The sequence below is a fragment of the Chiloscyllium punctatum genome, chromosome 26, assembly GCF_047496795.1.
Source record: "Chiloscyllium punctatum isolate Juve2018m chromosome 26, sChiPun1.3, whole genome shotgun sequence".
NCBI lineage: Eukaryota > Metazoa > Chordata > Chondrichthyes > Orectolobiformes > Hemiscylliidae > Chiloscyllium > Chiloscyllium punctatum.
In genome coordinates, this window is record NC_092764.1 from 22457848 (window position 1) to 22585315 (window position 127468).

Here is a 127468-nt window from a genome sequence, read left to right on the forward strand (position 1 = left end):
TTTTCACTCTGAAAAGACTCATTTATTTCTGCTCTCTGATACATGCTTGCTAACCAATTCTTAAGGCCCTGTCAATAAAGTACCATCAAGCCATGTCCTTTGATTTTGCATAATAACATCTGTGTGGGACCTTATTAAAGTCCTGCTGAAAATCCAAATACACCAATCCATTAGTTTTTCCTCATCTATATCCTAACATCAGTGTATGACATGGTGGTACAGTGGTTAGCACTGCTGCCTCACTGTGCTAGAGACCCGGGTTCAATTCTCACCTTGGGCAACTGTCTGTGTGGCATTTGCACATTCTCCCCGTGTCTGCGTAGGTTTCCCCCGGGTGCTCTAATTTCCTCCCACAGTCCAAAGATGTGCAGGTTAGGTGAATTGGCCATGCTAAATTGCCTGTAGTGTTTGGTGAAGGGGTAAATGTAGGGGAATGGGTCTGGGTGGGTTGCTCTTTGGAGGGTTGGTGTGGACTTGTTGGGCTGAGGGGCCTGTTTCCATACTGTAAGTAACCTAATCTAATCTATGTCATCAAAAAAAAACTCCAGTAGGTCTGTTGACCAGATTTTCCTTTCCTAAATCCATATTGTTTATAAGTGTCCTTTTGTTATATATCTATAGTAAGATTCCAGCATTTTCCCAAGTACTAATTTTTGACTATATTCTTAGTTTTTATTCTCTCCCTCCTTTTTCGAAAAGTGGGGTTATATTTTCCACCCTCCAATTTCTAGGACCTATTGAATTTTGGACGATGATAACTAATGCATCTACTATTACAATGGCTACTTTCTTTACTACCCTGGCATGTAGATTATCAGGCATTGGCGATTTATCAGCTTTTCATCCCATTAATTTGTCCTGTACTTTTTTTAAACTGATACTAATTCCTCCAATTTCTCCTTCCCCAAAAATCCATGCTTCTTTAGCACACCTAGCAAGTAATTTGTGTGTCTTAAAGTAGTTGTTGTTTAATTGTTCGTCCATTTCCTTGTTCTCCATTTTTCCCTTTTTCCTGTTTCAGATTGTATAGGTCCTATATTTGGCTTCATTAATCATTTTCTTTTTACATCGTTATAGAAGCTTTTCTGTTTCTTGCAGGTTTACTCCCACAATCCCCTCCTTAATCAATCTCCTTTGCTGAATTCTAAATTGCTCCCAGTCATCAAGCTTGCTACTTTTTCTAACAATTTCATATGTCTCATCTTTGAATCTAATACTGTTCTTAATGTCTTTTGTTAACTATATTGCCACTTTATCTGTTGTGTGTCCTTTCATCTGAAAAGATTGTATAGTCACTGCAACGCATGTGTTAATTCTTAAATAGTAACCATTGATTATCCACTGTTATACCTTTTCATCCATTGCATTCAGCGCATCCTTCAGACCTTTTGTAGTTTTCTTTGGTCAGATTTAGTGAATGCCTTTACCAATCAGACTCATCCTGACTGGTTTGAAATATAAACAAAGCTGAAAATTAATGGTCAGTCATCATTTAACTGTGCATTCTACATGCAGTATCTCGACTAATCAGAATAAACTTCCTAACCAATCAGCACACAAAAACAGTTCATGATTTTGTATACCACTTGACCTACTCTGTATGTAATGTATTTTTCTGTGCACAGTTACAGTCCCTAATTACTGCACTGAAGTATTTGCTTGAATTGTTTCAGTAGTTTTCATAGCAATAGGAAAGCCTCTGTTAAAACACTTAGTGGGGACCATAGCCAGTTGCCAGACATGATATTAACTTTATTTTTGTTTGTTTGTTAGTAATATCCAGAATGTAAGACCTGCAAAGTGAACCTAGTGCTTTGGTTTGTTTTTCCCGTCTTTATTGATAGATGGACAACATCTGGTGGCAGATGAATTGCAGAATGAAGAATGTGGACAGCATGAACTAAAGGACTGGATGTACACAGTCTCTCTCATTTCTACTTTTCTCCATATATTTGTAGCAATGGGCCTTCGTATTACAAATTCAGAGTCCCAAGGTGAAGTCTTTAGCACAAAACATCTGCTGCCAAAGTGTGTAGGTATAAAATATACTGGGGTGTTTACTATATTTGACATTCCATCAATCATGTACCTCAATGCCTACCTACCTTCAGAACATCAACACAAATGGCAGCTACTGTTCTCCTCTCAGTTCCACGGAGCAAGTTTCACTCGCTTTTGCAGTCTGACTCTACACAAAGGACCGACATTATTGATTGTAAAGGATTCGGATAGTTACGTCTTTGGTGGGTATGCTTCCCACAGCTGGGATGCAAGACCACAGTTCCAAGGTAACGTAGCATTGATGACATGACATTTATCTAAAGCAGATTGTTTTTTGATGCTGAACTTAACTGCAGCTTCTGATCTTGTCCCAGTATTTGCAGTAGGATTACCAACAGTGTGGGACTGCTTGAGCCATCACATTCTAAAGATTTGTTGTATTTTAGTCCCTTAAGTTTCTGCAGGACTTTTTCACACCTGATTTAATTATCTTAAAATCCTCACTCTTTTTAGCCCTTTGGTTACTCTCTAGTTCTGGTGTTTAATTTATGTCTTTGACTAGACAGACAACCCAAAACTGGTTTCATGCCTCTGACATTTCTTTCTCCTTCCTCTACCTCTTCGGAACCAAATGTTTCCTTTAGCTACACTACTTTTTATCTTGTTGTAAAAGCTCATGCTATTTGTTTATCTATTTCTGGGAAGTTTATTCTCAGTTTATTTGTTTCCATTTCCTCTAAACAGTTTGGTTGCCCTTTACTTGCTTCTAAAACTTTTCAAATCATTGGGTTTACTGTTTTTATTTTTGCAACATAAGATATGACTTTTGATCAAATACTATTTTAATCTATCTGTGACTTGCTAAAGAAGTTCTTGTTTAGATTTTTTTGTTAATGGATGTTTCATTTGTGTAACATTTTAATTTGTTCCTTCAAATGTATCACCTTGTTAATTATCATTATACTTGCTAAATTATGTACCTGAGTCCGCCAACTCTCCCCTCACACCTATGTATTTCCCCTTCTGCTCCCACGATTAAGATGTCCCTTATTTTGTTTCATAAGACTTGCTCACCCTATTGAAAGTTGTATTGATAAAGGGGATTTCTGGAACTTTGCCCTCAGGGCACATTTGAAGTTTCACAGTGAAGAGGATGGGGATTAAAAAAAAAGGGAACTCACTTGCTTCCAACTAATGACCTGTTAAGCCCTTGAGCTTGTTAACTGACTTGTGGGGGGAAGTGAGAATGGTATTTTCAATTTGTCAGTTACCAAATCAGAATAGTCTGCAGAAGTGCACAGTCACCATTGGGTTCAATGCAGGCAGGAGTTGGGTAGTTTTGTTTGTGTGATGCTGAAAACTTTTTGAGAGCTGGGGTATCGTGTGCGCATAATTGTGCACTTTAGCTTTCAGTTGGCTTTCTTTTGTGTACTGAAGTCTACAGTCCATGTGAGTTGCTGCCTGCAATTTTTTGCAAGGCAGCGACACGCTCTGCAATGGTTGCCATTGATTTTATTACTTGTATTGTGCTGACAGTTCCTGCCTCCTGGTAATGTTTGATCACACTGATTGGATGTCAGGGGTCACCTTTTGGCCCAATTAGATATTTACATTTGGAGATGGGTTTACAAGAGTGATATGTATGTAGTGTAGGGTAAGGATTCATAATTATCCAGATCCCAAATTGAAATGCAAGTCCATATCTGTAATGTTGCTTAGATTGAAACCACTTACCTTTACTTGTGTCACTAGTTCACCTGTCCATTTTGCAAATGCTTTGCAAGCCTTAAAATGTAGTTTTTCACTTTAGTTTTTATTGTTTGGTTCTTAATCGCTGATACATTATTGATGTTAAAATTCATCTTCCTTCTTACTTTCATTCTGGTTGTTTGTAACGACATTGCTGAATCATTCTATTTCCTTTAACCCTTATCCTTAGATTTCTAGATCTCCACTTGATCCCACCTGCCCTCATCCTCTTTTAATTTAAAACCCAATCCAAAAGTCCTGCATTTCACTAGGACATCAATCCCAACCCAGTTTAAGTGGAATCTATTCTGATGGAACAGCTCCCTCTTTCCCCAGTACTGGTACCAGTGCCCCATGAATTGAAGCACCTTGCTCCCAAACTACTCTTTGACCCATGTACTCAATTCCCTAACTTTCTTGATCCTGTGTGAATTGGCACGTGACTAAGGTAACAAGCCAGAGGTAAGTACCTTTTTTGAAGTTCTGTATTTTAATTTTGTTTTAATAAAAACAATTTGCATCATTCATGTACTGGCTATTTTTAGAATTTTGATGTCTAGAATAGCTGTGTTTTTCTTACATGGCACCAGTGAGTATACTTCAAAAGCAAACCATCAGCCATAAAATATGGAATAGGTTAACCTGAAAATACGATGTGTTTTCTATACCAGTAAGTTATTTATCTTCTTTGAGACATAAAATAATACTTTTTTGTTCTTTTATAACTTTTTTCACAGGGGACAATAAATGTTTTTTGTTTACACTGAGTCCACGATTAGGGATCTATACTTGTACAGGTTACAATGACCATTATATGTATCTAAATCATGGCCAACAGACAATGCCAAATGGACTGGTGAGTATTGAACCATGCTAAACCTTCAGTATAAAACTTTTTCAGTAATAAGTAATGTGTTAGCATGGAGCTGTCTGCATTTTGAGTTCCGTGTCTTGTTGAAGCCTGTTCTCTATTTCAACTTGGCTGTGTGATTACTAGCCTGGGAACTCTTTGGAGGGGGTGAGAAGGGAATATAATTAGGTAAGTTCATCCTTGCGAGAAACTGACTCCCCTGTCACCATCTGACTAATCAGTTTCTGAGTGAGACTGTCCACGGGCAATCTTCTTGACCCATTCCCTTCACCAATGAAGTCAATTAATGGCCACTTAAGGCCTCAACTCCCTGATTATCTACCACTGAAGCTAGCAGTGGCTAGCTTCTCAACTGGGAAGTCTGTGTGACTTGCCTGCTGGCTGGTGGGGGAGAAAAGAAAGAGAGAAGAACAGGGGAAAGGGAAGGAGAGAGGGCTATGTTATGGTCTCCACTTACATCAAACTGGAGACAAAGGGGTGGCCGTAACACCTACCCTCTCTTTCCCCCATCCACCCATGACTTCAACCTTGCAGGAAGAGTAAAGAGAAAGACCCTTCTCTGCTAGATTCCATGAGGATTAGGCTTCAAACAATTGTCCTTAGAACCCAGAAGCTGCCGATCTTCAATTAATGAACTGATTGGTGGCAAAACAATGAGATTTCCCTGCAGCAGGGGTGATGTCTTACTCACCACCTATATGTACTGTCACTTTGGAAAAAAAACTGGGACTATCACACCATTTGTCTTTTGAAAAGCCATTTAGAATGATACTTAATACTTTCATGTCCTTGAGGTCACCTCTTAGCTTACTGTGTCTTGGGCTAAAGCTCTCCAGCCTTCCCAAACAGTTCATCTCTATAGTCTCAGGACTCGAGTTATTTTCTCAGTTCATGTATATTGTTGTAAATATTACCATTAGAATTGCATGCCATATTTTAATGCTCCTAACACTAACCCTTTGGTACTCCACTCAGCACCACTGACTGCTGTTTTGGCCAAACAATTGGGAGTTAAAGTCCTGCTTACCTTAAACTCGTGTTTGGCAGCAACCAGTTTTGCTGTCATTGTTTTTTATTGCTTAGTCAATGTAGCAGCTTTTCTGGGAAGGTGCTCATGTGTGCCAGTGGAAGTGATTGTAAAGTTTGCAAAGGCTGTAAATAATGACCATTTACAAATGAATCTCTGGCCTGTGACACAGTCTAACTAAGTATCAATAAAGATTCTACTGGAAATGAAGCATGTCAACAAAGATGCAATTTAAATTAAAATAAATTTCAACAATTTGACAAATTATTTTTTATAAATTCTGCCGTAAATTTTAAAAAGCAAAGTCAGAGAGAAAACCTGATCTTTGTTCTTCCTTACAGTTTAGAACGGTGTTTGTTTGTGATGGTAGTACACATGCTTCTGCATCACATGGATCTGTGTTCATACCCCAGTAAGGGGAGTGCTGCACTGTCAGAGATGCCATATTTTGGTTGAGACCTTCAACTGAGGCACTGACTCATGTGGGTGTAAAGGATACCACGGCACTATTTTCACTAGATATGCAAATAGGACCTAGTACTTCATAACAACTTCAATCAACCAGCTCTCCATATTCCACTAGTTTTTCTGCATGACCTTCTAGCCAGCGCTGAACTCTCTGGCCCAGAGTGTTTCAACTCAATGTTTAATGACTTGATATAACTGTTAATCTAAACAAGGTACTCTTTTTGCCTTTCCACTTCAAAGAAATCAACATGTAGCCATTGTCACAGTTTTCTTGTGTTTGGCTGTGGAATGAAAGGAACTTTGATTAGATTACATTACATTACAGTGTGGAAACAGGCCCTTCGGCTCAACAAGTCCACACTGACCCGCTGCAGCGCAACCCACCCATACCCCTATATTTACCCTTTACCTAACACTACGGGCAATTTAGCATGGCCAGTTCACCTGACCTGCACATCTTTGGACTGTGGGAGGAACCCGGAGGAAACCCACGCAGACACTGGGAGAATGTACAAACTCCACACAGTCAGTTATTTGAGGCGGAAATTGAATCCGGGTCTCTGGCGCTGTGAGGCAGCAGTGCTAACCACTGTGTCACCGTGCCGCCCACAAAGACTGGATTTGATTGGATGATGACCCACTTTGAGACACACTTCACAACTTTGCACCATCTCTTTACTGCTTCTAGCTGTGCACAAAACACTGGCGTAGCTTTGCAAAATATTGGTTGTACATTGTCCGGTTTCTTGATTTTCAGCATTGTGATGTCTAATTTTACCATATGGTTCTTGCTCAAAGACCACTTTGTGCTGTCTCAGTAATTCCTCAGACAGGTTGATTCCTACTGTATTTAACTCGGTGGTGTCTAACTGCATTTTCATATGTCAAGTTCTTCCAATCGGGGAGACTTTGTTCTCTGCTGCTACCACCAATAGCAAGCAATAGGACACTTCATATTATTCCATTCTAACATTAACTTCACCTACCTTTAGAATATAATTACTAGAATATCTGTTCGGTTTCACACTAGTTCTGCACTCAGAAATGTGACTTAGGGAACTCCATGTATTCTCCTTCTGAAATAACAGATACGGCTACACCTGTATTAAAGCTGCAAGTAAGTTGAGTCCCCAAGATTTGTGTTTGCTGGAATCTATCTTCAACCCTATCACTCTCAAATCCCAAGGTCTGTTTCGTTGCTATCTGATGAAGTACAACACTTGGGTCTCTTTACTTGTGACCATCACTTTTTCTATCCGAATTTACCGTGTGTGTATTTGGGGATTTCCAGACTCCTGAAGTAGACTGAGATCTACCATGACCTCAATGGTGCGTATCATTGACTTGGATCTTTGATACAACCTGGAGCACCACTGTTTTCCCCTATTCCTGCATGCCATCTGCCTCTGAGTGACTTTCTCATGCACATAGTAATTCAACTGGGAGTGGAGGCATTTAGATGGTTGGTAGCTACCATAGCAACGTAGCATCCACATTTCTGACCCTTGGACTGTTAACCTGGATCTCTCTGAAACTCAGGGAGCCTCCACTGCTGGATAAGCAAAAAACAAAAACTCCCTTGTAATCAAGGTTGCGTGACCGCAGGTTGAAACGCGGGTTCGTTGAATTGCATTTCCAGAAGCTGCTACCACGCATGGACCTCAGACATCTGTGCACTGGGAGGAACAATTTGCAGGAATGTAGCTTGTAATTTGAAACTGTCCCTTACTGCAACTGTGACCTCACAACAGAGCTCCTTCCATGACTTGGCCTGGCTGTTTGACAAGCTTGGCCAGATTACAAACTTGTCTTGACGGTAAATTTCTAAGTTTGTGTCAAACCCATAGTGAAGAGAGAGTTTCTTTAACTCAAGAACATAATCTGCAACGGTGTGTTTTGCTAAATGCCTTATTTCACACAGTGTGATTCTCATTTCTACTGGTGCCGTAGCATGCATCAGAACCTCATCAATTTCACAATACTCAGGTTTCTTGATATTTCCTGTTCAAACACTACATCAGAAACATCTGACGTCTCCATGGTGAGGGAACTATCTATTTTATGCATTATCTCCTAATTTATTTGATTTCAGACTAATATATAATCTTTATTTGTAATTGCACAAATCTCTCTTCCTTTGAATTTAATACCTCCATTGACCATTAAAATGCCTTCAACATCGTTACATATTGCGCTGACTCACTGTGTTCCTTAATATGATGTGCAATTGAGAAGCCTTTCACATTGCTCAAAATTCTTCAGAATCAAATTTAGAGATTCTGAAAATTTATAGCAATATTCTTCCAGCCTTAAATGTTCAAAAAAGGATTCTATCCTTGTGGGCGGCACGGTGGCACAGTGGTTAGCACTACTGCCTCACAGCGCCAGAGATCTGGTTCAATTCTCGCCTCAGGCGACTGACTGTGTGGAGTTTGCACATTCTCCCCGTGTCTGCGTGGGTTTCCTCTGGGTGCTCTCGTTTCCTCTCACAGTCCAAAAATGGGCAGGTTAGGTGAATTGTTCATGCTAAATTGCCTGTAGTGTTAGGGGCAGGGGTGGGTTGCGGGTCGGTGTGGACTTGTTGGGCTGAAGGGCCTGTTTTCACACTGTAGGGAATCCATATCTAATCTATCCAATCATCATCGTCACCTTTTTGATATATATTGGTCCGAAAATGGATTCACAGCAGGCAGCTGTTCGTCAACAAATTTTATTTCCACCTCCTCAACACAGAGGGCATTGTAACAAAGGGTCATGTATGCAAAGGCTCTTGGAAACCTTTCATACTTCCTATGTCCTTCTACCCATTTGCGTGGTCCTGTGTAACCCTGTGCCCCTCTATGCATTCAGCATGACCCTCAAACCCCACATCAACATTGTACCTCCTTTCATGATCTGTCCATTCCCCTTTCACCTACCATTCAAGCTCTCAAAGTTCAGGGTAACAAACAAGGCTATATCATCTCAAATTCTATACTACACAATATACTCTGTTCACAAAAATACTCCCTTTCATAAAAACACATTTTGAAGCTCTTGACAGCTTTGACACTTCTTGACTTGTCTTGATAATTCTTCACAGGTTCTTTACAGCTTTACCAGTTCCAACGAGCTTGAGCGCAAAAGGAACAATGGGTAGTTCTTCTATAATGTGATGGTTGTGTTGTGCAATCCCGTGTTATAGAGAATCATACTTTAGATACAGCGCTTAAAATGTTGGCGATGTAATTGTGTTACAACCAATGCATGGTTTAAAAGTTTGCACTTTTGAAACAGTGTCCACAGTTTGTCAATCATATTACAGGGAATTAGCTTTAAAGAAATGTGCTGTATCGCAGAACAACCTGTAATTATCTGAACAGTTAACAATTACTCAGGGTACTTAATCCCTGCTGCCTGACCTGCTGCGCTTTTCCAGCAACATATTTTCAGCTCTGATCTCCAGCATCTGCAGTCCTCACTTTCTTCTCAAAGTACTTAATCCCTCCCCAACATACTGAAGGACCCCTGAATATCGCTCTTGCAGTAAATCTAACTGCATCCCTACCGCACAGGAACTCTACTTCTAATCCTAATGTGGCCGGGGACCATAATCCCAGGCTACTTCAGAACTCAGAAAAAACAGAGAAAATAGACTTAGAATCACAGAATCCCTACAGTGTGGAAACAGGCCCTTTAGCCCAACAAGTCCGAAGAGCAACCCACCCAGACCCATTCCCCCACCCTATATTTACCCCTGACTAAGGAACCTAACATTCAAGAACACAGTAGGCAATTTAGCATAGCCAGTTTACCTAACCTGCACATCTTTGGACTGTGGGAGGAAACCCACACAGGGCACAGGGAGAATGTGCAAACTCCACACAGATAGTTGCCCAAGGCTGGAATTGAACCTAAATCCCTGTGAAGCAGCAGGGATAACCACTGGCCATCTGCCTGAGCTTGACTGCTATACACATTGTGTTCCATGTAGCAGGGCTAACAAAGTAGGATTTAAATTGAGACAACTCATCTGTTAAATAGCCACCTGTCTGTGGGAAATGTGTGTATACTCTGAGCCATTGCTACTCCCACAGAAATGGGAAGTGCCCTGTCTGAGGGTAGGATTTGTGTTTCTTGCAATTTTCACTAGAGAACCTGCCTGATATGGTGCAAACCTGGGTCAAAGTCTGTTTGTTGCACTTGATATGAAAGAAATGGATGAGGCAGTGTTTTGATTGAGAACATTGTCCTGACAAAGGGTTTACTCCTGTGATGTTGGACAATGTGTACTTTGCTTGTCTAGTGTCTCTGGTATTTTCTGTTTCTTGTTATTAACTTATTATTGTAAGTTGAATTCTAAAGTTTAATTGAATTTCCAGATTTGTGTCAGTTGTAGCTCTGGGGATAGCCTCTGAGTCCAAAGGCTGTATTCCTAATCCAAAAACCAGGGTAAAATTTAGGCTGACGCTTTGTGGAAATACTGAGTGATTGCTACATGTTTGGAAATGACACCTTTCAGATGAATTGCTAAACTGAGGCCCTGTTTGCCCTTTGTGGTGGATGTAAGCTATGATTTGAAGGAGAATAAATAAAGTTTCCTGCTGAACTAGCCAACACTTATTCCTCAAACCTCACCTTAAACATACGGCAAAATGAAAACATGGCAGATGTTTCAAATCTGAGATCAAAACACAACGCTGAAGAAACTCAGCTGGTCTTTCAGTATCTGTAGAGAGGGAAACAATGTTAATAGATTCATAGAAATTTACAGTACAGGTGGGGGAAATTTGTACCTGTACCAGCTCTGAAAGAGCTACCCAGCTAGTCCTATCGTCCAGCTCGAAAAGAAATATCATCAATTTTCAGAATAAAATAATGTTTCATGTCCAGCATGACTGTTTGGGAATTGAATAAGATGGAGACGTGATTAGGAGCATGTGGACCAAAAGGAAAGATCAGGGCAAGGTTAGAGGATAAAAGTATCACAGAACAAAAGGCAAAGGCAGTGTTAATGGTCATAGTGAATAAACAGAATTAATGATTTGGGTCCAGTGACCCTTCCTCAGAACTCTTTCAGAAAAATAATTCATTGATATTTCTTTGGTATTTGGTCAGCGGTTCTATTGACAATGAAAAATTTTATGGACACCAAACAAAGTTCCAATCCCTCATGTGGACTAGGATTGAGGGATTGGAATTTTCCTCAATTCCAATCCCTCAATCCAGACTAGGTGTTAATAGTAGGTATAAAGAACAGAATATGGAACAGCTGTTACTGAAAGCAAAAAGAAACAAGATACAACTGCTGAGGTGATAAAGTGGAATATCAGAATGGAGGGAGTTTGGGCCAAAGGGCCTGTCTCCGTGCTGTAGGATTTTATGACACTACAATCTGATTACTCTATTGCTGATTATGGGAACTTGCAGTGTGAAAATTGGCTGTCACATTACCTACCTTACAATTGTGGCTAAAGGTTAATCAGTTAATTGGCAGTGAAGTAGTTTAAGATGCCCTAAGGCCGTGAGAAATGCAACTAAATGAATTTAGGACTTTCTTGTTGTAAAAGGTTTGCTGTCTAAGATGTTATACCTATGCATTGAGGGATTGGAACTTTGTTTGGTGTCCATAAAAGTTTTCATTGGCAATAGAACCGCTGACCAAATACCAAAGAAATATCAATGAGTTATTTTTCTGAAAGAGTTCTGAGGAAGGGTCACAAATCATTAATTCTATTTTCTGTCCACAGATGCTGCCAGACCTACTTAGTCTTTCCAGCAATTTCTGTTTTTGTTTGTTATGCCTGCCACACAGCTCTATTCCTATTTGGAGTAAATTGGAAAGTATCTGAGCAGAGAGATAGTTGCTATATAAATGCAGTATCTCAAATTCAAATGTGTGGTCAGTGTCCACGTCTGTGGCAGATTGGATGTAATGAACTGTTTGTGAGTTAAAACACAATCTAAACAAAAGCTACCAACTAACTTGAAGGTTAAAAAAGCACACAACACTAGGTTATAGTCCAACAGGTTTATTTGGAAGCATTAACTTTCAGAGCGCTGCTCCTTCATCAGGTGGTTGTGGAGTGTAATATCGTAAGACACAAAATTTATAGCAAAAGTTTACAGTGTGATGTAACTGAAATAATATATTGAAAAAGACTAGGATATTTCAAGTCTCTCATCTTTTAGAATGACCATGTTGGTTTCAGTTCTTTCATCTGTAAATTGCAGAACTTTTTTAAGGTTACATTCTCAAGTGAATTTTAACAATTCTAAAAGATGAGAGGCTTAACAAACAATCCAGGTCCTTTTCAATATATAATTTCAGTTACATCACACTGTGAACTTTTTCGATAAATTCTGAGTCTTACGATCTTATACTCCACAACCACCTGATGAAGGAGCATCGCTCCGAAAGCTAGTGCTTCCAATTAAATCTGTTGGACTATAACCTGGTGTTGTGATTTTTAACTTTGTACACCCCAGTCCAATGCCGGCACCTTCAAATCATAACTAACTAGAAACTATACATCTTAAAATATTAAATGTGAAGCAAAGGTGATGATTGTAAAATTGACTTTTTGGATTTCTTATACAGGGTATGGGAGGGCAGCTTTATTACTTTGGATTGTGGATTGATAGCAATTATGGTGAAGGACACAGCAAAGCAAAGCCCAAGTGTACAACATACAATAGTCCACAGTTGTCTGCCCAAGAACATTTCATGATTGACACTTTGGAGGTATGGAGTGTCGGGAATCCACCTGATGACCAACTGGTGAGTTCTAACCCTTGTTCTAAGACAGGAAATCCACATGTTAATGTCTGGTGTCAAATAATATTATTACTGATTTCTTCAGGACTTGCAGTTTTAAAAATGATTAACTCAGCTGGAAAGCAAAAAGATCAACTGAAGCCAGGCAGCTGGTGTTCTAGTGGACATTATTTCAGTCACTTTACGATCCCATTATATAGCAACACCTGTTCAGAATAAATGTCACATCTCCTTGAGGGAACAGAAAATGGAATTGCAAACCTGTCTCCTTCCACGCTGGAAATCTCCCTTAAATCTTTCTACTTCATCTGATTTTCTTTTTATGAACCAGGAAGTACATTGATCAAGAGTCATTAGTTTGTAATGGACTTATTAACTAAGTCATTCACTACTTTGTAGAGCCTTTTAATGTGTGTTTTTACTCTTTCATGATTCAAGGGCATCACTAGTTAGACCAACATTTATTGCCCATGCCTAAATGTCCTGGAGAATGTGGTAATGAGGTTACTTTTTGAACTGTTGCAGCCCATGTTGATGATGGTGCACCTGCAATGCTGTTAGGGAGGGAATTCCAGGATTTTGACCCAGCACCAATAAAGGAATGGTGATATAATTCCAAGTCAGGATGGATGTGGCTGGGAGAAGAACCTGGAACTGGTGGTGATCCCATGCATCTTCTGCTGTAGTCCTTCTGGATTGTGGGTTTGGGAGGTGCTTTATCAGAAACCTTGGTGAGTTGATTCAGTGCATCTTGTCAATCTGACATGTTGCTGCTCAGTGAATTGGTGGTGGGCTCATGAAAGTTGAAGGTGTTAGGTGGGATGCAAAACAAGGAGCTACTTTTTACTGGACAATATTGAGCTTGAGTTGTGTTTTGGAGCTGTACTCATTCAGCCAAGTGCAGTGTATTCTATCACATTTGTGACTTGTGCCAGATCTTCCTGTATTTGGGCACGGATTGCTTCAGTATCTGAGGAGTCACGAACGAGACTTTGAAAATTTAAAAATGAGTCTTTTGGTAATTCACTGACTTTCAAAAACAACCTTTGATGAACATAGCATCCAGTAAGTGAAACAGTCTGATCAGAAGCTGAACAGCAGTTCAGATATTTTAACATGTGTATCTTTAACCACATTCTTAGAACTGAATTGAACCCATACAACAATAAATGAAACAATGAGATTTTGAACTACGTAGGAGTTTGAGTGTTCTATTTGTAATAGTTACTAAGGGGAGCCACTGCAAGTTTTCTTTGTAGAAAATCTATGATGTTTTACCCAATGTCATGAAATAAGTGATTGAAGAATTTAGTCTTTCTTTATGTGCTGGCAAGAAAATCTGACCATTTGTTTTCAGATGCCTTGCTGATAAATGATCAGATGCATGAGCCAGTTACAAATTGATATTTCTTGAACATGTAAGCAATTATGCCATGTGGTTAGATATAGTTAGTTTGATGAACATGCAGCAAAAGTAGGGTCACCAGTGTTGCACGCTTTGCATCGAAGAACATGTGATTAAAGTCACTCACTTTTTTTCTAATATCAACGTTCTGGAGAAGAAATATTGGAGATAGTTGAGAAAAATGCCACCTTCCACCTTTAACAAAATCTTAGGACACACATTCTCTTTTGGTTTGCAGTGCTGTATGAGCAGTTCTGTTTGAGTCATACTTGCAAGGTTTGGGGCAAGTTGCATGGTTCTTCTTAGCAGATACCCTTATTACAGCACTCTATCCATCACCATCCCTCACTTTAGATTTCTAATATTTAATAATAATCTCATTCTTTACTACTTAAATTATCACTAATTATGCAAATAATTGGTAGTCATTACTTCACATCAGGGCAAGGTTGGGAATACCTTTACTCTCCACATGGACTTGCGAGTTTTAAATCAACATAAATGAAACATAGCAGCAGCCGTCAAAATGTACCTCGGGACATTCTGCAGAGTTATCTGAATAGTGATGAGTTTTGATTTTTTTGATTGAAAGTAAATTGAGATTATTTTTCTGTTTAAAAAGAACACTGCGAAAAATGCAAGACAAAGATGTAATTTCAGTTTAATTAAATGTTTTGGTTTATTGGGAAACATGGCTGCTTTTTTTTATCCAATGTTGCTAATTGAAGAGGGGTTGGTTGTATCAAGTACACCCCATCATTTAGTATTGGAGTAATAGCTTATTTAAAAGCACTTCAAACCATTTCAAAGGGAAAGCTGATGCACGTTTCAGCTGCCTCACGTGCAGATAAAAATCTTGCAGTGTTCCTCTGATAACTGTTGCACTGTCTTCTAATTTTAAATAAAGATCTCTAATATAAAGAAAGTTCGAGCTATGGTATACTAGACACACAGGAGGCTCAATGTTAACCAAGAGTAAAGTGGCCATCAGCTCTTACACTTGAATTAAAATTCTACAATGTTGTGCTTTTTACTTTCAGCCTCAGCCCAAGAGTGTACTAGATTCGGAACCTGAAGCACAGGCTTTGCTGCATATGATTGGAAAAATAAGAATGAGTGATGGATTACGAGATCCAAGTGAGGATGATGGAGAGGAATGAAGTACTCCCTGAACATGAAAGCACAGAATAAATGGCACAATGTACAATAGCCTTTAAATATCACCATAATTCCTTACAAAAAAAGGGGGACACATTTGAATTGTTCAAGTCTCTGGTATTTGGAGGAAGCCTTAACTAATAAGCAGATGAGGGCAGAATTCCCTGTTGCTTGAAATGGAATAGTAATTAAGCATATGTATCACATTTAAAGATTTGCCCACTATAAATACAAGGGTGCATGAACAACAAAACCTCGTCAACTGATTCCCAGGCTGGTTTTTATGGCTGGAAAGAACAATGAGAAGGCTAATTCCTCAGACACTATAACTACAGAATTATTGTGTTAAGAAGAGAAAATGGAGGTAAGATTCACTTTTTGTTGTAAAGAAGGGAATTTTACTGACTTTAATGCATCTAGCCCTGCACCTTCACCCATTATCAAGCACTGAGCAGTTTCTAATTTAGGTTTATGTAAAAAACAACTGTCTTAGTTAAATCTGTTAAGCATGCTGTATCAGTTGAAGACAGAAATGAGTCAATACCAAACTGATGCTCACCTCAGATATAGGGTATGGTATAAGTGAATTATTATAAGAACGGATACTTTTTCTGATCATAATCTGGATTGTTACATAGATTTAAATGTCATCAGTTTATCACTGATTTATGCAGCACAACTGCAAAAGTTTGTACTACTTAACACTGCTGCAGAATGATTGTATTTTTCAAAGTATATACATTTTCCTACAATAGTGAGTTTGTTACGAATAAATTTGCGGTGCTTCAATCTGTGTTCACTACAAATTTTTCAATAAAATTTTCCATGTTTAAATATACTGTGTCCATTCTCATTGTTGGAAGAATACAATAAAAAAATGACTTATTTTTTAGTATGAGGTTAAAGTTTTAGAAAGATGCCTCAAATTTACTGGTTTAATCGGGCAGTATCATCTTTCTGTGAAGAACACGGTAATCTAGACTTTGTAAACTCCCATGTCTTTTTTATTAATGTGTATCTCTTTAAATTGCTTTTTGGATGTTTTCCACTTTACTGCATCAATACTGAGAGTTTATAGTTGCTCTTTGTTTCACTAATTTTATTCTGTTCACTGCTCAGCAGGAATCCAAGAGACAGCAACAGACCATGATGAAGGATTAATGGAGGCATTGCAAAGGTGCAGTTGAGGATTAATATTCCTTGTTAATACTTTGCTTGCATTAGCAACAGCACCCAACAGGCTTTTAATATATTTGATCGGGTGTGGGTATTGCTGACTTGACCAGCATTTGTTGGTCATCCCTAAATGCCCTTGAACTGGATAACTTGCTCATTAACTAGTATTTTTGAGGACAGCTAAAAGTCGACCACGATGCTGCGTGTCTGGAGTCACATGTAAATCAGACTTGTTAGGGATAGCAGAGTTCCTTTCCTAAAGGGTATTAGTGGAGCAATTGGGATTTTACAACAATTATTGGTGCTTTTGTGGTCACCATTATTTCGACTAGTTTTACACCAGATTTTAATTAATTGAATTTAAATTCCACCTATTACTATGGTTTGATTTGAACCTGTTTTTCGAGCATGGGTCACTGGATTATTTACCCAAAGAGATTATCACCATATCACTGCTTCATTAGGTCAAACCTAGGTCAATTATCTTAACCACTTTAAATTAGGACAACTAGCCCCTGAAGTGTAATTGTTAATTGTTCTTTCTAGAATTGAAGGGCAAGTTTCTTAGTAGAGAGAAAAGAAATCTAAAACAAAGCACTTACTTGTTTTGAATTTGCAGATTGAGAACATTGTTATAAATATCAGTAATGCTTTGGATAATTTATCTATGGGAGGGTGCTTGTTTAAACATAGTAAAATATTAGTCATAGGAGGAAAATGCTAGGGATAGCATAAACTTTGTTTTAAAACAAACAGGTATATCAGACATGGTCAATTGAAAAGACCGTATCAGATTTCCTTCCAACTTGAAAGCTCTAAAGACAGGGATGAATAAAGGGAGGGGACAAAATGAAAAGTACTTTAGTTCACAGAAGAATCTAATAGGTTCTATTAAGCAGTTTGCAGGCTAACCAAACTAGAGTTCAGTCCAGTATGAATATGTCACAGATTTCATTTTGGATAAAGAGTATGAATTAGGTTTTAACTTGAAAACTGCTTGATAAACTGGATAGGGGTGCAGTGGTAGCGTCCCTGCATCATTGCCAAGAGGCCTGAGTTTAAGTCCCACCAGCATCAGAGTTGTGTAATAACAGCTCTGAACAGGTTGATCAGAAAATATCAGAAAATATTTCTGATGAAGGGTCAATGCCTGAAGCATCGCTTCTCCTGCTCCTCGGGTACTGCCTGACTTGCTGTGCTTTTCCAGCACCACACTTTTCGACTCTGATCTCCAGGAGCTGCAGTCCTCACTTTCTAGATTAGAGTGGTGCTGGAAAAGCGCAGCAGTTCAGGCAGCATCCGAGGAGCAGTAAAATCGACGTTTCGGGCAAAAGTCATTTGAAAAATGCTTGTGCCCGAAATGTCGATTTTACTGCTCTTTGGATGCTGCCTGAACTGCTGTGCTTTTCCAGCACCACTCTAATCTACACTCTGGTTTCCAGCATCTGCAGTCATTGATTTTACTTAGTCCTCACTTTCTCCCAGATGTAGCCAAACTGGATGCTGGGATGATGTTTCCCTGGTGGCGGAAGCATCCAGAAAAATATCTCACGATCTCACGATACAGGATCGGCCATTTTGGTCTGAGATGAGACATTTCTTCACCCAGAGTGTGATGAATCTAAGGAGTTCTTTACCACAGAAGGCTGTGGGGTGAGGTTACTAAATATATTTAAAAAATAGATTTCTGGAGACTGGAAGTATCAAGGGTATGGGAAGAGACCAAGTATGTTGTTCAGATAAAGGATCAGCAATAATCATATTGACTGTCAAGTGTGACTGATGAGCTGAATAGTCTACTTCTCCTGTTCTATGTAAGTTAATAGTCATTAAAAAGAGGAGATGGATGCTCTGCATCTTAAATAGACTCTGTCCTTCAGATCGAAACCAGCTTGCGTAGTGCCTATTTTTCAATAGAAAGTGTTAAGTGAGAAGCCTTTTACTATTTTTATCAAATGAATATAAAAAACTGATCTATTTAGACATAGTGTACATTTAGTTGATTCATTATAGCTAATTGTCGTAATTGTCCTTTTACATTGGCACCATATTGAGTGACAGTGAGTAGAGGGAAAAACACTATACTGAAATTTATTGCAATTTAATGTTCAATTTTTTAAAATTAATATTCATGTTTGTGCCTTTTGAGATTAAATGTACTTCTTTACATTGACAGTGGATTAAGCAGATAATCTCAAATAACTTTAGTCTCAACAATTTTTGTAATCCACAATATTTTTTGTAGAATCGTGAAATAATTATGGCTCAGAGGAGGCCATTCAGCCAATTATATCTATGCTGTCCAGCTGTGACTCACCTATTCTCACTCCCCTGCTTTTTTTCAATGTAGACCTACAATCTTTTCTCTCTCAAGTTGTCATCTAATTCACTTTTGAGATCCATAATTGAACCTTCCACCACAATAATCTCAAGTAATGCATTTTGGATCCAAAAAACTCACTGAAAGAAAATATTTTACCTTCTATCAATTAAGTCAGTGTCTCCTGGTTCTTGATCTCTCCATTAAGGAGAATCGTTTATTTCAGTCTACCCTTTCCAGACACCTCATGCTTTAGAATGTTTCTATCAAATCTCCTTGTAATCCTGGCCTTAACATCTCTAAAATACCATCAGTTTAAACCCCTCGAACCACTTTTGTGAATTTCTTTCTGCATCCTCTCTTATACCGGTATATCACTCATAAAGTGTGGTGTCTAGAACTGGATGCAATACACCAGTTGAAGCCAAATACAGGTTTGCCATAAGTTCCTTGCATGTGTATTTTACATTGTAATTCATAAAGCCCCGGAATCCGTGTGATTTTATTAAGCACCTCCTCAACTTTCCCTGCCATCTTTTTAAAAAACTGTGCTATTTACTCTCCCTCTGCAGCAGTACCGACTTTAGAATGTACATTCTATTATATATTACCATTTCTAGTTTCTTCTTACTAGAATGAATCACTTCACACTTCATATTCAATAAGTCACTTTAAATTTTCGAATCTGTAAATTGATTGGAAATTAGTATCTCTATGTATGATATGCATTCTTTTTTAATGCATAGTCACAAATGTTAAAATTTCTTTCATAAATAAAATGTCAACATTTCAAACAAAATTACATTTCAATTTGAATCTGGTGTGAAAATGTCACTACATTGTAATCAATACTTATTTGGTTATAGAATTTCTTATTGTTGCACTTGCTATTTGCAAAACACAACTGACCATTTATTTGTAGCTGTTGTAATATGATTAGTATGTTATATTTACTGCAGAATAATGCCAGTCTTGAAAGGAAAAGCAAGTCACTAATGACATTATCGAACTGGTGATGGAGAAAAAAGACCAAAACCCCTGACTCATTATTTTGGGCACATGAATAGTAATGAATAAGATGGCAATTAAGTAATTCAGATAATATCAGGAAATTTTGATAAGCCAATACATAGGCATTATTGTTTGACATAGACATTGTGAGTTAAAGAGCCTGTACCTGTGCTGTACTGTTCTAATCAGAATTTCTTTTTAAAAAGATCATTCATGGCATTAGGGCATCACTGGCTAGGCCAGCATTTGGGCAATTAAGAGTCAACCACATTGCTGTAGGTCTGGAGTCAGATGTAGGTCAGACCAGTAAGGATGGCAGTTTCCTTCTTGAAAGAACATTAGTGAACCAGATGGGTTTTTTCCAACAATCAGCAATGGTTATCATTAGATTCTTAATTGCCTCCCCTGGTTAAGCATTTAAAAAAAGACCATTTCATAATTTTGATTCTGGAAACTCAGCAGCCACCTGAATGAACCTGTGTTGTAACAGAGGTATATTCCAAGCTAACTAGTTGCTTTATTAAGATTTGGCGAGAGTTAGTCTAGACTGCTTGAACAGTTGTCTAGATTCTTTCTTCTTGGAGGCAGCAGAGTTGTTAAGTCATTATGACCTATTGGAAAGGAATTCAAAATTTGTTTTGGAACTGCAAATGGTTTGCATTATCCAGATAAAATACATTCATACAAGTCAGCTTGCCTTCGTTTGGATCAAATCTAATTTTTCCAGTAACAGATTCAGCTCTTCTAGGTGTGAGAATACGTATGTGACTGTATCGGTATTTAATAGGGTGATACCGGGAAACAAAACTTCAAATGCAGTTGGAAGAAACTGAAGATTTGTAAATGCTGTAATTCATGATTATTGTGCAAGGGGGTGGAACTGCAATTAATTAATTTGAGTTACAGACCTTTGAAATTAGTAATACATTATAAAATAAATATTTTTCAATTTGCAAAATGTACAGCTGGGAAGTTGAAATGTTTTATTCTGCATTTCTTCTTTTTCTGGGAGAAAATAAAAATGGATTGACACTGTCTCTTAACTGCAATGTTTAAAAAAACCTGTTTTACTTCCTTGAGTTTAACTATTACACAAGTGGTTATTAATTACTGTGGGAAAAATTGTTTTCTTAAGTAAATTTATTGCTTTATTTTTATTAAATGTTATGCTAACAATGAGCGCATAACTTTGAACTTTTGTCATTTTAGACTTTCAAAATTGGATGGAGAGCAATTTAATTCAAGCAAATTGTATTGGATTGTCACAACAGCAGTGGAAAATCTCCCAGTGTCAAGACATAGCCTAAGATGCTGGGGAAGTAAACACTTCCCCAACCACGCCCTCCATCTCCTCCATGATTTTCACTTCCCCGGCCCCCAACGCCTTATCTTCACCATGGACATCCAGTCCCTATACACCTCCATCCCCCATCACGAAGGCCTCAAAGCCCTCCGCTTCTTCCTTTCCCGCCGACCCAACCAGTGCTCTTTCACTGACACCCTCCTTCGACTGACTGAACTGGTCCTCACTCTGAACAACTTCTTCTCTTTCCAATCCTCCCACTTCCTCCAAACCAAACGAGTAGCCATGGGCACCCGCAAGGGCCCCAGCTATGCCTGCCTCTTCGTCGGATATGTGGAACAGTCCATCTTCCACAGCTACACTGGCACCAACCCCCACCTTTTCCTCCGCTACATCGATGACTGTATCAGTGCTACCTCGTGCTCCCACAAGGAGGTTGAACAGTTCATCCACTTTACTAAAACCTTCCACCCGACCTCAAATTTACTTGGACAGTCTCAGACTCCTCCCTCCCCTTCCTAGACCTCTCCATTTCTATCTCGGGCGACCGACTCAACACGGACATTTACTATCAACCAACGACTCGCACAGCTACCTAGATTACACCTCTTCCCACCTTGCCCCTTGTAAAAATGCCATCCCATATTCCCAATTCCTTCGCCTCTGCAGCATCTGCTCCCAGGAGGACCAATTCCAATACTGAACAACCCAGATGGCCTCCTTCTTCAAAGACCGCAATTTCCCCTCAGATGTGATTGACGATGTTCTCCATCGCATTTCTTCCACTTCCCGCTCCTCCGCCCTTGAACCAGGACAGAACCCCATTGGTCCTCACCTACCACCCCACCAACCTCCAGATACATCGTATCATCCGTCGTCATTTCTGCCGCCTCCAAACAGACCCCACCACCAAGGATATATTTCCCTTCCCTTCCCTATCAGTATTCCAGAAAGACCACTCCCTCCGCAACTCCCTTGTCAGGTCCAGCACCCCCCCCCCCCCCCCCCCCCCACCAGCCCAAGCTCCACTCCCGGCACCTTCCCCTGCAACCGCAAGAAATGCAAAACTTGGGCCCACACCTCCCCCCTCACTTTCCTCCAAGGCCCCTTCCATATCCATCACAAATTCACCTGCATCTCCACCCACATCATTTACTGCATCTGCTGCACCCGATGTGGCCTCCTGCTTGCGGAACGTTTCAGAGAACACCTCTGGGACACCCGCACCAACCAACCCAACCGCCCTGTGGCTGAACACTTTAACTCCCCCTCCCACTCCGCCAAGGACATGCAGGTCCTTGGCCTCCTCCATTGCCAGACCATGGCAACACGACGCCTGGAGGAAGAGCGCCTCATCTTTCGCTTAGGAACCCTCCAACCACAAGGGATGAATGCAGATTTTTCCAGCTTCCTCATTTCCCCTCCCCCCACCTTGTCTCAGTCCCAACCCTCAGACTCAGCACCGCCTTCTTGACCTGCAATCTTCTTCCTGACCTCTCCGCCCCCACCCCCTCTCTGGCCTATCATCCTCACCTTAACCTCCTTCCATCTATCGCATTCCCAACGCCCCTCCCCCAAGTCCCTCCTCCCTACCTTTTATCTTGGCCTGCTTGGCACACCTTCCTCATTCCTGAAGAAGGGCTTATGCCCAAAATGTCAATTCTCCTCCTCCTTGGATGCTGCCTGACCTGCTGTGCTTTTCCAGCAACACACTTTTCAGCTCTGATCTCCAGCATCTGCAGTCCTCACTTTCTCCCGGTTTTAAATTAGGGATTTATCATTTGTTGAGCAAAGCTATTCTTCGAAATTAGGGAAAAGCAGTTATGTGTGGCAAATCATATGTCAATCATGATCCAAGAACAGGCTCATGGGCTCTCATGGATCTTTTAAAGAATAAATTGTTCTCATCATCTATTCATTGCTCAGCCAATACCACCAAGACAGATTTACTGATTTTAATTTCTGCAGATTGTGGGAGCTATTGCGAGTAACATTTTGCTACCACTCTATTCACAATTGTAAGGCTGTGAAACACTGAGAATTCCTGAGGAGGAGTCATAGACCTTGCTGATCAGATATCCGAAATAAATCTAGTCCCATTTGCCAGCATTTGGCCTATATCCCTCTAAACCCTTCTTATTCATATACCCAACCAGATACCTTTTAAATGTTGCAGTTGTACCAGCCTCCACCACTTTCTTTGGCAGCTCTTTCCAAACACGCACCACCCTCTGTGTGAAAAGGTTGTCCCTTTAGGTCCCTTTTAAATCTTTCCTCTCTCGCCTTAAACCTATGCTCTCTAGTTCTGGACTGCCCCATCCCAGGGAAAAGACCTTGTTTATTTACTCTATCCATGCCTCTCATGATTTTATAAACCCGTATAAGGTCACCCCTCAGCCTCTGATGCTCCATGAAGTGATTTTCATACTGAGACAATCAGCGGGTAATTTCTAAACACTTACAGAGGAAATCACAGCTCTTCGATTGCCACAAAATATGAATCCAAGCCTAAGGTTTCCTCAAGTTTTCTATTTGGATAGCAGCTCAACCTTGGCAAAATGGAATCAAATAGCACGAACTGACCTGAGGAACAGTTGTGCTGTCTATACCTCATTAAAGGTACAATTGACACTATTTCTTGCCATGGAGCAAAGTCAAGCCTGAGTCCACAAGCTGCATGATCAATATGGTTGTGAAATTCTACATGTCTGTGTACAGTTGCGATGGTTTGTTGAATCCCTGTGCATATTTGCATGACTGAGGTTTTCTAACATTAAATCCTGGAAGAGGACCAATAGGTATGAATACAGTGCCTTAAAAACCTCTGGGACTGTTCGTAATGATCTCCTGCAACCACCTAACTATACATTAGTAAATCAGCTCTGACATTCTCTGAAATACACTCCTTTTCATGTAGTTGCACATTTAAGTTTAAGTTCAATTTTCTACCATTAGTTTTGTTTGGATGTTTGCAAACAGGCTACAATGTGCCACTATTGTTTCTTAACATTGTGCCTGTTTTTACACGTCTTTTGTTTTTAAAAGCTTCCTGAACAGGAAATATATTAGACCACATACATCATAGAGCAAAGGTGGTACTTGCTAGTAACCCTTTGCATAATTATGCATAAATTGCATAAAATTATTTCTGCTCAAGCTCTTGTTACTTTACAATGTGCTTGATGAAGGCCTGTTGTCAACAATTTGATTGACAATGCATAGCCATTCACAGCAAATGCAGTGAAGGTGATTACTAATGAAAGAAATCAGAATGAAAAGTCCAATACATTTCAAGAGATAGTACAAAATGTATGACAATCACTTAAAGGAACAAAACTATAATCACTGGCCTTAGTTTGTACATAGCTAGTTTATACAATGTCTGCAACAAGTAAGAAAAACTACGTTCGAAGAACAATACTTAGAATATTTATGCAGAATTGTTACAGCACAGAAGGATGTGCAATTCACTTATAAATATTCCCTGTCTTCTCCCTGTATTTCCAGAGTTACAAGGCTGTTTTGCACATTGCGACTCACTTTAAGAATTTGTACAATATCCAATTTTGCGAACTTTCAAGATAAAATTACAAGGGAATTGTTCTGATCAACAGCATCAGTACATTCTGAAGAGAAACATTTCCTTAAATGAAATCTCAATGTACAAAACAGACTTTTTCGTATCTTCAAAATCAAATTTCACAATTGTCTTTGATAATCTTGATAAAGTGTAGCTGTGCAGTTCAGTAGTGCACCATGGCTCAGAGCCAATACAAGTTACATTCCAATACTGTCATAATCCTGACTTGGGTCCATTTTGCCTTTGAGTTGCTGAAGACCATGACCTTTCAATTAACTTCAATACCTCTGACGCAAAGAAAACCGAAGATGCCAAGCCAACCAAGAACAGCAAGTCTGTTAAGGAATAAATGATACAACTATGTTTAGATTTCAAGACTAGCTGAACTGTTAAATTCAACAAGTGATACCAGTGTTTCCATTTTGAAACATTCATTAGTGTAATTATTTGAGGTGAGGTATAATATTCATAAGCAGTTTATAACAATTCAGGATTTACAAATGACGCCATGACAAAATAAAAATACAGGCTAATGACTTTTAAATTTAATCCATTACCATAAAAGCCATGGACTTTAGCTTGAGAGGAAACAATTAAAAATGAATTGGGATTATTACAATCAAGGCTGGACAAGTGCAATATTATTGTCTAGATTAGAGTGGTGCTGGAAAAGCACAGCAGGTCAGGCAGCATCCGAGGAGCAGGAAAATCGACATTTCGGGCAAAAGCCCTTCATCGCAAATAGAGGCAGGAAGCCTGCAGGGTGGAGAGAAAATGAGAGGGGGGTGGGGTGGGGTGGGGAGAAAGTAGCATAGACTACAATAGGTGAATGGGGGTGGGATGGAGGCGATAGGTCAGAGAGGAGGGTGGGGGAAGGTAGCAAAGAGTACAATGGGTGGATGGGGGTGGGATGAAGGTGATGGGTCAGAGAGTAGGGTGGAAAGGAAGATAGGCAGGTAGGACAGGTCATGAGGGCGGTGCTAAGCTAGAAGGCTGGAGCTGGGGTGAGGTGCGGAAGGGGAAATGAGGAAACTGGTGAAATGCACATTGATGCCCTGGGGTTGAAGTGTTCCAAGGTGGAAGATGAGGCGTTCTTCCTCCAGGCGTCGTGTGGTGGCGGAGCGGCGGTAGAGGAGGCCCAGGACCTGCATGTCCTCGGCAGAGTGGGAGGGGGAGTTGAAATGTTGGGCCACAGGGTGGTGTGGTTGATTGGTGTGGGTGTCCTGGAGATGTTCCCTAAAAAGCTTTGCTAGGAGGTGTCCAGTCTCCCCAATTTAGAGGAGACCGCATCAGGAGCAACGGATACAATAAATTATATTGGTGGATGTGCAGGTGAAACTTTGATGGATGTGGATGGCTCCTTTGGGGTCTTGGATGGTGGTGAGGGATGAGGTATGGGCGCAGGTTTTGCAATTTCTGCGGTGGCAGGGGAGGGTGCCAGGAAGGGAAGGTGGATTTTTGGGGGGGGGGGGCGTGGACCCGACCAAATAGTCACAGAGGGAACGGTCTTTGCGGAAAGCGGAAATGGGAGGGGAGGGAAATATATCCGTGGTGGTGGGGTCTGTTTCGAGGTGGCGGAAACGTCGTTGGATGATGTGGTTTATGCGAAGGTTGGTAGAGTGGAAGGTGAGCACCGGGGGGTTCTGTCCTTGTTATAGTTGGAGGGATGGGGTTTGAGGGCAGAGTGGCGGGATGTGGATGAGGTGCGTTGGAGGGCATCTTTAACCATGTGGGAAGGGAAATTGCGGTCTCTAAAGATGGAGGCCATCTGGTTTTACCGAGTGCAATATTATTGTAGTCCCACTACTCCATGGGTCACAACTTAAGATGAAAATTACAATACTTTTTTCCAGTTACCATGGGAATTTCTCAGATGGTACCATTTCTCAGATTTTAAACAACAAAATCTATTAACCAGGTTTCTTAATAAACACAATAATGGGTTTATTATCAAATCAAAAAACTTATTCAATAAAGGTGCAATAATCGGTTAACATGTACAGCCAATAATAAAGAAGTATTTATGTATGCTAATGTGTCTGCATTTGTCTGTTTCATAGAATTTGATCCTCTAAATTTATTCCTTAACTTGAGTAAATTTTCAATAAACTAACTCCTTAATTCAAAGAGATCCGTCTGACTTATTATTCATGGCTGTAATGCATGATCAAGTACATACTGATTTGGAAAATACTCCATCTGTTTAAAAATTCAAACTCTGCTATGCCAACTCCAGTGGTGAAAACAGAGGAATGTATTCACTCATCCAGACTCAGTCATAACAATGTAGACAGGCAGGAGGCTGGACGAACACAGCAAGCCAGGCAGCATCAGGAGGTGGAGAAGTCGACGTTTCGGGTGTAACCCTGACCTCTTCAGGCCTAACAATGGCAACTACACAATACAATCTGACCTCAAAGCTATGATGACAAAAACTCGCGAATGTGTTCTCTTAAAATGTTGGTATCTAAAAACTCTGCATCACTAAGAATTCTTCAATTACATACCGAGTGGTGTGAGGTTCTCAGTTTGGAAAATTTTCTGGAGAGGTGGGAAATAGATGACAGCCATTTGTCCCAGAAGTGAGCCCAGTACGGTGTAGAGAAATACATGATTACGAAGAAGGCCTACTTGGAATACTGATTTAGTCTAGGAAAAAAGAAAAGTTATATAAGTTATCCTGAACCTGATCTAATGCTGTTGAGGCCGAAGCTGAAATGTAATACCAGACCTTTGTCTCCCACTGCAAACATTGATATGGATTAGGTTGCAAAACACAATTTCTTTTGTTGGAAAATAATTTTCCTCCTGCTTCCTGACAGCACACCATTTTCTTGTGATCTGTTTCTAGTCAGGAAGACCTGGTGAAGTAATTTGCAGAGACAGGTGTCCCTATTTTGAGGTGCATGGGAAAATGGCATGTTCTGCCACATATAATTTTGCTGTGCTCCTGTGGATTTTTCAAAATGCCTGTAAAGTGCATTGAAGCACCTTAAAGAGCTTGTAATCGCTGGGGAAAGCTGGCTGAGGAGTTGGGAACCTGCTGAATGCTCTGCAGCCCAGGGAGTGGATCACGGTCAGTTCTGATGCTCCATAGTGGCCAGTTCAGGGGGTAGGGCGAATGCAGTCAAGGGAGATGTATAGGCATCAACAGGGGCTGGGCACCTCTTGTCCAGAGCTATCCAGTTAGGTCACTCAATGGGGTTGGCCATGGTCAGTCTGTCAGCTCCAGAGAAACGAGAGACATGAGGGTCTGAGTCGGGCTGAGGGAGGGTATTGCTGGGAGAAGTAGCCTTAGGAATCTACTTGTGGGGACTGGGGCTGCAGGCGAGGTAGAAGGGAGTGACAACTGTGGAAGAAGGCAACTGCATTTGTAAGGGGGAGATATAGTAAAGCAGGTTTGGAATGCCAGAGCCTCAGGTGAGGGTGGAGCAGTGTATGACCACACCTGGCACAGTCACCTCATATGCCAGGAGCAGAGACAGGTAGGGAGCTGGGTAGGTGCGAAGGACGGAGTTAAGGTGTTTGCATGAAGGGCTGTCAGGAAAGGGACCTGAATGTTCAAAGCCTCACTGAGTTGGAGGTTGGAAACCACTGCCGGAAGTGAACTCGCTGTCGCCTTCAAAACCAACAAAGGGAAGGAAGTGCCTGTGAATACATCCAGAGTGTGTGGAGGAAGTGTCTTAACCAGTGAAGAATAAGCTGCCAGACCCACTGATGTGAGGCTGTATATAGAGCAAGAATGTTGCACTCAAACCAATGCACTGTACAGGACACAGGTCTGCTGCCACCTTAATCCCCAGTGATCCTAATGCATTGGTTCCCTGTGAGCTGTACATTTCCCTGCTCCAGTCACTTCAATGACCACAGTATGGAGGAGGAAGGGCTGGCCACCCTGGAGTGTCCTGAGGGGAGACTTCTGAGAGACTCGAGTGTGGTTCCTCCTGCAGCTGGATGCCTCCTGGCACTGCCCTGTCTCCTTGTGCATCTGGAGTGAGTGCCAGGGTCCTGCCCTAATGACACCATGCATTTGCTCATGAGGACCAATGGCTGGGAAGATGGAGAGCAGGTGTATGCAGGTATCCAGCAGACCCTGGGAGTGCTGGACGGGCTGTCCATTGACAGCCACTAACTAGTCCATGGAGGCAGCCAAATGGTTGCAGGTTTGAGGCAGCAGGGTCCTGTACTCCCACAGTTTTCGGCCTTTGACGGCCACTGCCTCCTACATAGCTGTCTGCTGCTCTGATGCCTCCCTGTGTATTTAGATGAAGTTCCTGATTGTTGACACCTCTCCCGCCTGGATCTGAGCAGCTTCCTGGTCTCCGGCAGTCCTCAGGGTGCCAGTGGCTTCTGGGGTTCCTGCCCCAGAGTGCTGCAGAGCTCTCACAGTGAGGTGCTCACCAGACTGTGCTCTCAAACCTTCTAACCCTGATGTTCCCACCAAGGTGTCAGGATCTGATCTGGGGTGGACAGTGCGGGAGGCTGCCTTCCTGTTGCTTTCTCTGAAGAGCCTGACTCCTCTCCCTCAGAGGTGCCCCCTGGTGGAGCAGCCCAATTCTCAGTCAGGGCCATGACCATCCCGCTGGCACCTACAAAACACAAGGGAAAGAAGATGTCACGGCCAGGGGTTAATAGTCGTGGACAATTAATGACATTGACAGTGGGGTTAATGTGTGAGTTAGAGTGAGATGTGGATCTCTTGACATTCTGACAGGAGTGGTCCTGATTCCCATTTGTGAGGGACTGGATTCCATCCTGAGAGAGGGTAAGGAGCCCCATGTCAGACACCTCTCCAACCAGCCAGGCTCATTCTTCCCTCTGAAGGGCTTTTTTTTACCTCCTGGAAAGAGAAAAAAGGGAGGGATTGAATGAGTTCTAAGTAGCTGGCACAGGTGTTAGTGCCAGCGCAGATGATGTGACCCTGGCAACTGAGCAGGCAGAGCAAGCCATGGAGGGTTAGTGGTGTGGGGAATTGTGTAGGTGAGTGTGAATGAGGGAAGATGTTGCAGGCAATAATAAAAGTGGCAGAGTATAAGCCTTGGACTTGGGTGCAGTTACAGAGAGAGTTGAGTGTGAGGCAGCATAAAAAAAAGTATTGGACTTACCCTCATAGAGCAACCTTCTTACGGCATTGCTGCCTCCAGACGTTAACCTAGGTGGCAACCTCAAGCTCTTATGGCATGACATCCTCTGTCAGTCCTTTGGGAAAGGGATGGTCCCCCTCTGGACCACCATGTTTACCAGGACCTCCATGCGCCTGTCAGAGAATTGCAGCCATTATCCCCTTCTCAGTCATCTTCAGAAAGACTGTCCTCCAATGTGCAGGGTAGCATTGGAATGTCAGTGGTCATCCGGGGCACAGTGGTCTATGGAAGTTGGTGCCAGGGATGCCGGTCCTCCAGCTGACCTCCAGTGAGCGAGGAGTTCTTCCAGAAATAGTGCTTCGTAGCATGGAGTTTGGACTGACCGAGTTTGGCACCACAGGAGTGGAGTAGGTAGGTAATGAGGCACATTTGGGATGATGTGGCTAAGAAACTCTCTGGGGTGGTCACAAACAGAAACCTCCCCCACCATAAACATGTTCAAGGTGACAGTGGGGGAGCATTTTAGTGATAGCAATCACAACACAGTATGATTTAAGTTTAGAAAAGAAATGGAAGAAAAAAATAAACTGCTAAAAATAGTTTTGGATTGAGGGATTGCAGATTTTATTAAAATAAAGGCAGGATCAAGCCAAAGTAGACTGGAAACAGCTCTTGCTGGTAAACCTACAGCAGAACATTGGCAGGGGGTGGATGGCATTCAAAATGTAATTAGGGCCAACATATTTTCTTTAGGGTGAAATGTAGCAACAATAAGCCAAGACAACCCCTGAATATCTAAGAATATTCAGGACTAGATAAGAAGGAAAAGAAAGGCTTTTAGAAGATTCAAAGGGAGCAAATCAATGGATGTCCTGATGAAGAACACGGGGCAATTTAACAAAACAATTAGGAGAGCAAAGGGGGTGTGAAAAAGCACTGAGAGAAAAGATTAGGGAGAACTTAAAATATTCTGTAAGTATATCAAAGGGAAGAGAATAACCAGGGAAAGAGTAGGGAGCATTAGGGACCAAGGGTGAAATCTCTGCCTGGAGATGGAAGACACTGGTTGGGTGTTAAAACAAATTCTTCACAATTGTCTGAACTGGGGAGGTGGAAGATGTTGGTACAGAATTTGGGAAAAGTAACTGTGAGATTCCTGAGCAGATTGGAGTGCGGATATTTTGCAGCTTTTGGCGGGCTTACAAATAGGACAAATCCTACTTGAATTATATCCCAAGCTAATATGGGAGATACGAGAGGAAATTACAGGGGCTCGGACCAAAATTTATAATTCCTCTCTGGCAACATGAAAGGTGCCAGAGGGCTGGAGGATAGCGAATGTGGTTCCACTTTTCAAGAAGGGCAGTAGAGATAAACCAGGGTATTATAGACCCGTGAATCTCATCAGTGGTAGGGAAACTATTGGAGAAAAGTCTGAAGGAAAGAAGTAATCTTCATTTGGAGAGGCAAGGTTTGATCAACACACCTTTTTCAAAGGGAGGTCATGCTGAACAAATTTGATTAATTTTTGAGGAGGTTGCCAAATACATAGTGCAATTGATGTAATTTGTATGGATTTCAGCAAAGTGTTTGACAAGGTCTCACATGGGAGACTGATAAAGATGGTAAAAGCTCATGGAATCTATGGTAATTTGACAAGTTGGATCCAAAGTTGGTTGGAAACAGAGGGTGGTGGTAGAAGGCTGTTTGTGGAACTGGAGGCTGATGTTCTGTGACATACCACAGAATCTGTTAATGTTTCTGAAACATAAATGATACAGGTGATAATGTGGTGACTGAGAAGTAACTTTGCAAATGGTACAAAGCTTGGCTGAATGGTTTTTAGTGAACAAGAAGGTCTTAGATTACAGATGGATATAGATGTATTGGTTAAATAGGTAGATTAGTGACAGATGGTATTTAACACTGATATGTGCGAGATGATGCACATTGGAAGAGATAGCAAGTTAAGGCAGTAGTCAATGAATGGTAGGACATTAGGAAGCCCAGAGGAGCAGAGGGATCTTGAGGCATTTGTCCACAGATCAATGAAGGCAGCAGGACAGGTTAATAGGGTAATTAAGAAGGAGTATGGGACACTTTCCTTTATTAGTTGTGGCATAAATTATAAGAGCAGGGAGATTATGTTGGAGCTATACAAGACTTTGGTTAGGCCACTGAAGGAGTACTGTGTGCAGTTCTGGTTGCCTCACTACAGGAAGGATGTGATTGCCCTCGATGTGCTGCAAAGAAGATTCACCAGTGTGTTACCTGGGACGGATCAGTTTAGGGATGAAGAAAAGCTGAATAAGCTCAGAGTGTTTCCTTTATAGCAAAGAAGGCTGAGAGAAATGTGGTTGATGTGTATAAGATTATGAGGGGCATGGACATGGTGGAGAGGAAGCAGCTCATCCCCTTGGTTGAAAAGTCAATAACGAGGGGAGATGATTTCACGGTGAAGGGTAGGGTTTTCAGAGGGGATTTGAGGGAAATTATTTTCACCTGGGGTTGTGGGAATCTGGACTGTATTGGGTGGGAGGGTTGTCCAGGCAAGAAACCTCAGAACCTTTAAAAAGTACTTAGATGAACACTTGGAATGTTATACCAAGTGCTGGAAAGTGGGATTAGTGTAGAGATGGCAGAACAGACTCAATAAACTGAAGGGTCTGTTCTGTGCTGCATGAACCTTGATGAAATTGCAACTTTACCAACAAAAATTATGATTTCACCCTGTGCGTCTGTTTTATTGAGAATGATACAAGAAGTCTCCCACAGGTACAGATCCAATAACTAGGGAGACTGAAGAGTTGAAGGGAATTAGTAGAATTAAGAAAATTGTACTGGAGCAATTAAGGGTCTGAAAGTTGGTATGTTCAAGAGACCCAAAAAACCACACCCTAGAGTGTTCAAGAAGGTGGATTTTGAACTAATTAATGCAGGGGTGATCATATTCCAAAATTTTATAGATCCTGGAATGATTCCTGCAGACTGGAAGCTAATGAACATCACTCTACAATTTACAAGAGCCAGAGAGAAAACAGGGATCAACAGACATCTCTGCCTTACATTAGTGTCAGAGAAAATGTTAGAATCTAATATAAAGGACAAGGTAAGTGAGACTCCAATAAATAATGATCTGATCATGCATAATCACGGGGATTTGCAGAGGGAAAGTTGGGTTAGACAAACTTGAAGTGTTTTGAGGATGCTATTTACAAAGTGATGACAAGTGGTAGGTCAATGGATGGAGTACAGTTTGATTGTCAGACGCTTTTGATAAGGTCCCCCACAGGAGGTTGGTTCGCAAAATTAAAGCACATGGTATAGGAGGTGATGTACTACATGGATTAAGAATTGACAGAACTCAGAGAAGAGGAATAAATGAAATAAACAGAGAAAATGCTGAGGAACACAGAGGATCTGAGCATCTGTGGAGAGAGAAACAGAGTTACCGTTTTCCTTCTGATATATTTCTTTTTCAGAATTGAAGCAGAATAGCAATCCTGGTCTTCTCCTTTGAGCGACGGGATTCTCTCCTCTTAGTGGGTAAGGAGTCTTGTAATTTGCTTTTAGTTAGTAGGAATAAATGGCTTATTCTCACAAATTCAGTCCTTGACTGGTGGGTACCGCAAGTACCAATACTTGGACTCCACGTGTTTGCAACATGTGTACATGATAAATGTGGGAACCAAACATAATATTTCCAAATTTGCAGATGCCATAAAGCTAAGCAGCAAGGTGATGTGATTAAAAAGGGCCATATCGGACTCAAAACATTAACTCTCCACAACTACCAGATATGCTGAGTTGCTCCAGCATTTTCTGTTTTAATTTCAGCTTTCCAGCATTCACAGTATTTTATTTCTATTAAAAATGTGGTTTTAGTTTATGTATGATTATGCAGTGGTTACATGAATAATATAGTTGTACTAATATACAAAAGATCACAAAGATATTGTTATACCAGAGCATCCTTTTTGAGAAGATAAAATGTGACCATATTTGGAAAGATGATCATTCTTGTCATGTGCATCTAACCTCATGGTGCTCCGAAAATATTGTGCTATAATTAACCATTTTAAAGTATTAATTAGATAAGCCAGACAGCTCTTCCACTAAATTTTAATGAATTCTAATACTTCCTTTAAACTGAAGCAAATTATTTAATCTTTAAGTCATCCCTTACGAATTGAAGAAGAGAGCAGAACAGTGAAACTCAGTAGAAGACTGAGTTATTGTTTCTACAATTCCCAAATGCTATAATATTGCGTACAAGGTAGAAATCCTAGAGGAAGGAATCCTTAAATAAAAAAAAATTAGTGAGGAACAGAAAATAGAAATCTTTTTCTACACTTTTAATTCGTGGTTTGTTTCATTTCCTGAACTAGCACAGTCTCGGCATATTATGGCATCTTTAAAAATATGAATAAAGTAACATTTGTACCTGAGAGCGACAACTTAAAGCGTTGAACATATCAAAGAAGACAAAGCAGGTAAATGTCATGGTTGTGGTTCTTGAGGAAATCTTCCCCTCTGGAAGCTATTTTAAATAAAACAATAGATTTAAAGCTCTAGAATCATAAAAAATATAAATATTGATAACTGTTATTGCAAAATCAATCATCCCAATCTTTCAAATAGTAGATGTTGATTGAAATACAGCAGAGATTTTCAGATAGGAAAAATAGATGCACAGAAATGGCCTGCATCTTCCTCTGATTGCGCACAACTACCTTCTAAAGTTAACAAACATAACGGAAATAAAACATTTTTATGGACTACCTGTCTCCAAAGAGAGGTCATTGTTTTAAGATAAGAGCTAGGAAATTTATAATCAAGATGAGAAGAAATTATTTCTCTCAAAGGGTCATGAATCTGTGGAACTCATTACCCCAGAAAGTGGTGGGTGCTGGGACTTTGAGTAAATTGAAGGAGGTGATAGACAGATTTTAAACTAGTAATGGATTGAAGGGTTACGGAGAGTGGGCAGAAAAGTGGAGTTGAGGCCGAGGTGAGATCAGCCATGATCATATCAAATAGCAGAGCAGACTTGAGGGGCTGAATGGATTATCCCTGCTCCTAGTTCTTGCATTTTTACATGTGGCTGTTTAGCACTACTTTGAGGATTACATTTCCCAAATAATCGGTTTCAAAGAAAATACAAATTTACAGAGTTAAGCCCTTTAAAAGAGGTTGCTGGAAACAACTCCAAGAATGGACTGTGAAATTATTTCACATAGAACATAGAATTCTCCTCTTCATTTGCAGATGTGAACACATTTCTTTCTGAAAGACTTTCACTATTTCTAATTTCCGAATCTATCTACATTCTTTAAAATTGAATGACCAACCGTGCATATAAATCATCTTTCCATCTACTGATGAATTAACCAATGAACAGTTAAAGATAAAGAGCTATTTAGGTTCATAAGTTATACAGACCTCTCTCCAGAAAACAAAGAGGGTCCCACTGATAATGATAATAGCTGAGAATAAGATTTTAACAATTAGGCCCTTATTCAGGATCGAGTCTTTAACATCCCTTGGAGGCCGTTTAATGACATCCCGATCAACTGGCTCAACACCCAGGCTGTAGAAAGAGTTGGGAAAAAATATTGTCCAATTATCTAACCAATAGCTGAGTGACCTTTAGTTTACAAGTTAATTACAAATTAATTTACAGGAATCATATTGCATTCTTAACATATCCATGATAGCTAGAGAAATGAAACAAAAATCTACTCTGACACTTCAGATACAAGAGCTTTATTTTTCTTCACTCGTGGGACATGCACAGCACTGGCTGGGGCAGCAGTTTATTATCCATTCCTGGCTGCCCTTGAGAAGATGGTGCTGAGCTGCCTTCTTGAACCACTACAGTCGATGTGTGGTAGGCAGACCCCCAATGCTGTTTGGAAGGGAGTTCCAGAATGTTGACCCAACAACAATGAAGGAACAGCAATATAGGTCCAAGTGGGGTGGTATCACACATACACACACACACATTCGGCTTTTTACATCTTCATTTACACCTATTTTGTGTGACACTCTCCAACTGTTCCTCTTCCCTCCTCTGTCTATAGCATAAAAACTACCATTTTGCAACCCCTTTATCATTTTTGAGAAGAGTCATATTGGAATCGAAATGTGAACTCTGCTTCTCTCTCCACAGATACTGCCAGACCTGGTGAGTTTCTCCAGCACTTTATATTTCAGTTTTCCAGAATCCATAAACTTGCTTTTATGTGGGCAACATTCCATCCTGGATTCACACCTACAATCACAGAAACCCTTGTTTGTTCTCCTAACTAATGAATCCCCTATCACTACAGCTCATCTGTTCTTTTTCCTCCCATCCTGTCCAGCCAAGCCACTTGCAGTATCACAAACCTAACTCTGACTGAACTCCCTTGAGGAACCAATACCCTCACTAGTTTCTGAACCAGAAAGCTGATTTGAGGACAGGATCCCAAGGGATCCCTTGCACTGCCTGCACAGGATAACACCTAACACTACACTCTGTAGATGTCATAGGCACACTAAATATAACTTTGCCAAGTTTTGTCTAACCTATGTGTGTCTGTATTTACACTACAGGCTACACTCCTTGTTCCCAACTGGTCCAAGTTTATCTTCTGCAGACAGTTTGACACAATCTCTCTCCCAGTTAATACTGGGATCCAGCTTCTTATTTATACTTTAATATCATAACCAAGTGGAAACTGCTTTGCACAATGTTATAGCTGCAGTGTAAATGATTCACACTACATATTGTGGTAAGGTGTCCTACAGGTCATTATCAAACAAAATGAGAAGATGCTAAATTGTTTTAACGAAGCTGTTAAGGCTTGAAATAAACAGGATTTTGAGTAATTCATTAAAAAAAGAGAACAGACACAACTGCCAGAATAAAAGCAAAACAAAATCAGACCACCACAGACCATGATCCAAATATGCATAAAACATACACACAATCCTCTTATCAACAAAAATGATACATCATTCAATTTTAATGCAAATAAGGATACAATTAAAAACTAGACTAAATGGTCCAAAATGCATATAGAAAACAATACGCTTGTAAGTGGATGTATATTTGGTGGTATGGTGGCTCAGTGGTTAGCACAGCTGCCTCATAGCACCAGAGTCCCAGGTTCGATCCCAACCTCGGGTGACTGTGTGGGGTTTGCACATTCTCCCTGTGCGTGGGTTTCCTCCAGGTACTCCGGTTTCCTCCCACAATCCAAAGATGTGCAGATTAGTTGAATTGGCCATGCTAAATTGCCCATATTGTAGGGTGCATTAGTTAGAGAGAAAGGGGTTTGGGTGGGTTAGTCTTAGGAGGGTCGGTGTGGACTTGTTGGGCTAATGGGCCTGTTTCCACACCGTAGGGAACCTAATCTAATCTATTAGCATGATTCACCATTCACACTTACATCAAGTCATAATACGATTCCAGTTTAAAACATAGTCCCAGCTGGACAATGCGACAAGAATATAGCATGACCTTGATGGTTACAGTTAAATAACTAACATTGAGTGGTACCTTTGAGCAGGGGGTCCATCCATAATGATGTTGATCCATAAAATCTGCATTGCATTTAACGGATTTGGTAGGTTAAATATAATAGAAAGAGCAATCAAGCTCAATGCTGAAATACTTCTGTGTGTTTAAAAAGAATGAAGATAAATAGAACAGTTTACATATTATATATATATTCACATAATCGATCTGTAATCTTTCATGACAATTAGAGTTCTTTACACCAGTAACTAGATTTATACTTACGTACTCAACTGAAAGCGCACAAAATTTTTAATGTTGAAAAAGATTCCTTTGCCTTCCTCCATTGCACATCTACAAAATAATGACATGGCAGGTCATTCAACTTCATGGAAATTATTAAGCTTTACAAATTTCAACATTTTTTTTCTTCTGCTTGCATTTTTCTCATTTATCTTTCTTCAAGGCAGAGACACCTGGTTGAATACAGTTCTATGAAACATGGTGGAAGCTCATTATTATATATTAAACTCTCTTATATTATTGTGTTTTTATTACCTAAGTGCGAGTTGTGTTGAGTTTTTTGGAGGGATTTTCATTGCAAGACTTGATGTGTTCTCTTGTTGAGTGTCTGGTGCTGGAAAAGCACAGCAGGTCAGGGCTTATGCATGAAACGTTGTTTCTCCTGCTCCTCAGATGCTGCCTGACCTGCTGTGCTTTTCCAGCACCACACTCTCGACTATGATCTCCAGCATCTGCAGTCCTCACTTTATATTTAATGAATTCTCTTGTCATATCTTCCTGATCTTGCCTCATTAAAGACACCTTCTAGTGTCTTTCATTTCTGTTCCTAACCCCATCTTACCATGTCCTGGAATAACTTACAATTACCAAGATATCCTGAAATTAACTAGCACCTTTGTCATTGTTAGAAGCATGTTGTGTAATGAGGCAAGCAGTCAGTCCATAACCGTACTGACCCTTGCCCTAGATGTGGCAGACTGATACCCCGTTTTGTGGGCAATGACTTGAGCTGGACAGTAGAAGTGGGACTTCCTCTGACCGTGGGACCAGCAGAGGAGGCTATGAAAACCAGACCATGCCAGTCTGGCCTGTGGTCGCCACCCATCTCAGCCACTACGAGGAACGTCCAACACAGTAAAAGAGGGTCAATGACCTTCTCCACTCCACCAGAGTGAGTGCCACCATCTCTTTTCAGATCCTCGCATTAACCCTAACTCTACTACTGTTACCCATGTCCCATCAAGGTTGACGCTCCACATCTATCACTATTGCCTGCGGCATCTTCCTCACTTGTTCTCAGTCACCCCAACCCCTGACATCACTAACCCTGTATGCCATCTGAGGTGCCTATTCGTTCACAAGGGGCACCTCCCCACCTGCACCTGAAGTAACAGCAATTTCCATCTCTTTTCTTACCTGCCTTTCTCTCATTCCAGGAGCAAAACAGCCTGTAAATGGGGGAGAGAGTGTCAAGACAGACGATGGGCAGCCTGACATTTAGTCCCTCATCTGTATGTGGAAAACCTCTTAACTCTGACTTCCCCAAAGGCAGGCTGACTGACTGATTGACTGTGTCAATGCCCCTGGACTGGTATCAGAGGCTGCCCTTGCATCAGTGGGGCCAAGAATCCTTGACTGAAGGCTATCTGCCTTGACTTAACTGAAGCCTTTTACTATGACAAGCTTCTGGCTTTGTGGTCTGCGCTCACCACAAGGCAAGAAAGCTGTAACAAAAGCCTGGTAGGTCTTGTTGAGGGTGCAAAGCAGAAAAAGGCAAGGCAGGGGTACTGTTAGCATCCAGGTAGGCTCAGAGTGAGTGACTGCTGACAGCAAACAAAGAGCATGGAGATACATCCTGGTCCAGTCCATGAGCTTGCTGCATTTCCCTGAAAGCACAGTGTCCTGGCTGCAACATTACAACAATAGTTGCTAGTGCAGCTTCAGGAGCAGCGTTGAAGTGCAGATGGGCACGGAAGGTGGATCAGAGAAATGCTATGAGAGTTCTTACAGGCTGGTACATATCAGACTCCAAAATCTGTAGGCCTGGGGAATGTGCATGAGGCTGGTACCCATGGAATATGTGCTGAGACATTGCTGCTCGGTGTCTAACGTGGAAGCCCTTCAGACCAAATGACTTGATTTGATTTATTATTGTCACACGTATTTAGGTACAGTGAAAAGTTTTGTTTTGCGTGCAGTACAGGCAGATCATACCATACAAAGTGTATAAGGGTAATAGAACAGAGTGAGAAATACAATGTTACAGCTTCAGAAAAGGTGCACAAAGAGTGAAGTCAACATTAAATTAAAAATTTGAGAGGTCCATTCAGAAGTCTAATAACAGCAAGGAAGAAGCTGTACTTGAATGTACTAGTACGTGTGTTTAAGCTTTGGTATCTTCTGCCTGACGGAAGAGATTGGAAGAGATTATAACCAGGATCGAAAGGGTCTTTGATTATATTCACTGCCTTCCTGAGGCAGCAAGAAACATAGATGGAGTCAATAATGAAAGGTTAGTGCGTGAGATGAACTGGGCTGTATTCATAACCATAAGTCATTTCTTATGGTCCTCAACAGAGCAGCTGTCATACCAAGCCATGATACATCCAGGTTTCTATAGTGCATCTATAAAAATTGGGAAGTTTTTACGGACATGTCACATTTCCTTTGCCTCCTGAGGACGTAGAGGCATTGTTGTACTTTCTTGACTATCAATGTGCATGGACCAGGACAGATTTTTGGTGATCGTCATTCCGAGGAACTTGATGGTCTCAATTATCGCCACTACAGCAGATTGATGTAGATAAGGGCGTGCCGCCCACCTTGCTTCCTGAAGTTAATGACCAGCTCTTTCGTTTTGCTGACATCGACAGAGAGATTTCTATCTTTACAGCATGCCACTAAACACTCTATCCCTTTCCTATATTCTGTCTCATCATTGTTTGAGATCCTGCCTACAATGGGAGTGTCATTAGCGAACTTGTAGATGGAGTTAGGATGAAATTTGGTCATACAGTCGTGAACTTACAGACAGTATAGTAATGGGCTGACTATGGAACCTTGTGGGGTGCTAGTGTTGAGGATTGAAATGGAGGAGGTATTGTTGCCTATTTTCACTGATTGCGTCCTGTGGATCAGCAAGTAAAGGATCGAGTTGTAGAGGATGGAGCAGAGATCTAGGTCTCAGAGTTTGAAGAGTAGTTTGGTTGGAATTGTATTGTTGAAGGCGGAGTTGTAGTCAATAAGTAGAGGCCAGATGCATGTATCCTTGTTATCCAAATGTTCCAAGGATGTGCAGCGTAGGTTCACGAGGTCAATTCCTAGAATGGCGGGACTACCTTACGCTGAAAGACTGAAGCGACTGGGCTTGTCTACCCTTGAGTTCAGAAGATTGAGAGGGGATCTGATTGAGACATATAAGATTATTAAAGGATTGGACACTCTGGCAGCAGGAAACATGTGTCCACTGATGGGTGAGCGCTGAACCAGAGGACACAGCTTAAAAATACAGGGTACACCATTTAGGAAAGAGATGAGCAGAAACTTCTTCATCCAGAGAGTGGTGGCCATGTGGAATACTCTGCCCCAGAGGGCAGTGGAGGCCCAGTCTCTGGATTCATTTAAGAAAGAGTTGGATAGAGCTCTCAAAGATAGTGGAATCAAGGGTTATGGAGATAAGGCAGGAAGAGGATACTGATTAGGAATGATCAGCCATGATCATATTGAATGGCGGTGCAGGCTCGAAGGGCTGAATGGCCTACTCCTGCAACTATTGTCTATTGTCTATTGTCTATAGTCTATTGTAACTGAGGGAACAGGTGTACCCGAGGCAGTCAGGGCAGGTGGCACCGTTTCACTGACCTTCTGTTCGAAACGAGCGTAAAATATATTGAGCGGATCAGGAAGGGTTATATTTTTGTCCACTATTTTGCTCTGCTCTGCTTTGTTGCTACATGGTGGCACAGTGGTTAGCACTGCTGCCTCACAGCACCAGAGACCCGGGTTCAATTCCTGCCTCAGGCAACTGTCTGTGTGGAGTTTGCACATTCTCCCCATGTCTGCGTGGGTTTCTTCCGGGTGCTTCGGTTTCCTCCCACAGTCCAAAAATGTGCAGGTTAGGTGAATTGGCCATGGTAAATTGCCCATAGTGTTAGGTGAAGGGGTAAATGTAGGGGAATGTGTCTGGGTGGGTTGCTCGTCAGAGGGTCAGTGTGGACTTGTTGGGCCGAAGGGCCTGTTTCCACACTGTAAGTAATCTAATCTAATCTCATAAATGCGCATTTGTGTGGTTAGTTTGGGTCTCTAGCTTAGACCAGTATTTCCTCTTCACCTCTCTAATGGTGTTACAGAGGTGATATCTGGATTTCCAGTAAAGGCCAGGGTCATTTGACTTGAAGGCAACATACCTGGACTTCAGTAGGCTATCCATGGGTTCTGGTTGGAGTACATTTAGATTGATTTCTTTCTTTTATACACTTGCTAAAGAAGTCTGTCACGGTGATGGCACAGTAATCTAGATTGGCCACTGAGTTCTGGAAAATGGACCAGTTCACCCATTCTAAGCAGTCCCATAGAAGCACTTCCACTGCCCTCAGACCAGCACTGTACTACTTTCTGTACCGAGTTCTCACATTTCAATTTCTGCATGTAAGCCAAGTGGCAAGCTGACACTGCCAGGTACCTGTTCTGATTTCCACACTAAGTTATCTCGACCTCTAGCTTGTTGGTGTGTTTGGTAAGATCAGAGACTGAATGCTAATGAGACAAGTTGTACCATTAACAAGGCATTTAACAAGCTATAATTACCCATAATTGGCAATTTGCTGTTGGCCAGCTAAGAATCTCACCTCACCAATTGTTAAAAACTTAAAAAATGCAGCGAGATGCTCTCCTCCTTAAGGTAAGCCTCTCCAGACTTCTCATTTGATTCCATCACCAGGTTAAAAATCATACACCAGGTTATAGTCCAACAGGTTTATTTGGAAGCACTAGCTTTCGGAGCGCTGCTCTTCCATCAGCAGTTTGTGTCACCAATCTCGCCTCAGGTCATTTTGTCCCCTGTGAGATCCTGCACTACATCCTAGTGGCCACTGTCCATGTGAATGTGGACAGTGGATGTCACAAGTTAATTGACCATACAACATTACAGCAAAGTCTGGTTCAGTGATTGTGCAATTCTAACCTTACCAAAATTGTAAGTATTTTTCTTGTACATTTACATTACATACTCATAAAGTAAGTCCAAATGTGAACTGTTCACGTTAAACAAGTCAGCTACAGTAATGCACAACAGCTAGTTTACTGTTGAAAGAATAAAGATAAATTCTAAAACGACATCAACTGAAGTTACTCACAGAATAGAAGAAAAGTTATCATCGACCAGAATCATGCCTGCTGCTTCTTTACTGACATCAGTCCCTGTTCCTTTCATGGCAATTCCAATATCAGCACATTTGAGAGCAACAGCATCATTCACACCATCTCCAGTCATCCCCACCACTGCATTGTTGCTCTGAAGGGCCTAGGCAGCAACAATTATAAGAAGTATATAACTGTATAGTTTGCAGTTAATACAACATTTAAGCTAAATTTATTACTGCTTAAATTAGCTGACAGGCATCTAAAATAGCTTCAATTTACCATGACAACATCTTTAGACAAATTTGGTATACATTTAAATAATGCCAAACCAGAACGGATTAATACATTTGCAATTTATTGTGCAAAGTTTGAAATAATTAATACCTTAACAATTTTCTGCTTGTGCTTTGGACTTGTTCTAAAGAATACAGCTACCTGACAGAGGAGGGGGTGTTGACGAGAGAAGAGGGAAAACATATACAATTATTATATGGATAATTTACATTAAAATGCATTTACTATTTTAATTCAAAACATATAACAAAGGCATGACCGCAATATCTCTAAATAGCTCAACTTTTATGCCAAACATACAAAAATATACAACTTTTAGGGGGCTGAATAAATATGTTAAAGTGGAACTTATAAATACACATGCGGAAAGTGTCTTTAAGTTAATGTGCACATGCAAGACTTAGTGCATGTTTTGAATAACTGGATTGGGATCATACCTTCATTACCATGAGGGAAAGATCCTCATCTTTGAGTAGGTCCAGTTGCTCTCCTGACATAACCTCCACATCATCATTATAAAGGTCTATGCTTTTTCCTGTACATATAAATTTGAAAAAGATTACCAACTACCATACAACCAGATTATACTTTACACTTTAGATCATTTTATTTGAAACACATTGTTAGGAATATGTTTTTTTTGTTTGTAGTTGTTTGCCCAAAAAAAGCTTTTTAATTGTGGTCCAAGAATACAAACACACCGACTCAGTGAAAATAAAACAATGAACACGTTACATCCAGTGAAGTATTCCCAGTAGCATGTGTCCCAAGAGAGAAATAGAAACCAGTGATAGAGTCATAGAGTCAGAGATGTACAGCACAGAAACAGACCCTTCGGTCCAACACGTCCATGCCAACCAGATATTCCAACCCAATCTAGTCCCACCTGCCAGCACCTGGCCCATATCCCTCAAAACCCTTCCTATTCAGATACCCATCCAGATGCCTTTTAAATGTTGCAATCGTACCAGCCTCCATCATTTCCTCCAGCAGCTCATTCCATACACATCCCACCCTCTGCGTGAGAAGATTGCCCCTTAGGTCTCTTTTATATCCTTCCTCTCTCACCCTAAACCCATCCCCTCTACTTCTGGACTCCCCCACCCCAGGGAAAAGACTTTGTTTATTTATCCTTTTCATGCCCCTCATGATTTTATAAATTTCTATGAGGTCACCCCTCAGCCTCCGACGCTCCAGGGAAAACAGCCCTAGGCTATTCAGCCTCTCCCTATTGCTCAAATCCTCCAACCGTGGCAACGTCCTTGTAAATCTTTTCTGAATCCTTTCAAGTTTCACAACATTTTTGATAGGAAGGAGACCAGATCAGTAAGCTCACATATTTTAGTCATCGCTGCAACTCATCTTTGGTATAAAAATCAGACAGCAATATGATTTTTTTTAATTATTAGATTCCCTACAGTGTGGAAACATGCCCTTCGGCCCAACACGTCTACACCAACCCTCCGAAGAGCAACCCACCCAGACCCATTCCCCTACATTCACCCCTGACTAATGCACTTAACACTACAGGCAGTTTAGCCTGGCCAATTCACCTAACCTGCACAACTTTGGACTGTGGGAGGAAACCGGACCATCTGGAGGAAACCCACTGATTATTAAAAGTATGTCCAATGGATCATCCATTACAAAGGTCCAGGAATAGAGTCAAATCATAAGTTACCAGAAGATCAACCAAGGACAATAAAATGCCATTCAGTCCACTAAAGCTTCTACCTCAAAATCCGAAATTCCCCACTGCTGCCTCACAGCGCCAGAGACCTGGGTTCAATTCCTGCCTCAGGCGACTGACTGTGTGGAGTTTGCACATTCTCCCCGTGTCTGCGTGGGTTTCCTCCGGGTGCTCCGGTTTCCTCCCACAGTCCAAAGATGTGCAGGTCAGGTGAATTGGCCATGCTAAATTGCCCGTAGTGTTAGGTAAGGGGTAAATGTAGGGGTATGGGTGGGTTGCGCTTCGGCGGGGCGGTGTGGACTTGTTGGGCCGAAGGGCCTGTTTCCACACTGTAAGTAATCTAATCTAATTCACACTGAATTACATTTTGAATAACCCCAGCAGCTGCCTCCATTGTCTTGTCTGATTAATTATTCTACAGATCGATGTTGACTAATTTTTATCAGTGCCAGCTTTTATTCATTTATTGGTCTTTTCAATTTACAGATAAAAAAATTGATGTAGATGTGCGCAGAAGACTAGATCATTTAGTAACTGCAAAATTGATTTCATATGTTAATAAAAAAAGTACGATTCAGCACAAATCATAAGGCTCTATTGTTGGCATTGAGCCTTGATGGCTTGTGTGGCAAACACAATTGGCATTTCAGTGAATTCCAATTTCTGACATTGCAATGTTCACGTTTGACAGATACATAGCTATATTATAATACTCAATCTTCTCTTCTTTTACTAACCTATTGCATAATCACTCCTTCATATTTTTCTTATCAATTTAATAAAAATAGACAATCTATTTCAGGTTGACACTTTTTTTCACTGGCTCCTAATAGAACTTGTGTCTGTCCAGGGATCACAATGATCAGCTTTGTTCAAAAGTTGGATGCTACATTGTCTGGCCTGCTGCAATACTGAACTATAGGATAGTGCGCTGAATGGACAGAAAAAGCACTGGATATAGCAGCAGATAAATATCCCTTTAATTGTCTCCTTTTCTTTAAAATTGTCTTGTGTATAATATTATCTTTTCTGCCTCAAATTTGGTGAATCATTACACAAATAGAATTTGACAGGTAAATTATTAATTACTTAAGATTCTGTCAGGCATTCAACCCCAAAATGAACTAAACACGAAAAGAATTGTTGTAAAAAATAATGAATGCCAAAATTCACAGCACCTATAGAAATAGCCGTCTCCTTAGAGTCTCCAGTGATCATCTTTACAGCAATGCCTGAGCTTTGAAGCATTTGAACTGCTCCTTTGACTTCAGTTCTTGGTGGATCAATAATGCCAATCAATCCCAAGAAAGTAAGTGCGCCTAATTCGCATCCAGCAGCTAGCGTGAGCACTGAGAGAAAGAAAAGGGAAGAGAATCTTGTTAAAACTGACTTTGTCTTTGTTGAACATGTATTATATATAATCAACTTGGATTTGAAGCCAATAGATGTTGAGATCATGTGCAGGCTACCTTTGAAACCCTCTATGTAACAATCTAGGATTTGGCATCAGATCTTTGCTATGACGGATAGCTTTTCCTCTGCGGCAAAAATGGCAGAATATTTCAGAAATCCTAACTCAATTTGAACCTGGCATTCCTGTTTTCATGATGACAGGAAATGGAGTGGTCTGTAGTTTGGGCATGCACATTTTAAGAAAACAGCTGCCTCCTTAAATGATTTGAATTTAAATAATATGGAGGTGCCGGTCTACTGGGGTGGACAAAGTTAAACATCACACAACACTAGGTTATATCCAATAAGTTTATTTGGAAGCACTAGCTTTCGGAGCATTGCTCCTTCAGCAGGGAGCTAATGGAGTAGGATCATAGGACACAGAATAAAGTGTCATACAACTGATGTGATGCATTTAATAAACCTAGATGTCTGTTAGGTCAGCATTAAAGGTGTGAGGTTAGAGTCTGTTTGTATTCCAATCTTGAGTCAAACTGGTTTTATTTCCAAAGTAGGATTTGATATAATGTCGCATGGTCTGACTGCCTACAGATTGTGTGCTATTTGAATAAAATAGAATGTATCTGCAAATACAAATTCTAAATTGTTCAAAAAGTAAACAATCCATAGCCAGTCAGTCCATGTGACATTTTATCAATTCCTACTTTGGAAATAAAACCGATCTGACTCATGATTGGGATACAAACAAACTCCAATCTCACACCTTTAATGCATTGTCTGAGCTGAGATGTCACTTTTTTTTATAAAACCTTAAGTTATCTCAGAAATGTGACTTGAAAGAAGTTCTGGGATTTACATATTAATGAATTGAAACCTGCAACCCTAAGTGAATAAAGACCTAACAGACATCTAGGTTTGTTAAATACATCACATAGTTGTATGACACTTTGATTTTTTCTGTGTCCTATGATCCTGCCCCACTAGCTTCCTGATGAAGGTGCAACTCTCCGAAAGCTTGTACTTCCAAATAAACTTGTTGGACTGTAACCTGGTGTTGTGCAACTTTTACATTTAAATGATTGGCAGCCTCCATTGAAATCTGATCTTGGAATCCCTGGAGTTTAGAACTCAGATTGTGGACATTACAGCTGGTAGGGGCAGACCTGTTGTCTATTTTTGTTTTGGATTATCAGGGTATCCATTTGGACAGTTGAGTTATCCCTATGAGATACTTCCAGGGCATCTTATGATTGGGGTCAGGGATAATTTGGGGAGGGGTGTTGTTCAGGTGCCCTTTAGGACTGTCAATTGTGGAGAAGATTGTGCACAATCCAGTGGAACTGCCCAATGTGTTCAAATGTATTTCTATGAATGAGATTGCTTTTCTCAATTTCATGCAGTCTGTAATTTACAATGTTAAATAATGAAACTTTATTGTTTTTCCTCTGTTTGCGGTGGTGCTGTGGTACTTGACTTGGAAGTATGAGGGATCCTGGGGTATGGTTAGAAGGCCCTAATGGCATGGGTTGGCATTAGAGTGAGGGGGAGCGATGGAAATATGAAGGGCGAAGGCTGGAAGAATGTTTCACATTTTATTCCATTATTTTAAATTTTGGATGCAGTACTGGAGCCCTATGTTGGCTTTTTACTCAGCACGCTTGGGGAACTGGCAATCTCCTCAGGATGCATGGCCTGAGTACCCAATCCACGCTCCAGGTTATAAATAGGGAGTGTGGAAAGCCAAGGTGGTTTGTGGAGCTATGGTTTCTTCTGCCGCTCCACACCTGTCTAAAGTATGAAAATTCAGTGTCTTGATGTTAACCCATATTTTGGAAAGGTATCATCTTACTGAATGCACAAAGGAGAACAAAGCTTTCGGGTTGTATTTAATGATGTGGGTGAGGTGTAGACAGGCAGTAGTTGGATTATTCCTGACTTTTCCATGCAATTACCCTCTTGCCCCAAATAATGAAGGCAATTGGAAACCAATCAACCAAACACAACTAATATTAGAAGGTGGCAGAGGGACTTCCTTCCCTCAGCGGGAGGAAATCCTGCCCTTCCGAAGTGCCACATAACCTGATTGGTCAGCAATTTGCAGTCCCAGCAGTGCCAGAATGTAGCAGTGGTCACAGCTGGAACTGCAGGCTGGCTTACGAGAAGGAAGAAGCCCACACCAAAGCAAATGGAGGTTATTGGGCTGGGATGGATTAGGCATCTTACTGCTGGAATTGGTTGAGTGTGAGGAGTTGGCGTAATACAGATAGGGACAAAGGAAAGGAGAGACAGAGGTGAGAAAGTTAAACCCAATCTGCAAATGATATTCCTTTTGAAGGTGCTGACCCCCAACCCTTCTACAGAGTCTATTTCCTTCCAGATCTTTTAAAAACACTTTTGAAAAACAAAACAAGCTGCCTAACCCCTGCTCAAGCTGACTGTATCATGTCATGGGCAGGAAAATACTGAGCTCTGATGAACTCTGAACAAGCTCAATGGACACTTTGTTCATTTACATACGAAGGGCAGTTTGCCAGTTTTGGCACCACCTCCACCTCCTTTAACTATTATCAGGATGAGCTCAGTGAGCCAACATATTTTACATGCCTCACTCCTGCCCTGCCTTAAGAAAACCTTAAGGTGGGGGCATATATTAACCTTTTGTACCAAGCAGAGCACCTCTGTGACAAAATGATCTGATACAACAATTATGATTAATATTCAATAGTTATCCATCTACCAGTAGTTATACATTATGATGAGGTAAAAAGATATCAAATACATGCAGGTTTTCACAAGACAATTAATTGTTTATGAAGTTTAAGACAGAACACAAGACCGTACCGCGCAGGCCCTCTGCTCCTAGTTTTGCTTGTTGTTGGATGTATATTGTCTTTTGTTGTGGTGTGAGGGGCACGGGCATACCGCCATTGCTATAATTGCTACAGTACTGAATAACTCCTTCATATGCACCCTTCATGAAGTACATTTCTTCAGTTTCCTTTAAATGGCACATATAATAAAAACTGTTAGTGCTGCCGTGGGAGACATAGACAAACCGCGGAAAATATCTTTCAAGTTCACAAACAAAACAATCCCTACCCGACTCTTGTGGACGCATCTAACAGCCATCCATTTCTGTTCTGAGCTAAATGGATATTCTTTCTTCCTTATATAGCTCTGCTTAACATGATCAAGGTCCATCTTCAATTCAGAATGCAAGACATTAGATTTTAAAGTGAAAGGGTTGATCTATAATTTAACCAAATGACTTCTTAATTTTCCTTCAGACCTTTGCACTGAATCAGATATACAGTTGAGTTCAAACTATATTTGCACAAAATCATTAAAGCAAATTTTATTAGGGTGGCCCTTCTTGAACACATGATTAATCACTTTTACTATTTTCTAATTAATCTCCTATTTTTTGATAACCTGTTCAACAGGAAGTTCCCTGCAATCCCATCATCCTATCAACAGCCTGAGAGAGGTGAAAAACCTGTGTCACAAGTATATAGCCAAGGAATGGAGAACATGTAATGAGGAAGGGAGAGATTGCAATGTAACTGGGATGATGCACTTCCTGGTCTAGACACAACAATGGAAGTGTGCTTGGCCTATGGATCTGGCCTTTTTCCTTTCTATATATTTGGCAGGTTACACAATGCAGCGGAAACCTTATTAAAATGAGTCCAAAAAACACAAGCGCAATCCATGAATGGAAGCACGTTGCTACCTTAAAGAGATGTCATCACTGGCCTCCTTCTTAAGAGGAGATTGCTTGAGTGTTTTACCCTATTTCAGTTCCACCACAATGATGAAAAGGTGGTTCATGACAATTTTTTATGTCACTGAGTTGAATAAATAATCCTAATGGGATTGCAGGAAAACATTAATCTCTTCAGGTGAATTTTAAAAATGCATCAGAAGTCCCCTCCTCTTGAAATTTTCAACTTTTTAAGGTAATTTAGCTGTAGTTTGATACAAACTTGTAGCTAATGTTTCAGTTATGATCTGCTTCAAATATCCAAATGTATTTTTTCAGTAATTACCTTCATTGCAAGAGCAATTAAGGCACCTTCTGTTGGTTGTCCCATTAATGTGTCTTCTCTGATGATAGCGTTATTGCATAAACATCCAGCCTACGAGCAAGCAAATTTTAAACATGAGGTCCCACCATTAATCCTTGTGGTACCTCACCAGTAACAAAATAACCCATTCATTCCCAAGTTGTTGCTTTCTGTTCCTGATTTTTCCTCTGTCCATGACAATGGATTACCTCTAACCACAGGAAACCTTATCTGGTGTCATGTTTTTATGTTTGGCATCTTATTAAATGCCCTTTTGAAAACCCACTGTTTTCTACACCTTCAGATCGTTCTAATAGATTTGCCAAGTTTTGGAGTCATTGATTGTTTTCATATTGCTCTTTATCAATATTAATTACGTTAAATTCTTCACTTTTATTAGACCCTAAGTTCCACATTGTTTGGGTCTTTTTTGGGTCTGTAGGTGGATTGGCCAAGGAGTCATAGAGTCATACAGCATGGAAACAGGCCCTTGGGCCCAATTTATCCATGCTGACCAGATTTCCTAAATCTGAACTTGTCCCATTTGCCTGTGTTTGGTCTACATCCCTCTACATCTTTCCTTTCCATATACCTGCCTTGTAATGTCCAGGAATGTGAAGGTTATGTCGATTAGCTGTGGTAAATGTGGGCACATGGTGATAGACGGGGTGATGGGTTTGGGTGGGATGCTGTTTAGAGGGTGGGGGGGTGTCAGTGTAGACTCAATGGGCTGAATGGCCCCTTTACCCAATGTAGGGATTATATGATGGAAAACAGACACAAAATATTTTGATTTTTACCCATTATAATTCTTCCTGTCTAATCCTCAAGGGGCCCAGATTTACTCTTGTCACTCTACTTCACTTTACACACTTATAAAGCACAGACTGCAATAGTTTCTTTACTTAGTTTTTGTTCCCTTCCATTCTATTTTATTCTTCTTGATTTTTATTTGACCATCCCTCAATAATTTTGGAACTTGTCCAGTTGTATGGTTACTACTGTATTAAGTGGTCCTCATTAATAATCTGTTTATTGATGCACAGTTCGGGTTCCACCAGAGCCACTTGACATGATCTCGTTATAGCTTTGCTCCAAAAATAGACAGAAGAGCTGAGTGTCAGAGACAACTGGAGATTGACTGTCCTTGATATCAAAGCAGAAACTATGGGAATAGCTTCCCCATACAGAGCAGCCATTCAAGAAGAACACCCAACACCACCACCTTTTCAAAGCCAATAAATACCAGTGACACCCACATTCAGAGAATGAATTAAAAATAACTCACTTCAACCAGTTTTCCTACAGACAGATTGGAGAATGCCTTTACTATTTCTCCACTAGATGACAGGTGTACATTACCATTTCCATTATATCCTGTACCAGTTACCTGCACCAAATGAAAATGCAATTTTAATTCACAAGCCCAAAATGTCAACAAATTAGATTTGGTCATTGTTCAAATGATTGTTTTTCAATCCACCAGCTAACTCGCTTTCAATAAGAGCTACTGAATACTTTTAGATAGTCTAAGAATGAGCCAATTAATGTCCTTTCTGGCTGAGCTGTCTGCAAGCAGCTCGTCTGAATGTGAACCAAATTCTTCAATTGACATAGGTCCACTACTTTAGCTTCCATTGCAAACTGGCCATTATAGATCTCTTGGATATAATACTGCAGTCAAAGCTATTGTACAACAAATATTCAAAGTATGTTTTTTAAAATGATCCAAGATTGCACATAAAAGTTGGCTAATCACCCTTTGCATAGTGACTTTGTTTTTGTCTGCTGCCTAATCTATGCTATCCCATTAGTAGACGCGGCTTATGGAAGGCTCCAGACTTTCATTGTGGGGGACCTTAACGGGTGATCTCAAACTGTTTTGACACAAGAAAGTGCATTTTCAGATTACACCATTTTTACTCTAGTGATGGAGAGGGATAAGTGTGTACTACAGGGCAAGAGTTATAGCTGGGGGCAGGGAAATTATGATGCGTTGAGGCATGACTTAGGATGTGTGGATTGGAAAAGTAGATTCCAAGGCAAGAGCGTAATTGATATGTGGAAATTGTTCAAGGAGCAACTATTGACTGTCCTTGATAAGTACGTACCTATCAGGCAGGGAGGAAAGGGTCGTCTGAGGGAGCCGTGGTTTAATAAGGAGTTGGAATCCCTTGTTAAATGGAAGAGGGCGGCCTTTGTAAAGATGAGGCGTGAAGGTTCAATAGGGGCGATTGAGAGTTATAAGGTAGCCCGGAAGGACCTGAAGAGAGAGCTAAGAGCAGCAAGGAGGGGATATGAAAGGTCCTTAGTTGGTAGGATTAGGGAAAACCCTAAGGCTTTCTATAGGTATGTTAGGAATAAAAGAATGACTAGGGAAGGAATAGGTCCAATCAAGGATAGTAATGGGAAGTTGCGTGTGGAGGCTGAAGAGATTGGGGAGGCGCTGAATGAATACTTTTCGTCAGTATTCACTCAGGAACAGGACATTGTTGTCGATATGAATACTGAGGCACGAATAAGTAGAATGGATGGCTTTGAGATATGTAGAGAAGAGGTGTTGGAAATTCTGGCAAGGGTGAAAATAGATAAGTCCCCTGGGCCTGATGGCATTTATCCTAGGATTCTCTGGGAAGCAAGGGAGGAGATTGCAGAGCCATTGGCCTTGATTTTTGTGTCCTCTTTGTCGACAGGAGTAGTGCCAGAGGACTGGAGGCTAGCAAACGTGGTTCCCTTGTTCAAGAAGGGGAGTAGGGATAATCCTAGTAACTATAGGCCAGTGAGTCTCACTTCTGTTGTGGGCAAAGTCTTAGAGAGAATTGTAAGGGATAGGATTTATGCACATCTGGATAAGAATGATGTGATCAAGGATAGTCAGCATGGTTTTGTGAAGGGCAGGTCGTGCCTCACAAACCTTATTGAATTCTTTGAGAAGGTGACTAAGGAGGTAGATGAGGGGAAAGTGGTAGATGTGGTATATATGGATTTTAGTAAGGCGTTTGATAAGGTCCCCCATGGTAGGCTACTGCAGAAAATACAGAGATATGGCATTGAGGGTGAGTTGGAGGTTTGGATTAGGAATTGGCTCTCTGGAAGAAGACAGAGGGTAGTAGTTGATGGCAAAGGTTCATCTTGGAGTGTCGTCACTAGCGGTGTTCCGCAAGGATCTGTTTTGGGACCATTGCTGTTTGTCATTTTTATAAATGACCTGGAGGAAGGGTTAGAAGGTTGGGTGAGCAAGTTTGCGGATGATACGAAAATCGGAGGAGTTGTAGACAGTGAGGAAGGATATGGCAGGTTACAGCGGGATATAGAGAAGCTGCAGAGCTGGGCAGAAAGGTGGCAAATGGAGTTCAATGTAGCTAAGTGTGAAGTGATTCACTTTGGTAAGAGTAATAAAAAGATGGATTACTGGGCTAATGGTAGACTACTTGGTAGTGTGGAAGAGCAGAGGGATCTTGGTGTCCATGTACACAGATCTCTGAAAGTTGCCACCCAGGTAAATAGTGCAGTGAAGAAGGCATATGGCGTACTGGCTTTTATTGGTAGAGGAATTGAGTTCCGGAGTCCTGAGGTCATGCTGCAGTTGTATAAGACTCTGGTGCGGCCGCATCTGGAATATTGTGTGCAGTTTTGGTCGCCATACTATAGGAAGGATGTGGAGGCACTGGAACGGGTGCAGAGGAAGTTTACCAGGATGTTGCCTGGTATGGTAGGAAGATCCTATGAGGAAAGGCTGAGGCACTTGGGGTTGTTTTCTTTGGAGAAAAGAAGGTTTAGGGGTGATTTGATAGAGGTGTACAAGATGATTAGGGGGTTAGATAGGGTTGACAGTGAGAACCTTTTTCCACGTATGGAGTCAGCTATTACAAGGGGGCATAGCTTTAAATTAAGGGGGGGTAGATATAGGACTGATGTTAGGGGTAGGTTCTTCACTCAGCGAGTCGTAAGTTCATGGAATGCCCTGCCAGTAGCAGTAGTGGACTCTCCCTCTTTATGGGTATTTAAGCGGGCATTGGATAGGTATATGGAGGATAGTGGGTTAGTGTAGGTTAGGTGGGCTTTGATCGGCGCAACATCGAGGGCCGAAGGGCCTGTACTGCGCTGTATTCTTCTTCTTCTATGAGTGGGTGGTAACATTCTGGACCAGTCAACAGCAAGGGTACTGGTGGAATTGAAAAGTTAATTGGAAGCATTTGCTCATCCTGAAAGAAGACAGCAGCTTCATGTTCCAAGAACCAATGCCATTCCTCTGAGGCGGCACCTCCAGCAATCCAAGTCATGAAACAAAGGACAGATTGCTATACTACTATGACACCCTGCAGGCCCTTTTGAACATTGATATCTACAATCAGAATGATAGAGATTCAGCTTGTATCACTTCAGTCTGAGCTTCCATTGCAGCACATTGACATTGAGTGGCTTCTGCATGACCTGTAGTTAAAGCTGAGACATTGTCCATCAAGTGCTGCATCATAGTTGGGTCCACAGTGAGGAAATGGAGTTGACCATCAGTTCCATGCTGAAAATGGACAGACTTTAATCTCTGCATTCACCCATATGGCTGGTGGTGCAATTGGTGGGATATGGCATTTAAGGATGTAACCAGTGATCTTGAGCACTAGTGTGAGACTACTAAACTTGTTCTCGTACTTCATCTAAGTCCTTGGCATTAGGTAGTGCTGTTGACTGTTACGGCTTCTGTGACTGATTGGCCTATCTGGTCCACTGCCTTTGCAATGTTTGTTCAAAGATTTCTGAGCTCCCTGTAAATAGAAAGCCTATCTCCTCCTCTCTACATTCTGTTTCTTGGCCTTGAAAGAACTTCGAGCATGCATGCCTGGCTATTTGCAGGTTAAACTCACTTTTACAGTGATTTCCAGGACTTGCTGTAGTCAAAATGCACCTCCATCCTTCTGAACTGCAGGCTGACTTTAAATAGTACAGTGCTGCTTTAAACTCATGCAGTACTGACTGCAGGTTGCAATTACATAAATGAGCAGACAGACCAGCAGTTTCAAACTGGAAGGGATGGGTTTGAGTTAATCATGCATTGCATCCCTTATGCCCATTAATAGGGGTTGGTTTAATTTGTCCTCCAAAATCTGGTAAATGGATAAATTGTGATGAAGAAACTAAAAGCCTTATCAGGTTGAGAGTGCAAGGAATGTCATTGCTCACCTCTGCATGTATTCCATCTGATGTAACCAATCGTGTTACAGTCATCTCGTTAGCTGTTAGGGTGCCAGTCTTATCAGAACAGATAACGTTACAGCAACCTAGAATTTAATAAGTGTAACTAGCAATTACATTTGCATTTTGCTAAAAATTATATTCGAGAATCAATTAAGAGGCTAACTTATTAAGACAGGATTCTATTTCTACTTTGGCCATTCATATACGAGAAAGTTTGAACAGGTCCAATTGAAAGAAAAATGGAAATTTAATTTACATTTTTTTCAACAATGCAAATATATTAAAGACATTTGCTCTTAAACTAACCGGCTCTGTTCCATCTTGCCTAATAATTCCTCCAAATGATAACTTTAGATGGGTGGAAAACAAATCAAATTATTCAAATAAAAATAGTCATGATATTAATTTTAAGCCGTGTGACTTAAAATTGGAGAAAATGAATTCATTTTGTTGACTTACCTAATGTTTCTACAACAGGGAGTTTCTTTATTATCACCTTCTTCTTTGACATTCTAATCACACCTAGTGCTAATGTTACCGTGACAACAATTGGTAGGCCTTCCGGAATAGCTGCAACGGCCAGGCTATTAATAAAAACAAGAAGCCATGTTACAGCCAAGACTGACTCTGCCCATACGCAAAGTACATACATGATATTATGATTATGCATTAACGGATAGCAAACAGAACCACAGAAAATGATGGAAACAAGGTGTAGTGATTTGAACAAGGTCAGCCAGGAAGGCCTCATAGAATATGAAATCCTTGATTGAGGCTGTTAACCTGGTCCAATCAGGGAGTCCTGGCTGACATATATAAACAGGAGTATAGGGAGGCAATGGCCTAGTGGTAATATTACTGGACTATTAATCCAGAGCCTCTGGTAATATTCTGGGGACGTGGGTTCAAATCCTATTTGAATTCAAGAAAATATTTGGAATTAAGAGTCTAATAATGACATTTAAGTATTGTCCATCTCAGTAACATCCTTTACTGAAGGAAACTGTCATCCTGACCTAGTCTAGCCTACATGTGAGCTGCAGTCAATGTGGTTGACTCTTAACTGCCCCCGGGCAAGTAGGGATGAATGATAAATACCAGCCCAACCAGTGATGCCCTCATCCTGTGAATGAATAAAAAGAACAGCATGGATTTGAATCAGTTCCAACCATCAGCTGAGGTTACTCTGAAAAGTCTGTTTAAAAGAAAAGAAATAAAAAGGAGTATCGGAGATTCTGTTCACTGCAGAAGTTGGCTCTGAGCTAGCTGGGTCAGTGTCATATATTTTGCAGATGTAAATAAAGGGTGGTGTTTTGGCGATGGCTTACCAACCTTTATGGAATTCACAAGGGAAAGCAATTTGACCAACAAGTCATCCACTCATGTTTTTGTTTGCACGATTTGGCAATACTAACTGGAGCTATGATTATTATATTTTTAATCATTCTTTGTTCATGGGATGAGGGCTAGGTTAGCATTTATTTCCCATCCCACAGTCAATAGTGAATCTCGGGTCACACATGTTGGCCAGGCCAGGTAAGGATGTCAGTTTCCCTCCCTAAAGGACATTAATGAACCAATTGGATTTTTACTCAACAATCAACTTTATGGTCATCAGCAGACTCTTAATTCCAGACTTTTTATCTGCCATGGTGAGACTTGAACTTGGGTTCCCCAGAACATCATCTGTGTCTTTGGATTAACAGCTCAGTGGTATTACCACTAAACATTTAGTTACTCTACAATTGTGAATATATGTCACCTTTTGGACACCTAATGTGGGGAGCAAGATTCTTTTCTCAAAATGATTCGGTAAGTAGATAGTGCTTTTATCATTTCAGCAGTTTTCATATCATGTTTCAACTCACAAACCACCATATTCATTAACTTCATTTTAATCGCTTTCAGAAGTGTGGATGATTTATTTGAAATTTAATGTCTCCTTCTCATAGAGTTTGTTTAAAAATACTCCTTTCAAAAAAAGGCGAATTAGAACTATTTTAACCTTCCCCCAATTTACTTTGTTGCACCTTGCATGTCTCCCACCAGTTATTTCCTTCTCGTGGTGTAACACCACATACATAATACAACACAACACTGAAACACTAGCACTCTTTCAAAATGGCAATTTCTATTTCTGCTGATACAACACTGCCTTTCTTCACTGCGGATATATTCCTACATATCCGTCATCTTTGTGAGGGGGGAAAGGTATAAAAGGGACCGAAGGGGCAACTTTTTCATGCAGAGGGTGATGCGTGTATGGAATGAGCTGCCAAAGGAAGTGGTGGAGGCTAGTATAATTACAACATTTAAAAGGCATCTGGATGGATATATGAATAGGAGAGGGTTCATAGGGATATGGGCCAAATGCTGGCAAATGGGACTGGATTAATTTAGAGTATCTAGTTGGCATGGGCGTAATAGATGGAAGGGTTTGTTTCCGTGCTATACATGTCTGTGACTCTATGGTTCTTTTATGTATTTATAATGAAACCTTAAATAGTCACATATTCCACATTCCACATGTAAGGCAAGGATATATCATCATCTTCCATGGAACTGAACATAAATTTTCATCCCTTCGGCTGTAGAAATTTCCAGCTGAGCCTTATTTGTGTTAAGTTGCTAGGTAACATTGGATAAAGAAAGTAACCTCAAGGTTCTGACCAGGGCACCTTTTCAGGAGACTTCAGGATCATGAATTTGACCTCTGACCAATTTGCAGCCATCTCACATCGAAGTTATTTGCAAAACCAGTGAAGCCAACAAAAAAACTCCTTGTTTTACTTTTAAATTACTTGAATCTCATCAAATGTAAAAAACACATTAAAAATGAGATTGATTTGTACCAAGTTTAAAAATATTGTTCTTGCAATCATGAACAAAACCTCTCCTGTCTGGATACAGTTACATTATTGTTGGAAAAAATAATGCAGACTGTGCCATATGGTATCTCCAACACAAAGAAAATGACACAGACCAATGATTTACAAAAATGGCTTTACAAACATACTGGAAATTAAAACCAGCTCCAATAATGCAGACACCATCATAAGCGAGAGGTGGAGCAGGTGGGAAAACTGTAAGGAAGAAGTGCATCTCAAGATATTTAAAACTAGATTAATGTAAACTCACCAAAAACTATTCAAATGAAAAGGAACCATAATAAAATAATTGCACCTTAAGGAATCATTCATTCATGAATTCAGCTGGGAAAGGTAGAAATTATAACCAACATCACATTCACAAAAAGAGGTCATTCAACAAGTAATATTAAACAAGAAAATGCAACAAGCACAGTCAACAAATAAAGCAATTATTTATAATTTGTAGTAATTCAGATACAAATAATGAAAACATCGCATGAGTTAAGGAGTGAATATTTTAAATCATTTTTGGTGGAGAATGAGGATTAAATAAACACACTTTACTTTCTTTGAAAAAATAGTTTAACATCTTACTTTCACTCATAATTTTTCCCCTTGCTCTGGTCCCATTCAACTGCCTGATGCCAATTAGCCTGCTCCACAACCTATCACTCAATCCTACCTGGTAATAATAATAATGAGTATTTTGTTCCGCAGCATAAGCGAAAAGCATCTATTTAGAAGCAAAATTATTACCAATAGATAAGCAGAATAAGAGCGAATTTCACTCATCTGTTTATCATAATGCTGTTTCTAAATAGGAATCTCTCTTTTTACTTAAGCAAATAAAGAACAACTATTTTTCCCATGTATAATACCCTGAAGCAGAAATTATTGAAGGCCAACAGGTTCATTCTCTGTTAATGACATATCATAATGGTCACTGCTATTCCATCACATGAAACTGAAAGAAACATTGATGTTCTTACCTAACTCCTATAGTAAACATGCCAAGGAGGTGCTTCCCTTGTGACCAACCAATCAGCATCATTAAACCTGTGGAAAACAAGGTTTGCAGTTACATGAAAGGTGTTGAAATGAATGAATTAAGACATTAGAGGTAAATGTCCAGGAGTCTTGTACCAGTCCATGGCTGCGAATTCATAGTGAAGTTACAGCAATGGAAGGAAGTAATCATAAAGGCCAAAGATGTGCAAGTTAGATGGATTGCTAAATTGCCCTTGAGTGTTCAGGAATATGCAGGCTATGTGGATTAGCCATGGGAAATGTGGGGGGTTATGGGGATGGGTAGGGGGCACGTTTGGTAGAATGTTTTTAGGAGGGATGGTGCAGACTCGAACTGCCTCCATCTGCACTGTAGATTCGATTAATTCATTCCCATTTGATTTATTTCCATTCACAATTTCACTATCAGCATAATTACATTTAACCAAAAATCAAAAAGTTAACAGATGTATTTCATTTGGGAAATTTGTGATTTGTCATCGCTTTTGGCCAAATTCAGAAAGCTTCTGAACAATTTTCAACAGGACTAGTCGATCTTCCATTTGAATACCTACATCACATGAGAAGATATGATGCTTTAATATGATAGGAATATTTCATTTCTGATGAACTTATGCCCGAAGCATCAATTCTCCTGCTCCTCGGATGCTGCCTGACCTGCTGTGCTTTTCCAGCACCACACTCTCGACTCTGATCTTCAGCATCTGCAGTCCTCACTTTCTACCAATGGTATATATTGAGATGTGACACTTCACAGGGAAGCTATAAATCAAAATAGGTCACTAAACCTCATAAGGAGATATTAAGGCAGGTAACTAAAAATTTGGTCAAAGACTTAGGTCTCAGGAACAATGTGAGGTAAAGAGTAAGGAAGATTTAGTTAGGAAATTCTAGTACTCAGCAACTTGACATTAATGGCGAGGTGAAAAATGTGTTGCTGGAAAAGCGCAGCAGTCAGGCAGCATCCAAGGAGCAGGAGAATCAACGTTTTGGGCATCAGCCCATCTTCAGGAATGAGGAAGGTGTGCCAAGCAGGCTAAGATAAAAGGTAGGGAGGATGGACTTGTGGGAGGGGCCATTAATGATGAAATGATTGAAATTAGGGACAATGTGGAGGCCAGAGTGAAAAGACCACCAAGATCTAGAAGGTCTATGGGGGCTGGAGCAGATTATCAAGATAAGGAAGGACAAGACCATGGAAGGATTTAACAAAGATCAGAAGCTTAAAATTTAAGTATTGCTTAACCAGGAACCAATATCAGTCAATGAGCACAAGCCAGATGGGTGGTTTAGTTTATGGCAGAGGGGATTGGGGGGTATGAAGTGGGAGGCTGTCCAAGAGCACACCAGAACAGTCCAGTCTGGACATGAGAAATTAATGGAGGAGTGTTTCAACAGCAGATGAGCTGAGTTGGGGATAGGTGATAGAGCAGAGTTAATGACATTACAGGGTCATACTGGAGGTGCATATATGTGCTGGCAAGTTCACCTCAGCATAAAATATGACACCAAGATTGCAAACATTCTGCTCTGCCCTGAGCAAGCGTGAGGTACAGGAAGTGAGAAGTCGGTAGCTGGGGACTGCAGCTTGTGGTGTGATGAAGACAAAGGCTTTGGTCTTCTGAATATGTATTTGAAAGAAATTTCTGCACATCCAGTCCTGTTGTCATAAATACATAAATATATTTTAATAAATCATACCGATAAGAAATAGTTAGAGGTCTATATATGCAATAGATAGATCTTTGGGGACTACAAAAGGCAACTGTTAGAAATAGGTTGACAATCCACTACATGTGATTTTCTGGTTGCAAATATATAGATAATAATGGAAGTAAGCAAGAGCAGCTCCACTCAACTGACTGATGATGAAGTACCAAGGTGTGATATGCATATTGTGTTAAAATAAAAGCTGGCTTCTGGAGAAGATTCTGAATTATAAATGTTTGGCTCCAAGTGAGAAAGATAACAGTAGAGATGAATTGTCTTTCTTCATATTTAAGCAACAGCTCGCCCTTTGGTGTATCAGTATGTATTATTCACTGTTCTAAGTAGATTTCAAATTTGCATCACTATCTGAGTAACAGGTATTATTGTTCATCGAGATCTACCATTTAATACATGGGGTGTAACTTCCCCCACTTTCAGTTAAAATGTTTTCTTCAGCAAGATTTGTGCTGAATGATCCACATGCTTGGACTGACTCCCCTCACACCACCTTCCACTCTTCACCTCATTAGTCATGTACCTGGGTTCATGGGTGACTCACAGGGACTGAAAGGCCCACCACTGCGGGCACCTTCTGTTGTACACAACTCCAACATCATGTTAGAATGGCAGCTGTACTTCATTTCAGATGCTACAAGCCAGGACTGACCCTCACACTATGATCGGAATCAGAAATAGAAATTGCTAGAAAAGCTCAGTAGGTCTGGCAGTATCTGTGGAGACAAATCAGAGTTAATGTTTCAGGTCCAGTGACCCTTCTTCAGAACTGATGGTAGCTCAGAAATTGTCAGGATATATGCGGAAGATAGGGTGGGGGCAGGGGGTAAGGACTAAATGATAGTTGGGGATAGAGCCCAAAGAGAGAGAGAATCACAGTAGGACAGAGAAAAGAATGGATAACCATTAACCTAGGAGAATGAATAGCGACTAATGGGGATTATCAGTGGCTAACAATGAGTTGTGTGTGATAGCATACCATGTGATTAAAAAGGTCTGGTGTGTGGGGGTTGGGGTAAGGACATGGAAGACGTTGTCTCAAGTCCTAAAATTGTTGAACTCGATATTGAGTCCAGAAGGCTGTAGAGTTCCCGAGTGGAAAATGAGGTGGTGTTCTTCCAGCTGAGCTGGAGTACTGCAGCAAGCCTGAGACAGAGATGTTGGCCAAGGAGCAAGATGGTATATTGAAGTAGCAGGCAACTGGAAGCTCAGGTTTTTTTAGTGGACAGAACATAGGTGTGTTGTGAAGCGGTCAGCCAGCCTATGCCTTGTTTCCCCAATGTACACTGGAATGTTCGAGCCTCTATAGTCAGTGTACCAGAGGCAAGGAAAGCTTATTCTATGCTTTGTCTTCACGGACGTGGAACTCTGGGTGAACGAAATGGTGGAAAGGAGGCTGCAGTTTTTGTAGACCTATCAAATACTTTCTGGAAATCTAAGGACTGCACATTCACCGGTTCCCCTTTTCCACAGCACGTTACCTTTTCAACTGGTCAAATGTGGTTTCACTTTTACAAAACATTGTCGACATAGCCTTGAACTTATCCAATTCCTGCTTTAGCATCTTTAATAATAGCTTCTAACATCTTCCCTCTAATAGATGTTAAGTTCACTAGCCTGTAGTTTCCGCTTTCTGTCCCTTTCTGTTTATGGACAAAAAAGTGACATTCACTATTTCCCGACCACATCAAGGTTGTTTTGGAAAATTAAAACCAATGCATCCTCTATCTCACTAGCTGCTTCCTTTCGGACACTATGTTGAAGTCCATCAGGATGTAAGGAGTTGTCTGCCTGCAACTCCAACGACTTATCCAGTACCATTTCCCTAGTGATTATGATTTTCCAGAGTTCATCCCTCGCTTCCATTTTCCGAATTATTGCTGCTTCTTCGAAGTTGTTTGTATCTTTACAGTGAAGACTGATACCCAATACTTGTTCAAATCATCTGTCATTTCCTTATTTTTCATTGTTAACTTTACAGTGTCATTCTATAAAGCACCAAAGCTTATTTGATTCAGTGTTTTTTTTCAACTTTTTACCTATTATTTATTTATCTATGCTATTTAACTTACGATCTGCCTGTATTGCTTGCAAGACAAAACTTTTCATTGTGCCTCAGTACATGTGACAATAAATTCAATTCAAAAAATTGATAAAAACTCTTATTGTGTGTTTTCAATGTGAACTGCCACTGTGCATGGAACCTACCAAGATTCATGGATTACAACTCTCACTACTGCAGGCATCATGTCCACTCACCAGCTCTTACCCACTTCATATTCCCAAAATGCTAGCATGCTCTCTGTACTTCGCACTCCATCACTGGGGACGCATCTTCTATTCATGCATCACCACTAACTGCCCTTCTATTCAAGAGGGATGGTGGGGCATGAGCACTCACATATACTGTCGTGAAGAAGCAGCTGCATGATAGGCAGAACAAGCATTCAGCAAACTGTAGTCACTGCAGATACATGTCAGAAATTTGCACTGTCTTGTTTAATGGTAGGAAGAAGAAGATTTGATGTAGCCCATTGGTGAGATTAGTTAGGACTTCAATGAGATGTACTGAATGGATATAAGGTAGTTGCCAATCAATGTTGAGGTTTTGAAGTTGCCACTTAAGACTTAAGGGATAAGAAGGAACGATCCAGAATATTTTTCTCAACATTGGGAATCTGATATTTTTCATTACCACTGTAATTTCCTATCTTCCCTGCCATCACTCACGGTATACCAGAATGAATTAAATTTTGCCCATGATTTCAAAATGTTCTTGATTTACAGCAAAATGTGCTCAGGGTGAAGGAAGCTATAATATCATGGTATGAAGACTACACCCAGATCATTTGATCTCCGAAAGCACTTCAAGTGAGCAGCTTGCAATTCTATGGCAAAATAGTTTTCCTGCAATTGTTTATGTGCTGGACAGTTGGAAAATCTAATAATTCTTCATCCCTGGCTCAGTGTGGGGTTATTGAAAAAACATTCAGAGAGATAACACAGTAAGGGTGTGAACATGGTAAGATGAATCATAAACGCATTCTGAAACCTAACTCACTATGATCACACTCAATTCTGGATTACTCACAGCATAGCTAGGGACATCTAAGTCTGCTCTCACCAGAAGGGTAAGCAAGTATGTGCTCCACTCTGCCACACTCATCCTCCAATCTTCTCAACTGCCAGCAATTTTCACCAGCTGCTCGTGCATTAGGCCTGACAGCTGGCCTGGCTACAAGAAAGCCCCAAGAAACAGAATAAAACAATTCTAACAGGAACCTGCTGTTAAATGCAATACAACTTTCCTGGTCACAGACAGATACCTCCCGCTGCGTCTTTGTAATTCCCGGACTCAACAGCCTGAAGTTTTGCATGGAACTATTTCTCTGAGAAAATGATGCTGCAAGCACAAAATCCTGCCTCTAAACATCTGTGCCATTTTCAAGGGACAGTAGGGGGAAGAATGCGGGCAACTCCTAATGTTCACATCAGACTTCATGGAAATCACTTTCTATATTAAAGTGCAGATGCTTTCAGCCAGATCTTATTTTCGCTAGTGGAATGTCCAAAACATGACATGTATGATTGAGACCTGTGAGAAGTAGGTCCAAAACCTTACCAGAGTTCCTTGGAGAGATAAGATACCTTTCTGGATTTAGTCCAGGAACACATTTGAAAAACGATAGGTGTCTTTTGAATATGTACTTTTACACATGAAAAACATTGGATCCATCAAAGGGAACAACCAAGGCATTTAAATATCCTGACTGTTAAACAATAAAAAACTTTTTAAAAACTAACTTGCTATTTCATTCTGTCTGTTGATGTATAGGATTAATGCTGCATGACTGATTTCACAAGCTACTATCACAATGTTCTGCTTGTCAGTTCACAGCTGGACTGACAACTCTAAGTGTTTATAAAGCTTTTGAAGTGGGACTACGAATGGATTAAAGATTTGAAGGATCTAAAATGTAGTGAACAGGTTTTTAACCAATAAGAATGTTTTTGTCGAAATAGACACTAAAGAACTTTATACTGGATTAGTGGTGCTGGAAGAGCACAGCAGTTCAGGCAGCATCCAACGATCAGCGAAATCGACGTTTCGGGCAAAAGCCCTTCACATGAAGGGCTTTTGCCCGAAACGTTGATTTCGCTGCTGGTTGGATGCTGCCTGAACTGCTGTATTCTTCCAGCATCACTAATCCAGTATTTGGCTTCCAGCATCTGCAGTTATTGTTTTTACCTCACTAAAGAACTTTATTTAATCTGAGTATATACTGAGGTATGCAGATGGTAAATACGAAGCGAGATACCACGGAGGGTGGAAGAATTAGGAGTGTTGGGTGAGGAGTATATAGAGCCATGGGGGCATGTTGAGTGGCATGAGCCGGAATGAATGGAGCAAGGAGATAGTGAGAGTGCATGGGCGGTGAGGCCTATTGGCTGCCGGGCTGTTCTATGTTTTATTCCTTTATTTTACTTCCTGCAAAATGTTGAAGTTCCAAGGTAATGTTTTCTTCAAGCCTGCTTCCACATCTGGAAGTCTTAAAATACTTTCAAATCTCACAAATGCTAACTCCAATAATGTATACATTGATCACAGAGAAAATTAAAGCTGTATCTTGTAAAACTTACCAATAACTGCAAATGAAAAGAGTGATAGTTGTTTTCCTAGCTTGTCCATACTTTTTTGTAATGGGGTCTTTGGAGCCTAGATATAATAGATAAAAATAAAATCAATATTTCACAGATTATCGGTTTAAAGGTCTTTCATTTTAAATGATCATAAATTTTTAGACATAATTTAATAATTAACAGAAGTACTATTAGCCTGGATATTTGTTTTATTTTTAATTATTTTATTTGCATTTCTAATCAATGGTTGAGGAAGAGAAACCAAGGTAAGAAAACAAAAGTAAGAAAATAACTTGCCAGTTTATAAAAAAATACCAGAGAAGATTTTGCTATGGAGGAATCAAGTTCACATGTTTTGGGTTGAATTTCTCCATAGGCTTCAGGGCCATTTTCTGATACCAAATTGGGGTTCTGAGTCCACAGGTGCTAGAGGTAAGACTGGAGAACAATCTTTCCAGCGCTTATTCAACACTGCACTTGCCATCTAATAAATGACAAAAAAAACTGCAGACACTGGAATCCAAGGTAGACAAGCAGGTGGCTCGAGGAACACAGCAAGCCAGGCAGCATCAGGAGGTGGAGAAGTCAACATTTCGGGTGTAGCACCTCTTCAGGATTGGGGGTTCCTTTCCTCCCCACCTCCTTTATCTGCAGCTTCCCTTACACACACCCTCAGTTCTGAAGATGGGTCACACTCAAAACGTTGACTTCCTGATGCTGCCTGGCTTGCTGTGTTCTTCCAGCCTCCTGCTTGTCTACCATCTAATTAATGACAGCAGAAAAGCTCACAAAACTGCCAATCCAATCATTAGACCAGCAGATCTGTAACCCCAAAAGCCCCATTAGACAAAGTGGAAGCTGCTGAGGAAGGTCAGGAGGCAAGGGTGATACCTGAATAGGCCCAGTGGCAATTATATAAAGAAGGATCCAACTTGCTTGGGTTCAGCTGCAATAGTTCTCCTTTATGGATGCAAGGGATGCAGCTCAGCCTTGGTGGAGTGGGACCATATGTTCTGAGGGCACCCCAGTCTGCTGCAGAAAGGATGTCTTGAATGAGCAGAATGCCACTAAGATGCTGGCAAGGCTACAAAAGGTCACCCCTTCCTGGTGCCTAAACTATGCTAATTGGCTACTCACCTCCATGGTCACCCCTGAGAAACTTCCTCAGCAGCGGCAATGCATCAGGGAGCCATTTCAACATGGCTCCCCGTTATTTTCCTCATCCCACCCCAAAAATCCAAGCTGACCAGGGCGAGAGCAGGAAAGTTTAGTCCAATGCATCGGAGCAACATTTATTATATGAACAACAAAAGGAGAAGAAACATCAAAGTTACACCCTTTCTACAAAGACTGTGAATATGGAAAACTAACTGTAAAATGCCAGAAGAAAATTTAGCCTTCCAATTTCTTTTGATTCCTACTTTTTTAAAAAGGCAAGAAATATTTGTGAGGGGGATCAAAATCCCACTTCAAGCATCTGATCAGGCCTTCGTCAGTGGGGTCAGATACTCAGTAAAAAGCTCCTTTATTTTCCACTAAACAGTTTGCTTCCAAGCAGTGGGTGGCACGGTGGTTAGCACTGCTGCCTCACAGCGCCAGAGACTCAGGTTCAATTCCCGCCTCAGGTGACTCTCTGTGTGGAGTTTGCACATTCTCTCCGTGTCTGTGTGGGTTTCCTCCAGGTGCTCCGGTTTCATCCCACAATCCAAAAATGTGCAGGTTAGGTGAATTGGCCATGCTAAATTGCCCATAGTGTTAGGTGAAGGGGTAAATGTAGGGGAATGGGTCTGGGTGGATTGTGGGTCGGTGTGGACTTGTTGAGCCGAAGGGCCTGTTTCCATACTGTAAGTAATCTAATCTAAATCATGGTTTCAGTCTATTTTGTTGTTGTGCAAGTGCATGCCCAGTTAATTCCCACCAGCTCTGTACAAGGAATCACAAATTGTAATCAAATAAACAGTGGCCATTTCTCATCTCAGCGAGGGTGATAAAAGAAATATTACAGGGAGAGAATTTCCAGGCCAAGTTATCCTGTCATTTGCATTGAATGTATCCAATCTCTTTTGACAAATCTCAGATTGACATATCACATCTATAGGCAATACTATTAAAAAATGAATGGTATATACCTCTTCAGCTTGCATCATTTTAAATACTTCTCCAAACTCAGAGTTTTCACCAGTTCCAATCACAATGCCCTGGACAGAAGAAACAAGCAAAAATAACTTCACAATGGCACATCATACATATAAAAAAATCAAAGATTTGCAAATACTGGAACTCAGGAACGAAAACAGAAATCACTGGGAAAACTCAGCAGGTCAGGCAGCATCTGTGGAGAGAGAGCCGAGTTAATGTTTGCAATATGGTTCTGAGTTACAAGTCCATTACGACTATACCACTGCCTCAGTACTTAAGATCAAGATAGCACGGTGGCTCAGTGGCTAGCACTGCTGCCTCACAGGCACCAGGGTCCCAGGCTCGATTCCAGCCTCGGGTGACTGTCTGTGTGGAGTTTGCACATTCTCCCCATGTCTGCGTGGGTTTCCTCTGGGTATTCCGGTTTCCTCCCACAGTGAATTGACCATGCTAAATTGCCCAGAGTGCTAGGTGCATTAATGAGAGGGAAATGGGACTGGGTGGTTTACTCTTCAGAGGGTCGGTGCGGACTTGTTGGGCCGAAGGGCCTGTTTCCACACTGTAGGAAATCTAAAAGAAAGATTCGTGACAATTCAGAGTAAATCTTGGAAGTAGGTAAGAAACATCCTATAAAAGAGAAACCAGTACTTCGAGGATCTGTACTGGCGTGTACATGGGGAAGGCTGCAGGGCAGGTCAAGTGGAGTGGAATCCCTCAGATTCCAGTACTATGTCCTATTACCACTTCTAAATTAAGAAGATTTAGATTCAGAAGTTGATACCAAACAAGGAAAGATGAGTTGATTTTGAGGAGGCATCTCAAGAGCTGAAAAAACAGTTTTGGGGCAGATTTCATCAGTAAGTGAAACAAATTCAGGGGAAATGTGCTACATAATGCAGACAAGTGGAAGGGAGGGAAAAGAATGGAAATAAATGGTCCGTGAATATTACCAAAGCAGTTGAGGATAAAATTTCAAATGTGAACTTGCATAAAGCTCTCTTCCATTTCCTCAACCTAGTAAAGCAGAGGACTCACCAGTAACAACTTTATGTAAACAGTTCAACATAATCCCGAGGAATATGCTCAAGACTTGTTTCTTAGATTCCATAAAGAGTGAACTTAAAAATTAGAATAGATGTTGATTGTTTTTGACGTGAGCGGGTCTTTTTCCATGCTGGAGACAGCTACAACTCTATGACTCCAAAGGTGAAAAATTAAGTGCCTTAACTCTTTAAAAAGTTTAAAAATGTTCACCCTGAGGGCAGCAATCAAAACAGTAAACATAATATGTCAGAATATGACTAAAACTGCAAAATAATATTTTAATGAATTCGTAGTTAGGTCATATAACACTCTCACACACAAATAAACAAGGGTGTGTATTAAGAGTACCCAAGAAGCTCAAATGACATTAAAGAGGCATCAGAGTACAGACTCATAGAATCAGAGTAGGTCAAGAGTTTACCGATAAACAAGTAGTGGCAATAATAACTGCTGATGTTCAAAATTCAATCAGAATCAGCAAAATAATTAGAACAACCTTTATTAATATCTAAATATCTAACAGAATGGAGTAGCGAGCAAAGCAATTTGATAATATCAAAACTTTTCACCTGCCTTTCTAAAAAAATTTTTTCACTAAACCAATGACATCACATGAAATAAGGTTTCAGGCATTAAAAAGTGCAAAATTCAGAGCAAAACAAAGTGTGGCGTCCTCTAGCAGATTTAAACTGTTTCTCACATTTTGTTTAGATAAAGGCTTTTCCACTTCTACTGTTGAAATTGTGGACAGAGTTATCACTTGGTCAACTGAATGAATCAGAAATCTCTCAGAAGGCATTAGTAACAAGTTATATAAACACTTCAGCATAATCCCCAAAATGTCCTCCAGACCTGTTTCTTAGGGTCTGTAAACAGTGTACATAAACAGCAACAATATATTTGGCAACTTGGCAAAGTAACAACAGAATGTTTATTTACAAATTGGTAGCTGAATTGGCCATTTATGCAGCATGTTGAATTGTGTTGTTCTCAAAGTCTGTCACTGTATCAAACAATGAAGAAGGTCTGTATGTCCTGCCAGTGCAATGAAACAGGATATCAATGCCATTAATGTCACCACTGTGCACCTTGATCAGTGGTTCTGCACCCATTCCAACTGTAAGTGCATGCATGGTGCAGCTGGCATCATTGTTGCACACATGTTCACTGCTGAACACCTACCACCTACCTGCTTGTCCTTCTCATCATCCTTTCATCTCTCTATTTACTGCTTTGATCCCTGTCACCACAGTGCTTTGCTTCCTGCCCCATCACATTTTTACACAGGACTCCCTTGTTGTCCATTTGGCACCATATACAAAATCAAAATATTTCATTAAAAAGACCTTTCATTTACACCCTTCCCCATTTTCAGATAAAGTGGTTTGTCAAATAAGATTCATAGCACCTTGGCTCAGAGTGATTTTTCTCTTGCAATCTTCTGCCCTTCACTTCACCAATTATGCAACTGTGATATTTGTTATCCATATCAGGGTGATTGCAAGGCTAGAAAGGCAATACCTGCCACTTCGGGGACCTGTCAGTATTCACTCCATCAGTGCCATATTTAATCATTCAGCTATTGACCACTTCAGATACTGCAAAGACCACCACACTGTGACACATGACCATGATGGCCAAGCATTCCCTGCTTCAGAGCAAAGATGGTGCTAGGAGATGGGATGGTTAAGGGTGCTTTTACTCCAGCTGACCACCCTCAGAGGACTGTGCCATCAGACCTAGCCAGCTTGGACCCAACTTGCAAAATGGATCAATGTTGATGGAGAAAGCATAGCAGTGTCGAAAGAAGGTAAATTATCTTCTGTTCTCTGGTTGTATCTGCCCTCTGCTCCCTCACTATCAGAGGATCATCAGTCACTCTAATTTTGCAACTGCATCAAAGGTCATGAACTTCAACTCTCACCATTACACGCATCACATCCATTTGACTATTCTCACCAATTGTGAAAAAGGTGTATAAAATATTAGCATTTTGGAATTTGTATTTTAAAGTAGAGGTAAAATAGCAGTGTGGTTTCAATTCTGTTCAGTTCTTTTTAAAAAGATCAGGAAGTCATTAGGAGCAACAAACTAATTAAATCATTTTTGTGACTTCAGTTAAGTGCCAAGCAGGATACCTGTGATGTTAACTGATGAAGCGTTGACAGTGTTTTTATGACAAATAGAAAAAGTAGATGAGTACTGCTGAGAATTTTGAATTCAGCTCAGAATCTGGTTTCAGTTCAGGCGAAGAGTTTCACCTGAGGAGTGCTTTTGTTTGTGAAGTCTCTCAGCTGTAAGTTTGTGTCGAACTCTTTATATTATCAGACCTGAAAAGATGTTTATTTGATCAAAGGCGGAAAGAAATCATTGGGCCATCACACTTCAAGAGAGTTAGGTAAGAAAGAAATTAAAGAGTCAAATAGGAATGACACTTCACTGGGATTGAGCATCTGTAAAGGGGATTGTTTGGAAACAGGCTGAAACTCTGCTTTGCTGTTTATGTTATAATCTTTCTAAATTGTCACACATACACATATACATATCAAACTTCTTTGTGTGTAATAAACTGGTGATCTTTGATTAAATAACATTGGCAGCCCCATGTGAATATGTTCTCAGTGACTAACTGTCAAGCTAACCAACTGCAAAATTTTTCTTATGATCTATCAGCCAGTTTTTACTCTGGGATTTGATTTGTCTAACATTACGACTGGCTGGGATTATAAATTCAATTTCAATCACCCAAAATAGTAACCCTCTCTGCTCTATGTGAGTCCTACTCACTCACTGGGGACAATTCGGTGAGGCAATGGTTAGCACTGCTGCCTCATAGCGCTAAGGATCCGGGTTCGATACCACCCTTGGATGACTGTCTGTATGGAGTTTGCACATTCTCCCTATGCCTGTACGGGTTTCTTCTGGTTGCTCCAGTTTCCTCCTACAGTCCAAAGATGTGCAGGGCAGGTGGATTGGCTGTGAGATTACAAGGATAGGGTAGGGAAATGAGGGTCAGTATGGACTCCATGGGCTGAATGGCCTGCTTCCACACTGTAGGTATTCTATGAATTCGTCACTGTTCCTGCATCACTACTAACCATTTTTACACCCATTTCTACCGCCCTTAATCCCTTTCTTTGTCTCAGTACAGGAAGAAATTACCTATATCTGGACTGCAGGCTGGCAGACATCAGGCTTCTCATTCTGTATAAGGAGATGATCCTCAGTCTAACCAGAGAAAAGGACACCCACTCATGTAGGGACAGGGAGACCAATGGACACTCGAGCCACTCAGCTTCATTGTGTGCTGCTGCTGCGTCCCATCAAAACCAATACGTAATCTGCACAAGTTTTTATCCATCTTACACATCTAATTTCCACTCTTCTCTGAGGCAGGAGTATTACCCAGTGAACCTCCATGAGGAAGATGTCAGCATGAGAAGCCCTCAGCTCCACTCATACCTTTGAGGAGGAAGCTGCTGAACACTCAGAGGATGCACTAGCAAGGCTTTCATCTGCACCCTCCACCAACTTAAAGACTTTAATCTTTTTATCAGTTAGACTCAGGAGTACAGTCGGGTGAATACATGAGATGACATTGCTCTATAGCTGGTTGAAGGATAAACATCCAAGGTCTATCACTTCAAATTCCCCTCCCACTACCCCAAGGACATGCAAGTCCTGGCCTCTTCCACTGCCAAATCCAAGCTACCCACCAACTGAGGAAGAACGCCTCATCTTCCGCCTTGGGATGCTTTAACCACATGGCATCAACATCAATTCCACTAGTTCCCAAATCTCCCTTCCCCTTACCTCATCCCAGATCCAACATGGCACCACTTCTTGACCTGTCCAACCTGTTCATCTTCCTTCCCACCTATCCGCTCCACCCTCCCCACTGACCTATCACAATTACCCCCCCCACCCCCGCATCCACCTATCGCCATCCCACCAACCTTTCCCCCAGCCACATCCCCACCTCTCTATTTATCTTTCATCCCCATTTCCCCTCCACATTCCTGATGAAGGGCTTACTTCCTCAGATGCTGCCTGATCTGTTGTACTTTTCCAGTGCCACATTTTTCCACTCTAGCAATCAGGGTACTATCAGAGACCAGTTACTGCTCAGTGCAAGGCCACTATGATGGTTCTCTACACCATCAAAAAAATGGTCTATTTCATACCACAGACCACAGCATTACACACTTATAGTTCAGTGTGTAAGTGCGGCAGCTGTGAAGCATTCTCTCCCAGTGATAGCTTTGGAACATGCTTGTTAAAACATAACTAAGTGTCACTTTTAAACACCTTTGTCGAATTCAATTTTTTTAGCTGACATGACAAGGAGATAATTAGTGCCCACATGTAATGATCATGATTGATAGATTCTTAATTCTGAATGTGCATTCTTCGACACTGAATGACCTGCTGATGAATTGCAAATTGAAGCCAAATGGATCACATTACTGAATTACGAAAGACACAGTTATTGCAATCACACCTAGAAGAGCCTCCAATTCCAAAAATCTTACACCCCCAGCCCAAAGAAAGATAATGTCACTTGTTCCACCCACTTTGTAGATGATGGTAGTCATTTTTTGTTATTGCACGGTTGAGCTTGATCTGCCGTTTCAAGGTTCCAATTTTGTTTCAGTGAGTGAGCTGCAGGCTCTGTCTATGACACACAAACTCCCCCCATCCTTCATGTTGCTGTCCCTGTGGTCCCTACGACTATTTCACTCACCCTATTTCAGTTCAGCCCCTTTATATACCCTCAGAGTTCATGACATTAGAAATTCTAATGCCCTTGATAGTGCTAAACCCCCACCCCCCACCATAGAGGTCAGAGTTACCATAAGCTGTTTGAATACCCTTTCCAGAGCTCCCAGTCCCTTCCTGTTCATAAAGTGGTCCCACAGTGCTATCTACAATTTACCCCATGACTGTCAACATTCTGTCAATTATTCCTGAACAGTGAGGTCTATCCCTAGGCTTTATGTGCCTGCTTTCCACAGGAGTCCATGGACTGCTCCCTGAAAAGCCCTGACTTGAAGTGACCAAATCCCCAGTGTCTAACAGTAGCTTTCTTCCTGGACTGACTTGGCAGGCCAACTAAGACTGACCAGCCACCTGACTGATATCTCCACAGCACCTCAATTGACATATCTGTAATGGCCCAACCAGTTGCATTTGACCTACAGGATGAATCGTGACCCAATCCCTCAACTACAAAGACACGGAGCCCCAGACATATCTATCCCTCTATTCTGGATTAGTGGTGCTGGAAGAGCACAGCAGTTCAGGCAGCATCCAAGGAGCAGCGAAATTGACATTTTGGGCACAAGCCCTTCATCAGGAATAAATCCAGAATCTGGTTTCCAGCATCTGCAGTCATTGTTTTTATCGATATCTATCCCTCTAGGCTAAAATGAGGACTGCAGATGTGAGATAAGAGTCAAGAGTGTGGTGCTGGAAAAGCACAGCAGGTCATACAGCATCTGAGGAGCAGGAAAATTGACGTATTGGGCAGAAGCCCTTTATTAGGAATATCTGTCTCTCTGATTGTGCAGTGCTCTCTACCATCACAAACTGCCTGGCACTGCCTCTGCACTCTGCAATGCAATGCAATGAAGCACAGAAGGCCCCATGTGTCAAGAAAGCAATATAACTGACATGGAAGCCTGCAGTCTTTACATGAGTACATAAGTCAATAATTGTCCACTAAGAAAACAAGTGAAGTATACAGATTCTAGCAGAATTCTAGTCAGGACAAAGTGAGTGAGTGCTCAGAAAACAAGCCAAGAACCATGAGATGCATCCAATGCAGATACATGAGATTCATGTATGTTCTGCACACATTGTGACCAAGCAGATACATGCAAATTCTAGATGTCCCTGAGCACCAACATAATGTTGAAGGGCTGAAGTGATGTGTGAGTTGCCTGACAGCACTCAGGCTGTTGTGGGTGAGACTAGTAGTTTGACAATACCACCTTGCATTGACGCAGGTTCAAGGAGGCTGGTGGCTGTGGAGCCTGCAGGGACTTTGTGGTGAAGGAACAGTTGGATGGGACAATTATTCACGTGAGGAATTTGTATCACCTAACTTCTCAGGTAGGAGAGGAAAACAGGAAGTAGCATCTAAATTAGGATAGTTGGGGCTTTAATGAAAGTTTAATGCTTGGAAATAATGTTGTTACTCAATGGCAAGATTCCAAAGCCACTTTTTATAGCTTGTGGGGAAATAAAATGTTTCTCAATGTGGGATTCTGACCTATTCATTATCTCTGTATTGTCCCAAGTTTCTTACCGTTGATCATGCCACATGAGGAAGATTCTGCTCTCTGAACCACAACTGGCTCAATTTAAATGTTCCTTGATCCAGAAAGATCACAGGCACTGGGTTTGCATTTGTGGTGAGTGCAACCCCTCCAGTCACATTGGCATCAAAGGTAGCCATGAGAAACAAAAACAGAAGTTTGGGAGAAACGAGAAGAAAACTGGTCACCTGTAAACTTGTAGGAGGAGTCAAAATGATGGCATGGTGACTCAGAGATTAGCACTGCTGCCTCACAGCACCAGGCACCCGGGTTCGATTCATGCCTCGGGCGACTGTGGGGCGTTAGCACATTCTCCCTATGTCTGCATAGGTTTCCTCTGGGTGCTCTGGTTTCCTCCCATAATCCAAAGATATGCAGGTTAGGTGAATTGGACATGCTAAATTGCCCATAGGCAAATGTGTAGGTTAGGTGCATAAGTCAGGGGGAAATATAGGGTAGGGGAATAGGTCTAGGTGGGTTACTATTTGGAGGGTTGGTGTGGACGTGTTGGAATGAAGGGCCTGTTTCCACACTGTAGGGATTCTAGATGCAACTAATGGTTTCCTGAAATTCTTTTAAATTCATTTGCAGGACATAAGCATCAGTGTTTTTGCCAGCATTTATTATCCAATCCTAATTACCCAGACAGCAATTCAGAGTCAACTACATTGCTTTAGATCTGGAGTCACAAATAAGCCAGATTTGGTAACAACACTAGATTTCCTTCTTGAAACGACTTAGTAAACCAGATGGATACATTTGACCACAGTTACCATTAGGCTACCTTTTTATAAAAATTCCAGATTTCTATTTGAATGCTAATTCACCATCTGGGATTCACACCCACATCCACAGAACATTAGGCTAGGAGTTGCTGGGTTACTTGCCCAGTGACATTACCACTCCACCACTGCCTCTCCTTATCCAAGGTTACTCACTTATCCCCTTGCAACACATAATGTGCAGATTTATTTTTGCAGCAGTTATATAAGTGGAAGGTGTTTATGTCTTTATCTGCGTGCACAGTTGGCACACTACTCACGTACTTTAAAAGAGAGTTAGCAAGGGAGATGCGCTGGAGTAATAGCTGCATACTAAACTATTACATGTTTTAAAACACAAATTTCAATCTAAAATGAGCAACATTACAACTGATTTGCTCATTCTGGAGGTGATTTCCTATGTAGTATAATTACAGTAGACAGGGTGTGTTCTGCCCACTTAAACAAATCAGTGTGAGGTTTATTTATTCCTTGGGGCTATTTCATAAGCAATAAAGAGGCTTCACAGCAACAACAACACCAGCATGGTTACAGAAAAGTAGGAGGCTTCTCAGCCCATCATGTCTGTGTTGGTTGTCTGAAAGAGCAATTCACCTCATGCCACTCCCTTGCTTCTTCCCCACAGCCTTGCACATTCTTCCTACAATTGTCCAACTCCCTTATGAATGCTGCAATTGAACAAGCCTCCACCACACTGTCAGCATGGCCTGTTCCAGGTCCTAAATACATACTGCGTGAAAAGTGTTAACCTCATGTGGCCATTGTCAATTATCTTAAATTCATGCTCTCTCATTCTCAATCCTTCTACCAATTAGAACAACTTATCCATGACCTACTTTGTTCAGATCTCTTGTGGTTTTGATAACCTCAAGCAAATCTCTTCTTAAAAATCTCTTCCCCAAGGAAGACAGTTCTAACTTATCCAATCTATCTCTGGAACTGAAGTTTTTCAGGCCTAGAATCATTTCTGTGAATCTTTTCTGTACCTTCCCTAATGCTCTCAAATCTATCTAAAGTAAAATTATAGAGTCATAGAGTCATACAGCACAGACACAGACCCTTCAGTCCAACTTGTTTGCACCAAACAGACATCCCAATTTGACGTAGTTCCATTTGCCAACATTTTACCCATATCCCTCTAAATCTTTCCTGTTCATACGCCCAATAAATATTGTAAGATGCCTTTTAAATATTGTCAGAACTGGATGCAATACTCCAGCTGAGGCCTTTCGAAATTTAGCTAATTTTCTTGCTTTTGTACTCTATCTTCCTATTCATCAAGCTTAGGATACTATTTGCATTATTAATCATGCTTTCCATCCATCTTGCCACCTTCAATAATTTGTCCATGTAGTTCCCTCTGCTCCTGTGCTCCCTTTGGAATTGCATCCTTTATGTTGTCTCTTTGTGTTCTTCCTATCAAAATGCATCACTTCACACTTATCTGCATTAAATTCTGTCTACTACTTTTTCACACTCTCCACCTCACTGTCCATGTCTTTTTGAGGTTTTACACTATCTGCCTCAGAGTTCATAATGGTTCCAAGTTCTGGACCTCATCTACAAATATTAAATTCAGTCCTGGACACCAAGACCTAGGACATTAGTCTATATCAAAATGTTTAGGGAACCCAATGTCGGCTACTGACTACGTGTGTTCAATTCATTGTTTCCAAGGAGAACACCTTCTAGTTACTGAAGTAAAGCAATGCCACACAGCTCTTTGAAAGAGGAATATAACTGCCTAGCAGGTAAAGAGTATACAATTATGGTTTTGTAGAGTTTGATTTATCAGACTGATTCCATTATCAGATTAGTTTTATTCTTAAATAGTTTGAAAGCAGCTTTTTTGTCTAGTGCCTCTTCAAATCAGAGAGTCACAGAATCAGAAACAGATCCTTCAGTCCAGCTCGTCCATGCCAAACACATATCCTAATCTAATCTTTGCCAGTATTTGGCCCATATCCCTTTAAACCCTTCCTATTCATATACCCATCCAGATTCCATTTAATTGTTGTAATTTTACCAGCCTCCACCACTTCCTCTGAAAGCTCATTCCATACACACGCCACCCTCTGGGTGAAAGAGTTGCCTCTTAGGTCCCTTTTAAATCTTTCCCCTCTCACCCTAAACCTATGCCCCTTAGATCTGGACTCCACCAACCTACAGAAAAGAACTTGTTTATTTATCCTATCCATGCCCCGCATGATTTTATAAACCTCTATAAGGAGACCCCTCAGCCTCTGACACTCCAAGGAAAACAGCCCCAGCCTATTCTGGAAGAGAATAGAACAAAAATGAACTAAATTAATATCTAAAAAACTGAGATGGAGAAACAATTTCAAGAATAGGTGACAGAATTAAAAATTATTCAACTGTGCAATGTCTCAAGACTTTTAAATTCCTCTTCAGCCAAATGTACATTTTAGCTTGAGAAAATAGTAATTTATTAAAGTAGATACCTTTCCATTCCCACACCGTACAAGTGTTCCCATGAATGCAATGTTTTGAAGAGAAGTCAGATCCCCAGCTTCTGTTAAGGTTGCAGCACTTTTGTTACAAGCTTCTGACTCCCCTGTGAAACTTGATTCATCAATCAACAGATCAACAGCCTAAATTAAAACCAATAAACTAGTTAGTTTTAATACCTAGGTGGAAATAAAAATTTCAAAATTAATAGGGGATTTCTATTTGTTAATAAAATGCTAGTGCATAAACAGAAATTGCAATCATTAGTTGAAATATAAGTTTCTGGCACTTACAGTCATAGAGATGTACAGCACAGAAACAGACCCTTCAGTCCAACTTGCCCTAGCCGACCAGATAAATGAAATTAGTTTAGTTCCATTTGCCAGTATTTGGCCCTTATCCCTTTAAATCCTTTCTATTCATGTACCCATCCATGCCTTTTTGACATTTTAATTGTATCTGCCTCCACCACCTCCTCTTACAGCTCACTCCATACAAACATTACCCTCTGTGTGAAAACAAATGTGCCATAGGTCCTTTTAAAATCTTTCCCTTCTACCTTAAACTTATGCCCATAGTTTTGGACTCCGTAATCTGGGGAAAAAATCTTGACTATTCACCCTCATGATTTTATAATCCTCTATATGGTCACCCCTCAGCCTCTGACGCTCTACGGAAAATGGCCCCAGTCTATTCAGCACCTCCCTGTAGCTCAAACACTCCAACCTTGGCAATATCTTTGTAAATCTTTTCAAAACCCTTCCAAGTTTTAACTAATGCACCTTAAACAGCAATTTTTTTAAAAAAGTTCTATACTGTAAAATAGATTAAAGATCTAAAAACCATAGACGTTTACTTTATTATGCATTGTCACATTGCAATTACCATTTCAGTGCATGCATTTTAGCTGCAACTGGGCACAAGTGCATTATTTAACTCTTGCTCCTTTCTCTTGACTTATCTTAGACCCTTCTCTCCCATTTAGCACCTGTCTGTCACTGGGCTATATCGTTTTACATTTTTGTCCTTTCTCATACTTTACCCATCGGTTTCCTTGCTTCTCCCTCAAATCCCCACTCTGATCAATGACCTGCTGTCTAACTTTCCAAACTCATTTTTCTGGGAATTAGAGCTGTGTAAAATCATTCAATGTTTAGACAGTGAAAGTAGAGATAAATTATTTCCAACAGCTGACGGGTCCATAACCAAAGGCTACAGATTTGAGATGATTGGTAAAACCAAAGATGATGGAATCAAATTCATGGCCTTCAAAAATGAATTGGAGAAAAGCTTGCCAGGATATGGGAAAAGAGCAAGGAAGTTGGATGCACTTGATTGCTTTTCAAAACAGTCAAAACAAACTCAAAGGTGAAATGGCCTCTTCATGTGCTGCATTACTCTCTGACGATGAAAGGAGCAACATGAGCATAAGATACCATCAGAGCCTCATGATATGTATTAGGTCTTCAATTGGAAAAGTGTATAGGAACGAGCAAAACAGTAGAACAGCCACTTTTTGTTTTTGCATGAATTCTTTACAACATACTCTGGCTTGGAAAAATTATTCCTTTGTAAACGAAACACCAACTTAAAGTTACATAAAGTCATGAGGGGCATTGATAAGGTAGCAATGTTTTTTTTTTCCCCTAAGATGGGGAGTTCAAAACCAAGGAGCATATTTTAAGGTCAGAGGAGAAAGATTTAAATAGGACACAAGGAACAAACTTTTTTACACACAGAGCAGTTAGTCCATGGAATGAACAAGCAATGGAAGTGGTGGACGGAGATACAGTCACAACATTCAAAAGACATTTGGATAATTTCATTAATAGGAAAGGTTTGGAGGGATAATGGCTAAATTCACGCAGGTGGGACTAGTTTAGTTTGGGAACATGGTCAACGTGGACTAGTTGGACCAAAGGGTCTGTTTCCATGCTGTATGACTCTATGGCTCTATATCAGAACAGGTTTGGATTTGAATGCACAATAAAGACAATTTCTTTAAAATGACCTTCTCTTGTACAATTAAAGAAACAGTGCTAACACTGCAACCTTACATGTGTAAACAAACCTGAAATTCAATGTCATGCAAACTATTATCAATATTACAAGCAATAAAAACACAACTGATTCAACACATTTCCTGCAATAGAGAAGTACAAGGAAAATCTACCACAATTTAACACTCGAAACCTTCCAACAAATTGGTAGTAAATCCATTGGAGATTTGGTCAACAAACACAAACCACTTTCTGTTGAATGAGGAAAATGCATCACCTGAATAAATGGATTAGTGTCTTCTGGTTTACAGCATCACATCCATTACCCACTTTAGTTTTTTCTGAATAGTGTTGATATGGAAAATGCATTTACACTTATCAAGATTTCACAATAATGACTGAGCCGATATCTAGATGGAGAGTTCATAGTTTTAGGATAAGGGGTGAGGGATTTAAAACAGAGATGAGAAGAAATTACTTCTCTCAAAGGGCCGTAAATCTGTGGAATTCACTACTCCAAAGTGAGCTGGGTACTGGGACATGGAGTAAATTTAAGGAGGAGATAAGCAGATTTTTAATTAGTGATCAGTTAAAGAGTTACGGACAGCGAGCAGGAAGGTTGAGGCTGAGATACGACCAACCATGATTGTATTAAATGTTGGAGCAAGCTCAAGGGACTGAATTACCTTGTCCTGCATCTTGCTCCTATTTTCTTATTTTAGCATGTTCCCCATCTTGTCCCACCAAGGAAGAAGTCATTCAAGACCCCGCCAGTGTAAAGCTGACTGCCCTGCTCAGCGGAGTTTCTGTCACCTCAGGCAGAGACTCCTGGCCCTCCTGAGGAGAAAATTCTGCTTTAGAAAGCTGCCAGCCAATCCAATTGTTAGTTCTGAAAGGTGGTCCCTATTGGGACAACAGCCAGAACGTGAAAAAGAGGATACTTTGGAAACCAGACTGAATTAAAGTCTGGGCTAACACAGGTGCTTGGTTGGTAGGTTCCAGTGAGTAGGTAAGATAGGTGGGGTATTGGACAATTAATGGTGGGGGGACAGTAAGATCTTACTCATGGGATTGTGAGGTGGGGGTTGACTTCGCTGGACACAGGTTTTGAAACCATCTTGCCCAGTAAAAGCTGCTGACTACCTACTTTGTCTGAGCCACTCCCTGATGTGGTGAAAATCCACCAGTAGTGGCAGGATGAGGCTCTTAAATGCCTATTGAATTGGGGTGAGTGGTTTACAGGCGACTCCTATTGTAACATAGGAGACAGGTCATACATGGTTGAGAATGTGGTCACCAGCCCACACACACTGTACCTTAGAAACCCCCCCCCGCCCTTTAGAGAGCTGTAAAATACTGCACCGGGTTTCAGTCGCTAATGCACTAGACACCAAAAATTTAGAAGCCTCAAAAGAAAAGGTGCAAAAACCTGTTTCAGATTTTCCCAATGCGCTAATATTTTTTGGGAGGGAAAGGTACGGGTGGCCAGGGAAGGGACATTGTAAAACAACTCAGTGAAATTGACCATAAAACTCAGTGTTCTGACTTCTGATTACCTGGTACAACAAACATAATTCCATGAGCCCATTATGCTGAACTTGTAGCTGAAAGAGGAACAAACTTTCTTTTACACTCTTAGAAGAAAAGCTGCTTTGTAAACAGACGCGAAAGTGGGACTAAATAAATAAAACTGGCTGATGTTTGTGGAGATACATTGGTAACTTAAGCAGATATAACTACCTGAATGTATATTGAAAAATAAAATTTACACTCTATATATAATGCTAGTTGTAAGATCCCAACCCTGTAAATGCAACGAAAGCTTCATAAACAACCCACAACTGACATTCTTCCCTTCAGCAGACACGCCATGCATATAGCCTAACTTTAAAATCTACCTGATTCACAAGTCAATTTTGTACTTGTATTGCAACTGCACATAACAAACCTATATTAACACCTAAAACATTTATATCCAGAAAAGTACCAGCAAAACACAAGGAAATATGTAGGAACAGCAAGCACTACATTATTCTCATAGTCCAGGAACCAAATTAGGGCAATTCGCCCACTGAGTCTGCATTGCCATTTAATAGCTTATTATTGATTTGATAATTCTCAACACCATATTCCTGTCTTTTCTCCATATCCCTTACCAATTAAAATGTCTATCCCTGCCTTCAGTATTCTTAACTATCCTAATTCAAAAGCCCTTTGCAGTGAAGATTTTCACAGATTCAGAGACAATTGAGAGAAGAAATTCCTCCTCATCTCTATATTAAATGGACAATATCGTACACTGAGATTATGTCTTCCAATCCTGGACTCTCCCAAATGAGGAAACAATCTCTCATCATCTAGGAGAAAGTAAGGACTGCAGACACTACAGATCAGAGTCGAGAGTGTTGTGCTGGAGAAGCACAGCAGGTCAGGCAGCATCCGAGGAGCAGGAGAATCAATGTTTCAGGCAAAAGCCCTTCATCAGGAATGAGGCTTGTGAGCCAAGGGGGTGGAGAGGTAAATGGAAGGGGAGTGGGGCTGGGGGGAAGGAGGCTGAGAGTACAATAGGTAGATGAAGGTGCGGATAATGGTGCTTGGTCAGAGAGGAGGGTGGAGCAAATAAGTGGGAAGGAAGATGGACAGGTTATGAGTGTTGTGCCAAGTTGGAAGGTTGAATCTGGGATAAGTTGGGGGATGGGAAATAAGGAAACTGGTGAAATCCACGGGGATCCCATGTGGTTGAAGGATACCAAGGCGGAAGATGAGGTGCTCTTCCACCCTTATCCCCTTATCCCAACTCTGTCTTCTATTAGTGAGCCAATCTTCTATCCATGAGGGTACCATCTATCATTATGCCATTGACAATAAAGATTTTTGTGCTCACTGCAAATTTACAGAATCATATAATCTTACTTGTTTGTTAGCACCGAGCACTATTGAGAAAATGTACTTATTTTTTGCAGCAATCAGCTATCTTGGAAGATGACAGACTGGATCCATGGTAGAGACCACTTTTGGATTTAACATTACTGTGGCCATAGAGGCTAATATGTTAGGGGCAATGCCTTCAATAGCTGGCATTGGTGAATAGTGTTAGCCCAAAGTTGGCTGATGATTTTTCCATCTGCCAGGCTCTCTTTTCAACTGGCTGACCATTTTTGTCCTCTGCTTTTTGCACACACCTTGCAGGCTGCTGGCCTTTCATGAATATTCATGAGTTTATCAATCATCAGTACAAAACTATAGGCCCCATATTTTGAAAAACTCATTCGTGTGATGTGAATGTCAGCGGCAAGGCCAGCTTTTGCTACCTAACTCTCATTGCCCTTGAGAAGGTGATGGTAAGCTTCCAGTTAATAATCAGTTGCTGTTCTGTGGACTTGCTAACCTGCTAGAAAGCTAAGAGCTTGGCTGTTGGTTAGCTCAGTTGGCTGGGCAGCTGTTTTGTGATACAGAGTGTACCAGCTACAATCACTGCAAAGGTCCTGCTTTCTCAGTCTTGCTCTTCACCTGTGGTGTGAGTGGGTCTCAGGTTTATCTCACTACCAGTTGTCTCTTTCTATTGAGCAAGTGGCACTATGGTAACTTTATCATTATCTCGAGTGTTAAAAACATGAAAGAAGACGAACCTCAAAGAGTCGAACATCTGCTGGGACTCGATCACCGACTGAAATGCACACAGTGTCACCCAGTACAAGCTCCTTTGCTAGCAAATGCTCCAGCTTACCTTCACGAATACTGAAAATGGGGAGACAGACAGACTAACGTCATTCTTTGAGCTATAAAGGCATAAACACCATAAAAACAAATTGCTTTTGATTACCCTTCTTTTGAAAGATTATCATCAACAACTTTGATGCATCTAGTTCTGGCTTATGGCCAGAAGTGCATCGGAAACACGATTTACACAGTCGCATGGAGTTATAGCCATGTTTTAATGGAGTTACAGAGTTACATTCTGGCAGCCTCTAGAAATGTCCCGTCCTCTGTGTCAGAGGGAGGATTGCTCCCACGTACAGTCATAGAGATGTACAGCATGGAAACAGACCCTTCAGTCCAACCCGTCCATGCCGACCAGATATCCCAACCCAATCTAGTCCCACCTGCCAGCACCCAGCCCATATCCCTCCAAACCCTTCCTATTCATATCCCCATCCAAATGTCTCTTAAATGTTGCAATTGTTCCAGCCTCCACCACTTCCTCTGACAGCTCATTCCATGCACGTACCACTCTCTGTGTGAAATATTCATGAAATATTCAAAGGTACAGTGGTACCTACCAGTTACATTCTGGAGGTATCAGTTTGCCTAGCTCTTGCAGAGACTTCTCAGATCGATACTCCTGAGAAAATAAACAGTCACTAGACAACACAAAATTTTAAAGTAATTGATTTTACAAAAGTTTCTACTGAACTTACAGCAAAAATAGCTTACCTGCACAAAAGCAACTGTGACAACGATTATTATAGCCTATAAAATGAATGAAATTAAGTTACTGAGTTGTACACAAAATACTTCCTGTTTCTCAAATGATAATAAAACAATTGCTTTTTTCAACGTGGTAGTTATAGAGTCATGGATTCATTGATTTGTACAGAATGCAAGCAGGCCCTTCGGTCCAACTTGTCTATGCCAACAAGAAAGCCTAAATTAATCTAGTCCCATTTGCCAGCACTTGGCCCTTATCCCTCTAAACCCTTCCTATTCATATACCCATCCAGATGCCTTTTAAATGTTGTAATTGCACCAGCCTCCACCACTTCCTCTGGCAGCTCATTCCATACACACACCACCCTCTGCATGAAAAAGTTGCCCCTTGGGTTCCTTTTGAAACTTTCCCCTCTCACCTCAAACCTATGCTTTCTAGTTTTGGACTGCCCTACCCTGGGGAAAACACCTTGGCTATTCACCCTATCCATGACCCTCACAATTTTATAAACATCTCTAAGGTCACCCCTCAGCCTCCAACACTTAAAAATCATCATTCAGACAGGTGGCAGCTGAATAATGCTGAGTTAGCCCAGTGGAGGTACACAATCTGCTAAGAACCCTCTCCATTTGCTTCTTCATGTTACTGATGCCCTCTTTGATGATGTTGAGACATTGGCAAAGGAGGAAGCTAAGGAAAAGAAAAAGACCACAACCCAAATCATAAGTGCTTGTTGCTATTTTCCCACAAGTTTAGAGAAATAAAATGCTTCAGGTAAATATTTAGATCAAGCTGACACATAGCAATGCTGAGGCTGCCAAAACCTGCCAACGAAAGAGGAGGGAGCAGCCAGTTCCTGAAGTGAATTGGTTTTCAGTAGAACTCCTCCTCAGTGCTACCCCCATCCCTTCAAGTAAGAAATCTTTGTTTTCTCAATTGCCTGTCTTCACTCTAATCCCAGACAACACATTCCAGACTTAACCACTCACTTTGTGAAAATGTTTCTTGCGTCGCTTTTACCAATTACTTTTTGTTTCAATAAGATCTGGAGGGAAGCTTTGACTGGATTTTAATGCATTTCTTGAGAGACAAATGATACACTATTTGTATGCACACATAAGAATATACTAACATAATTCCACCACAATGTTCATAAACAAATGACTTGAACAGGAGAAAAGAAACAGACAGTAAAACATATACTACAAAACTGGCATCTTAAAGAAAATGTAAAATATGTAGATATCACATTTAATTTACAAACTGCAAAAGTTCGAAATACTTTCTAAGAATAATTTAGGGATGGAAAACAAAGGTAATGCCTGCAACAATAAAACCAAATGGTTTATTTTACAATTTCAGCTCCTATACTATCACTGAAATGATTTATCTCCAAAAACGTAATTACATTGCAATTAACTGTAAAAGGTAGTGGCCAAGTAGCAACTCGTCCTTTCTCCTGTTTCTTTTTAGTATATTTATTCCTTTGTATATATTTTCTACTTCTGTAAACAAGTACATCCTTAAAAAAATTGCTCTGGCTAAATTAAGTTGATATTCAACTTGTCACACAGCTGAAAATGTCACATTGTATACAGAATGGCCTCAATGGATTTTCACTCGCATGGAAATCAGTTCCAAAGGAATTCTAAATCGACATGAGTATTGGGAGCAACTTGGTTAGTCCAAACATTTGGTATGTAACCTGCAGACAGATTTATCCCTGAAATATTAACTTCTCGTTTCTTCTCCAGTATACACGATGATGTATTAACTGTACTTTTCCAGCATTTCTGGGACAATCACTCCTGTAAGTAGATCTGCTCTTATTTACATTGCGAAGTTGACTCACAAAGACCAATATCTATTTATGACGAAGTGTGAGCCAGCAGATGTAACAATGTACTATCTTAATATAGGAACTGGTCATAGAACCTTTTTGTATTAGCCCTTCTCAAGTGTGACACTCAAGCTCTCAATAGACAGACCATTTACACACTAATGAGGTGAGGCCAGAATTGAAACAATGAATTGCTTTATTTCTTAGGATATGAGCAAACACAAGAGCAATATTTCTCATCAAACTCACTTAATTCAATCTGCATAACATGGCTCTATGTAAGAATACAAAATAGCGAATGTACTATGCTTCCCCACATCAGATGGTCACCACATCGGTTCATCTACTAATAAAACACAGAAAGAGGACAATTGGCCCATTGTGTCAATGCCATTTTTTTTGGCACAGTTACCACTTACTCCCAACTCCCTGCCCTCTCCCCGCAACTCTGTAAATGTTTCTTCTTGAAAAATTTATGTAATTTCCATTTGGAAGTTATAATATATCCTGCTTCCACTACCTCCTCAGTCTGCAAATTCCAGATCACAAGAACTCACTGCATTTGAAAAAGAATACTTTCAGACTTCCTGTTCTTTAAAAGCAAATAAGTTTGGCCTGTGTTTTCTCACTCGGGCCTGTATTCTAATCTTTTGGATCCTGATAAAATTCTGCATCAACAGCTTTCTGCTTAAAAATCTGTTGTTTTAAAGTTCTGTCCTTATTTTGTTTTCTAATTCTAAAAACTGATGGGGAAGAGGAAGCCCTGCTAAAAGCCAATTATCAGAGGCTGACATCTTTATCAATTGCTAAATTAGGTCAGCAATTCATAGAGCATTTTCACCTTGGAGAAATAACTTCAATATCTAGCTCATTAACATTTTAACCACTTCTCAGAATTTTGCTTTTTCAGAAGGAAGCTTCCACTTGCTTTTAAATCCCAATTTATAAATCTATCTGATATCCTTTCCATAGAAAACTGGCAACTCATTTCCTTCCCTCAACAAATACAAAGTCAAAATTATTTGCCAGATCATATTCACTAACAGAATGGACGATGTGAACATTTATACATACCAATGTTATGCTCACTGCATCTTCAATCTCTTTCGTGATGAGACTAATAACAGCTGAAGCCAAAAGCAACAGAATAAGGGGATTCTTGAACTAGGATTGAAAACAAAAATTAGCAAGTGTACTGAATATAGGATGTATCAAAATAAATCTAAGACTTGAATAAACTTGTCACCATTTGTGTATTCATGTAAAACAATTACGCGTCTGAATGGGATTAATGCAGCTGTAAAAGTTGACATCAAAATGTTTGTTTTTTTATACACTAAGCTTCCACTTTATCTTGTGACACATACTTTAATGAACAAAGCATTCATGACCATATTAGATAAGCAAAACTTCCTGACTTAAGAGAGGAAAATGCATTGTATAATATTGGTTCAAAGGGCCAAGGACATTTGAAATAGGATTGAAATCTTAGTTAAACAGACAAATGTTAACAGTACAAGAAGGAATAAGCTTCAATAACTGATATTGTCCGATGTCTTTATAACTGTGCTTACCAAAGTACACAAACACATCAGTTAACAGATTATTTAACACATGACAAATAGTGCTTAAAGTTGATTAACTTTTATCTCGCCATAATACCTTTCCTACATTTTGTAGCAACAAATTTACACAACTCTAAAAAATTTGATTCATCCATAAAGGTTACCAATTGCTGACCAACTGCATTTTTGTTGGAAATACAGATATTTTAAAGCAGTGGTTCTCCTAGCTAGACATTATTTGCGTAAAAAGTAAAAAAAATCTCAATAATCAAAAACTGCTTAGCTTTTGAAGAAATTAAAAATTTTATGAGCAACAACCCCAAATGAACCCAAATATCTCTGTCACACCAACATTTCCTCTTGAGCATAACTGCAAGGGACTAATATTGTCAGACTTATCCCTGTCCCATTTAAACTCTCATTCGATTCCACTTAGGATGCAACCAGATAACTTCATGGACAAAAAAAGACTGCAGATGCTGGAATCTAAGGTAGACAAGCAGGAGGCTGGAAGAACCCAGTGAGCCAGGCAGCTTCAGGAGGTGGAGAAGTCAATGTTTCAAGTGTAACTCTTCTTCAGGACTCATGAAGAAGGGTTACACCCAAAATGTCGACTTCTCCACTTCCTGATGCTGCCTGGCTTGTTGCATTGTTCCAGTCCTGCTTGTCTACCAGATCATTTCAAGCAGTTGTAGCTCTTGGCATCCTGGAGTTCCTCAAGGAACTCCCTTTGGTCCCTTCCTGCCCCCCCCCCCCCCACCATCACCTGTGGACCCTTCGCCAAAATCATACAAGGACATGAGACTGAGTTTCCACCCAGCACCCCATCCTCACCAAAGGTGGGCAGGTGTGAAAATTGATGGTGACTAATTCAAGGAAAAGTCACTGCTGAGTGATCGTTTCCCACCCAGTGCACAATCATGACTCTATTTGACCTGACATCAGGATTCTATCTCAAAATCCAAACGTCCTGCTCCAGAATTCATCTCCCACCTGCATTCGGATTATGCTTTATACCTCATCACCATCTTAACAATTCCACCACTTATGAGCTGCCAGATTTATTGTGCAACATTCACAATGAATTACAATTTCCTTCAATCAGACAGTGGGAAAATCAAAGCCATACTTTTAGTCAGCTATAAGGTTTGTACTCCACACTGACTGCATTCCCACCCTGACCACTGTCTCTGACTGAACCAGATTGTTTCAACTTTGGTATCCAAATTGCTAAAGCTGTGTTGCTGACTTTATTTTCTCTCCAATGTCTAAGACTGCCTTTGTTTTACTGTTACAACATATTCCACCTCAGCCCACCAGTTTCTAATACTGTGATTCATAACTTTGGTTTCTCCACAAGTGATGGTTACAATACTCCCCGACTAGACTTTCACCTTGGTCTGTTGAGGATCTTATCACTCCCTTTTCTTTGTACCCTTACCGGCCTTACAGCAAATCGCCATGAACTCCACGTTTGTATCTTGTTCCTTCCAAGTGCATTGACAGCCATCCTTCAGCCATCCAGACACTATGCTTTCAAGTTACCTTCTTGAGCACCTCTGCCTCTTTTTTCAAGAACCTTCTTAAGAAATACCTCTTTGCTTATGCTTTTCTCTGCCCAATATCCCAATTCTTAACCTATTATCCATTTTCTTGTTCAGAGAAGCTGCAGATACTAGCATCAAACAGCCATGAAAGCCGTAGTCTCCTGAGGCCCCACTGCTCAGTCATGTTGAGGAATCTGATCCTGAGTCCATGTACTCTGTGCTGGGAGTATCTCTTCCGACAAGCTGGAGCCCTGAGTCCACCTCCTCTGTCCTGTGAGCAATATATGAATACGGGTTGCTGCTAGTATCGCTGCTGCTGCAGTTCCTTATTAGAGGTCCATGCTTTGGATATTCTCAAGCTAAGATTGACAGTAGAGAAATTCAAAATAGGTGAAATGACTTTCCAAAATTGGAAATCACTCATGAAATAGTGTATCAGGCTCTAAACATAAGGAATGACAGCACAAACGTTTAGTGTGGGCTGACCCCTGGCCATACATTTTCACCAGTTAAAGGCTTTCAAGCTTCTTATTTTCATTGAGCAATATCTTGCTGCTTTCTTCTCACCTGGTGAACTCTAGCAATCTCCACACAGTTTGAAAACCTGTTTGCTGGCAATCAAAGCCAGAATCTTGGGTTAAATCCATAACTGCTTGACAATTTTCACATTCAGTGTACTTACTCAACATCTCTGTGATGGTTTCCTGCTTGCCTCCAAACGCTACACAGTCAAACCTGGAAGTGAGAGGAATCATGTCGGATTCCTGACCCACAGACACTTTGAGAGTTTAAACCCAAACCCAAACCCACCCTCTCTAGGTCATTAAAGAGCTACCCTAAGAATCTGAAAAATGTCAAACTGCATTTTGCAATATCTAACTGTTTAAGGGGGAGTTACAATGAACTCAAGATCAAAGCTGTAGACCATAAAGTAAACTTGCTTTCTTGATTTTGTTGCATCTGTATTATCATTTCAGAACTTACACGACATTCACATACATGTTAAGCATTACCTGGCCAAGGTACTTTTTCCAAATTGGTTCAGGTTGAGCCACTTCAAAATCATTCCATCCATACAGGAGGCGACGTTCCTGCACATGGACCGCTGTGAGGCCATTCTGTAAGTCAGCCTAACATTAAAACCAAGGATTCATTTTAAAATCACCAATGACACGACCCTCCCCAAAAGTAAAGGTACTTCATTAAAATTACATTCTGTGCATCTTTCTGAATTCGGCTGTTTAAAACAAAATGTTCCTTTTAGCAATTTCTTTTGTGTTGTATTCTGACCTTTTGATACAGTCACTTTCAACATTTGACTGACTGAAGCATTAAGTTAAAAATCACACAACACCAGGTTATAGTCCAACTTGTTGTGTGATTTTTAATTTTGTACACCACAGTCCAACACCGGCGTCTCCAAATCATGAAGCATTAAGGGGACGCTAGAAACATTGAAGCCAAAAAGCATTGGGGCAATCTTTCTACCGGTTGATGTTTTGCCAAACACAAAGGAAGATGGCTGAGGTTGTTGTACAGGAATTATCTAAACCCTAGGACATTGCTGCAGCTAGTTCTCAGGGTAGGGAACACCACCACTGCACCATAAGAACCTGACCCTCAAGTCAGTATCCCAGGCACAGCCATTTTCAGTTGCTTCATCCTTCTACCTATAAAAGTCAGAAGTGTGAATACTCACCGATGTTTGCACAGTGTTCAGTGACATTCACAACTCCTCAGATAAGGAAACAAACACTGCTGGTCTGCAGCAACATTCCAATTGCATTCAGCTGATAAGTCACAATAACATTCATTCTATAAAGTGCTACCAACGACCAACACCAAACAAACAAAGTCTAACCACCTTTCCATTGTATTAGCAGGTTGAATTAACCATCAGCATCTTGGTCATCACCACTGACCAGAAAAACAACTGAACCAGGATATAAATGTGACGACAAGAGCCAAGTCAGAGGTTAGATATTTTCCAAAGTCATTCCACCATCTACTATGCAGAAGTGGTACAGAATAATCTTCAATTGTCTGTACAAGTTTAATCCCATCATAAGGAGCTCAACAGTATCTAGGACAAAGCAACTTACTTGATTGCCACCTTAAGCATCAGTTCATTCCAACATTCACTCATTCCACCATGAGCTCAGAGTCTTCAGTGTACATCATCTACAAGTTGCTCTGCAGCAAGTCACCAACATCTCCAAACTCACAACCTGTATTATCCAAAAAAGATCAAGGGCAGCAGGCACAAGGGGAAACTATTACCCCAAAGTCACACACCATCCTGATTTGGAAACATACCATCATTCTTTCATTATCAGTGGTCAAAATCCTGTAAGGCCCTCCCTGTCTTATTGCTCAAACAGCATTAGCTCAAGTCAGCAACTCCCCAGCACCTTCAGAGGCAGTTAGGAATTGGCAATAAATGCTGATCATGCAAGTGACACTTTGAATGAATGAAAATAAAGCATCACTATAATTGAATATAATTGTAGGGAAATTGGGTTTTGCTTAAATGGCTAAAGAACAAGTCAAACCATCCATCTGTTATATAATGAAAAGACAACAATGTGGATATACTAGATGCTGAAAGCGACAAATTTCAGAATCATTAACTCAGTCTATATGGAAAGAAGCACCAAGGAAGCATTCATAACAGAAACAGAGAAAGCATTTATGGCATAAATCTGATGCAACCAAAATATTACATTTATACAAGATAACTTTAAACAGAAATGTAATTTTTTGCTTCAATTGCCTTGTTATTTAACTGTTTTTTTAAAGTACCAGCTTTCCTCTCACTTTAGAATGGTAGGGGTAACATTGAAATAGAAACTGTACTGGTTAGCTCCTGAAAAATGGAAAACTATTTCAGGTTGCACAATCGTGTACAAAAACAGAAGTTCCTGAAAAGCTCAGCACCTGTGAAGAGAAATCAGAGTTAATGTTTTGGGTCTGGTGACCCTTCCTCCAAATCGTGTACCTGACTTCTGCTGGTGTTACGGAAACCACCAAGATAAAAACTGCATTAAAAGCTTCTTGGCCAATTGTCAATGTGTTACACAAGTATTCCAACAATATGCAAACATGAGTCTTAATTCCCGCTGTGCACTTCCTTGCGAAAACTGGTCTTGGTTGAGAAGGGTAGATGCTCCTCTACATTATCCTTAGCTGTTCCAACATCTCAAATAGCATCTGCCACCAGTGTTTAATTGTCAAAAATAAAATGAAGGATAAGTAGTTCTTTTGGAGCCATAAGGTATGGCTTTTCTCTACTGCTTACTACATTATCCATGTGCAATATCTTCCACCTGTGACATGTGATTTTCACCTTTACAGGAGGAACCAGTTGTCAGTGAAAGCAAGACAGGCTTTGGCAGGTCATGCATTAAATGTTATTGAAACCAGAGGACCATTTTGGTCTATGCAATATAGGCTTGCATGTAATTTAAGCAATATCTGGTAGGAAAATTTGCAAACAATATTGCCATTGAAAATAGACCTTCAAGTCAAATATCAATGCTTAAACATATCCGTAGCAACCATTTCAACCTTGAGTTTCCAATTTGAAGTAAGGAATGTGAACACACAAGCGACAAATTTGCATAATAAAAGTGCCCTTGGCAAATTGTTCACATAACATTTCAACCAGGTGACAATACTATTCCTTCAGAACAACAAAATGTCATGCATTCTTAGTTACATCAAAATATATTCTCACCTGAAGATCGCTTACTAGCTCATCCAGGTAACGTGTGCTAGCTTCCTTGGAAGATACAGGCACAATTGGTTCTTTTTTGCTATTAACTTTTAGTTCCTGGAGCTCCCCATTCTCCTGTTGAATGAGAAAAATTCAATTATGATTAATGTATATGTCAAATAATTTATAGCTCCACCATGTTTTTGCCTACTCTATATATAGTGATCAAGTTATGAGAGGTGAACCAATTTATGTCCTTGTCACACTGCTTAATTGGTCTGTACAAGAGTTTGTATTAAAAAAAGAGAGAGGATATTGCAAATTTCTTTATACAGATTGTACCCGCCCTATCCACCTAGCAGGGTCAGCATGGGAGTTTTTTTACAATTCCTTTCTCTAACATGCCCCTTCTTCTATTATCCCTCACAGACTTGCACAAACGTATTTCCCTTGTTGCAATTTCTGATGATAATCCTTGATGGGCTATTCCACCATGGGGGTTACTGCACGTGTACACATAATTGCAGAGTGCTGGTGACCACTCTCATTGTCTATCATCTTGAATCAATCTTGCAGCTTGGTTGGTCCAACGCATCTTTGCCTTTCTTTGATGGATTTCTCTTGTATCATGTACACAACATGGCCATTTTCCCAGGATACAAATGCTACAGGAAGGATAGAAAGGGAGGCAAGAGAGGAGGGGGCATTAGCATTTTTGATAAGGGATAGCATTACAGCTGTGCTGAGGGAGGATATTCCCGGAAATATTTGGGTGGAACTGAGAAATAAGAAAGGGACAATCACCTTATTGGGATTGTATTATAGACCCCCTAATAGTCAGAGGGAAATTGAGAAACAAACTTGTAAGGAGATCTCAGCTATCTGTAAGAATAATAGGGCGGTTATAGTAGAGGATTTTAACTTTCCAAACATAGACTGGGACTGCCATAGTGTTAAAGGTTTAGATGGAGAGGAATTTGTTAAATGCGTACAAGACAATTTTCTGATTCAGTGTGTGGATGTGCCTACTACAGAAGGTACAAAACTTGACCTACTCTTGGGAAATAAGGCAGGGCAGGTGACTAAGGTGTCAGTGGGGGAGCACTTTGGGCCAGTGACCATAATTCTATTAGTTTTAAAATAGTGATGAAAAAGGATAGACCAGCTCTAAAAGTTGAAGTTCTAAACTGGAGAAAGGCCAATTTTTGACGGTATTAGGCCAATTTTTGACAGTGGGCGGCACGGTGGCACAGTGGTTAACACTGCTGCCTCACAGCACCAGAGACCTGGGTTCAACTCCCACCTCAGGCGACTGACTGTGTGGAGTTTGCACGTTCTCCCCGTGTCTGCGTGGGTTTCCTCCGGGTGCTCCGGTTTCCTCCCACAGTCCAAAGATGTGCAGGTCAGGTGAATTGGCCATGCTAAATTGCCTATAGTGTTAGTAAGGGGTAAATGTAGGGGTATGGGTGGGTTGCACTTCGGCGGGTCGGTGTGGACTTATTGGGCTGAAGGGCCTGTTTCCACACTGTAATGTAATGTAATGTAATCTAATAAAAAAACTGTCGAAAGCTGATTGGAGGCAGATGTTTGCAGGTAAAGAGACGGCTGGAAAATGCGAAGCCTTCAGAAATGAGATAACGAGAATCCAGAAAAAGTATTTTCCTGCCAGGGTGAAAGGGAAGGCTGGTAAGTATAGGGAATGCTGGGTGACTAAAGAAATTGAGGGTTTGGTTACGAAAAAGGAGGAAGCGTATGTAAGGTATAGACAGGATAGATCGAGTGAATCCTTAGAAGAGTATAAAGGAAGTAGGAGTATACTTAAGAGGGAAATCAAGAGGGCAAAAAGGGGACATGAGATAGCTTTGGCAAATAGAATTAAGGAGAATCCAAATAGGTTTTTACAAATACATTCAGGACAAAAGGGTAATTAGGGAGAGAATAGGGCCCCTCAAAGATCGGCTTTTGTGTGGAGCCGCAGAAAATAGGGGAGATGTTAAATGAGCATTTTGCAGCAGTATTTGCTGTGGAAAAGGATATGGAAGATATAGACTGTAGGTAAATAGATGGTGACATCTTGCAAAATGTCCAGATTACAGAGGAGGAAGTGCTGGATGTCTTGAAACAGGTAAAGGTGGATAAATCCCCAGGACCTAATCAGGTGTACCCTAGAACTCTGTGGGAAGCTAGAGAAGTGATTGCTGGGCCTCTTGCTGAGATATTTGTATCATCGATAGTCACAGTTGAGGTGCCGGAAGACTGGAGGTTGGCAAACATGGTGCCACTGTTTTTAGAAGGGCGGTAAGGACAAGCCAGACCTCAGTGGTGGGCAAGTCATTGGAGGGAATCCTGAGGGACAGGATGTACATGTATTTGGAAAGGCAAGGACTGATTAAGGATACTCAACATTGCTTTGTGCGTGGGAAATCATGTCTCACAAACTTGATTGAGTTTTTTGAAGAAGTAACAAAGAGGATTGATGAGGGCAGAGCAGTAGATGTGATCTATATAGACTTCAGTAAGGCGTTCGACAAGGTTTCCCATGTGAGACTGATAAGTAAGGTTAGCTCTCATGGAATACAGGGAGAACTGGCCATTTGGATACAGAACTGACTCAAAGGTAAAAGACAGAGGGTGGTGGTGGAGGGTTGTTTTTCAGACTGGAGGCCTGTGACCAGTGGAGATCGTGACCACAAGGATCGGTGCTGGGTCCTCTACTTTTTTTCATTCACATAAATGATTTGGATGCCAGCATAAGAGGAACAGTTAGTAAGTTTGCAGATGACACCAAAATTGGAGGTGTAGTGGACAGCGAAGAGGGTTACCTCAGATTACAACAGGATCTTGACCAGATGGGCCAATGGGCGGAGAAGTGGCAGATGGAGTTTAATTCAGATAAATATGAGGTCCTGCATTTTGAGAAAGCGAATCTTAGCAGGACTTATACACTTAATGGTAAGGTTCTGGAGAGTGTTGCTGAACAAGGAGACCTTGGAGTACAGGTTCATAGCTCCTTGAAAGTGGAGTCACAGGTAGATAGGATAGTGAAGAAGGCATTTGGTATGCTTTCCTTTATTGGTCAGACTATTGAGTACAGGAGTTGGGACGTCATGTTGCGACTATACAGGACATTGGTTAGGCCACTGTTGGAATATTGCGTGCAATTCTGGTCTCCTTCCTATTGGAAAGCTGCTGTGAAACTTGAAAGGGTTCAGAAAAGATTTACAAGGATGTTGCCAGGGTTGGAGGGAGAGGCGGGAGAGGCTTAACAGGCTGGGGCTGTTTTCCCTGGAGCGTCGAAGGCTGAGGGGTGACCTTATAGAGGTTTACAAAATTATGAGGGGCATGGATAGAGTAAATAGGCAAAGTCTTTTGCCTGGGGTCGGGGAATCCAGAACTAGAGGGCATAGGTTTAGGGTGAGAGGGGAAGAGATTAGAAAGAGACCTAAGGGGCAACTTGCTCACACAGAGGGTGGTACGTGTATGGAATGAGCTGCCAGAGGATGTGGTGGAGGCTGGTACAATTGCAACATTTAAGAGGCATTTGGATGGGTATATGAATAGGAAGGGTTTGGAGGGATATGGGCTGGGTGCTGGCAGGCGGGACTAGATTGGGTTGGGATATCTGGTCGGCATGGACGGGTTGGACCGAAGGGTCTGTTTCCATGCTGTACATCTCTATGACTTTAAATGGAATTTTTTTGCTCAATCCAGCAACCAAATCTGTGACCAACTGAAATTCCTTCTGCAAATTCAGTCTCATCACTTCATCATCACTGGCTTCTTCAATTTTATTTTCTCCCTGCACCTGCATTATTTTTTCATCAGTCAGTTGTTTCACAACTGATGTATCTTTCTCATCATCCATCCAGTCTTGTAAATCATCTTTTCTCACATGTTTCATCACCTCAAGCACTGCAGGGAATCAGTCTGACTCCAGCAAACTCGGTCTCCTGAGCTGAACAAGGATAATCCTCAAACATTAAGGCTGTTTCCTAGGAACGAGCTTCTGTCCAAATTACACCCTTGAGGTCAAATTCTTTCCACAGTACTAATCACAAGCCTCCCAGAAAAAAAATTGCCAAAAGCAATCAGTGTATAAGTTCAGATCTGTACTTATTCTTAAGAGATTGTAAGATACCCTGATTAGCAAGACTGAATCTTGAGGAGATAGCTAAGGGATAAAAACATTCCCACAACACTGGGCTTGCAAGTGGGCAGAACAAATAGTAAGCATTGGCAGCATTCTCCAAGTCAGTGCAGTCCAATATGTGTGCAAGGTGCTCGAGCCTCTGGCATAAAATATTCCCAAACCACTCATGGCATAATTCTGCAGTTATCCAACATTTCTTGCTGCCACAGTATATAACATGGAATACCTTTAACACTTGGATTCACACTTTTGCCAATGACTGTGAGCTTGCACTTGTGTACACCCACAGCTTTATAATAGAGTCAGAAAGTCATAGAGATGTACAGCATGGAAACAGACCCTTCAGTCCAATCCGTCCCTGCCGACCAGATATCCCAACCCAATCTAGTCCCACCTGCCAGCACTCGGCCCATATCCCTCCAAACTCTTCCTATTCATATACCCATCTAGATGCCTTTTAAATGTTGCAATTGTACCAGCCTTCACGACATCCTCTGGCAGCTCATTCCATACACGTACCACCCTCTGAGTGAAAACGTTGCCCCTTATGTCTCTTTTATATCTTTCCCCTCTCACCCTAAACCTATACCCTTTAGTTCTGGAGTCCCTGATCCCAGGGAAAGACTTTGTCTATTTATCTTATCCATGCCCCTCATAATTTTATAAACCTCTATAAGGTCACCCTTCAGCCTCTGATGCTCCAGGGAAAACAGCCCCAGTCTATTCAACCTCTCCGTATAGCTCAAATCCTCCAACCCTGGCAACATCATTGTAAATCTTTTCTAAACCCTTTCAAGTTTCACAACATCTTTCCGATAGGAAGGAGACCAGAATTGCAGCAATATTCCAACAGTGGCCTAACCAATGTCCTGTACAGCCACAACATGACCTTCCAACTCCTGTACTCAATACTACAATTATAACAACCAAGAACAATCTGAAATAAGAGTAGACAGTGCTGGAGAAACTCAGTAGATCTGGCAGCATCTGTAGTGAGAGAAACCGAGTTAACATTCTGAACCAACCTGACTCTTCTTCAGAACTAAAAGGAGTGGAAAATAATGGTGTTTATGTTATTGTCAAATGGGGTGGAGGATCAACTGGAACAGCTGTAAGGGTGCTCAGAGCGAAAAAGAAACAAAAGGCAGTGATAGTGGTGGTAAAGGAGAGATATGTAAAATAGGTATAAATGAATGTGTGAGAAAGAAAATACTGGTTATAGGATAGTGAAGAAGGCATTTGGTATGCTTTCCTTTATTGATCAGACTATTGAGAACAGGGGTTGGGAGGTCGTGTTTCAGCTGTACAGGACATTGGTTAGGCCACTGTTGGAATATTGCGTGCAATTCTGGTCTCCTTCCTATCGGAGGGATGTTGTGAAACTTGAAAAGGTTCAGAAAAGATTTACAAGGATGTTGCCAGGGTTGGAGGATCTGAGCTACAGGGAGTGGCTGAACAGGGTGGGGCTGTTTTCCCTGGAGCGTCGGAGGCTGAAAGGTGACCTTATAGAAGTTTACAAAATTATGAGGGGCATGGATAGGATAGATAGGCAAAGTCTTCTCCCTGAGGTCGGGGAGTCCAGAACTAGAGGGCATAGGTTTAGGGTGAGAGGGGAAAGATATAAAAAAGACCTAAGGGGCAACCTTTTCACTCAGAGGGTGGTACATGTATGGAATGAGCTGCCAGAGGATGTGGTGGAGGCTGGTATAATTGCAACATTTAAGAGGCATTTGGATGGGTATATGAATAGGAAGGGTTTGGAGGGATATGGACCGGGTGCTGACAGGTGGGACTAGATTGGGTTGGGATATCTGGTCGGCATGGACGGGTTGGACCGAAGGGTTTGTTTCCATGCTGTACATCTCTATGACTCTATGACTCTATGACTCTATGACCTGCTACGGCAGAATTGGCAAGGCACACAGGGCGCTCCTGGGGGGAAGATGCAAGCAAAATGGAGTGCAGAGGTCATACTCTGGAGTTGTGGAACTCAATATTGAATCCCAGAAGGCATAAAGTACCTAGGCAGAGAGTGAGATATTTTTCTTCTGCCTTGTGCTGAGCTTCATTGGAACAGCGAGGAGGTTGATTAAAATGGTAAGCAACTGGAAGGTTGGGGTTTTTCCTTCAGACAGAGTGAAGGTGTCACCCAGTCTGCCTCTGGTCTTGTCAATGTGAAGGAGACCACATTGTGAGCAGCAAATGTGGAACACAACATAAAAACTAGGAACAGGAGGAGGCAGTTCCGACCCTTGAGTCTGCTCCAACAACTGATCATGACTGATCTCATTACAGCCTCAACTCCACTTTCCTATCACTCTTCATAACCCCTTCAGCCATTGCTAATTCAAAATCTGTATATCTCCTTAAATTTATTCCATGTTCTAGCATCTACTGCACTCTGGGGTAGCGAATTCATAGCTTCACGATCCTTTGAGAGAAAGTCAGAAGTCACATGACACTAGGCATAGTCCAACAGGTTTATTTGAGATCACAAGCTTTCGAAGCACTGCCCCTTCATCAGGTGAAGTAATTAATTATTCTTAATTAACAGGAACTATCTTGCCATTATCTCTCTGCCTATATATTCTGTGCCTTTGCACCTCTCTCCACTTTGCCTGATGAAGAATCCTCTGAAAGCTTGCGTGACTTCTGACTCTGTCCACCCCAACATCGTTACTTCCATATCACGGCTACCTTTGACAGAAGTAATTTCTCTTCAACTCCTGTTTTCAAGCTGCTACCTCTTATCCCAAAACGAGAAGACTAGGTTGAAAGTCGTATGCATAAAATTCTGCTTCACCTGGAAGGTGTGTTTGGGGCCTTAGACATTAAAGAGGGAGGAGGTGAATGGACTACAGATACGCCTTTTGGGATTGCATGGGAAGTTACCATGGGGGCATGAGGAAATATTCAAAGTATTGGAGAAGTGGGCCAGAAGGTGGTCCCTGCGGAATGCTGACAGTGGAGAAGTGGGAAAGATGTGATTCGCTGTGGCATCCTGCTCGAGGCAATGGGAATGATGGAGGATGAGCCTTTGAAATGTGGAGACTAGTGATGGAAAGTTAGGACAAGGGGCGCACTATCGGTGTTCTGGGAGGGAGGAGATAAGATGATAGCAGAAGTGCAGGAAATGAGTTAGACACAGTTCAGAATCCTGTCAACCACCGTGGAGGAGAATTCTGGTTGAGGAAAAAGGGAGGTTTTCTATGAACTAAAAACAATAACTCTGTCTTTGGCTCTTCCACACCATTTGGCACCTCCTTAGCTCTGTTGCTAAGGATTTGCAAACCATCCATTTCCACTACATAGCAGTTTATTGGCATTGTTTACCAGCTCTGAGGATAACTTAGTGCCAACTAACTACACAATTTCTTGGACATGGTTGGCAACTGTTTCAGCACTGGTCTTCTTTTCCCACCACACAGTGTAATCTAATGCCAAGTCTGTTCTTAACCTTCTTCAGCCATCCTTACGATCATTCACACTCATGTTGCCAGTCAAGGCCTTTGCGTAATAATTATACTTGGGCAATTAACATCTCACCAGAAATAATCATTCCTGCATTGTGACGAAGCCTAAACCAATGCAGGAGTGTGCTATGTAAGTTACTGCTTTTTTGTTCCCTGTTTTACAGACAGTCATAATGTTCTCCCTTTCACTGCCAGATAAAAACTTAAAACAGCAATAGGATCAGATCTTTCAGTCATATGACCCAATATTATAAGACTTACACAGCACCTGTAATGATACTTATTCTTTTTTCAATAATTCAATCGTTGGTTGCACTGATAATGATACATGTTTACACTTTGCTGGTCTCTTTGATGACACTTCAAACAGTTATTCTATTTTAAATGCTGGGAAATCTCATTTCCTGCTTGTTTAAATTCCTTCTTGGCTCTTCAATGCTGGGAAAAGTGTTTTCAGGTGACCAATGATGAAAAGACTGTTTGATTCATGTCCAATTGCTTAACTGCCAAGAAGTCTTCCTTCCTGCACTATAAAGTGTGTCATCTTCGAAAAACAGAAGTAGTGTGGCTGCCAGACCACACAGTGCTGGATTAGACAGGTACAACTCACATCTATATTAATTAGACTGAATATGCTGGATCAGTCGTAGCAGGCTGATTCACTTTTCTGGTGATAGTGGTGTAGGTTTCAAGTTGTCCTCTAGGCACCCTCAACTTGCAGTGATGACGATTTCTGGTGGATTTTTAACTGACATCTGTAACCATAAAGTGTGACGGATAAAGAGTGACAGAGGGAGAGATTGACAGAAAGAGACAGACAGAGAGTGAGATATGGTGACAGCGACAGAGAAAGAGATGACCTCTCTGAAAGTATTGTAGATTCAATCAGTAGGGTAATACAGGCCTCACTGGGCTCACATTTTCAGCAGGGGTAGCACATAAAATAAAATGGGTGCTCAGCCCACCACCATAACACCTACCCATAACTGGTAGCAGTGTAGCAGATGCTGAAGTCAAGAGCATGACTACAACATGTCACTACATAATTAAATGTTAATTTTGAGTTTGGTTTAGCCCACTCTGGATCTCTGGTGATGCTATAAGTGACAGCCAATCAGAATAACCAATATCTTCAGAGAATGGGACAGTCCCTTTGTTCACTAAGTTACCCCGTCTGCGACAAGTCATGGCTCAGGGCAGGCTTGTTCTGAGCTGCCGATTGGTCACAAATTCTCTTTCCAGGATTGGGGGTAAATGGGTAAGAAGAGCTGTCCATGCCCCCCCCCCCAAAAAAAAATGTCTTTGTCCACCAACTCCATTCAAGCAGCTTGAATTTCTTTCAAATTGTTAATGCACTCCCCATGACTCCATATTCTTGGAAGCAGTCTCTGAATTTACAAGGAATAGGCTGTGGAATGCATTCCCCATGACATTACTGTCCATACAGTAATCAGTTTACAATTGGTCTCAGCTTCCAATGTGCTCCAGTCTCACCATTCTGCTGAGTAGTACCTTTGAGTGTTTTCCTGCTTTTCACAGTTCTGGAGAGTTTCTTGAATCCACCATCAGTGATAAAGTCTATTCTCATGATGACTCAATCCCCTGGTCATACCTGAGGGGATCTCCCAAAAACCAGCGAAGGCTGCACCATGTGTCTCTTCAACGAGATGCCCCTTCAACCAAAGCTAAGCAGCCTTTTTAATCTGTTTATTATCATATAGAACTATTGTCTGTCTGAGAAAGTCATTGATTTGTAGGGAGGTCTGTAATCTGATCTCAAAATGATCTCCTTTGGGAATACCATCTGGGACAAATATAACAGGGGAATATTCCTCTCTTTAATGTCCAGTACAAAGTGGCCCACAGAAAGAAAGTGTTTAGTCAATAGTTCTTTTGATTATTTGTCAAGTCAAAAAAGTTTTAAAAATTTAAATTATGATGTGTCGTTCTTTCAGCTATTAACTCTGATGTTCAATCATAGTTTTAAACAGTTATCAGTCTTAATGGTGATCGCAACTAGATCTTTTGCACAGGAACGTAAAACCCCATTAACTTTGCATTCAAGTAGGAATGCTAATTAGCTATCTGCGGTCCCAAACCTTGGAAGTGAGTGGACAGCTTATTGCACAACCGCTCACAAATTGATATCTACAACAGCTTGCTGGGATGTTGGGAGATTCCACAGCCTATTCCTTGTAAACTCAAAGACTGCTTCCAAGAATATGGAGTCATAAAAGGAGAAAAATTGCAGAAATCTGCAAGACAAAGGGACTTGGGAGCACTTGTGCTTGAAACACAGAAAGCTAGCACCCAGGTAATCGGGAAAGCTAATGGAATGTCAGCCCTTATTTCAAAGGGCTTGGAGTATAAGAGCTGGTAAGTCTTCCTACAAACTTTACAAGGTGAGACTACATCTAGAGTACGGTGAGCAATTTTGATCTCTTTGTTGAAGGAAAGATATCATTTCATTGGCAGCAGTTCAGAGAAGGTTCACCAGGATAATTCCCCAGTATGGAAGGACTGTCCTATGAACAAAGGCTAAACAGTTTGGGAACTCTACTCAGTAGTGTTTAGAAGAAGGAAAGGTGATTTCATTAAAATATCTAGAATTCTTCAGGGACTTGACAGAGTAAATGCTGTGAGGATGCTTCCCTCATGGGACCAGAGGGCATAGTCTCTGAATAAAGGGGTGCCGACGTAAGACTGAGATGAGGAAGAATGTCTTGTCTCAGAGAGTTGAGAGGCTTTGGAACTCCTTGCCACAGAGAGCTGTGGGGGCAGAGTCCTTGTGTATACTTAAGGCTGAGATAGATAAGATTCTTGATTCTGGATTTGGAAAATGCCGCATCAGCCATGATCCTATTGAATGGTAGTACAGACTTGATGGGCGAAACCGCCTACTCCTGTCCCTATTTCTTATGGTCTTATAATCTAAAAACTACCCTGAACCTTCTTCTTAGCACATCAATGTAAACCTTCTTTTGATCTCTACCAATCAAATGACCAAAATTTATTTTCAAGCAGATTGAAAAACAGGTCACAGGATCCTTTTCATTTACAGCAAATTTAACCTACAGTTACAAAATACAATGCTCTTCTAAACTTTACCACTATAATTGTCTTATTTAATTCTGGACCCTATGCTTCCCTAAATGGTATGCTTACTTTAAGCATGTATTGCAGCATTTTAAGGGTTTGTATCACATTCCCCTCTAGCTCCTTGACAAACGTATATGTGCAGAAGTTTCTCCTCATACCTTACGTCCTGGATTTCTCTTCCTTGGGATCGCAACAAGTTTTGCAAAACCTTGGAATGTCTTCCCTGCCCACAGCACGTAAAGAAATAAATTTCTTCCCCTCATTGATCACAGTTACAAAACTAATTGCTGTAATATCAACGGTTACAATTATGTTCAAGAAAAGTGAAAAATATTCTTTTATTCATTGGATGTGAGTCACGCTGTGCCATTAAGGAGTTACAGAATTTTGACCAAGCAACAGCAAGTGAACTCTGATATTGTTCCAAGTTAGGGAAGTGTGTGTGACTTGGAGAGAAAATGGCAGGTTGGTGTTCTCAATCATTGCCATCCCTGTTCTCGACGGTGTAGAGGTCACAGTTTTGGAAAGTGCTGTCAAAGACGTCATGGCAATGTGCTGTGTACCTTCTAAGGCAGTCCCTCAGGATGGAGGATGGTTTGTTTCCACTTGGTTTTAATAGATTCTGAGAAGGCTGCTAAGTCGAAAAATGTGGAGCTGGAAAAGCACAGCAGGTCAGGCAGCATCCGAGGAATTCCTTTTCCAGCGCCACACTTTTCGACTCTAACTCTCCAGCATCTGCTGTCCTCACTTTCTCCCAGAGGTCCATGTGCCATCTACAGAATCTGCTACGTGTGAGGTAAATGGTGCTTGGAGACTTGGGTGCGTGAGGTGCTACTGGGAGGTTTAAATGATCTCTCCAAAGCCTCAAATGCACTTCTGCACAAACTGGTGCAGGTGCTTGACTACTTCAAGGATGACATACCAAAAGCATACCATCTGTCCTCCTGGCATCTTCCACAGTTTCTTTGGGACTCTGTTGTCTGGCAGAGCTTGTTTTGAATGAATTTGAATGATCCATGACTTGATGGTGGATTTGTTGGCTTTGAAAAGAATGTTACTGTTGGATTCCATTCCTTGCCACTGGATTTAGACAGTTTTATGAAGGCACCACTGCAGGTACCTATCCAGTGCTTTGAGATGCCTGTAATAGGTTTTAAAGTCTCTCAAGCATTTTGACTGCTGCCTAGCAAGCCAATATCTTAGTGTTAGCTTTGAGATCCTGCCCCTCAAACAAATACTCTTTTCCTTTCTCGGCTGAAGGCAGAGTTGGAGGCAGTGATGAAATTTGTTGTCTATACCTGCCTGAGGGTGCAAAATATTCCTCCTGGGGGAGGAATTGCTCTTTTGAGATTTCTTTCAAAGGTTACTTCATTTTAACTCATTTATTAGGCAGTGTAAATACATAGTAACGAAGTCTTGCATAGGGAATAGTTGGACTCATCGAAGCAAATGTATTCACCAGTATCGTAATTAATTAGCAGCCTTTCATTAAAGTAAAGGCCCAACACAAGGAAAATATAAACTTCAAGGACGATACAGCATTTAAACCAAACATCATGCACAAGTTAATAAACATTATTTTCAAAAACTTGATACACGCTCCTACATAAAAAAAGCCATCATCCTTGGCCAATAGCTACCTCTCAAGCAAAATAACATGATTATTATTATACCGCTGATTTTGCAAGCTTGTTACATGCAAGCCACATTTCCTGCAATACAACAGGACTACACACCATATATTTGTTTAATGGGCTGTAAAAGTGGTTTCGGGGTTACATTTAATATACTAATAAGACAGAAAATGTCACAATGTCACACAACCTTACTCTGATTTGCAGCCATGTGCCGAGATCTAACAAAGAATTATATTTCCTCAGTAAAGGCAGTGCTTTCCTTACCTCAACAGTAGCATCTCTCTACTGATACAGAGCTAGCATTGCTGATTACATCCATAAAAATCCCTCACCCACTCTTGTTAAAGGTAAAAATGGCAATTGACCCTATGTGAAACAAGGATTCATTTTACCTGTGACAGAACTAATAAGCTGGTCCTCAGAGATGGAACCAGCACCAAAACCCAACAGATCTGTAAGAATCTACAAAGCAGTTGAACATTAAGTACACCGTCTGCTCTCTGTGGATGACAGCGTAGAAGAATTGGGAAAAAGTTCAATCTTCAAGTTGCTGGCAACACTTTTTTTGAATTCACTCATGGAATGTGGGTGTCACTGGCTGGCCAACATTTATTGCTTGTCTCTAGTTGCCCTTGAAAAGATAGTGGTGAGTTCCCTCCTTGAACAGCTGCAATCCATGTGCTGAAGGTTGACCCTCGATGGAGGGAATTCCAGGATTCTGACATAGCAACAGAGAAGGAATGGTGATATATTTCCAAGACAGGATTATGAGTATCTTGGAGGGGAACTTGTAGGTGGTGGTGTTTCCAGATAACTGCTGTCCTTGTCCTTTTAGTTGGAAGTGGTTGTGCATTTGGAAGGTGCTGTCTAAGGATCTTTGATGAATTTCTGCAGTGCATCTTGTAGATAGTATACACTAAAGCTATGGAGTGTCGGTGGTGGAGGGAGTGGATGCGTGTACATTTGATGCCAATTAAGTGGGCTGCTTTGTCCTGGATGGTGTCAATCTACTTGAGTGTTGTGGGGCTGCACTCATCTCGGCAACTGGGGAATATTCCATCATACGCCATGCTTGTACCTTGTAAATAATGGACAGGCTTTGGGGAATTGGAAGGTGAGTTACTATTCCTAGCCTCTGACCTGATTATCTAGCGAGTCCAGTTGAGTTTCTGGTCAATGGTAACCCCAAAGATATTGATAGCATGGGTTTCAGTGATAGTAACATCAGAGAATGTCAAGGGGTGGTAGTTAGATTGTCTCTTGGATTGGAGATGATCATTGTCTGACATTTACGTGGCGCAAACATGACTTTCCACTTGGTCACCCAAGCCTGGATATTGTTCAGATCTTGTTGCAACTACCCATTGTTGAAGAGACTAAATTGTTCATTACACTGATGGTAAGGTTTTATTTTCAGCGTAATCTTCAGCATCACATCAGTACCAGATGTCTTTGAGAGGACAAAGGCAAGTACCTTGAAGGATGGAGTTAGATGTCACATAGGTGATGTCCTGATCCATGGATACACACATACAGAACATGACACTTCAGTGTGAGATGTGCAAACGCTAATAGGACTTATACTTAACTACAAATCTGAATTGTCAGAGCAGACTATCACAATCAATGAGTATATTGTGGACATTTCACATATCAGAGTTGGTCCACAGAAGATATGATCCACTAAGGAGTTTCCAGCTCCTCAGAATATGACTGAGCTCCAAATATACAGAGGTATTGCAAACAACGTTGGAAAGCTTCTTCCCAACTTCCTATTGTCAATAAGCCACTTTGTTGGCTGTTACAATTAAGACAATGCATGGTGACAGGAAGAACAACACAAGTCCTTTAAGAGCATCAAATAAATGTTGCTATCACCTGCTATTTCAGCTCACTATGACCCAGAGCAATCCACTGACATTGCTACAAATGAATCTTCTATTTGACTAGAAGCTTTGAGGCTTCAGACATGAACAGATAGAAAGTGTAGATCTAGTGTCCTACACATTACATTCACTAAACCGGGCTGACCATGGGTAGGCATTGACAGAGAAAGAAATGGATCTTGATCAGATGGGCCAAATGGGCTCAGAAGGGGCAGATGGAGTTTAATTCAGATAAATATGAGGTCCTGCATTTTGGGAAAGCAAATCTTAGCAGGACTTATACACTTAATGGTAAGGACCTAGGGAGTGTTGTTGAACAAAGAGACCTTGGAATGCAGGTTCATAGCTCCTTGAAAGTAGAGTTGCAGGTTGATAGGATGGTGAAGAAGGTGTTTGGTATGCTTTCCTTTATTGGTCAGAGTACTCAGTACAGGAGTTGAGATGTCATGTTGCGGCTATACAGGACATTGGTTAGGCCACTGTTGGAATATTGCGTGCAATTCTGGTCTCCTTCCTATTGAAAAGATGTTGTGAAACTTGAAAGGGTTCAGAAAAGATTTACAAGGATGTTGCCAGGGTTGGAGGATCTGAGCTATAGGGAGAGGCTGAACAGGCTGGGGCTGTTTTCCCTAGAGTGTCGGAGGCTGAGGGGTGGCCTTATAGAGGTTAACAAAATTATGAAGGGCATGGATAGGGTAAATTGGCAAAGTCTTTTGCCTGGGGTGGGGGAGTCCAGAACTGGAGGGCATAGATTTCGGGTGGGGGGGGAGGGGGGAAGAGATATAAAAGAGACCTAAGGGGCAACTTTTTCATGCAGAGGGTGGTACGTGTATGGAATGAGCTGCCAGAGGATATGGTGGAGGCTAGTACAATTGCAACATTTAAGAGGCATTTGGATGGGCATATGAATAGGAGGGGTTTGGAGGGATATGGGCCAGGTACTGGCTGGTGGGACTAGATTGGGTTGGGATATCTGGTTGGTATGGACAGGTTGGACCAAAGGGTCTGTTTCCGTGCTGTACATCTCTGTGACTCTATGACTCTGTGACTTGGGCTTGTGAAAAAGCGGTAAATGTTATTCTTGATTTTCACTTTAAAATAGGTGCAGACCACCTTGGTGGCATCTTTGTGACACTCTTAAATTCTAAACATGTTGTAAAAGAACCTTCGCAAGTACAATAATCAGACTAAGGATGATGCTAATATGTGCCAAGAAATCAGCAGACTCCAGCTGAAGCTTGTCTCATATCCCTGTGGCAAGGATTGAACATGAAGATGTTGTTTTCATTGAAGAGGTGGAAATCTTTACACTGAAAGCAACACCATCTGCGACTCTGCGATTGAAGGAAATCAGACCAAGAATGCACATAGGTTGGTCAATACTGTGTCAAAAGATGGTCGGCATACATGTGACATAGCCCTATTCTCAGACACTGTAACCAGAGGTGACACCCTAATGTAGTGGATGATTTACTCATTTATAATGAGAGATTGGTCTTTCTGAGAGTCTAGAGATTTAATATACCTCAACTATTGCACCAAGGACATCTGAAAATGACAAAATGTTGAACCAAGTTGAAATATTCTGTTTGGTGGCTAGCTATCTCAAAATCTGAGAAGGAGATGACATCAAGCTGTCTTACATGTGCAATTCACTGTCCAGAGTCAAGTGAACCAATAATTTCATCTTCCTTTATATTGGGGCCATAGAAGTGTCTTGTGGTGGACCTCTTTGAACAGAGGTAAGATAGAGTAGACCACTTCTCCAGATGCACAGAGGCAAACGTCTGAAATAATGATTACACTGCTGCAGGAGATGTTTGAAACACATGGAAAGTCGAACCATGCAACTTAGTTTACCAATGGGCTCATCAAGATACCCTCAAGACAATGGGTAGCTGGAGAAGGATGACATTTAACTTGCACTTCTGAGTAATCATTCAGCTTCATTCCAAAATAGTGTAGCTCCGTGTGAACTCAGCATGGGAAGAAGCATGAGCTCAAGTTCCTTCACTCCCACATACCTCACACTGTGTGTCTAAGATGATGTCTTTAAATAAAGTATAGGAGTAAGATACTATACAAAAGAAAAATAAAGACCTGCAGATACTGGAAATCAGAAACAAAACAGTACTTGCTGGAAAAAAAACACAGCAGGTCTGGCAGCATCTGTGGAGAGAAAGCAGTGTTAACATTTCAGCTCCAGTGACCCTTCAATAACGAGGGTCAGTCTGGGCTTGAGATCAACCTCACTGTGGAAAATGTGGTGCAGCAGTCACCACATTCACAGTTCTTCCTCAGTCAAACTGAAAATGGTATGATGCAACTGAAGAGACATGCACCAGTGTCTATACAGAAGCAATCTTCGACACAGTTAAACAGACCAGTTACTCTGCATTCATCAAGAGATGCAAATGACAACCTGATAGCTGCCCAGCAGAGTCAAAGGGTTCGCATAGAGGACTTGAATTCTCAGACTCCTTCAAAGGAGCAAAGAACATTTCTTATAGATGAGGAATCCACCACAGTGGTTGAGCCTGTAAAATAATAAGGTGAAATTAGAGACTTTGCAGGATAGGGAGATGTAGTGTCAGGGGTTAAATTTGACTGTGATATATATATATATATATTATATATACATCACAGGGCATCATGCAATGTCACATTATCTTGCTCTCTCTCATAGCTTTGTGGCAACATAAAGATACATTATGATAATTCTTAAAGTTATATTTTTTCTTACCTCAGCAGACTCTAAATATTCTTTAGCAGAGCAATGAGAGAGTAGATATCAAGTAAAATTATTGTGATGTCCTCTGATTATGAAAGACTTTATGTAATTGTATTTTTTAAAATGGATTACTTCATTAGAAGTGAATTAAAGGATTACAGAAAGAAATGCATTTCAATATAATAATTTTCTAAACGGAGATCATCACATTATGTTATCACCTTTCATAATTCCTTTTGCTAGTGTTCAACGCTGTGCATAAATTTAACTATGTTTCCTGGAAGAATATAATTTAGCAATTGATGAAGTGGGTGTACATTAATAAAGTAGTTACTTATTTAAAGAGCACGCATACTACTGCATTGCCAAATTCCCATAATTGCTACACATCAAGCTTCACTCTTCAGCCACTTGTTCAAATAGTTCTAATGTGACACAGGGTCCTCAGAGGTAGCTACATCACCCGGGTGCCTTATGTAATTCTGACAGCCAGTTAGTGTCAGTACAGGGATTTATAAAAGAACAGTCACTGAAAAATTATTAAATAAAGGAAAAAAATGGCAAGAAAAGTGGTTTCTCCAGCTTGGTCTCACCCAATGAACAATGAGTTATGGAGTTGAGGAAATTGTTGTAAGTGGCAAGAACTGCATTTAATTTTATTTCTTGGAAAGGGAGGCACAATTAATATTGATTTAAATTTGCAAACCCAATTTCATGCAAATAAGTCTTAAATCTCTGATTCCTGTCTGAGATCATTGGTTCATTGTTACTGGCCTGCTTTCTTTCCTCATGCGGTTTTGTTAACATCTTTGAGAGATATAATTAATTGTAAAATCAAAGTTTTGCATTTAAATGTTTTTTCTTGTACTAATTCAACCTAAAAAAAGGGCAAAGAGACATGTAAACAGACTGACAGACCAGATGCTTCCACTTGCTTGTCACCCTGTAGGAATCACTGAGGACACATTGACTGGTGAAACTTAATGCAGGGAGATAACAGAGAGTATGGAAAATTTACCATACATATAAGTATTTAAATGTGAGTGAGAAATTGAGTTTTCTATTATTATATGCATTGTACTGATTAAACCATTTTGTTTGTTTTATTTTTGCCTCTTAGTGATTACTACTCAAGGGTTCTCAGGTTGACCTATCAACAAGTTGATAATTTTGGGATGTTACAACTGGACATAAGCATTCGAAGAAAGTAAATGCCAGATAAACTCCTGTATAACTCTGGTATGGTGTGCCAATACCTGAGCATAAAGAGTACAGCTTTACCTGTAGTAGCTGACTGATTTGGTTTGAACATTAAGTAGAAAAAGAGACCATACCATATCAGTAATATTTTAAATGTTAGAAAGCTTCAGAGGAACCAACATTATTACTTTAAACTTGAATAAAGCTGGAAGCTGTTTGAAACTCCTTTGGTCATTGTACGTTACAGATAGACCGAAGGGCAAACCTTTCATTGCCCAAAAATAAAAACAAAATATGTCCATTTGGCTCAATAATTATTTCAACCATACTGTAGATCTAGCTGAAATGCTATGTGTATGTATTGGAGCAGGGATTCCAGTATAAAGGTCTAACAACTAGATAAGCATTTGGTGCTAGTTATTGTGAAAGTTACAAAGCAATAAATTAGCCATGTTAAAGTGGTTTGGAAACACATAGGTTCATTAAGAATAATAAAGAAACATAGTACTGTATACTTTTCAGACAACAGGAAAGGCTTGAGATCAGCAACTTTTGAACTTACTTTCAATAGATCTTTTTTCAATACTTCGGTTGGATTAACTAAAACAAAAGCGCAGGTCATGAGCTGGAAAAGCAGCTGCCAATTTTTTGTCTCTCGCAAATCGCACACAGAGGACTCCATTCGGCCCGTCCTGCCTATGCTGGCTCGTTGAAAGAACGAACAACTGGGCTCCCTATCCTCGCCCACGTCCCAACCCAGCAAGTTCTTTTTAAAAAGTCTCCCATTTAAATAAGCAACAACGGGCATTGAGAAAATGCAGTGCTGCAGCATTTGATGAATTATGCAGCACTAGCAATGCAAAACAAAAACCAACTAGGCTGTTTAAAGATATTGACTTGGTAAAGGCAGATTGGCGACAATGTAGCTTTGTTTTCTGAAATGACCAGGAGATCAGTGGAGTAAAAACAATAACTGTAGATGCTGGAAACCAAACACTGGATTAGTGGTGCTGGAAGAGCACAGCAGCCCGATGCATACCCAGGTCTGACACTGGGAGTAAGGGTAAGGCATCCCTCAATAAGCACTCACCTTGCCGTGTAAGTCACTGTCCTGCAGCAGTTGGTATTTTCTCCTGGAGAAGGCGATGGAAAGTTTCTGGAACAATTTGGGAAATCGCGATTGTTTCATGCTTTCACCCCGCACTGCCCTCCTCAGAGACACATATAAAACAGGTACTTGTTTCGAGAGTGGCGGTGGCTGTCGTCAGTGAGCTGTCTGACAGCACTACAGCGAATGAAGCGGAGAGTCGAGTTAAACATTAAAAAAAAAGAGTTGCTGTAAATGCTTTCTCCTCCTCCCTCCTACAGGCAGGTAACTAACTCGCCTGTCCCAGAACCCAAACCCAGCTCCTGCAAGCGACAAGGTGATAATTCTGCTTTAGGCTTATTGCCACGTATCTGTCTTTATATTGAGCAACAGGCCGCACCTTTTTTTTCGCTCCGATTTTTAAAAACAAGACATTGAGTCCTTAAAGGTGTTGCTGGTGCCCCAGGGTCACTGACAGGTAATACAACTCTACAAGTCCGAACTGGCACCGCCAATCACCTTCTTCCCTCATTCCCTTCCTCACTGACCGACACTGGCTCTTATCAGTGAATAATTTGCTTTGCAAATTCCCATCCTTGTCCTCAGGCCCCTCTATAAGATTGTCCCTCCCAATCTTGCAGCACCCACAACTCTCCAAGAACTCTGCAACTTTATCAGAAGCTATGCATCACTAATTTCCTTTCCCCCAGTGATAGTAAACTTTCTAAGCCTAACATCTGGAATTACCCTCGCCAGAGATCTCCTCCTTTAAGAGATTCCTTCAAGCTTAACATTTCGATGAAGCTTTTAGTCACCTATGGTCCCACTAGTCTGCTCCATCATCAGTAACATGCCTGGTCTTTGGCCTCAAATGTTTGTTTTTGTTTCAATATCAGTATTTGTCCGATTCGAGTACTTTGAAATTTTATTATATAAAAGGATGCCAATTTAAGGCGACTGACGACAGGGTGTGTGTTAGCTCGGTTGCCTGGGGGGTTAGCTTGTACTGCAAATTGATATCCAAAAGTTTAGGTTCAGTTCCTGTACTAGCTGATCTTATGATGAATGACTCTGCTTTTCAACATCCCCCCCCCCCCACTCACCTGAGGCATGGTGGTCTTCAGATTGTTCGGTCATCTCCTCTCCCTCAATAAATAGAAAGTTAATCTTGAAAGTCCATATGTTGTGATGGAATGTAATGCATAGCAGATATGGGGCATCGATCTCAACATTTTCTGGGTTGAGGTGTCTCCCATAAGTTGGATCATCGATCTGATTGTGGGTGGCATGGTGGCTCAGTGGTTAGCACTGCTGCCTCATAGTTCCAGATAACCTGGGTTCAATTCCTGCCTCAGGTAACTGTCTGTGTGGAGTTTGCACATTCTCCCCGCGTCTGCATGGGTTGCCTCTGGGTGCTCCGGTTTCCTCCCACAGTCCAAAAAAATGCCTGGGTTAGGTGAATTGCCCGTAGTGTTAGGTGAAGGGGTAAATGTAAGTGAATGGGTCTGGGGTGGGTTGCTCTTTGGAGGGTCGATGTTGACTTGTTGGGTCGAAGGGCCTGTTTCCACACTGTAAGTAATCTAATCTAGTCATCTACACTCAGCTGCCACTTTGCCCTGTTGAAGATAAGTCCTACATGATGAACTGTGCCATCAGCTAATGTACATATTAGATTAGAGTGGTGCTGGAAAAGCACAGCAGGTCAGGCAGCATCTGAGGAGCAGGAAAATCGACGTTTCAGGCAAAAGGATTCCTGATGAAAGGCTTTTGCCCGAAACGTTGATTTTCCTGCTCCTTGGATGCTGCCTGACCTGCTGTGCTTTTCCAGCACCACTCTAATCTAAACTCTGGTTTCCAGCATCTGCAGTCCTCACTTTTGCCGAATGTACATATCAGTTGTGCACTTCATTAACATTGAAGTGATGGGCAAAATCATCAGCAATAAATAGACATCCAAATGGGAATACCTACTGTAATTCTATCCAGGTGCTGCTGGAACAGATCCTGACTGACACACAGTTTGAAAGTATTCAGGAAGCCATGCCTTCCAAATGGTGTTCTGAAACTAGTGATTTCATGAGATTCCATTCTGAAATAAATCAACCAAGGTCCATGTCTGGCATTCAGGTTGAAAAGAATTTTGCTGCTGTGAATTTGGGATTCAGTTCTTTCAAGGTTGGAATGTTTATGAGGACACATTTTGGAGTTGGATTTAAACAACTAGAGTCCAAATATACCCTGATTGTGCCACCTTTCTTCAGCATGGATTAGATTACTCACAGTGTGGAAACAGGCCCTTCAGCCCAACAAGTCCACACTGCCCCGCCAAAGTGCAACCCACCCATACCCCTACATTTACCCCTTACCTAACACTACAGGCAATTTAGATTGGCCAATTCACCTGACCTGCACATCTTTGGACTGTGGGAGGAAACCGGAGCACCCGGAGGAAACCCACGCAGACACGGGGAGAATGTGCAAACTCCACACAGACAGTCGCCTGAGGTGGGAATTGAACCCAGGTCTCCGGCGCTGTGAGGCAGCAGTGCTAACCACTGTGCCACCGTGCCGCCCTAACAGATGTAACAGAAGCGCACCAGTCCCTACCTTCCCTATTGCCCAGCTCACTCTTAAGCATCCCTTGTTTGTGAACAGTGCACATTCTCAAAGGGTCAAATGAATGAATTGCATCTTCTCAGAAGTGTAATAAGGCATCACTTTTGAAGTTTTCTATGGCATTGAAACAAACTGGGTATAATTTTTGCAAGAAACAAAAACAGAAACTGCTGGAAAAACTCAGCAGGTCTGGCAGCATCTGTGGAAAGATTTATCATTTAGAGTCCTGTGAATTTCTTCAGAATAGTTCTGAGATGTTAATTTTATTTTTATGCCCGTTAGGTCCCTTTTAAATCTTTCTCCTCTCACCTTAAACCTCTGCCCTCTAGTTTTGGACTTCCCTACCCAAGGAAAAGACCTTGACTATTCACCCTTTGCAGAACCCTTTTAAGTTTAACAAAATCTTACCGATAGCAGGGAGACCAGAATTGAACACAGTATTCCAAAGTGGCCTAACCAATGTCCTGTACAGCTGCAACATGACCTCCCAATTCTTATACTCAATGCACTGACCAATAAAGGCAAGTGTACCAAATGCCTACTTCACTATCCTGTCTACCTGTGACTCCACTTTCAAGAAACTATGAACCTGCACTCCAAGGTCTCTTTGTTCGGCAACTCTCCCCAGGATCTTATCACTAAGTGCGTAAGTCCTGCCTGATTTGCCCTACTAAAATGTAACACTTCACACTATCTAGATTAAAATCCATGTGCCACTCCTTGGCCCATTGGCCCATCTGACCAAGGTATTGCTGTACTCTGAGGTAAACTTCACTGTCCACTACACCACCAATTTTAATGTCATCTGCAAACTTACTAACCATACCTCCTGAATTCACATCCAAATAATTTTGATTTATTACTTTAAAAATGTCATTCTCTGTGCTGTGTTTGGCTGCAGCTCAAGTCTTTTTTGTTTTACACGCTTTCATCCTTTTGTATGGAAATTGCAACTAACGTTGCTCAACAGCTCTGTTACTTCCATAACCCAATTCCAAAAGACCTGAGTGTTACCCACATGCAACATTCATCTAGCTAGCTGATAAAGGAAATGGCATTGTAGTTAGCATTGCTAAGTAGTTAGCATTGCTACTTCACAGCACCAGGGACTCAGGTTCGATTTCATCTTTGGGCGACTGTCTGTGTAACGTTTCTCTCTGTCTGTGTGGACTGCCTCCAGGTGCTCTGGTCCAAAGATGTGCAGGTTAGGTGGCTTGGCCATGGTAAGTTGCCGTGTAGCCTCTGCAGATGTGTATCTGGATTAGTGGTGCTGGAAGAGCACAGCAGTTCAGGCAGCATCCAAGGAGCTTCAAAATCGACATTTCAGGTAAAAGCCCTTCATCAGGAATAAAGGCAGTGAGCCTGAAGCATGGAAAGGCTCACTGCCTTTATTCTTGATGAAGGGTTTTTGCCCGAAACGTCGATTTCGCTGCTCCTTGGATGCTGCCTGAACTGCTGTGCTCTTCCAGCACCACTAATCCAGAATCTGGTTTCCAGCATCTGCAGTCATTGTTTTTACCTCTGCAGATGTATAGGCTAAGTGGGAAATGCAGGGTTATACGGTAGGGAGATGGGTCTGGGTGGGATGCTCTTTAGAGAGTTGGTGTGAACTAGATGGGCTGATTGTAGGGATTCTCTGAAGTACTCACTGTTTAGCCAATGGGCTCCCAGTGTGAATGTAACTTCTGCACTGCTACAGATCAGGCTTGTACCTGTAGCGTTCAGGTTCACAAAACTGGAATGGCAGGACTGACAAATGGAGAGATTGGATTGGTGTGGACTAAAATCACTGGAATTTAGACCAATGAGCAGACCTCATAGAAACCCATACATTTTTAACAGAACTGAGCAGGGTAAACACAGTCAGGATGTTCTGAAGAATTCAAGACCAGAAATAGGTAGGCCACTTAAGACTGGGACGAGGAGAAATTTCTTCACCCAATGAGTGGTGGGCCTGGAATTTTCTGCAGCAGAAGGGTATTGAGACCAAAGCGTTGAACATTTTTAAATAGAAGAGATAGATATAGTCTTAGGATATAGGACAGAAGCAGGAACAGGATACTGAGTTGGATAGTCAACCATTGTTATAGATGAAGTGGGGGACAGGTGTGAAGGGCCAAATGGCTTACACCTTTTTTTAAATGTTTAGTGTTTTAAGAAAAATCACGGCACATTACAACATCATATTCATGTGCTATTTTCCTTAATCCCAAATGATCACTTTCATAATGGATTGGTAAGCAGTGTAGGTTCATTTTACTTGAAAATCTCAAACAAGTCAAAGACGAACTGCTAACTTGTCATTATAAAGCAACTACCAACATCTAGTCTAGTATGCTGTTGGTTGGAGCAATTATGCTTTCTATCATGTGGTGTCAGCTTTAAAAAGCTGAAACACAACAAATATCAGGTGCTTTAGTGGAACTGAACATTGTGTCTAGGGCCTTAATCTGGGCCTATGGATAACTAGTGGCCAGCAGATAACATTTCATAAAATTAAACCACTGATTCATGAATGTTAAATAAAGAAATTAAACGGTGTTCTGTTAAACTATTAAATGAGATTAGAATAAGTGCTGGAGACAAGAGAAAGTGACTGTCCTCAATATTTCAATAGAATGATTAACTGCTCAATTGTTACAGTTTTAAAGTATAATTATAAGAAAACCTATATTACAGAACTCTAATTAAGACTGGAAAATAAAAAAACGTGTTGCCACTGTCTTCTTCATTTTCAGAGTCACATTGAAACTGATAAAGGTTGTAGATAGGCTCTCACTCAAATACAAAATGTTGGAATTCAGAGAAAAAAACAAGATAAAGAGGTTTTCAAAAGACTGAGCAGGTCAGGCAGCTTCTGTGGTGAGATTAAATGTTTTAGGTTGAGATGACCTTTCATCAAATCTGTTCTGCTGAAAAGGCATTGATCTTAAATGTTTGGCCAGAGTATCTGTGGATTAGAAAAGCAAAGACTTTTTTTCCCACTAATATTTCCTCTCTTAATTGTTGCTGAGTGCATGCTACTGAATGCATAAATGGACAGCAGGGGTTGGCTCAAAGTGTGATGTCCTTTTGATCAAATAGCTTGTGAGCGTTCACACATCATCTAATTATTGGGCGGCACAGTGCCATAGTGGTCAGCCCTGCTGCCTCACAGCACCAGGAACCCAGGATCGATTCCACCCTCAGGTGACTGTCTGTGTGGAGTTTGCACATTCTCCTTGTGTCTGCGTGGGTTTCTATCAGGTGCTCTAGTTTCCTCCTACAGTCTGAAGATGTGCAGGTTAGGGTGGATTGGCTATGCTAAATTGCTCATAGTGTCCAGGGAGCTGTAGGCTAGGTAGACTCGGCGAGGGAAATGCACGGTTATAAGGATAGAGTAGGGGTGGGCCTGGGTGCATTGCTCTTTGGAGGTCAGTGTGGTCACTATAGGCTCTATGTCTGCACTGTAGAATTCTATAATTGACTGAGATGCTGGAGATTGAATGGCACATATGAATGTATATTCCCAGCAAGTTGTGAGTGATGGGGATTGGAAGATTGGCAGGCAGGAGATCTCCTTGGGTCTGAATTGGGAGGATGAGCAGACAGGTGATAAAATGGAGAAATAGTGATAGGGTTCTTTAAATGTTATTGAGAGGTGCTTCCAATCTATTCCTCTTCAAATTACTTGAATTCCCTCTACTTACAGTTATTTTAAACAACCTGTTTGGATTTGTTGCGACACATGGAACTTTCCAGCCTCAGAGGCAGAGCATTACCAGTGCATCACAAACCCATTGGCCTCTGTTTATTAACTCTGTTTATTATTCCAAAATTCTGTGGAAGAGACCAATTAATTAGACAATAATTTTTTTTTTAAATATAAAAATCTGACTTGCTACATTGTTATACAAGAAGGAATTAAATTAAGACCAACCATCTTGCATTGTTTCAGACAGATTTTAATGCAGAATTTTGCCTCAGTTGCCACTGGTACAAAGTGAAACAATAAAAAGTATTTGTACATTACACAAGATATTTAGAACTATAACACTAGGCATTTAGCACCATGTAAAAGAATCTGAGATATTTATAATCTCACAGAAGTACAAAATTGATCAAAGTAAATGGAGATAGTTTGTTATTTACATCGGTAAAACGAATGAATAACTCTAAGTCATTAATTGCACAATTGAGGTTCTCAAGTCATGAGTGACTAAGTACAATGGGGAAAAGAATTACATTTCAATTTATAATGTTTTATGTGTTACTTGATTTTAAAAGTCTTCAGTGTAAAATAAAAAATATATTGAAGAAGGAAGCTAACAACCACTATGATTGTGTATAAAAAATCAAAATGGTAGATTTATGCAGGAATAATATCAGCTAAATTATGATAGTGATGATTCAAACAACATGCTAGTTCAAACAAAATGCTGTGGATGCTGGAAATCTGAAATTTAAAAAATAAATTAGTTCCAACAAATCATATTGGATTCAAAACGTCAACTTTGTTTTTCTCTCTACACTGATGCTGCCAGATCTCAATTTCTCCAGTACTTTTGGTTTTTATTTAATATGCTAGTCCATGTAGTTGCATTTGACAGTCTTCTGACTCAAATGTTTTAGTGCAGGAAGATCAAAAATGAAGGGAAAGATGTTTCAGCTTTAAGGTACATACTTGTGTTTGAAACCAAGAGGGAGGGCAGCCTTGTGTTTGTTTTTAAAAGTATTGTGGGATAGATTTCTTGTGTTTCATGGAAAGCATCAACTATTGTGACCTTTGAGGACATAAGGGAAGGGGAGAGGTTCCTGCATTTTGAATGTCCCAGTACTGAAGAGGGGAAGCCATTAGACCTGGGGACTTAGATTGTGGTGCTTGAGGATTAAGAACAATCAGAGACTGGTTTTCTGCATTCAGTTAGCCTTAGGGGCTAATATCGAGACTGTGGGAGCATCATGGGAGGGGGAAACAAGTATCCAACGACAGCTAGAGTCAAGAACTGCCATTGCTTTCTGCTCCTGTTCTTGTCCACTTGATCTTGTATTGCTCATTGGTGTCAGCAATTTACCAGATCAATGAGTGCACACAGACCAATAAGAAGATAACAGGGTGAAGAGCAGCATTCAGAAGGGAAGGAAGCTTAATGAGACCAATAGGGGAAGAAAATGTGAGTTGTACTATTTGGTCATGAGAAAAGCTTTAAAAGGATAATTTTTATTCTGACTATATACTTGGTTCCCACCTCCCTGCATCCTTACTCTAAGTTTGGTTATTACAATGGGCTTAGAAAAATAAAAATAAGTTAAAAAGTAACGCTTAAGGCCAAAATGTTAAGGTATTGCTGAAGCTGAGCAATTGACATCACCACCTGAAATAAAAAAAATGTTGGAGATCACAGTGGGTCACGCAGCATCCATGGAGAGAAATCAAACTAACATTTCGAGTCTTGGTGACTTCTTCAGTGTAGACTTCACTTCAGCTGTGATGAAGAGTCATCTAGACTCGAAACGTTAGCTTACTCTCTGTCCATGGATGCTGCCTGGCCCGCTGTGATTTCCAGCATTTGTTGTTTTCAGTTCCGATTCCAGCATCCACAGTAATTTGTTCCTAAACCTGCTTTGGGACCCAGGAAGAGTAACTACAATTACTTTTAATCTGATCAAGATCATTGTGAAGCAGAAAGGGAGGAGTGTGAAAGGAGTAATGTAGGTGGGGGAAAGGATATGGACAAATGTGAAAACATCACGAGAAAGCTGAGAATTGATTGGCTGGTGAGTAGTATAGCCTCGTACTCTTTAATCTTAGCAAGTTAGTCGAAGGAACTGACAATTTTTTTGAAAAATTGCTTAATAAGAGTTAGGTAAGGCATTCAATGAACCTCCACGTGTAAGTGAAAATGGACGACAAAGTAGAAAAGAAGAAAGTACAAATAGAAGTTGGAAAACTGAAAGAACAGCAAGTGCTGGAAATCTGAAACAAAAACAGAAACTGCTGGAAAGTCTCAGCAGGTCTGGCATCATCTGTGAAGAGAAATCAGAGTTAACGTTTTGGGTCCAGTAACACTTCTTCAGAAGAAATTTAAAATAGTTTGGGAAAAGCAGAAAAGGAGGCATTAGGAAAAGTTCTCTCACGGAGTGAGTGTTTGGGATCTGGAATGTGGTGCCTGAAAATGTGGTGAATGCAGGGCCAATGAGTCTTTCACGAAGGAGTCTTATAAAAGGAAAATTCAGGTCAGCTGTGAAGCAATGGCAAGGGAATTGTACGAGATGAATGGCTCATTTCTTAGAGATCAGATAGATTTAGAGAGGTGGAGCTTTTTACTTTAAAGAAACATGGATTTTGATATTTGGACTATTGATATTAGAGGTTTGTAGGGGACATACATAGGTTGAAAGGCACAGAGCCAGGTGGGGTGCTAGGGAGAACTTTGTGCAAATGTCAGTCTCTGGAATAAACTTCCTGCTTGTGCAGTAACTGCACATTCAGATCCAAGTATTCAAAAGAAAGATGGACTAGTTCCAGTGTGTGGTTTACACCTGTAGATTCAGAAGTAAATGGACAATCTGAGGATAATGTCAGCAATTATTAAACTCCAGGAGCTTGCTTGTTTGGTTGTCTTTGGAAATGAGAGGGATATTTCTTAATGTTTCTTTCATTAATTGACTTAAAGCTTTCTGTTTTTATTTTAACTTTCCCAGGACATTGTGTCATTGGGATGAGAGAGAGAGAGGTATCTGCAAGTTACACTATACTTGTGCAAGACTCTTTGGATATCATGGAGAAAATGAACCCGGGAGGTAGAGCCTGCAGGACAAAGCTGGGAAGGTGTCACATGGACTAAAACAGTTCAGATTATCGAAGTAGACAGAGCACTCAAATAAAAGCAAATTACTGCAGATGCTGGAAATCTCGAAAGAAATCAAATGCTAAAGGAATGAAACAGGTCTGACAGCATCTGTGGAGATAGAAACAAAGCTAATGTTTTGAGTAATCATAATAGACACAAAACATTGACTCTTTTTCCATGGATGCTGTCAGACCTGTTGAACAAAAGTAGAAAATGCAAGAGAAACTTAAGTGAAAAGTTTAAAATAAATGTGATGCATAGGAAAAGTTTGCATTAGATGCAAGCATTAATACATTTTAATGTCAGCTTTACCAAGGCTTGTTCTGTGATTTCTGTTTGTACTTTTCAACTGAATGTAAGTGCAAACAATCATGCTTTTCCAACTTAACCGATCTGTAAGCAGGGTGCAACTTTTACACTGTGCGTGCTTGATATTGCATCAGAGGTCCAATTGTTGCAGTTTGACCTTTTGAAGGTCAGTATAAATGAGCAAGCAAATAAACATTAAACAAATAGAACTTGTCACAGGTATACCCATCTTTTACTGAGAAAACAAAGAAAGTAATATTTTATTCCATTTGTTAAAATTGTTGAAAAAAAACTAGATTGAAGGTGACATTAACAAAGGAAAATATGTACTAAAGTCTGTTTAATTAACTCAGCTGAAAAAGTGATCCATTTGCTCACTTGCATCTAATTTGATAAACATAAGAGAACATTCTGATACTTGTTAAATAATGTTAAGTATTACATTTGTGTTTATAGTCTGTACATTGTGTTACTTTACTTCAAAGTAATCCATTATCAGGTTGTCGGAAATATTTGAGAGAGTTGTGAAAGTTCACTCTGAACAGAAACCTTTTTCTTTCCTGCACATATTCAGTTATGTGAATTAGTAACAGTTCCTTGACATTTGACAGGAAATAAGCAAAAAAAAGACAAGCAGTGTAACCAAGGAGGAGCAGACTGATTTAACGTTGAATGGGACCAGAAAGGTGATGGCATTTTGGCCAAGCGCTATTCCTGATGAAGGGCTTTTGCCCGAAACGTCGATTTTGCTGCTTCTCGGATGCTGCCTGAACTGCTGTGCTCTTCCAGCACCTCTAATCAAAAATCTGGTTTCCAGCATCTGCAGTCATTGTTTTTACCTTGTAATACAGAACTCCAGGCTAATGTTCAGGAGTCACAGGTTCAAATCCCACCAGGGTAGGTGGTTAAAATTTTAATTTTAGGAAAAATCTGTAGCAATCGTGTGACCATTGTCAATCTTTACCCCCACAAAAAAAACACCTGCTTCACCAATGTCCTTTAAGGAAGGCAATCTACCATTACCATTAGTCATTTTTCAGGCGAGTCCAGACCCACAGAAATGGCATTGACCTTTAATTAACCTCTGGATAATTAGGGATGGGCAATAAATGTTCTAGCAATTGGCACCCACATCACATACAAATAAAAGAAAAAGATAAAGATCAAATTGGTTCAGTTGTCAGCTTCCTCAGTTACAATATGAGAGCAGATTTATTTTTGCTGTTGAATAACATGCTAATGTTTCCAGTGAAGAATTCAGTATTCCATATTATATCAAATTTAATGTTGTTTATACGTCTCTAATTCTCTGTATAAATGCAATGACATTTCATACAAATTAATGCAATAAGTCTTCTCAAATTCAGCTGTTTTTCAGTCAAAAATAGATCTGTGTTCATGAGAGGTGTAATGTCATTGAGGTCTAGCACAGTTTTACTTTTGTAACAGATATTAAAGTATACAACAGTTATATCTGCTTAATTTTAAATACTCTGTATGAAACATTTCATACGTTTCAACTCTCTTAAAAAAAAACTAATGTCTATTCCCTTGAAAAATTATGGAAAATCTTAATGATGTAAGTTGTCATAAAAAAATCAAGAAAAGGCAAGTAACTAACTAGTATTGTATAGCTTAATGTAAGAGCAATGTTGGAAATATACATGAGGTAAATTAATATTTGAAAGAGAAAGGTAGATGAAACTACATCCACAATGACTTATTTTTCAAGTTGTTTCCATTGGTAGGAGAGACTAGGACCCGAGCCTTACAGTAAAGGGAAGACCTTTTAGGACGGAGATAAGGAGAAACGTCTTCAGCCAGAAAGTGGGGAATCTATGGAATTCATTGCCACAGAAGGCTGTGGAGGCCAGATCATTGAGTATATTTAAGACTGAGATACATAGGATCTTGAGTATCAAGGGAATCAAGGGTTATGGGGAGAAGGCGGGAAAATGGGTTTAAGAAACTTATCAGCCCTGTTTGAATAGCGGAGCAGACATGATGGGCTGAATAGTCTAATTTCTGCCTTGATGTCTTATGGTCCAATATTTTCCAATGCTGCACTTAAGAGCTAAGGTCAAGGAGGGGAAAGAGATATGCTGGATCAGTAGTTCACCATGGAGGTCACTGGAAGTCATGTTGTTCCACAAAATATTCAGTGAAATGACTTCACTCAAGTTGTCAAAGTCAGTGAATGCATCTTCAAATGCAATATCCCACCAGTGATGCCACCAACTTTAATTGTCACCAATGCACCACACGTGCACCACTCACCACTGCTGAAAGTGCATTATCAATCAGGACTTGTACCTAACATAGCTTCATCCTGTCCTCACATATTGAGTAATATTGCAAGCCATGCCCTCACATTTCAGCTTGCACACACTACCAGCTATTCAACCATGACAACAACATCACTTGTACAATGGACTAAGTCAACATACTTTCAAGGTCAAGTGGTGCAGAAATGGAAGTAGCAGGTGCTAATGGGAGAAAGTAAGGTGTGACTTCATGTCCTAACCTAGTGGATGAGACAGTGCCAGATATCATTGGAGCAGCCAATGCTTACACATTTGCCAAAAACAATAGAGGATGAGAATATATTTCTACCTCACCCACATCCTCAAAAGGTGTGACCCCCTTATCTGATACAGAAGCTTCAGAATATGTAAGCTTCTAACTCTTTACTTAATGTCAATTTCTCCCTTCCTCATAACCTATTCTTGTTGCTATTTTCTTCTTTCAGACGCTCAAGAGCTGCCTTGGGGAGGAAGAACATAGGTAGGAGACATTGATAGTGGACTAACACTGCTACTTTATCACTGAGTTGCAGCCAGCAGCTTAAACGCTGGCACTGCACATACATTCATGTATTGTGTAAGAGGTGGGGTGCACAGGGTGAAGCATTGGGCAACAATAGCCTGAAGCCAAGACAGGGAGCAAAGGTGGTGTGGGTGCCAACTCCCTTGATGGTGAGTCTCAAATGGCTTCTATTGCAGAAGATTCGGATGAATACATTGATAGGACAGTGCACAGAAAAAAGCAACTGGCATGCACAGTGAAATACTTGCTGCATTGGCATGTCAACCAGACGGCCTGTGTGTGAGATGCTAAGGAACATGGAGATATCCAGCACCAAATTTCTATAGTGTGCAGAACTTACAGTTCCATTAACCTTTAAGATAGCTGCTACTCTGCACACAAAGGCATTGACTACTTAAAACACGCTCAGTAAAACAATAATGTGGATCCTATATTCAAGGGTGGTTCGGCCTTGTGCAGACAGGGCTGCACTGTTTAGGTTTCTTCATCAGACTGCCGGCCCACAGAGGTGACAAGGTACGCTATAGTACATCCTTTACAATACTGTATGCTAAGATGCATAACCATCCCCCTTCAAGACAGACCATGATACTTCCGGCATAAAAATGGTGCCATCTCCATTAGCAAACCTGTGGGCAACTGATGGGTGGTGGCTCAAGACTTTGTTGCAGCTCCAGCAGAAGCCACTTGGTATCTGAGCTTCTACTGCAACTGCCAGACCCCTGCCTGTCCCGGAAGCAATCTGAAAACCACATCATGGCCAGTGTTAAAAGGTCAATTAGAGTCATAGAGTTAGAGATGTACAGCACAGAAACAGACCCTTCAGTCCAAATCGTCCATGCCGACCAGATATCCTCAATTAATGTAGTCCCATTTGCCAGCAGTTGACCCCTATTTCTTTAAACCCTTCTTATTCATAAACCCATCTGGATGTCTTTTAAATGTTGTTATTGTACTAGCCTCCACCACTTCGCTGACAGCTCATTCCATACACGCACCACTCTTTGCTTGAAAAAGTTGCCCCTAAGGTCCCTTTTAAATCTTTCCACTCTCACCCTAAACCTAAATACTTGAATTCAAACAGCAAAGGCAGTAGCTGTGCAGATTCACTGCTGTGTCAGACAACAGTGTAGGTTTCTTCCTCTCTCTCGCTGACCACTTGGTCTCTGCCTTTGGCACTTTATAAATGAGGAAGAGAGACTTTTTTTTATCTTCTTTTACCCCCAAAGTTCCAAAACAACACAACAGCTTATAAAACAGCAATTACTAATCCTGGAATTCAAGGAAATCAGTTCCAACACCTAAAAAACCTCAAAAAAGGAGCAGCTCTTACCACCACAACTTTTTCCCGTCCTCCATCTTGGATTACTCAGAATCCAATTTTTCTTCTCAAATAAGAGACAGCTCAGAGGAGTTACAATTGCTCCAGTGGATATAAATCTGCTGAGCTCCTATTGTTCTTTCTCAGGCTAACATCATCTGTGCTCCAAACTCTGTCACCTCACCATCAACTGTCACCAGTCAGCGCACAGTGTTGCAACCTATGTCAACATGATGCAGTCCAGGCTTTTTAGTGCCATGCTACTCAAAGTCGTCCTACCACCTGAGAGCTCCCATCACTGAAAGTCAACAGCCTTCCACCACAGCCATAGTGTAGTCACTGAGATAGCATTGTGTAACAAGGTAAAGGCAAACAGACATACGAAGGGCACGGAAACATGGGATTACTTGATATTTGAATATTGAATAGCACATGGCACAACTTAAATTCTAAATTTTGTTCTGAATAAGTATCTTTGCTTAGAATCAATGCAAAAATAAAAGCTAAGTAGAAGCTGGGATGGTTGTTTCTGTTATTTCTGGTCATCCAGTTGGTGGTAAGTGCTGTAAGGCTCCTCTACAGTGCTTTTTGGCAACAGTAATATTATTTTTTCCTGAGCCTGGAACCCAAAGCTAATGTTCTAGGGGATACGGATTTGAACCACTGTGGCTGATGGTGAAATTTGAATTCAATAACAAGTTGGAATTAACAACTATCTTCATCTCAACT

General features: G+C 40.8%; 2 protein-coding genes across 5 annotated transcripts in view; one reads left to right on the forward strand and one right to left on the reverse strand.

The window, feature by feature from the left end:
- Nucleotides 1-16270, forward strand: part of meak7 (MTOR associated protein, eak-7 homolog) — a 62353-nt gene extending 46083 nt beyond the window's left edge. For 3 of the 4 annotated variants that reach the window (XM_072595935.1, XM_072595937.1, XM_072595936.1), the window contains 4 exons: nt 1845-2288; nt 4488-4606; nt 12697-12876; nt 15319-16270. In XM_072595935.1, coding sequence (XP_072452036.1) covers nt 1845-2288; nt 4488-4606; nt 12697-12876; nt 15319-15438 — 863 coding nt within the window. In that variant the 3' untranslated portion in view covers nt 15439-16270. Of the gene's footprint in view, nt 1-1844; nt 2289-4487; nt 4607-12696; nt 12877-13398; nt 13605-15318 lie in introns of all 4 variants that reach the window. The other variant, XR_011964239.1, reaches the window with a different exon arrangement.
- Nucleotides 16271-24474: 8204 nt separating this feature from the next.
- LOC140496327 (calcium-transporting ATPase type 2C member 2-like) lies at nt 24475-113033 on the reverse strand. The gene is made up of 27 exons (XM_072595938.1): nt 112838-113033; nt 93593-93706; nt 90870-90986; nt 87819-87908; nt 84910-84945; nt 84756-84817; nt 84105-84213; nt 78469-78618; nt 67851-67919; nt 65722-65797; nt 59319-59385; nt 55919-56043; nt 55445-55542; nt 51552-51653; nt 50246-50335; nt 49296-49397; nt 49038-49194; nt 45962-46132; nt 43531-43628; nt 43184-43234; nt 42793-42959; nt 37700-37768; nt 37457-37573; nt 35353-35500; nt 34355-34450; nt 27334-27475; nt 24475-25161 (listed from the first exon to the last, which is right to left on the reverse strand). The coding sequence occupies exons 1-27, from the start codon at nt 112934-112936 to the stop codon at nt 25040-25042; spliced, it is 2844 nt and encodes a 947-aa protein (XP_072452039.1). The 5' UTR covers nt 112937-113033; the 3' UTR covers nt 24475-25039.
- Between the last annotated feature and the right edge of the window lie 14435 nt (nt 113034-127468).

What these genes read in the sequence shown, in the direction of transcription:
- LOC140496327 (XM_072595938.1), bottom strand. Translation starts at nt 112,936, where the DNA reads ATGAAACAATCGCGATTTCCCAAATTGTTCCAGAAACTTTCCATCGCC. An exon ending in ATGCAGTGAGCATAACATTG is followed by an intron (nt 84,946 to 87,818) that starts GTATGTATAAAT and finishes TTCATTTTATAG; the next exon opens with GCTATAATAATCGTTGTCAC. An exon ending in CCCTGTTGTAGAAACATTAG is followed by an intron (nt 55,543 to 55,918) that starts GTAAGTCAACAA and finishes ATTAAATTCTAG; the next exon opens with GTTGCTGTAACGTTATCTGT.